Source organism: Myxine glutinosa, chromosome 3 (assembly GCF_964187855.1).
Source record: "Myxine glutinosa chromosome 3, kmMyxGlut1.1, whole genome shotgun sequence".
In the NCBI taxonomy this organism is placed as follows: domain Eukaryota; kingdom Metazoa; phylum Chordata; class Myxini; order Myxiniformes; family Myxinidae; genus Myxine; species Myxine glutinosa.
Window position 1 is genome coordinate 63,905,986 of NC_136263.1, and position 144,179 is coordinate 64,050,164.

General features: G+C 45.3%; 2 protein-coding genes across 3 annotated transcripts; one reads left to right on the forward strand and one right to left on the reverse strand.

The window, feature by feature from the left end:
• Positions 1-6,780: 6,780 nt before the first annotated feature.
• EED (embryonic ectoderm development) lies at positions 6,781-39,122 on the reverse strand. 2 transcript variants are annotated; one of them, XM_068110689.1, is made up of 12 exons: positions 38,975-39,122; positions 36,757-36,876; positions 35,509-35,601; positions 32,826-32,891; positions 28,836-28,961; positions 25,603-25,684; positions 23,627-23,718; positions 12,276-12,409; positions 10,466-10,571; positions 10,191-10,349; positions 7,484-7,557; positions 6,781-7,297 (listed from the first exon to the last, which is right to left on the reverse strand). In XM_068110689.1, the coding sequence occupies exons 1-12, from the start codon at positions 39,068-39,070 to the stop codon at positions 7,171-7,173; spliced, it is 1,275 nt and encodes a 424-aa protein (XP_067966790.1). In that variant the 5' UTR covers positions 39,071-39,122; the 3' UTR covers positions 6,781-7,170. The 2 variants fall into 2 exon arrangements, with proteins under 2 accessions (XP_067966790.1, XP_067966791.1); XM_068110690.1 differs by lacking the exons at positions 23,627-23,718; positions 25,603-25,684.
• A 983-nt stretch (positions 39,123-40,105) lies between these two features.
• Positions 40,106-108,713, forward strand: CYB5R4 (cytochrome b5 reductase 4). Its single transcript, XM_068110688.2, has 16 exons — positions 40,106-40,199; positions 69,341-69,530; positions 74,610-74,763; positions 82,487-82,587; positions 91,207-91,780; positions 93,241-93,292; positions 94,239-94,296; positions 94,463-94,556; positions 98,870-98,902; positions 100,735-100,854; positions 101,310-101,450; positions 102,330-102,476; positions 104,296-104,443; positions 104,805-104,891; positions 106,045-106,242; positions 107,578-108,713. Exons 2-16 carry the CDS (start codon positions 69,348-69,350, stop codon positions 107,630-107,632), a joined length of 2,145 nt encoding a protein of 714 aa, XP_067966789.2. The 5' UTR covers positions 40,106-40,199; positions 69,341-69,347; the 3' UTR covers positions 107,633-108,713.
• Positions 108,714-144,179: the final 35,466 nt, after the last annotated feature.

Consider the following 144,179-nt stretch of genomic DNA (forward strand, 5'->3'; position numbering starts at 1 on the left):
TCCATCTCCAGGCATTCATACTCCATCTCCATGCATTCATACTCCATCTCCAGGCATTCATACTCCATCTCCATGCATACATAGTCCATCTCCATGCATACATACACCATCTCCATGCATACATATTCCATCTCCATGCATACATACTCCATCTCCATGCATACATACTCCATCTCCAGGCATTCATACTCCATCTCCATGCATACATACACCATCTCCAGGCATTCATACTCCATCTCCATGCATACATACTCCATCTCCAGGCATTCATACTCCATCTCCAGGCATTCATACTCCATCTCCATTCTCCATGCATTCATACACCATCTCCAGGCATTCATACTCCATCTCCATGCATACATACACCATCTCCAGGCATACATACTCCATCTCCATGCATTCATACCTGCAACACTCAGTTCATACCTGCAACTACAACCATCTCTATGCATACATACTCTATCTCCATGCATACATACTCCATCTCTATGCATACATACTCCATCTCTATGCATACATACTCCATCTCCATGCATACATACACCATCTCCATGCATTCATACTCCATCTCCATGCATACATACTCCATCTCCATGCATACATACTCCATCTCCATGCATACATACTCCATCTTCATGCATACATACACCATCTCCAGGCATACATACACCATCTCCAGGCATTCATACTCCATCTCCATGCATACATACACCATCTCCAGGCATTCATACTCCATCTCCATGCATACATACTCCATCTCCAGGCATACATACTCCATCTCCAGGCATACATACACCATCTCCATGCATACATACACCATCTCCATGCATACATACTCCATCTCCATGCATACATACACCATCTCCAGGCATTCATACTCCATCTCCATGCATACATACTCCATCTTCATGCATACATACACCATCTCCAGGCATTCATACTCCATCTCCATGCATTCATACACCATCTCCAGGCATTCATACTCCATCTCCATGCATACATACTCCATCTTCATGCATACATACACCATCTCCAGGCATTCATACTCCATTTCCATGCATACATATATACTCCATATGGGCAGAAGGGATGCCAAATTTAACATCCATCGAAGGATGACAGTTGATATGGCAGGGTCGGGATTCGAACCCATGCCCAACAGCTTCGAGGCGAATTTGCCCCATCTTGCCCTCCCTCGTTTTATATTATAGTACGTAGATACAAAACACACAATTATAATTATCGCATTTTCCTGCTGGGAAAAAATAAATAAATAGATACAATGAATGAACCGATTTTGGGAGAGCACGTGGGTCCATGACGTTGCACACGATGAAAATGGACCGGGGACATCCCCGTTTGGAGGGTGGAGCCAAAGTTCATTGATGACGCGTGGCGGAAAGCGGAAACACTTATTGGGAGTCGCGCACGGTCCATTGCAAGGGCACGGCGCCGCACGGCCACGTCGCCTTCCGAGCTCCATTAAGCTCACTCAGCACGCTCTTTACACAACAAGCGTGCACCGCGGGACGTTTTAGCCAAAGCGGACATTCTACTCATTCCTCGAGGCTGAACCTGAACCGGGGCGTGGGGTGAACCCCATTATCATTAATTATCCTCCTGGATGGGGAACATTTACACGAACAAACTTCGTGAATCCCCCAACACGCAAACGGTCATGGATCCGGGATGGTTAAAAAAAAAAAGGTAAAACGGTCTCACCCCATTTTACCCTCATTTGTGTAAATGACAAACGAATCATTATTACTGTATTGATGAACAAAGATGACGTCAGTGTTATCCTCGTTGTTTGCCATCTGGAATCTACAGGATCGATCATCATCCATCTAGAAATCAATTTGATTTCCTGAACACAAGGCGTCTTGGTCCAGTTTAGGGGGGCGTGGCTGCAATGATCAGCACGGATTGTGAACCAATCAAATCGCCGTTTACACTAAAGCGCTCCGTTTCGTGCTTTCTGCTCTTATTTTTTCGCCTCGGTTCCTCAAAAACAAAACACACAATTCCAGGTAGGTAGAAGGAACGCCCCCATTTACACCTGGCTTTCCATGTGATATCGATGGAATGCTGGTTAGCTGGATGAGGTCCTCCAGGTCTGCCTCTGTGCCTCCACCACTGATCCAGCCACCTTCCCTATATAGCGACTGGCTCTGCAGCTTGGAACCAACAACTATCAGTGGCGTCACATCGTTCGCCTCAATAAATGATGCAACCAGCATCCAAGTGCTGCACACGTGAGTACTCTGGCTTCATAATCTTGCACTGCTCTTTGCTTCCACCAGTCGATCTTAGAAAGTTTGGTTCATGCTCGGTAACAGCCCCAAGGTGTCCCTCACTCGGGAAACGTTTATCGGAATAATCCTATTGCACCAAAAACGATGGAATTCATTAACAGCCAAAACAAAAAGCGGGAAATGAATGCAACGAAGAATCCCAACTCAATACAGGGATAAGTGACTGTGTGAGACAGTCCATAGACCATATATTCTCAGTGTGTAGACCCATCCATAGACCATGTATTCTCAGTTTGTAGACTCATCCATAGACCATGTATTCTCAGTGTGTAGACCCATCCATAGACCATGTATTCTCAGTGTGTAGACCCATCCATAGACCATGTATTCTCAGTGTGTAGACCCATCCATAGACCATGTATTCTCAGTGTGTAGACCCATCCATAGACCATGTATTCTCAGTGTGTAGACCCATCCATAGACCATGTATTATCAGTGTATAGACCCATACATAGACCATATATTCTCAGTTTGTAGACTCATCCATAGACCATGTATTCTCAGTGTGTAGACCCATCCATAGACCATGTATTCTCAGTGTGTAGACCCATCCATAGACCATATATTCTCAGTGTATAGACCCATCCATAGACCATATATTCTCAGTGTGTAGACCCATCCATAGACCATGTATTCTCAGTTTGTAGACTCATCCATAGACCATATATTCTCAGTGTGTAGACCCATCCATAGACCATATATTCTCAGTGTGTAGACCCATCCATAGACCATGTATCCTCAGTGTGTAGACCCATCCATAGACCATGTATCCCCAGTGTGTAGACCCATCCATAGACCATATATTCTCAGTGTATAGACCCATCCATAGACCATGTATTATCAGTTTGTGGACCCATCCATAGACCATATATTTTCAGCAGGCTGGCACACACACTTGATACACACAATAGGAGGTCCTCTTAAACCGTCTGGGGAAAAATTATTAAAGTGCCACCCAGCACCAGGATTGCAAAATGATTGGGCAAACACCCAAAAACAAATAAATCCCATTTCTGTAGGTCCAGTTCTGATGGTATCATTGCCAACAGAAAGCGTTCTCTGGATGAAACTTTGGTCACTTGGCTAGTAAACAAGTTATAAAACAAGTACAGATACATTCAAAGTACACCACCCCCATGCCAAATAAATAAATATCCTCCAGTGCGGCATTGCCGGGGCACCCAGCAATACCGCCGTGCAACTCATAGAGACTGTATTGGGAGGGAGAGGTGTGCAATAATTGATGGATTAATTGCATAATTAAAATCAATAAATATCCTAAAATATTTTCTTAATTGGCTAATAGCATACCTCAACCACCAGTGCTTCATCCGGAGCTGTAACTTTTTGAAAATAAAATAAATTAGTCATTCATCGAAAAATTTAATAATTACGTGATTAATCAATAAATAATTGATTGATTAATTAACATCCATCCAAGTGCCATTGATTAATCAATAAATCAAAAATATCCTTTATAGCCACATCACTTGGTCACTGTTGTGTCCAAATATCAGCTTACTAGCTCAAAAGGTGCCTGCGATATTGCCCAGAAGAGAAAGGAAATAAATAAGTACTTAATCGATAATAATTAAGCAACTAATCAATGAATTAATTAATCAAAACACAAAAAAATTCTGTTTTTGCCAAAGCACTTGCTCACGATTGTGCCGAAATTTCAGCTTCCTAGCTCAAAGGATGGGTGAGATATCGCCCGGACAAACAAACAAACAAGAAACCGGAGTGAAAACTGAGTACTCCCTTTCAGCGCACGTCATTTCCGGGCCGCCTTCAGTGCCCAGCAATGACGTCATGCAGCACCTGGAGATGGAATAGGAAAGGAGTGGTGTACAACGTTACAACATAATTTAGCAATTTTTCTCCCGTTACTTGGTTGTACGTCCAAGCTTTCATCATTTATCCAATAATTTTTATACCATTCCAAATAACTTATTTATGCCTGAATCTACTAATATCTTCTTCTTCTTCTTCTTTTAACTCCCAATTATTTCTATTTTCCTGTGGAGATGCTTATAAACGTTGTCAGCCCAAGTCTTTCACGAAACAGCTGGCTGCCGGCAATATGTAAAAACATAATAATCTGAATATTTCCATTACCAAACGAGAGCGGTCTATGGCACACCACCGTAAATCCCCAACCTTCTCACCTTAAGCAAGGTTGAAAGATGGCAACAGGTTCCACCAGGAATGACCCAATATCAAATTTTGCGTTAAATTTTTTTCCTTGTTAACCACTGTGACCCTAAGTCCCCACAGCCTGAAGGCATGAACCGGAGGTCAAATCCCCCAATGTTACATATTTCATGTGTCCCCAAATGTTGATTGCATACAGAGTTTCATTAAATGTGTTAAAATGTGCCCATAATTGTATTTTTGGGGATTAGACCTCACCTCATGGGGATGAGACCTCACCTCAGGACGTCAGGGGGCAGGGCCATAACTGATACTGCTCTCGCACCTTCTTGCCATGTGGTGATTCAAAATACCAAGTTTGGTTAATTTCTGTACAACTGTGTAGTTTAGGAGATCACGTGACGGATGGCCAGACAAAGCCAGATTTGTATCTGTGAATTCAACCGAGGAAAAGTGCTTCGGAAGCTTTGAGTTGTCTATTCTGATCACCAAATCGTGAAATCCAGAGCATCCAAATGCTTCCTGGATTTATTATTTATTTATTTTACCCGATTGAGACTCTTGGGAGAGCAAGGCAGAGTTGGCCTTGCACTGACAACGGGGAACAGTTGGACACAATAAGAAAGGGAATGAACAAACAGGAATAGAGGAGAAAGAGGATGAGAGGAAACACTGCAACCTGCAAGGAAGGTTGGGTTAGGAAGGGCTAATGGGGGTAGCAAAGATTGTGGAGAGGCATGGGGATGGCATAAGATGCTGGTGCATTGCTTTCATGAAGCTCTGTAGAGAAGAGTGGAATAGAATAGCCTCAATAAGGCAGTTCCACAGAAGGAAGAAATGAGCTACGCATTTCCTCTTCCATGAGCCTTGCTCTTGCAGAAAAAAAATTAAAGAAAGTTGAGGCGTGCCATCTTGCGAGCAGGATATTTCAAAAAGTTATGGACGGATTTAGACGAAACTTGGAGGACAGGTTGGGTGTGTGTCTGTGTCAAGCACAAATTGATTCGATTTTGGTGAAGAGCTGGATCAATATCCAGACATGAGAATTTTAAAAGTGATTCTTCACCATTGAGTGATCGAGCCAAAAACGATATACTGTCAGTCCCTGGCATTCGTGGGGGATACCTTCCTCGAAAATGCCGTGAATATCGAAACAGTGAATGTTGGGGCATTGTTTCAATGGGAACTGGACCGACACTCTTCGATGTCGCCCAACATGCCGCCACCCACATTATTACATAATTATACATACTTGTACCAAGTTTGATTTAAATACATTCTGCTGTTTTCAAGTATCACATTTTTACCTGACATGACCTCTGACTTTTGACGCCAAAATCTAATCAGTTCATCTTTGCATCGTAATGTATACTTGTACCAAGTTTGGTTGAACTCCCATCACTGGTTCACAAGTTAGCACGGTAACAGAAATGTAATTTTATGGAACCTCTGATGTTTGATCTTTGAACTCTTAACCCCAAAATCTAATCAGTTCATCTTTACATCATTCTACATACTTGAACCAAGTTCAGCTTGGATCCCTTCAGCCATTCTTCAGTTATTACATCAACGAGAACCTATCACAGACAGACGGGCGACTTGAAAACATAATGCGTCCAGCGCCTTCGGCAGTGGACCGTAAAAAGGGGGATAGGTTATCTGTGGTTTACGATTCATAAGGGAAAATAATAAATTCCCGTGAAAAACTGCAAATACGCGAAGCACAAGGCTGCGAATGTCAAAGCAGGTCAGAAAAACCATGAATACACCTGAGAAAAAGTCGAATACATGAAAATGCCGTGAATACACGAAGCACATGACCACTAATGTAGAAGCAGGTCTCGTTTTATCAACCATAAACCCGCGGGGTCCGCGAATGGCGAATCCATGAATGTCTGGGTCTGACAGTATAGCACAATATCTCAAAGCATTGTGGATGGATTATGCCAAAACCTGGTGGATGATTTGGATGTGACAAGAACAAGCCGATTCGATTTTGGTCAAGTTCTGAATGCAGATCCGGCCTATCAGTGGGATACAAAACATAAACTATTCATCCTGGCAGAGGTATGCGCTCCACTGAGTGACATTGTAGTTCATGCCTGTACTCCCGTCATTTCAAAAGTGAAAGTTTGTGAATGAGGTTTGCCTGATTGCACAGCTTTTCAAACGCAGCGCAGGAAGTGGCCACCATAAACAGGACACAGACAAACGGACAGACAGACACCACGGTGCACAATATATTGAAGATCATCTACCTCAGCAACCACCTTTTCAAGTCACAAAAAATGGATCACAAAAGAGCAAAAGGTTGCTCAGAGCAGGCATTTTATTATTGATACAAAATCCTCACATTTACACTGTGCCTGCAAAACATACTTGGTAACAACTCTAAACAAATAACGTACCTACTTATTTATGCTAATAGTTTGTAGAATATGAGTTTAAAGGCACAAACAAATGTGAACATACAATAAAGTAGAAAAGAAACGATAATAAAAAAGGGGCGTCAGTGTGACAGAGCGAGGCACTTGAACATGAAATATTCTCAGAGACAGAGTGCCTCATGAGCGAGGGCACCAGAGAAAGGCACAGCACCAGTAAGGACGAAGTGCCGACGATGTGTTACAATGGAAGAACTCAACTTGTCCACTTGCAGCCTAATTTCCCCATGAAGACGTAAAGGCAGCTGCGTAACGTGTCATCGGAGGCGATCCCATCTCCAAATGGACGCGTCGTCGCACACCGCCACGAGGATGCTGCTGTCACGACTGAAACTCGTTTGCCGAATGGCAGAGACACACTTTGGGTGCGTCAGCGTAATGCACCTAAAAATGGTGGAGACATAGCACCGATGAGCCCCCGGTGCTAAAAAAAAAAGAAGATTTTCTAGTGTGACCTTTCATCCTTTGCCACCCTTTCTCTTTTAACAGCCTTGTTCTCCCCATCTGTATGTGCTTGTACGTGTGTGCACTGTGCTGTTAGTCGTGATGCGAGAAGATACCCAAACGTACTTGGTTTTATGAGGGTCATCCATCTCCAAGTCCCAAAGAAAAAGCTTCCCAACCTGATTACCCAGAGCCAGCATCTGTCAAATAAAAGGAAAAACAGACGACGTGAACTTTCGTTAAAACACCAAATGGCAGGCCTAATCATACCAAAGACTTTAAAAATGGTACGTGCTGCTTCCTTACTTGATGCTCAGTATTTAAAAAGACAAAGCATGGACAAACAACCATAGGTTGTGAAACATGTGGAGGAGGAAATTCCTTCTCAATTGCCCCGCTGAGTGTGGAAAAATGTGACGTCATAAAGATGGCAACACCAATACCCAGAGTGCCCCCAGACATCACTTCCTGCATGTTCAGCCGCAGTAATGTGGTGTGTGACGTCCAGTGTTTTCTTGTCCGGTGTTCAAGTCCGGTGTGTGTGTGTGTGTGTGTGTGTGTGTGTGTGTGTGTGTGTGTGTGTGTGTGTGTGTGTGTGTGTGTGTGTGTGTGTGTGTGTGTGTGTGTGTGTGTGTGTGTAGGGGAGAGAGAGAGATTTGTGTTGCAGCTCCTGCACAGGCCATTGACTGAATTAAAAAAGTAACGACAAATACAATCTAAGTTTCAGAAAATCAAGATAAATATACATTTTCATAAAATCGAGATACTGTAACTACCAAAATTTGCATAAAATCACAAATACTCAAGAATAAATGCAGGTTGGTTAAGATCTATAGGTGTTGAATATTAAAATTTTCCACAGGTGCAGAATATGAAAGACTTCATGCTTTCTCCCATACTCTATTCCCAATGTCGTCCACACCTGATGAGTCCCTTTCCTCTCGTTCAGTAAAACACAACCCCATCCTCCTTTTATATTTCTCCATCTTCCTTTACTGCCAACCAACTCTGCACTTGTGTGCGCTTTTGTCTTTTCTTCCTCACATCTATCATGTCCCCCGTTTACCTCTGTCTGTAAACTTGTTACCCTTGGTCATTTAGCTATGCCAGAAACTTCTTCTTCTTTAGTATACAGCACATGGCTGTGGGTAGCATCACTTGCTGGGGGTGTAGCTGTGACACTGAAGTCCACGAGCTGAGACTTCTGTATAAACAATATTCTCTCGAATGTCTATCCGTGGCCTGTAAAAGCTAAACCAATTTTGTGATTTGTTAAACTCCTCGCAAATCCCATCAACAATAAGTTTTTATTTTTGTATACATAGTCGAGGCTCATGGAAGACCTAGTACAGTGAACGGATCAGGACATAACAGAGAAAAATAGGATGTAAAACACACATACATGGGGTGGACAAAATGCATATAGAAGGAAACTCCAAGAAGGGAAAACTGGGAGGGATTTGGGAGGGGTTAACGAGGATAAAAAAGATCATGGTATAGGATTACGGACAATCAGATGGTGGTGAACACCTGTCTTGAAGAACATGAGGGAATAATGAGAAAATAATTTGTCTAATTACACATTTGTTCATCTGTTTGTTCCTGCTGATCAACGCACGGTATTACTCGCACACTCGCTCTGTGCAAATACAACCCTCACATGAACCACAAGCCAGAGTCAAAACCGAGGACTGTGAAGTTTGGGCAGGGTTGGCGGTTTTCTTGAAGCAGGCCTGCGGATTTCACGGAAACGATCGTTACCGGTAGCGTGTCGGTAACGTGATAGCAAAAACACGGAACCGAAAGTACGTTTCCCATTGAAGAAAGGCAGTGTAAGGCAAAAAGATGTAGTATTTACCTTCACGTGTGATGTTCAGCTAACTATTTTAGAAGTTGAGTTTTATTAATTAGGCCGGCAAAGCAGATAGCATGTAGTTTCCCACATTCAGGTTCGCGATATGACTTCCGCTTTGACGGACATGCGCATTGGTCTAAATCACAGACTTCCTTTTCAAAATGGCATCCGTTGCTAAGCGAAAAAACCCGAAAATGTCGCCTTAAAAACATGACGAAAATGGTCATTCAGCGACGATTTTGAAGCGGATTGCGATGGGGAAGGCTTGGTCACATTGCTTCGCTGCAAAGTATGTGCCACTCATTACACAGACATACGGAAGGAGGCATCGCGCCGGGGCGCAAGCGGTCCACCACCGACGGCGATTGTAAACTACGTGAATGGCGTGACCTATGTTCACAAGGTAAAGGGAGACACTGACAACCGAACCTACTGCAGTACATTTGTTCCGATCCAGAATTTATTTAACAAATACTTAGGCCTACATCAGTACTGGGTAGGTCTATATTACTTCGCTAAATGCAAATAATTTCAATATTAAAACATAAAGATTGATAACAGTTTACAACAACAATAGTCCACAAATAAGAAATAAATACAATATCATTGACATTTTAAAAATGAACGAAAATTTAATAATATTAATTTATTAATTTTAAAACAGGATAAGCCCATCAAATTGACAGAATTTGCTCTTCTCTGATAATAAACATCAACCTCAAAAATGAACATGCGTTAATTACATTGCATACATGTAAATGACAGGATTTATTATTTGAGACTATATTTTTAATTTTGTATTACAAATGTTTTGCTTTACAAATTCTAAAGGAAAAAAAATCGTTTCTCATTAGGTTTAGGTACGGAACCGGAATTTTGTTTCCCATCGGTTCCCATAAACTTAAATCACGGAACCGAAAAACGGTTACCGATGAGATCTGAAATCCCCAGGCCTGTGAAGGCTGAAGGGGTTCCCACCTTCTGCCAGAAGTCCATGGAAAATCTCATGTACCAGATGTCACACTGGGAGTAATCAAAACGGCCCAGCACAGTAACGTTCCCTTCGTTCGCCTTGATCGTATCCACCGTGTCATTCATGTTCCCCGGTTTCCAGCACACGATGGCGTTTTCACAGGACTGAAAACCACGCATGATGGCTGGTCATTTTGAGCAACCGCAAATTCTTCCCGCTTCAACATGTCCGCAGAGGAAAACAACATAGGGTAGCCACATCGCAGTGCTAGCAGCCTTACCTTAGAAAGGATGAAATCTCCCAACCAGCGCACGCAGTCAACATAATTACGGTGAATGTCTCGAGTTGAAAAGTCCGGAAAGTGAATCTTCTGAGTGGCGAAAGGTCTGTGGAAGAGAGAAGGAGAAATGTCCCCGTGGCAAAACCAAAATTACGGTATGGATACTCAAATGATTCGGCATGCATCAGAAGCATGGGCGTGCATGATAATGGCCTTCAATCCAAACAGAGTGCTAAAATCATGCAATTACCAAGCAGCCATTTTCAGGAAGCAACTCACTATCAGATTGCTGCATAATGGAACTAAGAATCAATTGGAAGGCACGTTAAGCTAGCAAGCACCATATTGTGAACCTCAATGATATTCTCGCACAATCAGGCGTATAAAGTGCAGAAAACCGACGTCAGTCTTCCTTCTCATGCACCTCTCCCTCAACATGTTTGGCTGAATGCGAGAGCATCACCGATGGCTCTTTTGCGTTCCTTTGGGCCTTCCCCATTTTTGTTTCCCGACCTTTTCCCTGTTACTTTTGGACTTCTTTGATAGAACTTCACGTCTTGATCCATAGAGAAGAACTGCGAGGGCATTGCCCCTGAAGAGTTTAATTTCATACGTTCATGGACATCTTTTGATCTCCACGTTGGATGTACCTTTCCAAAGAGCATAACTAGTCCAAGCAGCACCGGTGTGAGAATACAGCCCAGCCGTACCAAACACAGGTGATTACTTTGAGGAAGTCAGACATTTATTGAGATAAACCTAATTACACTGTGGGCGTTGTGTTGAAAATTTTATGCTAATTGTTTAATCTGGAAAGGCTATGATATTTGCCGTAGTGATCGTCTTTCAATGCTATTGAATGCCTTTTGAAAGTCAAATTTCAGTCATTTGTTGTTCTGTTCAATTACATTCCGTAATGTACAGACCAAAACTTTTTGTTCCGTTTGAATTCCAGTCTGTTCCTGTTATAGCATTTACCTTAAAATAGTCTTCCTTTTTTTTTTTAGTGGAGTTTGAAATGATAATCGTGTCATCCAAATCATAGATACTATCAATCGCTTCCATACTTGTATTTATCTATCTATAATTCCATTAATCTCTGTGTGTATGTGTGTATGTGTGTTTGTCTGTGACCGCTGTTTCTCGACAACCACGGGTCCGATATACTTGAAACTTGCCAGGTATATTGCTGGGGACCCGAGGATGTGCCTTTTCAAGGTTTGAAATTAATCGGACAAGTAGTTACCGAGCTATGGCGATTTAGCCGTTCGCCGTTCGCTTTGGCGTTGCGAATGGACCAAACCATTTCATGTAAATAGAGGGGGGGGGGGTTCTGTGGTCGTTGCGAATGGACCAAACCATTTCATGTAAATAGAGGGGGGGGATTGTCACTGTACTCGCAAGCCGTTCGCCGTTCGCTTTGGCGTTGCGAATGGACCAAAACATTTCATGGACCAAACCATTTCATGTAAATAGAGGGGGGGGGGGGATTGTCACCGTACTCGCACCCACGTACCCACGTACGGGCATTGCACCCACGTACGGGCATGCCCTAGTAAAAAACAAAGAAAACAAAAACAAAACCAGAACCCTGGTGTTGGGCTAGCGGCTAGGATGCCAGCTTAGGATCCTAGGATCCTGGGTTCGAATCCCGGTCGATCGCTGAATTAACGCCAGGGGGGTTGACTCAGCCTGTCATCCTTCCGAGGTCGGCAAATTGTGTACCAGCTTGCTGGGATGAATGATCACGGTGTGTACCCCGGTTTTAAGAAAGATGATGGAAATGGATGTGTGTGCGACTTTCACTTGCCTGTTTGTTTTGTTAAGGTTGTATTCGTACGATCCTCGGATGGCTCTCTGAATGCGCTCGGAGTTGAGACGCCAGAGTTTCAGTGAGTGATCCATTCCACAAGACATGATCTTTTCACCCTGCAGGTCAAAGTCCTTCAAAAGAAGGGATTCCGGGCATCAAACCGGACAGAAAAGGTTACAAAAAGAAAATGGAACTGAAACATTTTTACATTATAATTTTTTTTACATTGACAAAACATTACATATTTACCTCACGCACACGAAGCAATAAGCGAGGTTAAGCAATTGGTTCATGTCCGTCCATCTGCCTCTGCCTTATCAGTTTATGATCGAGGAACAACATATTTAAATCGAATGTTATATTTTTAACACAAATTGGAACATTAATAGGAAGACATCTTTCGTTTTACCATACTCTTTCACATAAGGACATGCACAACAGGCACGGATAACTAATGTAACATGTTAGATCTGGGTAATGTAAAGACACTGCGGAAAATGGTGTTAAAACATGGAATAATTTATTTACACGACTTTTACCATCTTTATTTTATTTAAATTTAATTACACATATGAACACTATAGAATACAAATCGCCTGTCATAATACTTCCAAGAACCTCCAGTTTCACAGTACTGTAGAACCCCGACATTCGCGGGGGATACGTTCCTGGAAAATGCCACGAATGTCAAATCCATGTATTTTGTGACAATGCGTGTTTCAATGGGAAAAGGGGATTAGTTCCCAGTCGTTCATGATTTATAAGGGAAAATTAAAAAAGTTTAACTTGAGACATTTAAGAACACGAATGCACATAATTACATTTTCATTAAGAATGCTTACAAAAATATTTTGGATCCAAAATAAAATGGAAATTCTAAAACAAGGACTGTAATGCCAGGACGTTCAAGATTATGCAATTTAAACTAAATGTCTAACTTCGTAAGATAATGCAGAGTGCCCCGTCTTCCTTCACGCTTGGACTCCGAGCGGTTGAAACTCGATTCTTTCTGCGATCAGGATGTGCTTTGGGGATCACACTTTAATCGTGTGTGGACTAAAGGAATCACAAGACTAAAACGAAACAACAGCTATATAATTAAATATTGTTGCGGATATGAGGACTGTATTTTTTTTTGATTGTGTGCTTTATTATTATTATTATTGTTATTCTGCGCCTCCCGCCTCCGGAGCTGTGTAAAGGTCAAAAGGGCGTCCCATAATTAGTCCACAAGCATACACGTCAGCTCATCATAGAATACCCCTGTTCGATAGTTATATCTTATTCTGTGTTTTAGGGTAAGGCTGTGTCTCCCATTAATAGAAATACTCCATTGCACCAGTGAAAGAGATAGATTCCCTTCATTCCCACTCCCAAAACTTCCATTTCCCCTTTCGTCTTTGCCAGGCCTCGAGTGCCATTGCCAATTACCTCCCTTCCAATTGCCAACTGCATTTTGGGCGGTTTTCCCTTCATCCGCCATTGACCACGAGGCAGGGTTGGGGAAGAAAGGCGGGTCCCCACCTCGTCATAGAGGGGAGGAGTGAACCAGCCCTTGCCGACCAACCCAGAACGAGGGGTTGGCTTTAGAGGGCGGAGAGAGAACGTTTTGGGGAGGTTCGCAAAGGGTCAAGGGTGGGGCTTATATAACCCGAGGCAGAGGCCCCCAGAGAGAGTCGAGGAGGGAGGAGATCAGAAGACAGGAAGGCCTTGAGTTGGACTAAGCAAGAGAGGAAGTTGTTGGACTGGGTGGGACTAAGAAAGAGAGAGAAAGAGTCCTGAAGCTTGTGAGGGAAGGAGAGAGAACCCGTCACACCAACCCCCCACCAGCCGCGTTGGCTCCACCAAGCGTTCACCTCCACCAAGGCTCCACCAAGCTCCGCGTTGGCTCCACCAAGCGTTCACCTCCACCAAGGCTCCACCAAGCTCTGCGTTGGCTCCACCAAGCGTTCACCTCCACCAAAGCTCCACCAAGCTCCGCGTTGGCTCCACCAAGCGTTCACCTCCAGCCATTCCTGTCATTCCCCGCGTGAGTCTGTCTTTTGTTTGTTCTGTCCTGGGTTAATTAAGACTGTAGGTAAGCTAGTATTTGCACTGTGTCACCTGCGTCTTATGTGTTGTAAATAAACGTGACTGCTTTCTTTTTGCTTATGTGTGTAAATAGTAAATAAATTTAGTAGTATTTCCAAACCTTTCTTTGCCTTCGTCTTCCTCTTTGCATTCGTCGTTTTAGTCTTTTCCCTCATTGAGCAGCCGCGGTGCGATCCGGCCAACGTTTGGGTGGAATCGGGTTCTAATCGGGGAATAACTGTTCGGTCGCGGTAATACACCACCGCTCGGTCAAAATAACATCTTAAGCGCGTCCGTAACAATTGGTGTCGGGGAGTGGGATACGAGGCCCGAAGCGCGCTTAACGCGCTCAAAATTACAAGCTGCTGGAAATTTGTGTTGTTTTACAAAAACCCGAATTTTGAAATCGCGCCATGGCTGGTCAAGGCGATCGGATGCCGGTGGGTGAGCTAGAGGAGGGGTTAGGAGTAACCCAGGACCTCGGGGTAATGTATATGGAGGAGGTGGTTGAGGGGGTATCAGACGCACAAAATGGCGCTATCGCGCACGTGGTTGTAGCAGCACCAAATTTTGCCGCGCCTGTGACCGTAGCAGCACCAAGTTGTGCTGCGCACGTGGTCGCGGCAGCCGAGCCAGAAATGCCGGAGTACATGCGAGTCTTTATGATTCAAATGATGGCAAAAATGGATGCCCAAAATGATAAGTCCACCCGAGAGCGAAGAGAAATGGGTGAGCGGTTGGGAAACCAAATTGTGGGATTGAGGGCTAATAGTGAGCGACAGAGTGAGCAAATGGGGGCAATGAGGGACGAAGCAAGGGCTGATAGTAAGCGATTGGGGGGCGAAATGGGGGGCAAAATGGGGGAAATGGGGGGCAAAATGGGAGAAATGGGGGAACGGCTAGAAGCTAAATTTGAGGGGTTAGACAACGGGATAAAAGAGGTAAAGAATGGGTTAACGGGGGTGGAAAATAGAATGGCTGCCCAGGAGAATCAGTTAGAGGGGGTGAAAAATGGGTTAATGGGGTTAGAAAATAGGATGGAAGACAAATTGCGGGAAATAGGGGAGCAATCCGCCCGGGAAATCGAACAGATGGGGACCCAGATAGAGGAGGTGAAAATCGGGTTAGAAAGTAAACGATGCTCAGAGGGATGAATTGGGACAGATGAGGGTGGCATCTACAAAAGAGATGGAGGAGATGAAAGAGGAGATACGACGAGGTGTAAGTGAGGAGGTCTCGGGGGTACGCGAGGAGGTAAAGCGAGGCGAAAAGCGTATAGAGAAAGAGGTGAGGAATAATACGGCGAGGTTACAAGGGGGAATAGAGGGTCTGACGAAGGGAGTATAACAGCTGACAGTGGGACAAAAGGAACTAGTGGACCAAGTGGAAAAGAACACGGCAATAATCGGGGGGTTAAAAGCGACACAAAAAACGAATTAATAGCGACACAGAAGGAATGTCAGATGGTACATGAGGGGTTGACGAAGAAGTTGGAGGAGGTGACAGAAGTAATGGAGACGAAGGACCGAGAGGTGAGGACGCACATAGAAACGGTTAAAGTGGCGTTAGAGGAAGAGATAGAGGGGGCGCACAGAGAGATGAAGGAAGTAAAGGAAAAATTAGAGGAGGTGAAAGAAGGGGTGAGTGAAATTAAGAAGAGACGAAGGGAAACTAAAAAGGAAATAAAGGAGGAGGTGATGGAATTGGTACAAGGTCTGTGCTCGAATCGTGATGAGGTGCTCACTAACCAAATAAAGAGTTTGCAGGTGGCAGAGGAGGTGCGGAGACGAGGTGCCAAGGTGAGTGGCGATATACGTGGAAATGTAGATGATGTGAGGGCAGCTCCAGTCGGCTTGGGGATTGGTTTGGACCCGGGTGTTCGTGAGAGGCCGTTGGTGAAGTGTGCGACAGGTCTGGTGTGCGAAAAAAGAGGTGTGCGAGAATGTCCGACCATGGGGTGTGTGAGGAAAAAGTGCGCGCCAAGGAGTGAGTGTGCTGTCGAGAGTGAGTCGGTCGTAGCGCGTGTGCGAGGGAGCACATGGAAGCGCGGTGTGGTGAGTGTTACGGAGGAAGTAACGAGAGAGTGTGCGCAAGAGGGTGCGCGAGAAAAGTGTGTAACGGACAGGTGCAAGGGGAAAGAGTGCGCTGTCAAGAGTAAGGGAGAATGCACACCTGTGGTGAGTGTTACGGAGGAAGTAACGAAAGAGTGTGCGCAAGAGGATGCGCGAGAAAGGTGTGTAACGGACGGGTGCATGGGGAAAGAGTGCGCTGTCAAGAGTGAGGGAGAATGCATTCCTGTGGTGAGTGTTACGGAGGAAGTAACGAAAAAGTGTGCGCAAGAGAGTGCGCGAGAAAAGTGTGTAACGGACAGGTGCATGAGAAAAGAGTGCGCTGTCGAGAGTAAGGGTGAGTGCTTTGTCAAGAATGGAGGTGAAAGTAGTGAGAGTGACACGGAGCGTGAGTTGGTTGTGACAGGTGAGCGAGGATGTACACCTGGAATGGAAGGATGCACACCTGGAATGGTAGAGCGTGTGTGGGAATGCACACCTGAGTTGGTCGTGAGGCACGTGGTTGGGTGTGCGAGTGAGAGCACACCTGTGATTGTCACAGAGTAGGTGACCGAGGAGGGGGCGCGAAGAGGTGTGTTGGTGAGGTGTGCGAGCGACGAATGTGTGCCAAGGTGTTCGGTGGTCAGGTGTGTGACCAAGTCTGTGAGCGGAATGAGTGTACCGAGGTGTGTAAGGAAAGGTACGAGGAGCATGGGAACAGCTGGAGGTATGAGCAAGAAAGGGGTAGCGTATGCGTGTAAGCATGCAGGTGAGGCATCGACGGTAACCGGGTTAGCGGTTAGAGCGACTTTTAGCCGAATCGGGCCCTCGGTGCGTGCCGGGCTTCGCGTGCCGCGAGAACCAGCGGGGATCCGAGCCACGGCGGGTTTGAAAGGACCGCCGTACGCGATCCACGCTGGGCCTCGCTTTGAACGGCCGCGTCCGTGCTCCACTAGGCGGAGCGGGCAGCTCGATAGGAAGGGTCGTCATGGCGACCACTTTTTGTTGAGACGTGCCGGCAGGTCGAGATCAGGACATTGGATGGCTCCACGCCGAGGTGGTGCGTGGGATCTCGGCCCGGGTAAGCCCCCGTCCCTGCCCCGAATGCGGGACGTATCCAGCCGCTGGCACAAAACAACCCGCATTCATTGCTCGGCTGTACGAAGCCGGGCTGTAGACGTGAATTGGCGCACCGAGAGGATCTAATAAGCAGACGGGTAATGAGGTTAGTGTTTTGGACCCAAAATTAGAAAAAGGCAAAATTTGATGATTGGTACGGTGATTAGCAGTAAATGGCAAATTTTTGATTTGTTGGATTTGGACGAGCGAAATTGATAGTAGGACCTCCCCGATGTGGTGGGATGGCAAATCCACCATCCCTCACAGGCGGGGGGGCAAAGGAGCACTAGATTATGGGGTTGATGGCAGTGAAAACTAGCCCGGGTGGGTTAGGATATTGTGTGTAGGGATCTAGCGAAGATGACATTAGGTAACGTTAAGATTAGTTAGTGACAATGACACCTGTAGTGGGGACGCAGGTAGAGTAGAGTGGATGATAATGACGTGGGAGCGCAATAGTTTAAAGGGGCGACTGGGAAGCGCAAGTTTCTGAGGGGAGTAGTTAGCTGAGATGATGCCGTGTGTGTGAGGATTGAACAGGTGTGATTGAACAGGTGTGATTGCACAGGTGTGCAACTGAACAGGTGCGTGGAGCAGTGTATGAGGGAGAGAAGGTGATGTGTATTGTGATGACCAAATGGTCCAGGAAGGAAGGAGGGTGCAGGTGGCACCAGGTGATTGCACAGGTGTGCAACAACAGGTGTATGTGGCTGTATGGAATAAATGGTAGTGTGGAATATCTGGAGTATTGGAATGGATGGTCATGGAGTGAGTAGGATGGAAACTATGGAGTGGAGTGGATGGTGCGAAGGTGTGAATGGGGGAAGAGTGTACCCCCATCACGGATACCCGGGGCGGGTAGTGTAAGTGTTAGGTAGAGGGTACAGGTAAATTGTGGTTGGATATTGGCATCTGTGGTGCGGGTGAGAGAATGGTATTTGGATGGGTGCATTAGTGTTGTGGAAATGGCTGGGCGTGTAGCCTGTTAGTGTGTGTAGTTGGTTTGGGCACTCCACCACTGTGAGGATGTCGGCCAGGTGAGGTCGCAGGTGGGCTCTGGGAGCCGGTAGTTGTGGATGGGGCCCGAGGATCCGGAGGACGGACCCGGGTAGCCCAGTGCCAGAGGGCACCAAGGGGTGACAGAGCCAGGAGGGGCCTTCCCCAGTTAGTTAGGTTAGGGTGAGGAGCTAGGTAAGCTCGGGTGGCAACTACAGTGGTGGAGGTGTGCAGGTGGGTAGACCTGCTGGGAGAGCTACACGCCCCAGCCCAGAAATTGTGCAAGGGCACCGGGAGTTGAATCGGGGGAGTGAGACTCCAAATTGAGAAGCACCACAGTTTAGTCAATGGGAATTGGTTTTTAGAACCCATAGTGTAAGTTGGCCAATGGATTGGCAGGGAGAGACCCCGGGTAGTGTAAAGTGTGTTAAAGTCACTTAGAGGATAGTTAGGAAGAAGGATCTCCTCGCACCATCTGCATCCACTCACCTGAGGTGACAGGTACTCCACACCATGCCAGGTTGTTTGATTATTTTTTATGATGCAAATGTTTGGATTGTGAGACGCATCATGACGTGGGTGTGACATTGTGCTTTGTGTTCCATCTCTTCCTCCTTATGAGGATTGATGATGAATTGATGATGGCAAATTTTGGCTGGAGGGATTGTGGAGACGAATTTGGTGTAGAAGAAATATGGGGAGACGAGACATTAGCGACGAATTTGTAAATGTGTAGATTTTGTAAATATGGGGTAAGGGCAAGGGTAGTGTAGGTGACAGGGGGGGTGACGTACGGTAGGGACGAGCTTTCTCATTTCACTCTCCGTACGCATTTCGCCTTGCATTGCCTTATTGATGTGTACCCTTGTGACCTTACCCCTCGCTCATTTGTCTCTTTTGTCTCCCACATGACCTGTGCGCCATTGGGCGCCGAGGGGAGCGTGCGTGGGTCGGCCATTGTGCGCCCGGCACTCTCAGAACCAGCTGTCTGCATCGATGCACCACATTATGGACCACATGCCTGTGGCCGAGCACCACTGATGGACCCCATGGGTTGGGGCATGGCCCCTCTGTTGGAACTGGCCATGAGGGCCCGAAATCTTGCTGGCGGACCTGGGCCACAGGGCACCGATGCCCCACAGGTGAACCACACGGTCGGCCCTGTGGGCCATAAATAAAATAAAATAAAAAGGACACATTGGGTGCAAGTTTTAATACAAATAGGCCGCCAGTAAGAAAATGAAAGAATGACAACAACTGGAAGACAATAATAATAACCAGCAGGGGGAGCCGAAGAGCAAGAGATCACCTGCAGGGTTAGGGGTTGTTGGTTTTATTTTCTTGAACAATGGTGACTGCACCGATTGGTGCTTGGGTGTGTATTGGTGCGTTTTTGGGTGCTTTAATGGTGCATTGATGCAGAGCAGACTGTCTCCCCCCCAGAAAGAACAATTACAGGTCCTGGGTTAGTGTTGTAAATAAAAGCAGAGTCATTGTAAATAATGCTCCCCACCGTCAGTGTGTAGTTTGAAGACCATTCCGCAATTCGGTTAACTGTGGGCGTAAGTCTGTTAGGCAGGGTGCAATGGAGCAGCGGGACACATTTATTTATGTTTTAAAAACTGTCGCACTCAGGGTCAGGTTAAAAGTAGAGGGAACTACACCTACGTGTCACACTAAATAAAAGTTGTAGGCCCGGGCCGTGCCTAAGAGGAGGAGGGTGCAGTGTTGCGGATATGAGGACTGTATGTTTTTTTGATTGTGTGCTTTATTATTATTATTATTGTTATTCTGCGCCTCCTGCCTCCGGAGCTGTGTAAAGGTCAAAAGGGCATCCCATAATTAGTCCACAAGCATACACGTCAGCTAATCATAGAATACCCCTTTTCGATAGTTATATCTTATTCTGTGTTTTAGGGTAAGGCTGTGTCTCCCATTAATAGAAATACTCCATTGCACCAGTGAAAGAGATAGATTCCCTTCATTCCCACTCCCAAAACTTCCATTTCCCCTTTCGTCTTTGCCAGGCCTCGAGTGCCATTGCCAATTACCTCCCTTCCAATTGCCAACTGCATTTTGGGCGGTTTTCCCTTCATCCGCCATTGACCACGAGGCAGGGTTGGGGAAGAAAGGCGGGTCCCCACCTCGTCATAGAGGGGAGGAGTGAACCAGCCCTTGCCGACCAACCCAGAACGAGGGGTTGGCTTTAGAGGGCGGAGAGAGAACGTTTTGGGGAGGTTCGCAAAGGGTCAAGGGTGGGGCTTATATAACCCGAGGCAGAGGCCCCCAGAGAGAGTCGAGGAGGGAGGAGATCAGAAGACAGGAAGGCCTTGAGTTGGACTAAGCAAGAGAGGAAGTTGTTGGACTGGGTGGGACTAAGAAAGAGAGAGAAAGAGTCCTGAAGCTTGTGAGGGAAGGAGAGAGAACCCGTCACACCAACCCCCCACCAGCCGCGTTGGCTCCACCAAGCGTTCACCTCCACCAAGCTCCGCATTGGCTCCACCAAGCGTTCACCTCCACCAAGGCTCCACCAAGCTCCGCGTTGGCTCCACCAAGCGTTCACCTCCACCAAGCGTTCACCTCCACCAAGCTCCGCATTGGCTCCACCAAGCGTTCACCTCCAGCCATCCACCTCCTGCCATTCCTGTCATTCCCCGCGTGAGTCTGTCTTTTGTTTGTTCTGTCCTGGGTTAATTAAGACTGTAGGTAAGCTAGTATTTGCACTGTGTCACCTGCGTCTTATGTGTTGTAAATAAACGTGACTGCTTTCTTTTTGCTTATGTGTGTAAATAGTAAATAAATTTAGTAGTATTTCCAAACCTTTCTTTGCCTTCGTCTTCCTCTTTGCATTCGTCGTTTTAGTCTTTTCCCTCATTGAGCAGCCGCGGTGCGATCCGGCCAACGTTTGGGTGGAATCGGGTTCTAATCGGGGAATAACTGTTCGGTCGCGGTAATACACCACCGCTCGGTCAAAATAACATCTTAACCGCGTCCGTAACAATATTAATCATTCATGGTTCTTGATGAAAAATATATGATAAAATAATTATGCAAGAAACCATTTTGTGCCCGCAAAAAAACGAATATGCAAAGCACAGGGCCACGAATGTAGAAACAGCCATATTTTATGAACCACGAATACCCTGGATCCACGAATGTGAAATCCACCAATGTCAGGGTTTTACAGTACTTCAATTTAAATAAAGGTTCAATTAGGTAGTGTATAAGGACGGTGTTTGGGACTGCTTCTGGACTACTACAATAGCACTAATCTTCTGGATTTTTTTTAAACTGATCGTTAAAATCATTGTTTTATTAAGTTTGAAGTACAGTACTGTATATACTGAACTTGAACACTGTGCAGGCTATCATATTCTATGAACTCTCCAGTTAAACAGTCGTTCAGTTATGAGTTACTAGCAATGGTACCTGCCCTATGGGCGGGGCTTCAATGAATGAATGTAATGAATAATGCCATGCGTCGCGTTGGCAGCAGCGACAACATAAAAATGTTTGCCAAGAACTTCAAAGAGAGAAAAGGAACTTTTATCAGCAATGTAGTCTTTCCTGAAGTTCTAAGCTGAAGAAGAGGTACAAATTCATTCCTTTTTTTTCCTAAAGAAAAGCGTACAGTCGATATCACGATTTTAAAACACGATGGAATAATATTTACCGATATGAACAGTGATGTGGCTTTTATTGGAATTCTAAAAATAGTTTAGAATTTGATGATTTGAATGTGATATGAGTTAACGGATGTTTATATAAATCGTTTAATCATTTGCGCCTCCCAATTGAAGCCCCGCCCTTAGGGCGGGTACCGTTGCTAGTAATATATAATGGCGATACAACAAATTATACCGCTTTGCTTTGAAGAATGGGAATGAAGGGGGAGGAGCGTGTTAATATGTCTTGTTGAAGGCTTTGGGTGGTGAGGGGGCTTGAAGCCAGATTTTAATCTTACAGCCGCCATGTCGGTGCTCGCCGTCACTGTGATGTGAAGCGAAAGACGCCTCAGAGCTGTCACATTCACAATCGCTATGTAGTATGTACTCCCAACACGTGTTTCCTTAATTGTAAAAACTACCAAGTCAACAGTCAAAAGGATTTTGAGCCGATAGGTGTTACGGCCTTGGCAAGATCGATGGAGACAGCGATCTGTTAGCGTATACACCGCCCAAATAGCTATGTGGAATTCTCTCATGTAGAGAACCCACGTCGTTTGAAATTTGGCCGAGGTCATTATTTACTTTTAATGATGTTTATATACGAATCAAAAAGAAGATAATTGGTTTTGGGTCGTCCTTTCCGCATATCTCGTGGGATTGTGAGTTGGAGAGACGACCGTGATGGCGGGGAGGGGGTTGGCATTCTCTCAAGCAGGGATTGAACCCATGTCCTTATAAAAGGTCTGATTGTGGGATTGTGGATGGACTTCACCACCACCATTACCACCATTATTCACCACCAAATTCACCACCATTATTTTTAACTGTGTGTTTTCATTCGTCAGGTTGCGATCGGTGCAGCCATTTGTGCGGTACCCAGGAAAATAACGTTATGCTGGAGACCAAAGCTGAAATTGGAGAAACAATACAGCCTATTTTACCCCAGGGGGTCCCAGGATTACCCACCCAAAATATCGTTGCGATCGGTTCAGCCGTTTTTGCGGTACCTTCGAACGGACGGACGGATGGACAGACGGACATTTGGTGAATTATCGTAAAATTACAAGATATTTTTCAGTTTTCAAGATATTATGAGAACTGACATGAACAATGATGAGCTGCCACCTTTAAGGAGTACAGTGAAGAGTGAGATTGAACAGATACAGGAAGGAGTTTCCAGAGATCAGTTACACAGGAGATGAGGTGAGCATAAAGACAGCTTGTTGGCAAAGAGTAGGTTAATCCACAAATGCATGAAACCCTGCAAGACAGACAATGGGCGATTGGAGACAAAGGAAAACCAAGAGAAAGCTACAAAGCAGGTGCCTCAGCCACCCATCAGAGGGCACTGACAATGCCCAGGATTTTCAGCCTCATGTGGGAATGTGATTGATGCTCTCATGAGTAATCTTCAAGCTATGAGACTCCAAATTAAGAAATGACTCACGGCGCTGAGGACTTCATCGCGGTGTCCTTCGACTCCTCCAAACACTGCAACCAATGTGTCTGTCTGGATGTTCCACAAGCGCAAGACATGATCTGTCGATAAGAAGCCACATGTGATGAGGGTTAGGACTGCCTGGACACCATTTTTTATTTCACTAGAATCAAAGGGACTCCTGTTGTACTGGGCAGTCCAAGTGTTCTGTTACACTGCTAGCAAATAACAATCTCTTTCAGATGTTATGTTATTGAGGCTGGTTTATGTTGTGGTTAACAACTATATGACATGTTATTACAAAATAAGGCTGAGGTTTGCAAATTAAATACTTTCACTTTTCGGGTTATAAAACAGCAGCAGGTGAGGACCGCAAGTCTCAAGCATGAATCTACATCTACTATAAATGGATAAGTTGTGTGTGAGCCATACTCTTGTGGCTATTAATTACATACGTCAATTAATTAATTACGTATTACTTACTACTGAAATGTACCTTTTAACTTTTCAGACTGCTGAGACCCCTTCGACCTTTAAAGACCCTTAAGACCCCAAAGATCCTTAAGACCCAAAAGACATTGAAGACCCAAAAAGACAATGAAGACCCAAAAGACATTGAAGACCCAAAAGTTCCTGAAGACCCAAAAGACATTGAAGACCCAAGACATTGAAGACCCAAAAGACATCGAAGACCCAAAAGACATCGAAGACCCAAAAGTCATCGAAGACCCAAAAGACATCGAAGACCCAAAAGACATCGAAGACCCAAAAGACATCGAAGACCCAAAAGACATCGAAGACCCAAAAGACATCGAAGACCCAAAAGACATCGAAGACCCAAAAGACATCGAAGACCCAAAAGACATCGAAGACCCAAAAGACATCGAAGACCCAAAAGACATCGAAGACCCAAAAGACATCGAAGACCCAAAAGACATCGAAGACCCAAAAGACATCGAAGACCCAAAAGACATCGAAGACCCAAAAGACATCGAAGACCTAAAAGACATCGAAGACCCAAAAGACATCAAAGACCCAAAAGACATTGAAGACCCAAAAGACATTGAAGACCCAAAATACATCGAAGGCCCAAAAGACATCGAAGACCCAAAAGTTCCTGAAGGCCCAAAAGATATGGAAGACCCAAAAGACATTGAAGACCCAAAAGGCATTGAAGACCCAAAAGACATTGAAGACCCAAAAGACATTGAAGACCCAAAAGACATTGAAGACCCAAAAGACATTGAAGACCCAAAAGACATTGAAGACCCAAAAGTTTCCGAAGATCCAAAAGACATGGAAGACCCAAAAGACATTGAAGACCCAAAATACATTGAAGACCCAAAATACATTGAAGACCCAAAAGACATTGAAGACCCAAAATATCCTGAGGACCCAAAATATCCCGAGGACCCAAAATATCCGGAGGACCCAAAAGACTCCGAGGACCCCTGAGTCCAGCAGACAGGTATGCTACAAGGCAGTGAAGACCAATGAAAATTTGGTCCAATGGACGAATGGGCCCCCTAGGTTGTTGAGTGAATCAGGATCTTTGGGGCCATGTATGGTCGGTATGGTGTTCCAAGTGCTCATCACTGTGACACCGTTTACGATTCCCGAGTCCCAAAACAAGTTTTCCAATACCCACACACAATAAGTTTTCCATCGTGACACATGACACGTATCCTTTGTGCAATGTGCACACATAATTTCTCCTTCGTGCAAACACCAAAGCAAATAAATAACCTGAACGGATCGGTGCATTTCCTTTGCTGTATTTGAACAATGACAGGCTGGTGAGACCTGCAGCTCGGACAGAATAAAAGTTCCAAAAACAGGTAGTGAGCTTGCCTTGAATATGACGATATTAAATTTTTCAATTGAGGTTGGACTGACACCTTTGAGTGCAGGGAAATATACCAATGGGTGTTTTATACGACAAAACCCAGAGTCCATCCCCTTCCCCTTTCTGGGGCATGGCCCACCTTTGCTCACCGACAGCAGCAGGTTGGGCTCCTGGGGATGAAACTTCAACTCATTGATAGCATTCCCATGGCCAATGTAGTGCTGGGAAAGACAAAAGGAAGAGCTGACATAATGGACATCACACTTTTGGCATTATGACCTTCAGAACCTCAAAATATTCAAGCTCACCAGTTAAAACGATTGGCCTGTGTGGCATTTCCATCTGAGCTGACAGACGAGCCCCATGATGCTGGAAGAACCCAGGTTCAAATCGCACATAATTGATTTGTTCAATGGCTATTGATGTCCTTGCAATCACTTGCCTCTGAGCTGCAGAGCCTGGGTTCGATTCCCGACCGAACTATAAACTGTTAGATTGGTGCTTCACAGGCAGGACGTTGCACCACAAAGTGTGCCGTCCCTTGGATGGACATCAAGTGGGTGTCCCATCTGATAGCATTATCTGGTGGATGGTAAAGATCCCACAATGTATTTTGCGAATAGCAGGTGAGTTGTCTCTGGGACCCTGAACAAAGTACAAATTCCTGCCCAATTCAGCACCAGTAACCAGAAAATAACCATGTGATGTGTAACATCTCGAACAAAGATTGGGTGCAGCCTCGGACTGCATCCAGGGGCCCAAGAAGGGTGTGGGAGAGTTCACGTAACAACCAAAGTGAGGATGGAAGGGAATTTCAAATGGGGAAATGCACGTGACCAGTCTAAATGTGATAGGTGAGCAGCAAAACCTTGAATGTAAAAACAAGTATATTTCCATGTTACAGGAATGAATGCCTCATCTACCTATTACTTACACGAATGGGGTGTAGTCATTTGACCAAAAAAAAAAAGAAAAAAGATTGTTACGGAATCCAACGTCGGCCTTCCCCACTTACCAAGGGGGGATTAGTCCCCTCGTCTATGACTGGCCGATGTGGTCCTGGGGGTATGACGTCACGCCCGGTCGGCGCTGGGTAGGGTATTAGGCCCAACCGTCCTATGACCTAAATACCAACACCCACCGGTATGCAAGGAAATACTCCCCCCGCCCACGGTTGCAGCGTAATGGACTGGTTGCGCCGAGCGAAGCGAACTGCACCGTGAGCCGGTTACCAAGACTGACCCGATTAATCTTCGTCGGCCGAATCGCGCCACGGGCCCTCAATGGGGGAAATCACTAAAGCGACCGAATGTGAAGAAGAAGACGAAGGTAGGAAGAACAAATATAATTTATTACTATTATTTACAAGACCAAAAATAACCAAGGAAGAAGGAAGGATAATAAAATAAAGACAAAGAATGGAAGGAGACACAGTGCAAATATTAGCTTAACTATACAAGCTTAATTAATACCCCAGGACAACGTGAAAGACAGACGAACGATCACACTTACACGGGGAATGCAGGTAGGAATGAATGGCTGAAGGTGGATGGCTTGGAGAGGCAAGGAAGGTCCAGCGGGGACTGGGCACGGTCGGGCCGGAAGGCACCGCCGTCAAAAAGCCGAGCCGCGGTCGTGCGAACTCCCGCGGTTCCAAACTGCGCGGGCGAAGTTCCTCTTTCCGCACTGCTGCGTCGCGCGCTCCTTGCGTTGCCTCGGTCCGTATCTCCTCTGCAGCGCGGCACGTATCTCAGCTGCTTGGACTCATCTGCTCATCTGAGGTGGGGGCGTCTCCCGCGGGTTATATAAGCCCCACCCTTGGACCTTCGCGAACCTCCCAGATCGTTCTCTCTCCACCCGCTCAAGCCAAACCCCTTCGTGCTGGGTTGGTTGAGCGGGGCCGACTTACTCCTCCTTTCTAAGACGAGGTGCGGAAACACGCCTTTCTTCTCCCAACCGACCGCGTGCTCAATGGAGTCCATTTGCGGTGAAAACCATCCAAACCTGCCACTTTGAAGATGGGACCTATTCTTATTTAATTCGGTGCAATGGAGAGTCGACTATTGGGAAACACAGCCTTAAACTACATAGAATAAGGGAATAACTATTTAAAAGGATATATGGTGCCCTGCATGTATGTTTATGGAATTAACTACGAGGACGACCTTCGACCTTTCTTTACATTACGGAGGGTGACATTTACACACAACAAAACCATAATTCTCACATTCGTTACACTTTCTCAAATTCGTTACAATATATATATATATATATATATATATATATATATATATATATATATATATAAAACATGCAGAGAGAATGGTAGATAAAAGCAAGTGAAGGAAATTCTACCACTTTTTGCACGTGATATTGGAGAATGCCCCAAAGGTGACATCCTGTGAGTGAAGCCAGCTAGAAACACGAACAGTTCAAGAGAAGTCAGATACAAATGAGTCCAAGCAGTTCCAGAAGGTAAAGCACTGTGACTGCAGGTCGTGAAAATTTCCACTTGAAAAAGTTTCCATCAGTACACCTTGGGTTTGCAGAACACGACGGTGTACTGATGCACTCATTTGCAGGCTGCAGCCTCTTCCCTCTCTTCAGACCTTGACAAATCACAAGGTGATCAAACACTTGGAAAACGTCTTTCAATCCTGACAAATCTCTCTTAATATCCCCCTCTGAAACCCGTTCATCTACTTTCTTAATAATCATTTTGAGGAAGTTCAGCCACTCAAGCTCCTGGGTCTCACTATCAGCCATGCTCCTAATTGGGCAAACCACATTTCTAAGTTGGCTTCAAAAACTAGGCAGCGACTGGGCATCCTCCATCATACAAAGTCCTTCCTTGGCACACCTGAACGCCTATCCACCTACAAGGCCTTCATCCACAGTTTGATGGAGTACTGCTCTCCCCTCTGGGCTGGCTGATGTACAAGTTCTTCAAGGCATTTACTTTCTCATCCAATTTGCTTTCTTACTTTCTCTGGGCAGACCTTCTTCAGGCATTACTCTTGGTGACATTTCTAACCCCTCTTCATTTCAAAAGGTCCTTTTTTATGCTATTCACACAGAGTTTACACTTTGTTGAGATGTGGATCTCCGCTCGGATCCCGAGGTGGCATTACATTCATGATACGTTGATGTTTCTAACCACTCATTGCTAAATTTGCCATCCTTTGGACCGAGGGATTGTGTACCAATGATTCATTAATACTGCCCCCCCCCCCCCCCCAAAACATGCACAAACATTGGCACCAAATCATAAAACAATGTAATATAATTAGTCTTCATAGCACAGAACTGATTTTATTCAAGGAAAGTGGCACATATGATGACCTAACAGCCACATTTTACACAGTTACTCACTTTGATGCACTGCATGGTTATGGGGTTGATGATACGAATGATTCCACGAGAGCCAGCAACAGCCAACAGTGGGTGTCCGGTGATGCGGTCATATGTCCAGGCACAGGTGTAAAAATTCTCCTCTGTCTACATGTAAACAGAGAAATTGCATCTGACCTCGGGTACAACATGGGGATACCCTTTAATTTGACAAAAATAAAAATGTTCTCTGGTGCTTTATCTGTCCCACCGCAAAGACAATAAAAGTAAAATAACATGGAAACACATCTGCACAATACTTCAGGGTTCCAATGTTGTCGATCGCATGACGAATGGCCCAAATGTTTTACTGGACCGCTCAGACTAATTTAAACCCAATTGTCTTTTTCTTTTTTTGTATATATAGTCGCGGCTCGTGGGAAGAGCTAGTACTAGTACACTGAGTAGATCAGGGTGTAATAGGACAAAAGGAACAGTAGAGAGAGGGTGAAACACCAACAGCCGAGTTGGAGGCCAAGAGGGAGACTTGGACAAATAATGGGGATGGGGAGAGGATGCGTGGGGTGGAGAAGATGGATACAGAAAGAAACTCCAAGGAGGGAAAACTGGGTACTTGGGTGGAGGAGGGTTTGAGGTGGGGTGGAGGGTTAATGAGGTGAGAAAATGTCATATTTTTCATGCAATGTCCGGTATTTTTTTAAAGCATATTACCGTCTTACTATAATTATATTACAATTACATATTACTACAACAAACAACAACATGCATTTTAAGGCCATTTTCCCTGCAAGAGTGGGGGTTAGCCTTGCGGTCCCCATGACAATCTTCTCCATTTTGCCCTATTTTCTGCATCTCCCCTTGTTAACCCCCTTGCCCGCATTTCTTCTTCGACCATATTTAGCCAAGTCTTTCTCGGTCTTCCCCGTCCTCTACTTCCTTCTACATTCATTTCCATCACTCTTCTCAACCAGTCACTTTCATCCTTCCTCAACACATGACCAAACTATCTCAAACTGTTTCTCTTCACAGCATCAATCACAGGCTCTATTCCCATCATCTTTCGCAATTCATCATTTGGCGTCCCCTCTCTCAACGATACTCCACACATCCACCGAACCATTCGCATTTCCACCCTTTCCAGCCTTCGTTGCTGCCCTACGTTCATTACACATGTCTCGCTCCCATAAAGCATAACACTTCTCACACATGCAGCATACACCTTTCCCTTCAGCTTCAACGACACTCCCCTCCTCGTCAGCACGCCACTCAGTTCCCGAAACTTCTTCCATGCACATCTCACTCTAGCAACCGTTGCCGAGTCTGATCCACCTTCTCCATTCAGCATGTCTCCGAGGTAGCAAAATGTTTTCACACCTTCCAGCTTCACGCCGTCTCCAAGATCCAACTCAACATTTCCTCCATCTGCAGCTCCCTCTGTGCACACCTTACACTTGAATGTAGCTGCCACACTGGTTCATGACCCTCTCAAACCACTACATTTTTGATGAACCCACTCAGTGCACATTGTACATTGAATTGAGTTCACTCCGACACCCTTCCTGCACACAGCATATCTCTTAGAGAGATGTGTTATAACTTATAATGCACCCACACTTCCAGTACTGTCTCTGCTGAAGACACCTATACTGCTGGAACCTACTTATAAAGGCCTACAATCTACCGAAACAATTGATCTTTAACCAGAGTTCACTTTTTCATTTTAAACATGCTTCATTGCTTTAGTCGTATTATGGAAAAGAAGAAGCACCCACACTTTCTGTATTTTTTTTTAATCGGACAAGTATACTGAAGGAACATGCTTCCAAACAGGAGTTCTGCATGAATGTGTCATGTGCTGCGTTGGCAATCAGCTAGTAAATAATAAAATGTAGCGCAGTGACCACTTGGGCCACAAAGAATCAAACCCTGCTTTTGGATTAGGAAGGGCACATTTTCACTGGTGGCTTTAACCATTACAGCACCATTATTTTTAAAAAATATTTTCATAGTTTTCCAAGTCATGATGAATGGTTAACGGTTAAATAAAAGTTTATTTAATATATTATGGACAAGGACATTTGCAAATACCGTAAAGATTACTTAAACATCAATTCACTTTCAACAGGGTTGTGTTTTGCTTCTTCGCATTCACATCTGAACCCATGGCTCAGGACGGTGGATCTACAGTGCTTTCAGAAAGTATTCAGACCCCTTCACCTTTTTCACATTTTGTTATGTTGCAGCTTTATGCTGAAATCGTTTAAATTCATTTTTTTCCTCACCAATCTACATTCAATACCCCATAATGACAAAGAGAAAACAGGATTTTTGAAAGTTTTGCAAATTTATTAAAAAGAAAAAACGGAAATATCACATTTACATAAGTATTCAGACCCTTTGCTATGACACTTGAAATTTAGCCCAGGTGCCTCCCATTTTTCTTGATCATCTTTGAGATGTTTCTACAGCTTGATTGGAGTCCACCCTGTGGTAAATTCAATTGATTGGACATGATTTGGAAAGGCACACACCTGTCTATATAAGGTCTCACAGCTGACAATGCATATCAGAGCAAAAACCAAGCCATGAGGTCGAAGGAACTGCCTGCAGAGCTCAAAGACAGGATTGTGTCGAGGCACAGATTTGGAGAAGCCTACAAAAAAAATTCTGCTGCATTGAAGGTTCCCAAGAGCACAGTGGCCTCCATAATTCTTAAATGGAAGAAGTTTGGAACAACCAGGATTCTTCCTAGAGCTGGCCGCCCGGCCAAAGTGAGGAGTCGGGGGAGAAGGGCCTTGGTAATAGAGGTGACCAAGAACCCGATGGTCACTCTGGCTGAGCTCCAGAGATCCTGTGTGGAGATGGGAGAAACTTCCAGAAGGACAACCATCACTGCAGCACTCCACCGATCTGGGCTTTATGGCAGAGTGGCCAGACGGAAGCCTCTCCTCAGTGAAAGACACCTGAAAGCCCGCTTGGAGTTTGCAAAAAAGCACCTAAAGGACTCTCAGACTGTGAGAAACAAGATTCTGTGGGCTTTCATGTGTCTTTCACTGAGGAGAGGCTTCTGTCTGGCCACTCTGCCATAAAGCCCAGATCGGTGGAGTGCTGCAGTGATGGTTGTCCTTCTGGAAGTTTCTCCCATCTCCACACAGGATCTCTGGAGCTCAGCCAGAGTGACCATCGGGTTCTTGGTCACCTCTATTACCAAGGCCCTTCTCCCCCCGACTGCTCACTTTGGCCGGGCGGCCAGCTCTAGGAAGAGTCCTGGTTGTTCCAAACTTCTTCCATTGAAGAATTATGGAGGCCACTGTGCTCTTGGGAACCTTCAATGCAGCAGAATTTTTTTTATCGGCTTCTCCAAATCTGTGCCTCGGCACAATCCTGTCTTTGAGCTCTGCAGGCAGTTCCTTCGACCGCATGGCTTGGTTTCTGCTCTGATATGCATTGTCAGCTGTGAGACCTTGTATAGACAGGTGTGTGCCTTTCCAAATCATGTCCAATCAATTGAATTTACCACAGGTGGACTCCAATCAAGGTGTAGAAACATCTCAAAGATGATCAAGAGAAATGGGAGGCACCTGAGCTAAATTTCAAGTGTCATAGCAAAGGGTCTGAATACTTATGTAAATGTGATATTTCAGTTTTTTCTTTTTAATAAATTTGCAAAACTTTCTAAAATCCTGTTTTCTCTTTGTCATTATGGGGTATTGAGTGTAAGATTGATGAGGGAAAAAATGAATTTAAACGATTTCAGCATAAGGCTGCAACATAACAAAATGTGAAAAAAGTGAAGGGGTCTGAATACTTTCTGAATGCACTGTTGGTTCAAATTTCAAACACAGTTGTGTTGATTTGTCTATTGGTTACAAACCTTGTGATGCATACACAGTGGGGTGAATGCATTTAGAAGTATTTTATTGGGGAATCTCTTGCGATGCCCGATATACTAAATCATATTGTACGTCCCAGTGAAAAATCACAAACAATGTCTGCTATGTTCCTGCAAACCTCAACATCCACATAGGACTGGAGCAGTTTAATCTCTCCCTGAGGATGGCACTCGTACAGCGTGACCTGCAAGACAGTTCCAGAGGGATGGTTGTGATTGGTGGGGTGGGGGTAGGTCTGTGGACAGTGTAACAAGCACAATGCAAGGCCTCCTTTAAACTAGAGGTTCCAGGGAACCTGAACTCAACTGGTCTATATCAATAAGTTTAGAATATGCATAATAGAACCACAAACTATATCGTTTATATGTGCTAAAGAGGTACAGTAACGTTGAAGGTTTGATCAAATTTTGAACAAATTTGATCAGTATTTGTGACTTTTAGAGCTTGGACATCATCCAAACTGATGTTTATGGGTCAAGTCATGTCAAAGGTCACGACGGTCATTTTTCGGACATCGTCAAAACCCGTAATATATGCGTTGAGGTTTGTTACATACTGTCTACACACCAAGTTTCAGCCTTCTAGCTACATTAGGACGTACCAGATTGACAAAAATTGATTTTTCAATCTGGCCGCCCTGCTGCGCCCATTTTTGGGCGTTCAACGCCCAAATGCAATCCCAAACTAGTTTATGTCTTAAAGATGCTGCATAACAAGTTTCATCAAATTTATTCATTATTTGTAACTTTTAGAGCGTAGACGTCGAATTGTTTACAGACGACAGACAGACGACGGACGACGACAAAAACTCAGCTGGACATAGTCCAGTTGTTAACAATGCACAAAAAGGCAAAAGTACATAAAAAAAGCAAGCACTCAAAGCAAAGTACCCCTCTACAGTATCACTTCACCTCACTCCTTCCATATGAAACTACTGGTCGGAGAGTTACCTCTACCATCAAAAGGCAACAACCAGTATAACCACCAAATACTGCCATGTTACAAATAAATATGTGCTGAGAAATTAGTAAAGACAACCCTGCCATCATCAACCAATGGGTGAATAACAGGAAGTGCAAACAAGGCAAATCAAGTTAGTCAGAGAGCAGAAGCTACCTGGATTACAAGGTCCAATTAAACTCTAGACCTGGCATTAATTAGAACCAGGTAACTGGTATCCACAACAATCTTTCATCATGTTGTGGAACATCGGCCGAGGCTCTTGTGCGAATTAGATGAAAAGGGACTTTACTGAAAGTTCCGGTATACACAAAGTTCAGGATAATATTTCAGTCCTCATTATCTTCTGTTGTCTACCCACAAGCATGGATATCCCATGGCAGTAGAACTTCAACATTTTCAAACAATTTTGAATTTTACATGCAAGATTTCTTAAACAAGTTCGTGTTTCTTCCCAGTAAATAGTTTCCTGGGAATTCCTGGAAAGTTGCGGCAAATCGATTCAGGATTCCTGCCTTTTCGCTGTTTTTTTTTCTTTCTTTCTGTTTGGACTCGGAAAATTTGTATTCAAAGCATCTCTAGTGGCAAGTGTAGATGTGCTTGCGCTTATGCTTTGAACTCTGTGCATCTCCTTTCCCAACACAAAGGAAAAACTCATCAACTTGTATTTTATAAGCCATCCCACAACCATCCATCCACAACCTTCGAGGTCATCCCACAACAAGATGACGAAATAAGAAGTGTGTGTGCAATGGTAAACGTTAGCTTCATACAAAGGTACATGATGATTGGATCGAAAATGCGGCTGGAGTTCCAAAAAAATCCGTTTTCAGCAGGCATGTGTTGCGATATTCCTACATAGTACAGCATATCCTAGTTTGTTTATCATGTGGGTACAAGGTGATCCTAAATTAGAGGGTGTTTAATGTAGAAGGAACAAACAGTCAAGGCTGAGTGAAATGACGCCTCCACCAAATTGCAATTTAAATTTTGGTCACAATTCTACACATATGAGAACTGTCATTACCTCCGCCACCAAACGTGGGCGGAGGTTACGTTTTCACCCCTGTGTTTGGCTGTGAGAAGGATATCACAAAAAGTTGTGGACGGATTCAGAAAAAAAAAATGGTGGACAGGTTGGAAGTGTGACAAGGACAAATCGATTAGATTTTGGCGAAGATCTGGATCCGGATCTGAGAATTTTAAAAAGCGATTCTTCCCATTGAGTGACCGTGCTAAAACCAATGAATAACACGATATCTAAAAATGTTGTGGATGCATTCGTACAAAACTAAGTGGACAGATTGGGTGTGTGACAAGGACGAATCGATTCGATTTTGGTGAAGATCTTAATATGGATTCAGATATGAGATTTTTATATTTTTATTAAGTGATTCTTCACCATTGAGTGATAGGGCCAAAACCAACATATAGCAGGATATCTCAAAAAGTTATGGATGGATTTGGACGAAACTTGGTGGAGAGGTTGTGTGTGTGACAGGAATCAATTCAATTTCGGTGAAGATCCGGATCCGGATCCGGCTCGTTGAATTTTAGGCGATTCTTCACCATTGGGAGATAGGGCCAAAAACGATACAAAGCAGGATATCTCAAAAAGTTGTGGACGGATGAATTTGATTAAATGCGATTCTGTGTTGTGATTTTCTGGTCTACTCTAGGATACAAAACGTAAACTGTTCACCAGGTGGAGGTATGCTCTCCGAGTGCCGTTCTAGTAGTTGCAACTGTGATGGATCAAGGTAAATTATCTCGAAGTGTAATCAATTAAAATATTTCAACAAATTTCACCCCTCACGTCTGACACCATGGCCCTTACTTACCCTGTTGCTGCCTACAGTGGCAAATACCAGAGGGTCTCCTTCACGGCTGTGCCAGTTAAACTGGACCCCAAACAGGGGCTGCCCATGGTCCTCCTGGATACAGAACATATGCAGTTGTAGAAACTGAGAAAAAACGTTCTTGCTGTAAACAATTAAAATACATCCTCCAGATCGTAAACATTCTTTAGACATTTGAGTCACAAATTGTATGGTAGGAGTAACGGATCGTTCGATCAAAGGTTAAGTGATCATATACGTCCTCGGTTGTATGTGGCAACATATAGTCATTAATTAATAGTTGTGAAATGGAAAAATGGAAAAATGATTTTTTTTTTTTTTTTTTTTTTGTATACAGAGTCGAGGCTCGTGAAAGAGCTAACATTTATCAAACAAACAAATCAAACAAACAAGCAAACAAAGCATATAAAAAGGGGAGCGGTCGACAAGATGGGGAGAGAAGGGGAGGAAGCACACAAACACAACATTTGAGAGCAGGGACATTGGGAGATGTGTGGGAGGGAGAGGGCCTGGGGGGAGGCAGTATAGGTATAAAACGCAAGGACACCAAGGACTTCCAGGAAAGAAGTCGGCACCTCAAAAAAGTGGATTTGGGGTGAAATTAGCGGGGGTAGAAAAGATCAAGGTTTTGGATGGGGGAAGATAAGATAAGATAATGTTAAACATCAAATGATAATTATTAACTTAATTACCTCTGCCACCTAAGATGGACGGCAGTTACGTTTTCACCCCTCTATTTGTCTGGCAGTGAGCACAATATCTCAAAAGTTATGGATGGATTTGGACGACATTTGGTGGACAGGTTTGGGTGTATGACAAGGATGAGATGAGATCGGTCCAAAAATGATAGATAACACGATATCTCAAAAAGATGGACGAGTTATGACAAATCCAGATGGACGAGTCAGTTAGGTGACAAGAACAAGCAGATTCGATTTTGGTTCAGGTCCGAATCCAGATCCGGCCTATCGGTGGGAAAAAAAAATGAACTATTCAGCCTAGCGAAGGTATGCTCTCCACCGAATGCCGTTCTAGTTTTGATATTGACAGCTGCCCATCAATCTATTTGGTGGAAAGGGATGATCTCCTTCCTCAGATGCTCGGTAATTGGACGCCTGTTACACACACATCTGCCATCTTCACCTTTTATTCTGGCTTTAATGTCAAAGTCAAAGCCATGGCGAACAACACCGGCGAATACCTCTAAAGCAAGGGGTGCAGGTGCCTCACCTTGAGGACTGTGATGCAACGGAAAGCAAAGCGGCACTTTTTCGATTTCGACTTTCCCTTTCCCCAGTTCTTCTTCCCAGCCAATCCAGTAGCTCCACTGCCTGTACTCACCGCATCATCCTGTTAACGCACATCACCCTCAATGAACACACAAAGAATAGTGTCCAGGAGCACTAGCAGAATGCCCATAGTACAAAACGGTGTGCCCTAGAAATGCTGAAAATAGGGGTCAACATAAACATAGGATTCATTTCCACGAGTGCATGGGGATACAAGGAAGCTCATGCACAAGAAAAGCACATTTTTGATGAATTGTGCATTTAAGTAATAACTTTTATGACAACCTCCACTGTAGTTTTGCATCGTTGAATCAGAACAACTTTGGAGTTTCAATATTTTCAATCGTGAATCAGTTTACAGCTGTTATTGTAAGACTTTCTTGTCATTTTCACCTGGGACACAACAATGTCTGGGCATGAGCTTTTTTTCTCCAGAATAAATTGATGAATATATATGCAGAACTTGAAACATTGAAACGAGTTAACAGATGGTTTAGGGACGTTGTTTGGATGGCTGCACACATTAAAAGAGGACAGTGGGAGAGGGGTTCAGGAGAGAGGGGGGAGAGAGAGAGGCGTTATTATTTCCATAAAGCTTTATTAACTAGTGAACAATTGTTTTGTGTAATAGAGACTGGCCTTTGGGCTGACAGGATGGCCTAGAGGTACGCACACACCTCTAACCCGTCTAACCTGAAGGTACGCACACTCGCCTCCAGCCCACGTAGCCTGTTGAATCCCGACACACAGCTGTCAACTGTCATCCTGGTGTTTCACAGGCAGAGTGATTCATGAATGAATGTGTGCGATGTCCCTCGGATGGACATTAAACTGGGTGTCTCATCTGTCGACATTAGTTGGTCGACGTTACCCATTTTGTCCTTCGCGGAGAGTATGCGAGCCATCACCAGCACCCTGAACAAATTACAAATTCCTGCCATAAGTACTGCTGGAAGAGAGATGGTAAACCAACCAGTATGACTCCAGGCCAAGAACTAACACTCAGTAGCACAAAGTATGGTACATCAGATCGGAGACCGCATTTATTTTTGTATACAGAGTCGAGGCTCATTGAAGAGCGAGAACACAGAACGGATCAATAAGTAACAGAACAAAAGGAACAGTAGGAGAAGGGGGTAAATGCCAGCAGCAAGGCCGAGGGGCAAAATAGACAGAGACGGACAACAAGGGATGTGGGCAAGGATGAGTGAGGGGTAGGGGATAATGCAGGAGGTGGATACTCGGGAGAGGGGTGTGGATATTTGGAGGAGGGGAGAGGGGGTTAAGGGAGAGGAATGCTTTAACGAGGGTAGAAAAGATCATGGTTTTGGATGAGGGACAATCTGAGATGGTGGTGAACAGCTGTCATGAAGACCTGGAAGGAAGAATTAGGTTGAAGAGAATGTGGAAGTTGGTTTTACAGGTGGGGAGAAAGAGGAACTAATGAGTGGAGGTGAGCAGTGATCCTGGATTTAGGTAGTTCAACCAGAAGGGCGATGATGGTGGACCGTATGGACCCTGCAGAAACCTGGGGGGGGGGGGGGTAGGAGGAGGGAGGGTGGGGGGAAGGGTAAGGGGGGGTGGAGGGGTAGGATTGGGGGGTGGAGGGGTAGGATTGGGGGGTGGAGGGGTCGTATTGGGGGGGGGGGGGTGGAGGGGTCGTATTGGGGGGGTGGAGGGGTAGGATTGGGGGGTGGAGGGGTAGGATTGGGGGGTGGAGGGGTAGGATTGGGGGGTGGAGGGGTAGGGGGAGGCAGGAGGACAAAGGTATTTGCTATTTGACCAACTACAACCGTTCCACTTATAGTGGTGTAAAGTGAGATAATATTTCATTATTTGTGCGGTTTGCTTGCGAGTACATCACATGTATAACTCTTAGTCTTACTCTTTCATCGATCGGATACAAAATGTGAAACACGCTCTGTTATAATTTATAACTGAAAGCGAATGGAGGCAGGATAGATGGCTTAACATCGTTTCTGGACGCAGACACCTCAGGACTTGTTCACACAAGCAGAAAACAACGGGTAAGTGTCTCAGTGATACTCCTCTACCTCCCTCTGCAATCATTTCTCACCACACAATAATCATTTTACACCGAGCACTTCGGGTTTTATACATTTGTCATTGCTTGTGTCGCAAGAACAAGGTTAATGTACCGTATCATCTCCTGAAGCATCCGGGTTACTGATATCGTCCAGAACCATGTATTTCTTCTGCACCGTCTCACTAGTCGAACCTTCCGCCTCAGCCATACTAACTTGCCGTAAAAAAAATATATAAAAAATTCAAAGCGAGTGCCGTAAATCGCCAAAAAACGTCGCAAATCCACGACACCTACCGTAGAGCTGCATTGCTGTCGTAAAGACTTTCCCTTGTCTTCCTGCTGCAAAATCTACATTCTCACTAACGGACCGTTATTGATTTTCATTTATCAAGGGCATCAACACCAAGCCAAATAGAGTCGGTTTATAAGGAGGTTTTAAAATCAAAACGTTTTGATATATGACGCAAGTCATGTGACCGGTTTTCCTCATTTAAAGCGATGTATGAGCGTCTTACAAATTCCCGTGAAATCAGGGAAATGATTGAATAGCATTGCCCGATTTAATTAAAATTACGATACACACCATAGGCCGCATAATCCAGGATATCATTGGTCAACGAGTGTAAATGGGTATTAAAAAAAGGCTTCCGGTTATATATTTTTTATGACAGGTAACAAACGCAACAATGCAACCTATACATGGCACATTACTAAAAAGGTTTTGCACTACATGAAACTTGTTCCTTTCGGTGGTTAGACGAACCTTTTTTCATAGAGGTAATTTTGATTTGTAGCAAACACACTGTAAACCCTCCCTCCGCCAACATTTACCCCTCGATAGTTGATCCCTTCGATTGGCGATGCTTTTCTTATATATAAACTATAGAGCTTTAGAATCCCGTGCAACTTGCTGGTTAACACAAAAAACAATTTTATGTATCTGATGACGGTTAAACAACAACCAACCAACCAACCAAAAGGCCTTCCGGTTATCAAGTTCAACTTTGAGGCTCCACGCCAACGATTGGTTCGCATGTTTTAAAACAACAACCAAACAAACGCCTCAGCTTGTTTAGAATTTTTTCTTTTTAGGCTCGACGACCCCTTGGATGGAAAAAGCTCAAACCAACAACTTAACAAACCTCCCAATTTATTTTTTAATATCCGATTATTAGGTACATCATATTTGAGGGAAGGGACGAAAATAGTTACATAATTAGAAAAACAACAACAACAACAACAAGCCTTTGAGTCTGATGCGTGTGAATGGTGTGATCCAGGGATTACGTGTGGCGACGTCTGGGGATTGATTTATCAGACGGGAGATGGTTTATAGCGTGAGTGGGAACGTGGGAATTGTCGCTATGACGTCTTAATAATCCTGTGATGAGATGATAGTTTTATATTCCATTCTATTCTAGTTAAATTGATGCACAATACTGTATAACTTTACCTTCCTTTCTCGGATTATCAACTATAGTGTAATGTTGTGGTGCTATGCACACACAGCTCGTTTGCCAAGAAGGTAGGCCACCACGCGTTGAACAAAACCAAACACTTTATTCAAGACTCTGGCTCACACGTAAGCACTGGGCGCAGTGGGCGGGCTCGACTTTCGAGCCCGCGTATATATCCCGAGGCCACGCCTTGCCCTCGGGCGTGGCCGGTCGGCCGAAAGGCGGGGGGTGGTCCAGGTCGAGGTGGGCCGGCTTGAGGCATGTATTTCAGTTCAACCCCTAAAGGGGCTGTCACACCTTGACGATTTAGCCAGCGTATGCCGACGTATCAAAATTTATCTAAAACGCTGGCACACGTTGAATACGTTATGGGTAAGTTTCCTATACATTAAGAGCACGCTGGCATACGTCGTCGTAGTACGCCGAGCTCGTCGACAAATTTTGTGCATGCACAAAATTTCTCGACGTATCCAGCGTATGACTTGCACATTCCGCATACGCTGGCCATAAGTTGTAGGCACGTTAGGCGATCGTTGACACACGTCGACACACGTTACTTGTAAGTCGAAATACGTCGAGATAATGTCTAGCGTACCCGAAACTTATTTCTAACCTATGAGTAACGTGCTTTGAACCTATGTGTAACGTATCTCCAACGCATATTGACGTATGTAGACGTATTTGACGTTTTCCGGACGACCACAGAACTTACTGAACGTGTTTCTAACTTACAGCTACCGTATAATGGCTATTGGCAGCGTTTAGGGGAATTGGTATATATAAATGGGGTTCACAGGAGGAACCCGTCAGTGTTCCAGACTCCATGGGGAGGGTGTAGGTGATGATGGATCCTCCTTGCGTCCGCGTCCACGGCCACGGCCACGGCCAGGAGACTTCTTGGCAGCATTCTTCGAAGTTTTCTTCGGCATGTTGACACTTCGATGTCTAGTGCGATTATGATTTGAATCATCGGCGGCAGCCTTTTATAGGCTACGCCACATGATCGTCGGCGATACGCTGCCGCGCGCTATGCATCCGTTAGACTATCGTTGGGCATAAGTTGTTGTGAACGCCGACAACACGCTAAGCATTCGTTGGTATAAGTTATCTATAAGTTATCGAAACGTTCTGTGTACGTTACTAATACGTTATGCATACGTCCAACTCATTATGAATACGCTATTATATGCCCAAAACTGAAAAAAAACATCGATAGTTCGACGTGTGCCAGCGTTTTAGATAAATTTTGATACGTCGGCATACGCTGGCTAAATCGTCAAGGTGTGACAGCCCCTTAAGCCTCATGACGCCTTTGCTCGGGGCGTGGCCCGAGCCTTGCTTCCACGCCCGGTCGCTCGCGTCACCCACTGGTGCGCGGAATTATGACCCGCCGGCATTGTGTCCGCCACACGCGTCCCCCCAGAATTCCCGCGCACCTGAAGGGTGAGCTTGCGGGGAAGCCGGATAACCCAGCCGAAACGCCCTCTGGCGATGCGTGCAGGGCTGGGGGGTTGCGGGGGTGGGGGGTGCCGGGGGTCCGCCCGCCGGGGGACGGCCTCGACGTGGAGGCAGAGCTGCTTGCGGGGGGTGGTCCAGGTCGAGGTGGGCCGGCTTGAGGCGGTCCATAGAGATGCGATCTGGAGTACCGCCGATGTCCACGGTGAAATGCTTGTCCCCGGTCTCCAGCACGCGGAAGGGCCCGTCGTACGGCGGCCGCAGCGGTGCCCGGTGGGCGTCGTGCCGAACAAAAACGTACTCCGCCGTGCGAAGCTCCGGGGCGATGTGTGAGGGTGGGCAACCGTGGTGCGCCGTTGGCACCGGGGCGAACCTCCTGGCGGTCTCCTGAAGGGCGGAGCGCTGTTGCGTTGCGGACCAAGGTGCCGTGGGGTCGGGGATGAATTCGCCCGGTAACGCAGCGGTTGTCCGAAAACCAGCTCCGCCGAGGACGCGCGCAGGTCGTCCTTGGGCGCCGTCCGGAGGCCCAGCAGGACCCAGGGGAGCTTGTCGGCCCAGCTGCTGTCACGGAGGCTGGCCCAGAGCGCGGCCTTCATCGAGCGATGGAAGCGCTCGCACCGGCCGTTGGCCTGGGGGTGGTAAGCCGTGGTGCGGTGGAGCTTGACGCCGAGCCCTTGCGCCACCGCTCCCCAGAGCTCCGAGGTGAACTGGGGGCCGCGGTCGGACGAGATGTCCGAGGGGGCGCCGAACCGGGCAACCCAAGTGGCGATGAAAGCTTGTGCGACGTCAGCCGCAGCCGTCGCCGCCAATGGCACGGCCTCCGGCCACCGGGTGGTGCGGTCCACCATGGTGAGGAGGTGGGTGAAACCCCGGGAGGGGGGCAGAGGTCCCACCAAGTCGACGTGGACATGGTCTAACCGACGCTCGGGCACCGTAAAGGGGGCCAACGGGGCCTGGTTGTGGCGGTGGAACTTTGCGCGCTGGCACGCGAGGCACGTTCTGGTCCAGTCGCGGACGTTCTTCCGGAGGCCACGCCAGACGAACTTTGCCGCGACTAGCTTCTGGGAGGCCTTCGTGCCCGGGTGGGACAGGCCGTGGATGGCGTCAAAAACTGGGCGCTGCCAGCCAGCGGGCACGATGGGGCGAGGCCGACCAAGGGAGACGTCGCACAAGAGGGCAGTGCCCGCGACGTCGAACGGTACCTCGATGACGCGGAGGCCCGTGACGGCGGTCCGAAAGGCCTGGACATCGGGGTCGGCGGTCTGGTCCGCCGCCATCCAGGCATAGTCGATCCCGAGGTGGACCGCGTGTGCGACGGACCAGGAAAGGCAATCCGCCACCGGGTTGTCCTTACCCCTGACGTGTCGGATGTCCGTCGTGTATTCGGACACGGCAGAGAGGTGACGCTGCTGCCGGGCCGACCACGGCTCGGCGACCTTGGCCATCGCGAAAACAAGGGGCTTGTGATCGAAGAAGGCCGTGAACGGGCGGCCCTCGAGAAGATGGCGGAAGTGTCGGACCGCTAGGTGGAGCCCGAGAAGCTCGCGGTTGAAGGTGCTGTACCGGCGTTCGTGCGGGCGGAGCTGCCGGCTAAAAAACGCCAGTGGCTGCCAAGCACCATTCACCCACTGCTCGTGCACCGCGCCCACCGCGTAGTCCGACGCGTCGGTGGTGAGGGCGATTGGTGCATCGGGCGTCGGGTGCGCCAGCATGGTGGCGTTGGCCAAGGCCAGGTTCGCGCCCGCAAACGCCGCGTCCATCTGCTCAATCCAGGCGATATCACCTTTGCCCGGCTTCCCCCGGAGGGCCTCGTGCAGGGGGCGCAGGAGCTGGGCGACGCGGGGCACGAAGCGGTGATAAAAATTCACAATGCCCAGGAATTCCTGGAGCCCCTTGATCATGCGGGGGCGCGGGAAACTCCTGACCGCCTCCACCTTGGCCGGTAAAGGAATGGCCCCGTGCCTGGTGATGCGGTGCCCCAGGAAGTCGATAGCGGTGACGCCGAACCGGCACGTCGCGGGGTTGATTATCAGGCCATGCTGGCCCAGGCGTTCGAAGAGCATGCGGAGATGGAGCAGGTGCTCCTCCCGGGACGCGTTCGCGACTTGGATGTCGTCCAGGTAGACGTAGACGAAGGACAAGTCACGCAAGACGCTGTCCATGAGCCGCTGGAACGCCTGGGCCGCATTTTTCAACCCAAAAGGCATCCGCAAGAACTCGAAGAGGCCGAAAGGCGTTATAACGGCCGTCTTCGGGACATCTTCTGGTTTGACGGGCACCTGGTGGTAGCCCCGGATGAGGTCCACCTTGGAGAAAATGGTCGTTTTCGCCAACCGGGCGGAAAAGTCTTTAATGTGTGGGACCAGGTAGCGGTCGGGGGTGGTGGCGTCGTTGAGCCGGCGGTAGTCACCGCACGGCCGCCATCCGCCGCCGGGCTTGGGCACAATGTGCAGCCGTGAGGCCCACGCGCTGTTGGAACGCCGGACGATGCCCAGCCGCTCCAGCGTGACGAATTCCGCCTTCGCAACGGCGAACTTCGTTGGGTCGAGGCGGCGCGCTCGGGCGTAGACCGGTGGTCCGACGGTGGGAATATGGTGTTCCACCCCGTGTTTGACGGCCACCGCTGAAAAGGTGGGCCACGTGAGCGCCGGGAATCTGGCGAGGAGGCGGGTAAACTCGTCCGCTGCCGGAAGCGTACAGACCAACCTCGCCGGACGGAACCGCTCAGCAAGCCGCTTGGTAAGCCGCTCGGTGAGCCGCTCAGCGAGCTGCTCAACGAGCCGCTCAGCGAGCAAGCGAGCGCGCTGAAGGTTTCGGCCTGGACGAGGCATCTGCGCTTAATGTCCACCAACAGCCCATGCGCACAAAGGAAATCCGCACCGAGCAGGGCCATTGGCACACTGGCGGTGACGAAAGACCACTGGAAGCGCTGTTGCCCGAACCGCAGCGAGAGACAACGCTTCCCGAATGTGCGGATGGGAGTTCCGTTGGCAGCGAGCAAGGCGGGGGCCCCGGCCTGCGGCTTGCTTGTCGGACGCGGAGGCAGGGAGGACGCTTACCTGCGCTCCAGTGTTGCACAGAAAGCGACGACCAGACGAGGTGCCCTTGATGAAAAGGAGGCTGCCGGAATGGCCGACGCTCATGGCCGCAAGTGAGCGCCGGCCCGGTCGTTTCCCGACCCGTCTAAAGAGCACGGCGGGCGGCACGCCCAGGCCTTGCGGCTGAACCTGGCATGATAATAGCACCAGGTTTGCGGTGGTGGCTGCCGCGTCGGCCGTGATGGCGGTGGTGGGTGGGGCGTAGCAGCGGCCACGAGGGACTCAGGGGGCGCTGAAGCCTCCGCACCGGGATCCACTACGGCAGCACTATGCGTCCGCCGCGTGTCGCAGGCCGCGAAAAATTTGTCCGCCTCTGGCCAGGGCGCGGGGTTCCGTGATAGCCGAACCGGCCAGCGCGAGCCGTACCTGCGCAGGTAGCTGGCGGAGGAAAAGCGCTCGGAAAAGGAAATCCGGGCGTTTGTCTCCAAGAAGGGACAACATATAATCCATCCGAATGGACGGTCGTGTGTCGCCGAGGGCGGGAAGGTCAAGGAGCCGGTCGGCGCTGTCGGCCTCCGTGAGCCCGAACGTGGTGATGAGAAGTCGCTTGAGCGCCGCGTACTTGTGGGTACCCGGCGGGTGCCGCAGGAAGGACACGACGCGGGCGGCAGTGCCGGGTCCGAGGGCGGCGACCACGTGAAAGTACATGGTGTCGTCCGCTGTGATGCCCCGGAGCTGGAATTGGGCCTCGGCTTGCACAAACCAAACGTCGGCCTGTGCTTCCCAGAACTCCGGGAGTTTGACGGCGACAGCGTTGGTAGCCATGGCGCGTTCAGGGGTCAGCTACGGCTGAACCAGTCGGGGTCACCAGTGTGGTGCTATGCACACACAGCTCGTTTGCCAAGAAGGTAGGCCACCATGCGTTGAACAAAACCAAACACTTTATTCAAGGCTCGCACGTAAGCACTGGGCGGGCTCGACTTTCGAGCCCGCGTATATATCCCGAGGCCACGCCTTGCCCTCGAGCGTGGCCGGTCGGCCAAAAGGCGGGGCATGTATTTCAGTTCAACCCCTAAGCCTCATGACTCCTTTGCTCCGGGCGTGGCCCGAGCCTAGCTTCTACGCCCGGTCGCTCGCATCACCCACTGGTGCGCGGAATTATGACCCGCCGGCATTGTGTCCGCCACAATGTACCCAATACCTACGAACGTTTGTTTCTTCATTCACTACTCAAGTTAATTAATGGTTTTAGTATGTCAATAGGAAACAAATGAATATGGTTATTACTTATTTATAGTATAAGGATGTATGTAACTCGTTACTTAAACGGAAGACACCACTGTGACTGTACTGTCTGTACATCGATTAAATATTCTAAATCTGATCGAACACTGCTCAGAAATTAGTTATTCTTGGATCCGACGTGACGTCACTTCCTGGCATTGGCCCTGGATCCGACCTAGTGACACTCGGTGTGGGTGAAAACAAAACTCTCTGCTGTATTGATTGCGTCAGCGTTGCAGTTGGTTCACCTGGGTTTTTAGCTTCTGTTTCGTGTGTTTTAATCGCTTGTTGCTTATACATTTGATTGTATATTTTAATCAAGAGTGTAACATTCTGGGACCAACAAAGTTTGTTACAGCATATTATGGCGTCTAATTATGCAGACAAATTGGATACTCATACTGTCGCTCGTGAGCGGTACGAGAAGAAACTCCATGCCGTGGGTCTGGGTTGGGGTAGTTTGTCCGTCAGTGTTGAGAGGTAGAGGGGAGGTAGAGGTCAGTCCCACCACAACAACAACAACAACAACATGCATTTTAAAGGCCATTTTCCCTGCTAGAGCGGGGGTTAGCCTTGCGGTCCCCATGACAATCTTCTCCATTTTGCCCTATTTTCTGCATCTCTCCTTGTTAACCCCCTTGCCCGCATTTCTTCTTCCACCATCTTTAGCCAAGTCTTTCTCGGTCTTCCCCGTCTTCTACTTCCTTCTACATTCATTTCCATCACTCTTCTCAACCAGTCACTTTCATCCTTCCTCAACACATGACCAAACCATCTCAACCTGTTCCTCTTCACAGCATCAATCACAGGCTCTATTCCCATCATCTTTCGCAATTCATCATTTGTCTTTCTCTCTCTCAACGATACTCCGCACATCCGTCGAACCATTCGCATTTCCACCCTTTCCAACCTTCGTTGCTGCTCTACGTTCATTACCCATGTCTCGCTCCCATAAATCATAACACTTCTCACACATGCAGCATACACCTTTCCCTTCAGCTTCAACGACACTCCCCTCATCATCAGCACGCCACTCAATTCCCGAAACTTCTTCCATGCACATCTCGCTCGAGCAACCGTTGCCGAGTCTGATCCACCTTCTCCATTCAGCATGTCTCCGAGGTAGCAAAATGTTTTCACACCTTCCAGCTTCACGCCGTCTCCAAGATCCAACTCAACATTTCCTCCATCTGCAGCTCCCTCTGTGCACACCTTACATTTGAATGTAGCTGCCACACTGGTTAATGACCCTCTCAGACCACTACATTTTTGATGAACCCACTCAGCGCACATTGTACACTGAATGGAGTTCACTCCGACACCCTTCCTACACACAGCACAGGGCCACTTCCCAGTTCTTTCCACCTCACCACATGCTTTACCACTTGCCATCACCTTCGTCTTTCCGATATTCACCTTCAGACCTTTTGTCTCCATACATTCCTTCCACGTGTTCATCTTTTCCTTCAGTCCATCCATACTTTCCGCAATCAACACAAGATCATCTGCATACAACAACTCCCACGGTAAACCCTCCTTTACGTTCTGAGCCAGCACCTCCATCACAGCTACAAATAGTAGTGGACTTAGTACCGACCCCTGATGCACTCCCACCTTCACCTCAAACTCACCACTGTTCCCGTCCTTCGTCCTTACAGCTGTGCGCGCTCTTTTGTACATTGCCATCACTACTCTGATCAACCATTCCTCCACTCCTAACTTCCTCAATGCCCATGTCAATACTTTGCGTGGAACCCGATCAAATGCTTTCTCCAGATCAACAAACCTAAGAAACAACTTCTTCCTCTTCTCCATGTACTTCTCCTGCAACTGCCTCACAATGAAAAGCGCGTCTGTCGTTCCTCTTCCTGGCATAAATCCAAACTGCATTTCGTCGATCTTCACTTTCTTCCTTATCCTCCTCTCCAACACCCTTTCCAATACCTTCATTCCATGCTCCAATAACTTTATCGCTCGGTACGAGCCACACTCCAGAGGGTCACCTTTCCCCTTGTATAGAGGGACGAGGGTACTCTGTTCCCAAACCACTGGAATGCGGCCTTCTTTCACCACCAGATTACAGATCTCTGTCATTCTCTTCACCCCCCAACTTCCTGCTGCCTTCAACATATCTCCCACAACTCCCGTCGGCCCTCCCGCTTTTCTACCCTTCATTGCTTTTATCGCTTCCTCAACTTCCTTCTCAGTTATCTTCTCTGCCGGTCCTAAAACTGGGTTACTCTCTATGTTGCCATCCCATTCATTCTCTGTATTCAACAGCATTTCCATATATCTTTTCCATCTTCCTTTAATTCCATCTGTGTCGACAACGATTTGTCCCACTTCATCCTTTAAGCAGCTCACCCCCATCACATCACACCTCTCTTTCGCTATCTGCTTTGCAATCCTGAATACTGCTTTCTGACCCTCTTCCGAATCCAAGCGTTCTCCGAACATTTTCCTACATGCCTCCTGCGCCTTTGCTACCTCTTTCTTTGCAGCCTTCCTGGCTGCCTTATAACTTTCATGCTCTGCTGTTTCTGCTCCCGTACCCTTCGCCTTCTGCCACTCCTTGAACTTCTGCCTCTTCTCGTCAATCCTCTTTCCAACTTCATCATCCCACCACCATGTTTCCGAGTGCCTCGGTGGTCCTTTTGTCCATCCACATACCTCACCAACGGCTCCCAACAGACTAGCTTTCATTGACATCCAACCACTTTCAAGCTCAACCACATCATCCTCGACCCTACTCAGCCTCTCTTTTAATGCCTCCCTTACTGTCACCTCTTTCAACCTCCACACCTTCATTCTCGGTTGGTACTTCACCCGCCAAGCTCTCCTCGCACCTTTCACCCTTACGTCGCAGACAACCAAGTGGTGCTGTGAAACAGCCTCCTCCCCCGGGATCACCTTTGTGTCTCGGAGGTGCCCCCTATCTCGCCTACCCACCATCAGGTAGTCAACGGTTGTCGTCGACCCACCTGACGTGTATGTAACAAGCTTATTATCCTCTTTCTGGAACTGAGTATTACAAATCAACAAATCAGCTCCATCAGCAAACTCCAAAATCCTTTCACCTTCTCCATTTCTCACACCATATCCGTAACCCCCATGAACTCCGTCAAAACCATCCATACTCCTTCCCACATGTCCATTTAGGTCTCCTCCTACCACAACAACTTCCTCATCTTTCACGTTTTCCATCAGCTTCGCTATCGCACACCAGAACTTGTCCTTCTCTTCATCGCTCCGACCAACCTGCGGAGCATATCCCGAGATGACGTTCACCAAGAGCTTTCCAATCATCATTTTCACCATCATCAATCTATCACTCACTCTAGTCACACTCACCACACTGTCTACAAACTCCTCAGAAAACAGGACACCAACACCATTCACGCCCTCCAGGCACCCTTGCCACACAAACTTGTATTTCTGTCCCTGCCTACCCTTCACCATTCTCACACCACTTCCCTTCCATCTCGTCTCTTGCACACAACATATGTCCACTCTTCTTCTGACCAATACTTCCACCACTTCTCCTGATCTCCCTGTCATTGTCCCTACATTCCATGTCCCAAACCTCAGAAACCGATCTCCACTTCGGGCTGTACCCTGCCCACATGTATTTGTAATTGTCATGGTTCTCTTTTTGAGGCAATGTTTTTTTTTATGGCCGGATGCCCTTCCTGACGCCAACCCTCTTAGTCGCCTCCTACGACACGCAGGTATACGGCGTACCTATTCTTATCCAGGGTACACACTGGGAAACGTTTAAAACATGGAAATCCTGGGGGGGGAGGGGGGGGGGGATCACCGCTGCGGTTTAAACATATTTAAATAAATATTTAAACAAAACCATGAAAACAATCTGGGAAAAGTCTCTAAGTGAGAACGTGGATTTGAGAAAGCAGGAGCAGAGGTGAAAGAACAAACGAGAATATAGGGGGCGGGGCACAAGTCGAGACGAGGAGGCCGCACGAGACACCAGGCCGCACGAGGCGCGGACAAAGAAACGACTAATTACACACAAATTTGCAACAACTACAAAACCAAAACCAAATAGAAACACACAATAACACATACACAACAAAATACGCAGCGGAAATTTGACAAAGAAACGAAAGGGAAAACACTCAAACTTTGATGCCGTGGAGAGATCAAAGCAAGCCCCGTCGCTCGAGGGACCGGAAGCGGACCGGAAGCGGAAGAAGTCCCACCACGTAGGTCATTAATATGCACTTGAGTTTCTGATGTCATTTCGGATATTTCTGGCGGAATTTCATATTTTATTTAATCTGTGAACATGGCAAATAATTATCAGACTCTCATGGATTCATACCTGAAATGAAATGTTCAGAACAAACGTAGGTGTATTTTGATGAAGGGTCCCACCGCTTGTTGGTGTCTGGATTTTTCCATCCGACGGCGTTAACCCATTTCCCCCATCTTTCGCGGCATTTCACACTATCGGGAAATATGCAAAATGACAGTGATTTCCCCCACCATCATATTATGATTGTGGCAACCAACAGCACAGCAACTTTTCGGCATTTTTAGTGGTTTGTATTAGAGGTCTCGTCTTATTGGGAGGTCTCGTCTCTTCAAAGCTGTCCATGCACGTCTCTTCAAAGCTGTCCATGCACGCTCGCTTTCAAAGTTAAGTAACTTTTCACAATTGTGTTTTTGTCGAAACTGGTCTTGTATGTACCTATTGGGGTGTCTTTAATAGTATTCTTGGCGTTGGTTTTTTGTACCTGTGTACAGAATCGTCGGTCTTTCTCATCGTGTATTCTGAGGCCTAAGTGTAGTACTAGGCTACTGTGTCCAACCTTGGCTTTAGGCTTTGTTTTTGTCTCAGCGGTTCTCCGATCACGCTGAAATTTTTTTCCGGTCTCTGTTTTCACGGTCTTTTCATCCCATACTTCCTTGTTTTAAAATCTCAAAAAAAAAAAAAAAAAAAACCCAAAAACATTTCCTTCCGTTTTTATTCGTTTATTCGTTCTTAGTTGTTCGTTCGTTCATTCTTCGACCACGCTGTTTGTGATCACGTTGTTAAAAAATGTCTCATCTGAACCCTTAAGACCTGTATTCTGTCATTTTCTATAACACCTTTTTCTTCTTCTTCTATAAAAGGATGCTTTCGACTTGCTCACCAAATCCATTCATTCCAAAAAAAAATTCCATCTCTTATAGTGAGTGCATCTTTCATTCATTCCCTAAACTCTCCAGCACTCCATCCTCCCTCCAGCGTCCTCAAACGTATTTTTGACTCTAATGTCTCAAGAAACTCATTTTGCAATAAATGTTCGTTTCCCATTAATCGTACATTTTTCAAAATCCCATCACCCCAAAATCCCATTTCCCATCACCCCTCCCCTCTAAATCGACCCCCTTGCCCATCCCCTCCAAACCATCCCCATCACCCATCTCTTTCAAATCTTCCCCCTTGCCCCTCCCCTCCAAATCTTCCCAATCACCCATTCCTTTCAAATCTCCCCCCACACCCCTCCCCTCCGAGACTCTCCCTCGCTCCTCCCCTCCTAGACTCCCCTCTCACCCCTCCCCCTCAAAGCGTCCTCCCCGCTTCTTCCCCTCCCAACTTTCACCTTCATCTCCCTCAACCTTCTGCCTCGCTCTTCCCCCTCGTCAAATAACACCTCACTGCGCCTCTCCCAATCACCATCAAACCTTTTGTCTGCCCCATCCTTCCCTTTCTCCGAGCTATTCTGTAATCTCTGACACACCTTCAACAGCTCTCCCTACTTCTTCCTCCTCTTCCACATCTTACCCTACCGCTCCCCCCCCCTGTTCTGTATCCGATGCTCCCCCTTCCTCTTCCTTAACAGTATGGACCTCAAACATCCGGGGCCTTCGCTCAAACATGTCTGATCTCTCCATACAGGTTGCTTCTGACAAACCAGATGTGATCTGCTTAACAGAAACTTTCCTCCTTCATGATGTCTCTGATTCCTTGGTATCTCTCCCAGGTTACTCCCTACTCCGGTATGATAGACCTGAGCCTCGTCCTGGAGGTGGGGTTGCTATCTTTATAAAAAACTCTCTTCCTCACTCGCCCTGCACTGCCCTCTCTCCACCTCACCCCCAGGAATACCTTTGGCTACGGCTTCCCCTTCGCTCCCACCTTTTGTTCATATGTGTGTTGTACCGTCCACCAAACAGTGATGACTCCATCTACATCTCGCTGTCTGAGAATATGGACCAACTCCTATCTACCCATCCCAACTCTCTCTTCCTCATATGTGGTGATTTCAACTGTCACCATGCCAGTTGGCTGGGTGTGGGTACCTCTCTCACCAGCCATGGCTCTTCAGCAAAGGACTTCTGTGACTCACTGGGACTGACACAAACTGTCAATTTCCCGACCCGGATTTCAGTCAACGGAGCATCTTCTCTTCTGGACTTGGTTATGACTAACTTCCCTGAAAATGTCTGCTGCTCTTCTTCTGCTCCAATCGGCTCTTCTGATCATGTGCTTGTTAAAGTGGACATCTCTCTGACCATTCTCAGAGAGCCTCCTCAGCGTCGACGAGTCTGGCATTTCACTAAGGCCAATTGGCACGGTCTTCAAGCAGCCATCAATCATCTGGACTGGTCTCCCATCTCTACTGCCTCTGACATAAATTCTTCCTGGGAATTCTTCCAAAGCAAACTGCTCTCTCTCATGCACAGATTTATCCCATCTCGTCTTCTGTTGTCATACCCTTCCTCCCGTCCATGGTACACGGAATCTTGTGGTGAGGCTATTGCCCAGAAACAACTTGCTTTCGTCTCCTGGAAAGCAAATCCAACGGAAGGAAATCTCATTTCCTTTCACAAAGCCCGAAACAAGTGTGTGTCCACCCTCAGGAGAGCCAGGAAACAATATCTCTCCGTTCTCAGGACCGAACTCTCTTATCTGTCTCCCTCTTCCAAATCCTGGTGGCGTCTGGTCAAATCTGTTTCTGGTGTTTGTTCCCCCTCCATCCCCTCCCTCACCTCAAATGGCCACACGGCTGACTCCGCACGTGAAAAAGCTGAATGCCTCAACTCTGTGTTTGCCTCTAAATCTTGTGTCCAAAACCAATCCCTCTCTGTACCCACCGTACCCAGTCGTACCCAGCTGCTCCTGGACTCTGTGTCCTTTCCTCCTGACAAGGTGGAAAAGTTTCTGTCAACCCTCGACTCGGATTCTGCAACTGGACCTGACGGCATCAGCCCACGGGTCCTAAAATCCTGTTCTTCCGCTCTTTCACTCCCTCTCTCTGTTCTCTTCACCCTCTCTTTTGCTCAAGGTCATCTTCCATCTGCTTGGAAATCTGCCAACATCACCGCTTTGCACAAACAAGGTGCAAAAACAGATCCCAGCAACTACAGACCAATCAGCCTTCTCCCAATTATCAGCAAAGTCATGGAATCCATCATTGCTTCAGATATGAAATCTTTCCTCTTCTCCAATGGCTTGATCTCTGATCATCAATTTGGTTTCAGACCTGGACACTCTACTCTGGACATGCTGCTTCTGCTTTCTCAACAATGGATGGAGGTCCTCAATGCCAAACAGGAAATTAGAGCAGTCTCCCTTGACATATCACGTGCCTTCGATACGGTCTGGCACCCCGCTCTGCTCACCAAACTCTCCTCTTTTGGTATCCATGGAAATCTCCACGCATGGCTGGCGGACTTCCTCTCTAGTCGTAGTCAACGTGTGGCCCTGAATGGGTTTCTCTCATCTCCTCTTCCTGTTCAGGCTGGAGTTCCACAAGGCAGTGTTCTAGGCCCTGTCCTTTTTCTGGTCTTCATCAATGATCTCTCTGACTCTCTTGAAAATCCTCTGTATCTCTTTGCTGATGACTCTACTCTCTGTCGCTCCATTCTTCATCCCTCAGATCGGCAGTCTGCTGCCTCCTCACTCTCTGCAGACCTGGACAAAATCACAGACTGGGCAAACAAGTGGAACATGTCTTTCAATCCTGACAAATCTCACACTCTTACGATGTCTCTCCGAAAAGACCGACTGGACAACCCTCCCATCCACTTTCTGAATAATCCTCTCCAAGAAGTTCTGTCACTCAAGCTTTTGGGTCTCACTATCTGCCATGATCTTTCCTGGGAAAACCACATTTCAAATCTGGCCTCCAAAGCCAGTCGCCGACTGGGCATCCTCCGTCGTGCGAAGTCCTTCCATGGCACACCTGAGCTCCTCACCACATACAAGGCTTTCATCCGCAGCTCAATGGAATACTGCTCTCCCCTCTGGGCTGGTGCTCCTGCCTCACACCTAGCTCGTCTTCACGCTGTTGAAACCAAAGCATTCAGAATCATTGGAATCTCCCGCGATGAAGCTAACTCCAAGGGCCTCTCACTCACTCACCGCAGGCATGTTGGTGGTCTTTCCATCTTCTACCGACTCCTCTCTGGCCTTGCCCCCCCAGCTCTCTCTGGGCTCTGTCCCGCAAATATTCCTACAGGTCGCACAAGATCTGCCTGCAACCCTCTTATGGTCAAACTGCCAAAATCAAGACTCTCTGCTCACCTTCACTCCTTCATTCCTCTTTTCTCCCGCCTCTGGAACAAACTCCCTCACTCTCTTCAATCCCACTCCACCCTCCAGGTCTTTAAAACAGCTGTTCACCACCATCTCTTATCTTCCCCCATCCAAACCCTTGATCTTTTCTACCCCCGCTAATTTCACCCCAATTCCACTTTTTTGACATACCAACTTCTGTCCTGGAAGTCATTGGTGTCCTTGTGTTTTATACTTCTCCCTCCACCCCCCCACCCCCCTTCCCATGCCTCCTCCCCCCAAGCCCTCTCCCTTCCACACATCTCCCTGCTCTCAAATGTTGTGTTTGTGTGCTTCACCTTCTCTCCCCATCTTGTTTTCCGCTCCCGCTTTTTATATATTTTGTTTGTCTGGTTGATTTGTTTGTGAGGTAAATGTTAGCTCTTTCACGAGCCTCGATTCAGTATACAAAAAAAAAAAAAAGAAAAAAAAAAAAAAGAAAAAAAAAAAAAAAAAAAAAAAAAAAGAAAGAAAGAAGACAACACAAGAAAGAAAGCTACGGCACGGCACGCGACACTTCCAAACACTGAACGCCTTCGTTGCTATGTGTTACTACGCAGTTGTTTTCACCCAGTGGATTATAGACCGGTCGCTTCCGGTGAAAGTACCCGGATGTTCGGATCCAATAATTTTATCGTGATGTCATCCAATTAGTGGGTGTGGCATGTTTGCTCCGCCCCTTTAAAGTTGTATCGAGAAGAAGAGGAGGGAGAATTACCATTGCTCTGTTCTTCCTTCTTGAGGGAGAAATTAACATATTACATTGCACAAGTAGTTTCTACAGGTCGTCGGATCAACACTGCCACCCTTTCTTACAGCTATAAATGAAGACAACAATAACAACATGCATTTTAAGGCCATTTTCCCTGCCAGAGCGGGGGTTAGCCTTGCGGTCCCCATGGCCATGACAATCTTCTCCATTTTGCCCTATTTTCTGCATCTCTCCTTGTTAACCCCCTTGCCCGCATTTCTTCTTCCACCATCTTTAGCCAAGTCTTTCTCGGTCTTCCCCGTCCTCTACTTCCTTCTACATTCATTTCCATCACTTCTCAACCAGTCACTTTCATCCTTCCTCAACACATGACCAAACCATCTCAACCTGTTCCTCTTCACAGCATCAAACACAGGCTCTATTCCCATCATCTTTCGCAATTCATCATTTGTCTTCCTCTCTCTCAACGATACTCCGCACATCCACCGAACCATTCGCATTTCCACCCTTTCCAGCCTTCGTTGCTGCTCTACATTCATGACCATGTCTCGCTCCCATAAATCATAACACTTCTCACACATGCAGCATACACCTTTCCCTTCAGCTTCAACGACCCTCCCCTCCTCATCAGCACACCACTCAGTTCCCGAAACTTCTTCCATGCACATCTCACTCCAGCAACCGTTGCCGTGTCTGATCCACCTTCTCCATTCAGCATGTCTCCGAGGTAGCAAAATGTTTTCACACCTTCCAGCTTCACGCCGTCTCCAAGATCCAACTCAACATTTCCTCCATCTGCAGCTCCCTCTGTGCACACCTTACATTTGAATGTAGCTGCCACACTGGTTAATGACTCTCTCAGACCACTACATTTTTGATGAACCCACTCAGCGCACATTGTACATTGAATGGAGTTCACTCCGACACCCTTCCTGCACACAGCACATGGCCACTTCCCAGTTCTTTCCACCTCACCACATGCTTTACCACTTGCCATCACCTTCGTCTTTCCTATATTCACCTTCAGACCTTTTGTCTCCATACATTCCTTCCACTTGTTCATCTTTTCCTTCAGTCCATCCATACTTTCCGCAATCAACACCAGATCATCTGCATACAACAACTCCCACGGTAAACCCTCCTTTACGTTCTGAGCCAGCACCTCCATCACAGCTTCAAATAGTAGTGGACTTAGTACCGACCCCTGATGCACTCCCACCTTCACCTCAAACTCACCACTGTTTCCGTCCTTCGTCCTTACAGCTGTGCGCGTTCTTTTGTACATTGCCATCACAACTCTGATCAACCATTCCTCCACTTCTAACTTCCTCAATGCCCATGTCAATACTTCGCGTAGAACCCTATCGAATGCTTTCACCAGATCAACAAACCCAAGAAACAACTTCTTCCTCTTCTCCATGTACTTCTCCTGCAACTGCCTCACAATAAAGAGCGCGTCTCGTTCCTCTTCCTGGCATGAATCCAAACTGCATTTCGTCGATCTTCACCTTCTTCCTTATCCTTCTCTCCAACACCCTTTCCAATACCTTCATTCCATGCTCCAATAACTTTATCGCTCTGTACGAGCCACACTCCAGAGGGTCACCTTTCCCCTTGTATAGAGGGACGAGGGTACTCAGTTCCCAATCCACTGGAATGCGGCCTTCTTTCACCACCAGATTACAGATCTCTGTCATTCTCTTCACACCCCAACTTCCTGCTGCCTTCAACATATCTCCCACAACTCCCGTCGGCCCTCCCGCTTTTCTACTCTTCATTGCTTTTATTGCTTCCTCAACTTCCTTCTCAGTTATCTTCTCTGCCGGTCCTAAAACTGGGTCACTCTCCATGTTGCCATCCCATTCATTCTCTGTATTCAACAGCATTTCCATATATCTTTTCCATCTTCCTTTAATTCCATCTGGGTCCACAACAATTTGTCCCACTTCATCCTTCAAGCAACTCACCCCCATCACATCACACCTCTCTTTCGCTGTCTGCTTTGCAATCCTGAATACCGCTCTCTGACCCTCTTCCGAATCCAAGCGTTCTCCGAACATTTTCCTACATGCCTCCTGCGCCTTTGCTACCTCTTTCTTTGCAGCCTTCTTGGCTGCCTTATAACTTTCATGCTCTGCTTTTTCTGCTCCCGTACCCTTCGCCTGCTGCCACTCCTTGAACTTCTTCCTCTTCTCGTCAAGCCTCTTTCCAACTTCATCATCCCACCACCATGTTTCCGAGTGCCTCGGTGGTCCTTTTGTGTATCCACATACCTCACCAACGGCTCCCAACAGACTATCTTTCATTGACATCCAACCACGTTCAAGCTCAACCACATCATCCTCTACCCTACTCAGCCTCTCTTTTAATGCCTCCCTTACTGTCACCTCTTTCAACCTCAACACCTTCATTCTCGGTTGGTGATTCACCCGCCGAGCTCTCCTCGCACCTTTCACCCTTATGTCGCAGACAACCAAGGGGTGCTGTGAAACAGCCTCCGCCCTCGGGATCACCTTTGTGTCCCGGAGGTGCCCCTATCTTGCCTACGCACCATCAGGTAGTCAACGGTTGTCGTTGACCCACCTGACGTGTATGTAACAAGCTTATTATCCCCTTTCTGGAACTGAATGTTACAAATCAACAAATCAGCTCCATCAGCAAACTCCAAAATCCTTTCACCTTCTCCATTTCTCACACCATAACCCCCATGAACTCCCTCAAAACCGTCCATACTCCTTCCCACATGTCCATTTAGGTCTCCTTCTACCACAACAACTTCCTCATCTTTCACGTTTTCCATCAGCTTCTCTATCGCACACCAGAACCTGTCCTCTTCATCGCTCCGACCAACCTGCGGAGCATATCCTGAGATGACGTTCACCAAGAGCTTTCCAATCATCATTTTCACCATCATCAACCTATCACTCACTCTAGTCACACTCACCACACTGTATACACAAACTCCTCAGAAAACAGGACACCAACACCATTCACGCCCTCCGGGCAACCTTGCCACACAAACTTGTATTTCTGTCCCTGCCTACCCTTCACCATTCTCACACCACTTCCCTTCCATCTCGTCTCCTGCACACAACATATGTCCACTCTTCTTCTGACCAATACTTCCACCACTTCTCCTGATCTCCCTGTCATTGTCCCTACATTCCATGTCCCAAACCTCAGAAACCGATCTCCACTTCGGGCTGTACCCTGCCCATATGTAGTTGTGATTGTCATGGTTCTCTTTGATATGGGTGTATGACGTGTGTGTGTGTGTGTGTGTGTGTGTGTGTGTGTGTGTGTGTGTATATGTGTGTATGTGTGCGTGGCTGTGCACGCACATGCATTCACATGTTATCAGAAGTAAATACATTGTGTAGATGACATCATTTGTGCATCTGATAAATTGCCAGTAACCATTTTGTGAAACTGAATGTGCAGGTGCAGCATCTAACTCAATATGTCGAAATGTCACACACATCCATGCCCGTGGGATTCCCACGGGTGACCCCACTAGTATATATATTGTTACGGGACCGCGGCGAGGATGTTGTTTGCCGAGCGGATGGCCGCCGCACCCGAACAGTTACCCCGACTAACCCGATTCCTGAACGTTGGCCAAATCGCGCCACAGATATGCAATAGGGAAAAGACAAAGGCGACACGGATGTGAAGAAGAAGAAGGAGACAAAAAGATTTGAAATACGATTATTATTTATTACTATTTACAGGATTGAAAGAAACCAAGGAAGAAGGAAGGATAATAAAATAATTTACAGAAGAAATCAGAGACCCAGTCCCAGACCCAGTGAAAATCGCTAGCTTATCTAAACAGGCTTAATTAACCCAGGGACAAGACACACAGAACAAACTCACGTACACGAATGGGGAAATTGCAGGCAGGAATGGCAGGAGGTGGGTGGCTGGAGGGGGAGGAAGGCACGGAGCTGGCTGAAGCTTGATCCCGCACGGGACGTCGGGCTGGACCTCGACGGCCGCCGATGCCACCGATCCTGTCGTGTGCGCGGGGTAACGGGTCGGAGCTGCTTGGTGGAGCCAACGCCGCTGGTGGGGGGTCTGGCGTGACGGGTTCTCTCTCCTTCCCTCACAAGCTTCAGGACTCTTTCTCTCTCTTTCTTAGTCCCACCCAGTCCAACAACTTCCTCTCTTGCTTGGTCCAACTCTTAGTCCAACTCAGTCCTCTCTTGCTTAGTCCAACAACAACTTCAACTTTTGCGCGCGCTCTATATAGCGCCTCAGGCGATCAAGCCGCTGGTGTCCAGGACACGCCCATCGGTGGGCTCGCCTCGGCCCTGATTGGTCGGCACGGCCCTCTGGCTCCGCCCTTGATGACGATGGGTGGGCACGCCCAGGAGTCGGCAGCTCCTCCCCCTTCTTCTCCAAGCCGACCTCGTGGCGAATGGAGTCGCGGAGGGAACAGTTGGCAATTGTTGGAAGGGGAATGTGAATGAAAGGGGATCTACTCTTATTTAATGCAGTGCAATGGAGTATTTAAATTAATGGAAGACACAGCTTTACACTAATACACATAATAAGGATATAACTACTGAACAGGGATATATGGTGTCCTTCGTGTATGCTTTATGGAATTAACTACGGGAATGCACTTTGATCTTTATACAACCACAAACGGAGGAAGGAGGGATGATATTTTACAACAATTCATAACACAACAATAAAAAAAAACAACATTCTCATATCCACAACACTATATATATATATCCTGATTTATGTTGGTGGGTGTTATGGATTTATGCTTGACCTCGCTCCTTATAAAGGGAAAAGGAAGAGAAGAACGACAACTAGAACGGCAGTCAGTAGAGAGTATACCTCCGCCTGGGTGGCATTTACAGCTATAAATGAAGAATATATGTAAATATATATGTGTGTGTGTATATATATATATATATGTAAATATATATGTGTGTGTGTGTATATATATATATATATATATATATATATATATATATATATATATATATATATATATATATATATATATATATATATATATATATATATATATATATATATATATATATATATATATACATATATATATATATATATATATATAATAATTCATTTATTTTGTATAGCGCTTTTCATGAATCCCAAAGGCGCTTTGACAGAGTGCAAAACATAATGCATAACAAAACATGAAAACAACAATTGCAAAAAGACAAGAATCAATAGGGAAATATTTAAAGCAAAAGGAGGGAGAAGGAGAAGAGCTAGTCAGGGGTTAAATGCTGTGGGTTGAATGTTGAATGCAGTGCTGAACAGGTGGGTCTTGAGTGATGTTTTGAATGTGGTGAGTGAGGAGGAGTCTCTGATGGTGTGAGGTAGTGAGTTCCAGAGGGTGGGAGCAGCGATGGAGAAGGCCCTGTCCCCCCAGGATCTGAATTTGGTCCGGATGGGGGGGGGTCAGGAGGTTGGTACCAGCAGAGCGGAGGTTGTGGGTGGGAGTGTGTCTGGAGAGGAGGTCAGCCAGGTAGGATGGGGCCAGGTTATGGAGGGCTTTGTAGGTCAAGAGGAGGATTTTGTACTGGATTCTCTGGGAGATGGGGAGCCAGTGAAGCTTGTAAAGGACGGGGGTGATGTGGTCACGGGTCCGGGAATGGGTGAGTAGACGGGCAGCGGAGTTCTGAATGTATTGGAGTTTATTGGTGATAGTTGAGGGTGAACCATAGAGGAGGCTATTGCAGTCGTCCAGACGGGAGGTGATGAAGGCGTGGATGAGGGTTTCTGCAGCCGTGGAGGAGAGGGATGAGCGGAGACGGGCGATGTTTTTCAGGTGAAAGAAGGCTGTCTTTGTGATCTGTTTAGTGTATTTGTCGAAGGAGAGGGTTTGGTCAAAGATGACGCCAAGATTCCGGATGAGAGGGTAGGTGGATACTGGGATACCGTCGATGTTGAGGGCAAAGTTATGGGTGGATTTTGTGAGCGTTTTTGGGCCAATGATGATTATTTCAGATTTATCACAGTTAAGTTTGAGGAAGTTGATTTGAAGCCAGGATTTTATTTCAGAGATGCAGTTTGTCAGGATAGAGTGGGTGTCGGTGGAGACGGACTTGGTGGAGATGAAAAGCTGGATGTCATCGGCGAAGCAGTGGAATTGGAGACCATGACGGCGGATTAAGTGACCGAGGGGGGACAGGTAAAGGATGAGGAGGAGGGGGCCAATAACTGAACCTTGGGGGACACCTTGGGGGACGGGAGCAGTGGGGGATTTGCAGTTATTGATGGAGATGAACTGGCGTCTGTCAGAGAGGTATGATTTAATCCAAGAGAGGGCAGTGCCGGTAACGTTAAAGGTGGATTCAAGTCAGGTGAGGAGGATGGTGTGATCGATGGTGTCAAAGGCAGCGCTGAGGTCGAGGAGGACGAGAATGTTGAGGTTGCCAGCGTCAGAGGAGAGGAGACGGTCGTTGGTGATTTTGAGGAGAGCAGTTTCAGTACTGTGGTTGGAGCAGAATCCGGATTGGAATGTTTCATACAGGTTATTGGCAGAGAGGTGATGTTTGAGTTGCGCGGCTACAGCGCGTTCCAAAACTTTTGACAGAAAGGGTAGGTTGGAGATGGGTCTGAAGTTATTTAGGGTGTCAGGGTTTAGACCAGGTTTTTTTAGAATGGGGGTAACGACAGCAATTTTGAGGGATGGTGGGACGATGCCTGTAGACAGGGAGGAGTTTATTATTGCAATGATAAGTGGAGAGAGAGCAGGGAGGGAGGCCTTGACAAAGCTGGAGGGGATGGGGTCAAGAGTGCAGGTGGCAGTTTTCAATCCTATGAGGAGTTCAGAGAGGTCAGTAGGGGAGACCGGGGAGAATTGAGACAGGGGAAGGCAGGATAAGGGGGGGCAGGTGGTTGGAGGGGGAGCGGGTGCGGTGGTGGTCAAGCTGTTGTAGATGTTGTCAATTTTGCGTTGGAAGAAAGAAAGGAAGGAGATGCAGTTGTCTACTGTGAATGACTGGGTGGTGGTGTCCAGGGGGTGGAGGAGTTTGTTTATTGTCGAGAAGAGTGCTTTTGGGTTTCCGGAGCCAGAGTGGATAATTTGAGAGTAGTAGGCGGAGCGGGCGTGGGAGAGGGCATCTTTGTAGTGTTGTAGGTGGTCCTTGTAGGCTTGGGAGTGAACTGTGAGACCTGTTTTATTGCGGAGTCTTTCAAGTTGGCGAGCACGAGTTTTCATCAGGCGGAGTTCAGGGGTAAACCAGGGAGCAGAATGGGTGAAAGAAACTGTTTTGGTTTTTACAGGCGCAAGCTGGTCAAGGCAGGAGGAGAGAGTGTAGTTGTAGTAGTCAGTGAGGTCGGAAGGGGTGTGGAGGTCAATGAAGGGAGAAGTGGACATTTTTCAGAGAGGGTGGATGAGAATGAGGTAGGTGAAAGAGCGTTTAGCTTATGGAAGTTGATAGTGCGATAATGTCTTGGTGTTGGGGTGGGGATGTTGATGGTCATAGTGATGGCTAAGTGGTCAGAGAGGGTGAGGTCGGAGCCAGAGAGATGGTGCAAAATTAATCCAGTGGAGCAGACAAGGTCCAAAATGTGACCACGGATATGCGTAGGAAAGTTGACATGTTGAGTGAGGTTAAAGCAGGTGAGTAAATCAGTGAAGTCACTGGTTATTGTGGAGTCAGTGGAGTCCATGTGGATATTGAAATCACCAAGGAGGAGGATTGAGGGGGAGAGGGAACATAGCTGAGTCAGAAAGTAGGAGAAGTCAGACAGGAATAATGGGTGTGGTTTGGGAGGGCGGTAGACGACAGCCATGACTGACTGCGTGCGACGAGAGAGTTTAAAAGCCAGGTGTTCAAAGGATGAGGCGATGGGGATGAGGCTGGTCCTGATGTCTTGACGGTGGATAACGGCAATTCCACCACCTCGGCCCTCCGAGCGTGGTTTATTGACATAGGAATATCCATTGGGTGTGGTGAGGTTGAGCGTGTAGTAGTCCAGTGGTTGTTGCCAGGTTTCGGTGAGACAGAGAAAGTCCAGTTTGTTATCCAGGATGTAGTCGTTGAGGATGAGGCATTTGTTGTTGAGGGACCGGGTGTTGAACAGGGTGAGCTTGATGTTGTTTTGAACAGCAGGGATGAATTCAGGTGATTTAGCCAGGGTTCGCAGGCAGGAGGTGCGATTTTGTGCGTTGCCGTGACTAGGTGCGCTGGGACGATGAGTGGGAGTGCGCTGAGCCGACCAGAGGACGGGGATGGAGTGACCTGATTGTACATATACAAACTTACGACCGGAGCCACGGTGAATGTACCTGGGTCGTCGGAGGAGTCCATTTGATTTGATGGCAGAGATGCATGATGGGGTGGAGCGGGTATTGAGCAGAAGGAGCCTTGCGGCGGAGTACTGCAGAGCCATGCCAGGCAGGAGAGGCGAGCACGAGGCCAAGGTTGAGGAGGTGAAACAATGGTCCCAACCCACGGGAGCAGGCCCAAGGAAACGAAGGAGACGGGTAGGTGAAGCCAGGAGCAGAGTCGGGACCAAGCAGAGGGCAGACAGGAGCAAAGAGACGATCACGAGGCCAAGGTTGATCACGGCAAAGCGGCAAATGCAGCGGCAATCGACCGCCGCCGCTACAAATCAAGATCACGGCGGGAAAACCGCCGCCACACCGCTGCGAAGGACACAACCCACGAGAGCGTGCCCGAGGAAACAGTGAGCAGGCGAAGGAGCCGGGTAGGCGAAGCAAGGAGCAGAGCCGGGACTATGCGGAGGGCAGACTCAATGGCCAAAAAATCCGCACGACCACCAAAAAAGCAAGCCACAGACAGTGGCCCAGTCGAAGAAGCGGCGAGCATGTGACGCCTGCGTCCTCTTCAGACCGGACCGGAAGCGGAAGCCCCTGTCATATATATATATAGGCTATATATCTATATCTATATTATAATAGGCGAAGGTGATTCTGTCTGTCTGGGGGTGTGGCTTACTCCGTTTGCAGAGTAGCTCCACCCATTCTTGGAGAGGCTTCATGTAAACAAATATCCACCATTTTATTAACTCCAATAGCTTTGAGGCCTGTTTAGTTAGGCCCATGCTGTCTTTCTCTCTCACACAGGTTTATTTCAACTCTAATTCGATATATCATTTCATTTTTAACAGTCGCTAACATAGTTTTAGACTCGGTTGAGAAAAACCGGAAAGAGAATCCCATGAAAGTTTCCGTTTATAGAACGAAATGATTTCTCAAAAGCCTGTAAAATAAAGCCCATTCATTGAGTCACCCTCACGATTTTATCTCGAATTCACCATCTGATTTAATTTTTATCGATGGTTTTAGACTCGGTGTCAGAAATAATTCAGAACATTCACGCACACAGCCACACACGGGAAATTGCCGAGATATATATTTTAAAAATCGCGGCACGGTCGGCCATACACCGCCTAAAATAACAGACGGGAAAATGGCGAGATATATTAAAAATTCGTGGTGAACTTTTCCATTTGATGAGAATCGTCACGATTAAATATTTAATTTATACGTCGTCACAATAATGTGGAGAGAGGGGCATAGGTTCGTTCACGTATCGCCACAGACGGGAAATTGCCGACAGATATTTCTTCATTATTATTTCATTCATCATTATTATACGGAAGTAAAGGTAATCCTGTTTAAACTGGCATTCATTCCAGCGTGGGGTTGGAGAGGAGCGAGGGGTTGGAGAGGAGCGAGGGGTTGGAGAGGAGCGAGGGGTTGGAGAGGAGCGGGGGTTGGAGAGGAGCGAGGGGTTGGAGAGGAGCGAGGGGTTGGAGAGGCACGAGGGGTTGGAGAGGCACGAGGGGTTGGAGAGGCACGAGGGGTTGGAGAGGAGCGGAGGGTTGGTGAGGAGCCAGGGGTTGGAGAGGAGCGATGGGTTGGTGAGGAGCAAGGGGTTGGAGAGGAGCGAGGGGTTGGAGAGGAGCGAGGGGTTGGAGAGGAGCGAGAGGTTGGAGAGGAGTGAGGGGTTAGAGAGGAGCGAGGAGTTGGTGAGGAGCGAGGGGTTGGAGAGGAGTGAGGGGTTGGAGAGGAGTGAAGGGTTGGAGAGGAGCGAGGGGTTGGAGAGGAGCGAGGGGTTGGAGAGGAGCGAGGGGTTGGTGAGGAGCGAGGGGTTGGAGAGGAGCGAGGGGTTGGAGAGGAGCGAGGGGTTGGAGAGGCGCGAGGGGTTGGAGAGGTGTGTGTGTGTGTGTGTGTGTGTGTGTGTATGTATGTGTTTGTATATATGTGTGTGGGTGTACGTGTGTACGTGCGTGTGTGTGTGTGTGTGTGTGTGTGTGTGTGTGTGTGTGTGTGTGTGTGTGTGTGTGTATATGTGTATGTGTGCGTGGCTATGCACGCACATTTATTCACATGTTATCAGAAGTAAATACATTGTGTAGATGACATCATTTGTGCATCTGATAAATTGCCAGTAACCATTTTGTGAAACTGAATGTGCAGGTGCAGCATCTAACTCAATATGTCGAAATGTCACACACATCCATGCCCGTGGGATTCCCACGGGTGACCCCACTGGTATATATATATATATATCCTGATTTATGTTGGTGGGTGTTATGGATTTATGTTTGACCTCGCTCCTTATAAAGGGAAAAGGAAGAGAAGAACGACAACTACAACGGCAGTCAGTAGAGAGTATACCTCCGCCTGGGTGGCCATATCACTCAATAGTGAAGAATCATTAAAAAACAATTTACGAGCTGAATCCGGATCCGGATATTCACCAAAATTGAATCGAATCGTCCTTGTCAGACACCCAACCGGTCCACCAAGTTTAGTCCAAATCCGTCCACAACTTTTTGAGATATCCTGCTATGCATAGTTTTTGGCCCTATGTCCCAATGGTGAAGAATCATTTTTAAAAATTCTAGTAGCCGGATCTGAATCTGGATCTTCACCAAAATCTAATCATTTCGTCTTTGTCACATACGCTACATCTCTGCCAAATTTCGTCCACAACTTTTTTTGATATTTTGTTCACAAACAAACAAACAGACAGGGGTGAAAACATAACCTCCATCCACCTTTGGTGGTGGAGGTAACAACAACAACAAGTGTTGTGTATGAGTTTTAACAGAATAACCAGAGGACCAGGAGCAGTACAATAGCCACAATTCCGTCTCCTCTTCACACCCAAAACCAACAATGGAACTGATTCAAAGAAAATCCGTAAATTCAAATAACCGCTAGTTAGCAGCATTTACTTATCAATAATAATAACTAAGTATTGTGCAGGGGGCTGCAAAAGTAGGTATACAGTAAGGATTATACCAGTATTACCAGTATTATAATAGTGGTGCTGGGATTCATTTAATACTAGAATTCATTTAATTCATTAAAATCATTATTACCATTTTAAATATTTTTATTTTCGTAATTTTTTCTATAATACATCTATTATTTGCAGGTGAAGTGGAAATTTAACGATGGCTGGTAATTCAACGGACGAGGAGCGCAAATGGATTTTGAAACAGTACTGGAAGACAGAGAATAGTGAACGTGTGCGAGAGCAGTGGCGAGAAACATTTGCATCGCCTCCACCAACGAGGCTCACGATTTACCGGATACGTGACAAATTTGAGAGGACGGGGTCTATCCACAACTCGCCGAAGAGTGGTCGACCAGTCACCGTGACAACGCCAGAGAATGCAATGCAAGTCGCCCTGGCATTTACCCAGAGCCCTCAGAAATCGAAAAACAGGGAGTCATCTGAATTGGGTATTGAACGCAGATCGTTGGGTCGTTTGATGCACCGTGCAGGACTGAAAATGTACGTGCCACGATAGATACATGGTTTATTAGAGGATGACTCGGATCGGCGTTTACAATTTTGTGAAGCCATCCTGAACGAGGAACGAGAGGGTGACAGCATTCTGCGCAAAATCGTGTGGTCCGATGAAGCAAACTTTAAGCTATCGGGTGCCGTTAATCGGCACAATTGTGTGTACTACGCAACTGAAAACCCTAAAGTCACGATTGAGCAACAGCTCAATCAACCTGGGGTGACAGTGTGGGCTGGCCTGTCCTGCAAAGGTGTCGTTGGACCTATCATTCTGCACAGGACTGTCGATCAACACGTGTATCTGAACATGCTGACGGATACAATCATACCACAGGTACACGAACAACAGCAGCAGGACGACTTCTACTTTCAGCAGGATGGGGCGCCACCGCACTTCGCACTCACTGTGCGTGCGCTACTTGACAAAGAATTTCCCAACAGGTGGATTGGACGTCGGGGAGCCGTTGACTGGCCACCACGTTCGCCGGATCTCACCCCTATGGACTTCTTTTTCTGGGGATGTGTAAAAGACAGGGTTTTCGCACGCAAGCCACGTTCTGTTGATGCCATGATTCAGTTCATACGGGAGGCTTGCCAGGAAATTGATGGTGATAAAGACCTTTGTGCCAGAGTGTGCATCGGTGTCCACACTCGACTAGTGGAGTGTGTGAATGCCGGGGGCAAACAGTTTGAACATTTGAGGGATTAATATGTTTATTATTGATATGTTTATTGTTGATATGTTATTATTGATATGCTTGTATAATCAATAAAATACGTTTTGTGCACACGTTTTGTTTTTCATTACTGTGTTGGGCTAGCGGCTAGCGGCTAGGTGTTGGTGCTAGTGTTGGTGTTGGGCTAGCGGCTAGGGTGTCAGCTTAGGATCCTAGGATCCTGGGTTCGAAACCCGGTCGATCGCTGAATTAACGCCAGGGGGGTTGACTCAGCCTGTCATCCTTCCGAGGTTGGCTAATTGAGTACCAGTTCACTGGTAATTCCCTGCTTGTCGTTAAAGGCGGCAAAAAGGGTTGGCGTCAGGAAGGGCATCCGGCCGTAAAACATTGCTTCAAAAAGGGGACCGAAAAACAACAACTACCACGGTTCCCGAAAAAGGCCAACCCCCGCTTGCGGGGAAAAATGGCCTCTAAAGGTGGTTTTATACCTACTTTTGCAGCCCCCTGTATATATATATACACACACACATGTGTACATGTCATTACCCCGATACCCCGTGCACAGGAGGTGGAAAGTGGGGTTAAGCAATTGGTTCATGTCCGTCTGTCTGTCTGTCTTATCAGTTTATGATCGAGGAACGACTTATTTAAATTGAATTTTATATTCTGAACATGAATCGGAATGTGACGAAGACAAGTTTGTCGTTTCACCGTACTTTGGTTCTGAATTCATCCCGGCCGCACATGCGCAGAGTGGAGTGAGATAATATTTTTACTCTCTCTGCCTGCCTGGCATTTAAACAAAATTGAAAATCATTCCAAAGAGAAAACTCACTTTTAAGGATGTCATGAAGGACAAAAACAGCAGGCACAGATAACTAATGTAATGTGTCAAATAAGGTGACGTAATACGAGTACTAATAGACTGCAGAAAAGGGCGGTAAAATCCGGAATTAATTTATTTATACAACTTTTACAATCTTTATTTCATTTAAATTTAATTATACACTTGAACATTTTTCGTGCACAAATCGCCTTCTTATCACTTCCAAGAACTTCCAGTTTTGCAGTACAGTACTTCAATTTAAATAAAGGTTCAATGGGGTGGTGTATAAGGGTGATATTTGGGACTACTTAATTAGCACCAAACCTCCGCATTCTTTTTTGGAAAAGCGTTAAGATCATTAAAATCACTATTTTATTAAAATTGAAGTACAGTACTGTATATACTGTGCTGGAACACTGCACGTGGTATCGTGTTCTATGAACTCTGTAGTGTTGTAAAGTATTTCTGCTTCCATTCTGCAGATGGCAAATGTGAATTGTTATTTTATATGCTGTGCAAAGTGAAACATCCTGTGCTTTTAGGCTTCAAGTCATCTCCAATTATCTTCACGAGATGAGTTCCTCGGTAGTAATTCATGCCATTAGTCAATGATGTGTTTATGCTGAGAAGCCTGGGCAAAGTGGATAAGATCATGTCGACTTTTTTTCTTGCAGCAATAAAATGTCAGAAAAGGAGAGCTCTGTGCAAAGATCCGTTCATTATTCCACTGAAGTCACGAAGGCGACGACACCATCCGACCCTTCGGTGGGACCTGGCAGTGTTTTGGCAAAGCCAACATCTCTATGCTTCCCCACAGTTAATTCAGCACAGCGTGTGGCGAGTGGCGTGCAATCCCGCACTAAGGTAGATCAAATGTGTTTTTATGTTTGCTGATGCTCTAGCAGTCTACCTGCAGTCGAGCTGAATGGTATCACACAGTCAAAACATTGGGTCATTTAAATACTTGTCACAAAATGAAATACCTTGGGAGATTAGAGTATTTGGAACTTGGAAGTTTGATCAGACCACGAGCAAGGTTTTAATAAATAACAAATTATGTCCCATTTTGTTAGTGCTTGTGACATTTATTCATCACCACCATAAGTATATACTACACACACACACACACACACACACACACACACACACACACACACACACACACACACACACACACATATTTACAGTGCCTTCAGAAAGTATTTTTTGTCACTGATAATACCTACACATAATACCCCATAATGTCAAAGTGGAATGCTTTTTTTGTTTAGAATTTTTTACAAACTAATTAAAAATGAAAATCTGAAATGCTTTGAGTCGATAAATATTCAACTCATTTGCTATACCACTCCAAATTCACCCCAGGTGCATCCATTTCCCTTTGATCATCCTTCAAATGTCTTTACAACTTGATTGGAGTCCATCTGTCATTCATTTCACCCCTTGCTTTATATTCATTAAATCGTATTTGTTGAATTTTCCTTGTTGTGTTTACTTGCTTGTGGTTTCGGAATAAACCCATGTGTTTCGTTCAGGCAAACGCTTCGTATCCCTTCATTCCGCACACGGCAAAAATACAGCCATTTTTCGGGGTGCCGCCTCAGGAGTAAAACTGTCTCGGTTATCCGTCTTAAGTCTTAATCGCTGGTGACAGGACAATACATTCAACAACCTCTTCATCCACTTGACTATGACTTCTCCCGCTGCAATTATCATCTCTGTACACACTTCATCGATGCCTGGTGCTCTTCCCTTTTTCATCCTTTTCAATGCCGTCCGCACTTCCTCTTCTATGATCTCCACCAGGTCTACTTTCCCCTCCACATAACTCAGTAGCTCCAGGTCACCGTTGCTTCCTTCCCGATGCAACAACTGTTTGAAATATCCTTCACACACCTTCAATACTACACCCTTCTCTCTCACTGGCCTCCCGCCTCCATCTTTAATCATCCCCACCCCTTCACGTTCTTGCTATCCTCATCCGTCACGAGCCAATTTATGGATCATATTCCTCCCACCATCCTCTTCCAATTTGTTATACACCTCCTCTTCCATATCGTTCTTCGCCTTATCCACAGCTCTCCTTGCTGCTTATCCTTATCTGGCTACCTCATTTATTATTTATTAGCTTGTATTGTTTTAATGTATAAAGCAAGAATATGGACCTGCTTATCACGAATGTTTTGGCTTTGTTAATGCTTATGACATTCTAATATCTCAACCGATCCTCTATCTGGTTGTCTGGAAATGGAGACGTTTCATTTCGACTTTCTGTGATACTAGCTGTGCCTAACCGTCACTTCACTGGCGGGTTTAATCAATAAATAGCAAGGCCTGACAGGATAGCCTGGAGGTACACACACCCGCCTCTAAGCTGTCTAGCCTGGGTTTGAATCCCGACCAAGCTATAAACTGTCATCCCGGTGTTTCACGTGCAGGGTAATTCATCAATGTCTGTGACGTCCCTCGGATGGACATTAAACTGGCGTCCCATCTGCTAGCATTCGTTGGTTGATGTTAAAGATCTCATGATGCCCTTCGCAAAGAGTAGGCGAGCTGTTGACGGCACCCTGAACAAATTACAAATTCCTCCTCTAACCAGCAGAGGGCATTGCATCAGCAACACAGTTGCTCCCTCAGCCAATTATGCTACCCTGCAGCCTTGTGCTGTGTACGAATGAATAAACAGGAAGATGTCATGCGGAGCACGATACTTGCAAAATACGCCCCCCAACCCCTCCCCAAGAAAAAAAAATTCCATTGATACAGCAAATTGTCCATTTCATCAAGATTAAAATTGACAATCTTGATCAAAGCTCGGATCAATAGGAAGAAAAGTGACGATTTTTCAGATGAAAAATTATGATTTTGGAAGGTTGACCTTGAGTTGACCTTTGACCTTTTGACCTCAAAAATAGTTAGTTTCCCTATTCAGTGACCAGATATGCAAGTCCTCTTCAAATTTCAAGTCAATTGGATGAAAATTGAGGATTTTAGAAATTTGGCCTATGTTGACCTTTTGGCCTATGTTGACCTCAAAGATACTTGGTGGTTGAATTCAGTGACCAGATATGCAAGTCCTCTTCAAATTTCAAGTCAATCGGATGAAAATTGAGGATTTTAGAAATTTGACCTATGTTGACCTCAAGAATACTTGGTGGTTGAATTCAGTGACCAGATATGCAAGTCCTCTTCAAATTTCAAGTCAATCGGATGAAAATTGAGGATTTTAGAAATTTAGCAAAGTTGGTGACCTTTGGCCTATGTTGACCTTTTGACCTATTGACCCCAAAACAATAGGCTTCTTGCTTTTGACCAACTCTACCATTTGATGAAGTTTCGTGAAGATCGGTTGAAAATTGTGACCTGTAGGCCAGTGACAAACAAACAGACAAACAGACAGACAAACAAACAGACAGACAGAACCACAAACACAACCGACCAATATACTTGAAAAATCTTCGATTTTGCAAGTAAAAATAGGCAGCAAGTTGTACTTCACAAACATATTGCATATCTATCAATGAGTATGTAAATTGAAGTGAAAAACATGAAAATTTGTTCTTTTGTAACACATAGTAGTAGTAGTTGTTGCTGCTGCTGTTGTGGTGCGTGCGAAGCTGCCATTATTAATACTAGGGCATGCCCGTACAAAATTATATCCCCCCCCCTCTATTTACATGAAATGGTTTGGTCCATTCGCAAAGCCAAAGCGGACGGCTTGCGAGTACGGTGACAATCCCCCCCCTCTATTTACATGAAATGGTTTGGTCCAAAGCGAACGGCTTGCGAGTACGGTGACAATCCCCCCCCTCTATTTACATGAAATGGTTTGGTCCAAAGCGAACGGCTTGCGAGTACGGTGACAATCCCCCCCCTCTATTTACATGAAATGGTTTGGTCCAAAGCGAACGGCTTGCGGAGTTTGGTAAAGAAATCGCCATAGCTCGGTAACTACTTGTCCGATTAATTTAAAACCTTGAAAAGGCACATCCTCGGGTCCCCAGCAATATACCTGGCAAGTTTCAAGTATATCGGACCCGTGGTTGTCGAGAAACAGCGGTCGCATACACACACACAGACACACACACACACAGAGATTACTGGAATTATAGATACAGTGGGGAGAACAAGTATTTGATACACTGCCGATGTTGCAGGTTTTCCCACTTACAAAGCACGTAAAGGTCTGTAATGTTTATCATAGGTACACTTCAACTGTGAAAGACGGAATCTAAAACAAAAATCCTGAAAATCACATTGTATGATTTTTAAGTAATTAATTTGCATTTTATTGCATGAAATAAGTATTTGATACATCAGAAAAACAGAACTTAATATTTGGTACAGAAACCATTGTTTGCAATTACAGAGATCAGACGTTTCCTGTAGTTCTTAACCAGGTTTGCACACACTGCAGCAGGGATTTTGGCCCACTCCTCCATACAGATCTTCACCAGATCCGTCAGGTTTCGGGGCTGTCGCTGCGCAACACAGACTTTCAGCTCCCTCCAAAGATTTTCTATTGGGTTCAGGTCTGGAGACTGGCTAGGCCACTCCAGGACCTTGAGATGCTTCTTACGGAGCCACTCCTTAGTTGCCCTGGCTGTGTGTTTCTGGTCGTTGTCATGCTGGAAGACCCAGCCACGCCCCATCTTCAATGCTCTTATTGAGGGCAGGAGATTGTTGGCCAAGATCTCGCGATACATGGCCCCATCCATCCTCCCCTCAATACGGTGCAGTCGTCCTGTCCCCTTTGCAGACATGCATCCCCAAAGAATGATGTTTCCACCTCCATGCTTCACGGTTGGGATGGTGTTCTTGGGGTTGTACTCATCCTCCTCCTTCCTCCAAACACGGCGAGTGGAGGTTAAACCAAAAAGCTCTATTTTGGTCTCATCAGACCACATGACCTTCTCCCATTCCTCCTCTGGATCATCCAGATGGTCATTGGCAAACTTCAGACGGGCCTGGACATGCGCTGGCTTGAGCAGAGGGACCTTGCGTGCGCTGCAGGATTTTAATCCATGACGGCGTAGTGTGTTACTTATGGTTTTCTTTGATACTGTGGTCCCAGCTCTCTTCAGGTCATTGACCAGGTCCTGCCGTGTAGTGCTGGGCTGATCCCTCACCTTTCTCATGATCATTGAGGCTCCACGAGGTGAGATCTTGCATGGAGCCCCAGACCGAGGGAGATTGACTGTCATCCTGAACTTCTTCCATTTTCTAATAATTGCGCCAACAGTTGTTGCCTTCTCACCAAGCTGCTTGCCTATTGTCCTGTAGCCCATCCCAGCCTTGTGCAAGTCTACAAATTTGTCCCTGATGTCCTTAGACAGCTCTCTGGTCTTGCCCATTGTGGAGAGGTTGGAGTCTGATTGAGTGTGGACAGGTCTGGAGACGGCTTTGCGGTCGGTCTTTGCGGTCTTTGTGGTCGGAGACGGTCTGGAGACGTCTTTTATGCAGATAACGAGTTCAAACAGGTGCAGTTAATACAGGTAATGAGTGGAGAATGGGAGGGCTTCTTAAAGCAAAAACTAACAGGTCTGTGAGAGCCGGAATTCTTACTGGTTGGTAGGTGATCAAATACTTATTTCATGCAATAAAATGCAAATTAATTACTTAAAAATCATACAATGTGATTTTCAGGATTTTTGTTTTAGATTCCGTCTTTCACAGTTGAAGTGTACCTATGATAAAAATTACAGACCTTTACGTGCTTTGTAAGTGGGAAAACCTGCAACATCGGCAGTGTATCAAATACTTGTTCTCCCCACTGTAGATGCAGTCCAAGGGAGTAAAAGCCAGTTCAGTCCATCCGTCCAGTTGTTGATGTTAATCGGGACTGGACATGACCATTTGTTATCTCCGCACCTTCACTTCGGAAAATGTTACTGTATGAAGAATTTGCTGTGCTACTTTTTTTTGTCCATTTATTTTCAGGTCCCTCTGAAGGCTGGCCGTTCCCTCATGGACTGGATGCAACTGTGCCGCAGTCGGAAGGATTTGTCTGGCCGTGGCGGTCGATTGTGCCCTATCTCGACAGCTGAATTGGCCAGACATAACCAGTCCCATGACTGCTGGATCAGTGTGCATGGTGAGGAACTCTTGAGTCTTCCACCCACATCAACACTCAAGTACACCAAATCGAATATGTTTATGGTACCTTATCAGGCAGTGGTGATCTGAGATTTTGTTTATTTTTCACAACTCCTATCTTGGCAAATAGTTCAAGCACAATTTATTTGATTCTTCTCCCTCTTTTATTGAGTTATTATAAAAAACAATTGTATCCAGAGTTTAGCCTCATGGAAGAGAGGCAAGGTACAATAGGTGAATTAACAAGCGAGGGAATGAATGATAAAAGAGAGGTGAGTACAGGAACATAGTAACCTGTGAGCTTGAGAGCTTTCACAGGGAAGGGTTAATGTGGATAGAAAATATCACAGGTAGAGATGGATGATGACACGATTGGGTGATTCAATGCCACCTCAAAGCCTGGAGGGAAGAGTGGAATGAGGTTTCTGGACAAATGCATTTGGGGTTTCTGGACATTGAGGATCTAGAGACGTTCAGAGAGTTTAATTGTGGTGATCGGTATCAAAGGCCACAAATCTGTTTGCGATGGTCGAGCAGCAAGCTTTGTGCTTCCTCTTCTTTGTGAGAGATGCCAATGATGTTGAGAGCCATGGATTCCACAGCATCCATGAGAGAGCAGTGAGAAGTGAGGGCACCATCCTATAGTATGGAGGAATATTCTATTGAGCTATGGACATAGGCCTTGTAGGTCGTGAGAGATTCATATCTACCAAGGATAGTCTTGGTGTGATGGAGCATACTCGGTCTTTGGCTGGCCTTGGATGCCAGCTTGTATCCATGGTCTGCCCAGGAGAGGTTGTGAATAATAGTGAGGCACAAAGGCTCAAGAGATGAAACCTATTCCAGTGGTTGATGGTTGAAATATATAGGTGACATTATGAGACCATCCTTTTGGAGAGACAGGCTAAGAGTAAGACTTTTGCCTGGATCTAATGACATATTTATTTTGTCAGTCCAGCACTTTTCTTCAGTGAACCTCAATTGCTTAGAAAAACCCCAATAAACAGTTGAGTCATCTGCAAGAGAGGGTTATCCAGAGAATCAGCGAGGTAATTTAGGTATATGAGGAACATGACTGTACCCAAGATGCTACCTTACTGATGAGGTGGGTGAGGTGGAGATAGAGAGGAATTGGCTGGGTGTGCAAGATTTTTCGGCAAAGACAGAGTTCAGTGAAGTTGGCTGTGATGGTATTTTAGGGTGAGGGATGGGATGTAAGAGGAGCAGACACCAGAGAGATTTACGAAGGCACCACCAAGACTTTGAGGAGAAATACAGGTTGGAAAGTTCAGCCTTGAGCTTAGTCAGATAATGTTTTCAGACTCACCTGAGGTTGGAAACGCACTTGTTTTGCGAGCTTTGCAAAATTACCTATGGTGGTCCTCTGTTGCATTCGCCTTCCGTGACGAGAAAGCAAGCTGCTTTGGTTGCAGCTGCCTTGCTGAATGATTTGGTGTACCAGGGTTAGGAGGATGAATATGATAACTATAGACGAGATGCGATGAGAGAGAATAGTTTCTTGTGAAGGTATTTCCTGCTCAAGTCAATTTCAAATTCAGAGGAAGTGGAAGGCCAGTCCTTTTGCGAAAGGCAGATTGCAAGCCTTGCCAGTCAGCTTGGGTGAAAGGCCAGACTTGGTTCCTGAACAAGAGCCAGGTAGATTCGTATTTTAACAAGAACATGGTTTTGTGGAGGAACAGGAGAGGCTGAATGGAAAACTATTCACTACCAGGCCCAGGAGGATGTATCCATTGCAGAGATCCAGGATGGAAGGTTTGCACATTGGGTCAGACCTACAAAATGATTACAGAAGTCCTTTTCTGTACTGCCATTGCTGTTTGTTGTACTGTTAACATTCAGTCATCTGACATGTTGGCATTTTTTGTTTTTGTTTACGGCATAGCCCATCGGGTGAAGCCGTCTAGAACAGTGTTTGTCCGTCCGTATGTATGTCCCCTCAAACGTATACCAATTAGAGCTGAGGATATGGTCATATGACAGGGTGAAGTGATTACGTCTGGTGTCATTGCACAACGGCTGACTCCACACATCGCCATTTTGATTTATATGCCGTTCATGCCGAACATATCGCCGAGCAACTACGGGAGTGGCAGGAAGGGTCGGTCATTCCTTTTTGGGGTATATAGATTACAGTCGACCTATGGTCGGGTCTCAAGAACATTGGGTGTGTGTTCATTTACCAAGGCTCTTGTGGAGAGATCGCCATTTGGTTTAAACATTCGAGCAAGCACGCCATTCAAAACTGTTAAGGAACGGCTGGCTTGGCAAGCGCTAGCTAGCAGCTTGGTAAATGAGCACACCTCCAACCCTTGTGGGGTATTATATAGATTACAGTAGATCTTCCCTCAGTTCTGTCAGTAAAACTTACCTCGTGGATGTCGTGATTCCTCCAAATTTCTTTGTTTAATGTTATAAGCAGCATTAACGACTGTTTGAAAAGCTAATCATATGAGTTTGTGGTTTATAATATTTTACAAGCGTAGCTACGCCGCTGTTAGACTTTCGGTCTAGTTTATTTTGTATACAGAATCGAGGCTCGTGTAAGAGCTAACACATTGGACATTAACACATGCACAGACACATAAAACACAATGAAGGGAGTGGGAGACAAGAGGGGGAGAGAGAGGGAAGCACACAAGCACAACAACAATAGAGAACAAGAACGTCGGTAGATCTGTGGAAGGGGGAGGGCTGGGGAAGGAGGGAGGGGTACATGGAATAAAGCAAATGAACACTTCAAGGAATTTCAGGAAAGAAGTTGGAGATTGGAAGAGGCGGATTTGAGGTGTTTTAACGGGGGTAGAAAAGATCAAGGTTTTGGATGGGGGAAGATAAGAGATGGTGGTGAACAGCTGTTTTAAAGACCTGGGGGGAGGAGAGGGATTGAAGAGGGTGTCGGAGTTTATTCCAGAGGCGGGAGAAAAGAGGAATGAAAGAGTGAAGGTGAGCAGAGAGTCTTGATTTTGGTAGTTTCACCAGAAGAGGATTGCTGGCAGATCTTGTGCGACCTGTAGGAATATTTGGGGGACAGAGCACAGACAGAGCAGGGGGAGCAAGGCCGGAGAGGAGTCGGTAGAAGACAGAAAGACCACCAACCTGTCTGCGGTGAGAGAGAGAAAGGCCCTCAGAATCAGCTTCATCACGGGAGCTTCCAATGATTCTGAATGCTTTGGTTTCAACCGCGTGAAGCAGAGCGAGGTGTGAGGCAGGAGCACCAGCCCAGAGCGGAGAACATTATTCCATTGAGCTGTGGATGACAGCTTTGTATGTTTTGAGAATCTCAGAAGTGCCCAGAAAGGATTTCGCACGACGGAGGATGCCCAGTCGGCGACTGGCTTTGGAGGCCAGCTTGGAAATGTGGTTTTCCCAGGAAAGATCATGGCAGGTTGTGAGACTCAAAAGCTGTAGTGACGGAACTTCTTCAAGAGGATTGTTGAGAAAGTAGATGGGAGGGTTGTCCAGACTGTCTTTTCGGGGAGACAAAGTGAGAGTGTGAGATTTGGTTGGATTAAAAGACATGTTCCACTTGTTTGACCAGTTTGTGATATTGTCCAGGTCTACAGAGAGTGAAGAGGCTGCTGCCTGCCGATCTGAGGGTTGAAATATGGAGTGGCAGAGAGTGGAGTCATCAGCAAAGAGATAGAGAGGATTTTCCAGAGAGTCGGACAGATCATTAATGAAGACCAGAAAAAGCACAGGGCCCAGAACACTGCCTCGAGGAACTCCAGCCTGAACAGGAAGGGGAGATGAGAGAATTCCATTCAGGGCCACACGTTGACTGCGACCAGAAAGGAAGTCCGCAAGCCATGCGTGGAGGTTTCCATGGATACCATAGGAGGAGAGTTTGGTGAGCAGTGCGGGGTGCCAAACCGTATCGAAGGCACGAGATATGTCAAGGGAGACAGCTCTGATTTCCTCTTTGGCATTGAGGACCTCCATCCATTGTTGAGACAGCAGAAGCAGCCTGTCCAGAGTAGAATGACCTGGTCTGAATTCAAATTGATGATCCGAGATGAAGCCATTGGAGAAGAGGAATGAAGGATTTTATGTCAGAAGCGATGATGGATTCCATGACCTTGCTGATTATTGGGAGCAGGCTGATTGGTCTGTAGTTGCAAGGATCTGTTTTTGCACCTTTTTGTGTAAAGCGGTAATGTTGGCTGATTTCCAAGCAGATGGCAGATGACCTTGAGCAAAAGAGAGGGTGTGAAAGAGCGGCAGAGCAGGATTTTAGGAGCCGTGGGCTGATGCCGTCTGGTCCAGTTGCAGAATCAGAGTCAAGGATTGACAGAAACTTCTCCACCTTGTCAGGAGAGAAGGACACAGAGTCCAGGAGCAGCTGGGTTTGACTGGGTAAGGTGGGTACAGAGAGATGGGTTTGGGACACAAGATTTTGAGGCAAAAACATTTTGAGGAAATTTTGAGGCAAACATTGAGTTGAGGTATTCGGCTTTGTCACGTGCGGTGTCAGCTGTGTAGCCATTTGAGGTAAGGGAGGGGATGGAGGGGGAACAAACACCAAAAACGGATTTGTCCAGATGCCACCAGGATTTGGAGGAGGGAGACAGGTTTGAGGGTTCAGTCTTGAAAGTAGAGAGATATTGTTTCCTGGCTCTCCAAAGGTAGACACACACTGGTTCTGAGCTTTTTGAAAGGAACTGAGATTGCTTTCGGTTGGATTAGCCTTCCAAGAGGCAAAGGCAAGTTGTTTCAGGGCAACTACCTCACCACAAGATTCAGTTTACCATGGACAGGAGGAAGGGTATGACAACTAAAGACGAGATGGGATAAATCTACATGCATGAGAGAGAGCAGTTTACTTTGGAAGAATTCCCAGGAAGAGTTGATGTCAGAGGCAGTAGAGGTGGCAGACCAGTCCAGATGATTGATTGCTGCTTGAAGACCGTGCCAGTCGGCCTGAGTGAAATGCCAGATTCGTCGATGCTGTGGAGGCTCTCGGAGAATGGCCAGAGAGAGGTTCACTTTAGCAAGCAAATGATCAGAAGAACCGATTGGAGCAGAAGAAGAGCAGCAGACATTTGCAGGGAAATTAGTCATAACCAAGTCTAGAAGAGAAGATTCTCTGTTGACTGAGATCCACGTCGAGAAATTGACAGATTGAGTCAGTCCCAGTGTGTGTGCAAAGTGTGCAAAGAAAGAGGTAGCAAAGGCGCAGGAGGCATGTCGGAAAATCTTCCGAGAACGCTTGGATTCGGAAGAGGGTCAGAGAGCGTTATTCAGGATTGCAAAGCAGATAGCGAAAGAGAGGTGTGATGTGATGGGGTTGCGTTGCTTGAAGGATGAAGTGGGACAAATTGTTGTGGCCCCAGATGGAATTAAAGGAAGATGGAAGAGATATATGGAAATGCTGTTGAATGCAGAGAATGAATAGGATGGCAACATCGAGAGTAACCCAGTTTTAGGACCAGCAAAGAAGATAACTGAGGAGGAAGTTGAGGAAACGATAAAAGCAATGAAGAGTAGAAAAGCGGGAGGGCCGACGGGAGTTGTGGGAGATATGTTGAAGGCAGCGGGAAGTTGGGGTGTGAAGAGAATGACAGAGATCTGTAATCTGGTGGTGAAATAAGGCCGTATTCCAGTGGATTGGGAACTGAGTACTCTCGTCCCTCCATACAAGGGGAAAGGTGACCCTCTGGACTGTGGCTCGTATCGAGCGATAAAGTTATTGGAGCATGGAATGAAGGTATTGGAAACGGTGTTAGAGAGGAGGATAAGGAAGAAAGTGAAGATCGACAAAATGCGGTTTGGATTTATGCCAGGATGAGGAATGACAGACGCGCTTTTTATAGTAAGGCAGTTGCAGGAGAAGTACATGGAGAAGAGGAAGAAGTTGTTTCTTGGGTTGTTGATCGAGAGAAAGCATTAAATTGGGTTCCACGCAAAGTAGTGACATGGGCATTGAGGAAGTTAGGAGTGGAGGAATGGTTGATCAGAGTAGTGATGGCAATGTACGAGAGAGTGCGCATGGCTGTAAGGACGAAGGACGGGAACAGTGGTGAGTTTGAGGTGAAGGTGGGAGTGCATCAGGGGTCAGTACTAAGTCCACTACTATTTGTAGCTGTGATGGAGGTGCTGGCTCGGAATGTAAAGGAGGGTTTACCGTGGGAGTTGTTGTATGCAGATGATCTGGTGTTGATTGCGGAGAGTATGGATGAACTGAAAGAGAAGATGAACAAGTGGAAGGAATGTTTGGAGACAAATGGTCTGAACGTGAATATCGGAAAAACGAAGGTGATCGCAAGTGGTAAAGCATGTGGTGAGGTGGAAAGAACTGGGAAGTGGCCGTGTGCTGTGTGCAGGAAGGGTGTCGGAGTGAACTACATTCAATGTACAATGTGCGCTGAGTGGGTTCATCAAAAATGTAGTGGTCTGAGAGGGTCATTAACCAGTGTGGCAGCTACATTCAAGTGTAAGGTGTGCACAGAGGGAGCTACAGATGGAGGAAATGTTGAGTTGGATCTTGGAGATGGCCTGACGCTGGACGGTGTGAAAACATTTTGCTACCTCGGAGACATGCTGAATGGAGAAGGTGGATCAGACTCGGCATCGGTTGCTCGAGTGAGATGTGCATGGAAGAAGTTTCGGGAACTGAGTGGCGTGCTGACGAGGAGTGGAGTGTCGTTGAAGCTGAAGGGAAAGGTGTATGCTGCATGTGTGAGAAGTGTTATGATTTATAGGAGCGAGACATGGGTAATGAACATAGAGCAGCAACGAAGGCTGGAAAGGGTGGAAATGCGAATGGTTCGGTGGATGTGCGGAGTATCATTGAGAGAGAGGAAGACAAATGATGAAATGCGAAAGATGATGGGAATAGAGCTTGTGATGGTTGCTGTGAAGAGAAACAGGTTGAGATGGTTTGGTCATGTGTTGAGGAAGGATGAAAGTGACTGGTTGAGGAGAGTGATGGAAATGAATGTAGTCGGAAGTAGAGGACGGGAAAGACCGAGAAAGACTTGGCTAAAGATGGTGGAAGATGAAATGCGGGCAAGGGGGTTAACAAGGGGAGATGTAGAAAATAGGGCAAAATGGAGAAGATTGTCATGGGGACCGCAAGGCTAACCACCGCTCTAGCGGGGGAAATGGCCTTAAAATGCCTGTTGTTGTTTGTTGTTGAGTCAGTCCCAGTGAGTCGCAGAAGTCCTTTGCTGAGGTGCCATGGCTGGTGAGAGAGGTACCTACACCCAGCCAGCTGACATGATGACAGTTGAAGTCTCCACATATGAGGAAGAGAGTTGGGATGAGTTGAGAGAGTTGGGATGAGTGGATAGAAGTAAAATCGCTGCAGTTGAGCGATAGAGAGGTATAAGGGATCGTTACGAGTTTATTCATGTACGTGTAAATGGAGGCATATATGGTCATCTTGGTTTGATGGACTTTACAACATATGGAATAACAAAAACGATTCAACGCGGCCAAGTACCGTAAGTACGTACATTATGACATGGGAATGGATTCACAATCCTATTAACAATACAGGGTAAAAACACCATTTGGACAAGACAATTCCAGTGCATACTGTTAAGTGTTAACGTTTGCAGAAGGTCTCATGGAGTGGAGGATATTGCATGCACCTGCAAAGAATGTGCACCTGGAATTGATCCTGTGCAATGATCTATGAGTATAAGGATGCTTTTATATTGTATGATTTTGTTATTATGCTTATAATTTGTACTTTTCAGGTCTGGTGTACAACATTACCCCATATTTGGAGTACCACCCAGGTGGACATTGTGTTCTCAAAGATGCTTCTGGGCAAGATGGCACCGCGCTATTCAATGAGGTGAAACAGTAAACTGGCGCACTATGTCAGGCTGAGTTTTTTTTTTTTTCCTTCTGAAGTTTCTAAGGCTCATGGAAGAGTTGTTACACATACAAATCACATACTGACATGCAGACAGACAACAGACAACACATGACAACATCAGACAAACATGGCCATTGACCTTGGGGGAAGGTGCTTGACAGGCCAAACCGGGTGTGGGCAGTAACCTGTGAAAGCCTGTGATTGCGGGCTTTCCAATGATTCTGAATGTTTGGCTTGACAGGCCAAACCAGGTGTGGGCAGCACCATCTAGTGGGGGAATTTTTCTCTCTACAGTCAGCAGTGCACTTTGAGGGGGAAGGGATGCCAATCCATGAGGTTTGTCTGTACGCTATCTTCTAAATTCTTAGTACCAAGTAAGGAAGCAATACTTGCTTTATTTAAGTCTTTGTTATGTCTCAGCCACTGTCAGATTTGAGCCATTGACCTCAAACACAGAGCAGAACTGTAACCACAATACCACTGAGTTTGGTTAAGTTTGTAGTGAAAGGTCACTTGAAATGCTGGTGACACGTTTCTGCATACTTTTAGTCAGGGAGAGATTGCACAGTGGATTCAGCACTTCATACAGTGAACAGGATAAGGGGTTTTTTTTTTTTGTTTTTTTTTTTTTGCTGTGATTTTGTGGAAGTTGTAGGTTTTACATTATTGATTAAAGTTGCAGTGGTGTTAGCAGCGGATTTGTAGGTAGTTTTATTGGTTTTTTGCAGATGTATGTGGTTTGTGTTTCAAAGGCAGGGTGATTCTCATCAATGTGTGTGCCACATATGGACATTAAACTGGGCGTCCCATCTGTCGACATTAGCTGGTGGATGTTAAAGATCCAACGATGTCCTTTGCGAAGAGTAGGCGAACTATCACTGGCACCATGAACAAATTCCAAATTCCTGCTCTAACTCCTGCCGGGAGAGGGATGGCAAACCGCCCAGCATGACCCATGACCAAGAAACTGCTTTGGCGGAAGCAATGCTCTGCAATGGAGAGTATGGCAGTATGTGGTCTAAGGCCTAGTTTCTGAAGCAATGGGAATAATTTCTTGGGCAAAAGTGTTTCCATAATGATGGTGAGGGGCTAAACAGAGTGGGCAGCAAGTTTTGCAGTGGGGATTGAGCAGGGAATTCGGGCTTTTAGTTTAGAGGAGGATGGAAAGTCTATAGTTGGAGGAAATGCAGTTGTTAACATGGATGGTTAGGGTCGGGCAGGAAATAATAATTACGCGAAGGGAAAAGTAAAATAAACAAGCACAGATGCATTGAAAGTACACCGCCCCCATGCCAAATAATAAATATCCTCCAGCACGGCATTGCCGGGGCGCCTTAGGCGTCCGGCGATACCACCGTGCAGCTCATAGAGACTATTGGGAGGGGGAGGCGTATGATAATTGATTGATTAATTGCATAATTAAAATCATTAAACAATGATTGTAAAATATTTTCTTCATCATTTGGCTAATAGCATACTTAAACCACCAGTGCTTCATCCGAAGCTGTAACCCTTTGAAAATTGATTAAATGTCATTAATCGGAAAATTTAAATAATTAATTGATTAATCAATAAATCAAAAATATCCTTTATAGCCACATCCCTTGATCACTGTCGTATCCAAATAACAGCTTCCTAGCTCAAAAGGTGCCTGGGATATTGCCCAGATAGTCAGGTTCACTGTGTATTTTCGTTGGTTTTTCTTGGAGATTTGCAAAACTATACTTTTTTGGAAACTTTATAGTATAACCAATCGGAAAAGTGATGTTTTCATTTGCATGGAAGGTTCCATGGCGGCCATCTTGGATTTTCAAAATGGCCGCGCTAAAAATTGATATTTCTCAATATCTTGGCTTCTAGATGACCTAGGGTCTTGATTTTAACAGCTAAACCTACATTTTCTGGGGCAAGGAATCCAATCGTACCAAGTAAAATAAGCTAAAATAATCATAGAGCCAAATATTATGTTGACGAATGTTTTATTCTGTAGTACAAAGAAGATAACCTGCATGGAGAGTTGTGAATTTCAGGAATAGGTAACCTCAAGCATTAATTTTAGGGCAACCTCTTGGATGCTATGTACCTGGACTTCAGCTAAAAATCAGCTTGAATATCATGGCGTAGGAGAACACATCAGATCAAGTATTTATATAGGGACTAATCGATTACAGCGTCTCTGACAATAAACACGTTTACACATCGTCATCACTCTCATCAGACAACATCACATCGTGGGAGTCCTCATCGTTCTGGCACTGGGTGCTGCACTGACAGAGGTCTGTGCATGTTAAGTTCTTTGATCTGCAAGAACATCTGGAAGATGAACAGTCTGTCTTGCATTGACATCTAACCATCTCGATGATGGCCTTGGGGGCTGGGAGGACCTCAGTTGTGGTGGGCTTGACCTGACCATCTGTGTCCTTGTAGAAGCCACTTTTCAGTGGATCCAGGAACTCCTGCTCAGGGATACTTGCCTGACCCCATACTCTGGCCTGGATGTGGACTCTGAGGATGTGTTGCTTGAGAGCCCCAAGGGTAGGAGGAAATTTGTCACTTTCTGCCATGTGCTTACAGAAGAGATGCCATCGTAGCTCTGGGATCGTCTCGATGTGAATGCCCTTTGGTGAGTATGCAGCACATACAAATGTAGATAATGTAGAGAGCATATCTTCAGTCACCTCAGTGGCATCTTCTAGCATCTGCAGAGCCTTGATGACATCTTGATGACATTTGATGTAGACTTGCAGCCATGTTGCCTTGCCTATTCCAGAGAATCTCCCAGTATTGTCTGCCCCCGTGAATGCATGGAAGGCGGGCAAAGCCTTCGCTCTTTCGGGACCTAGAGCTGTCCATATTGGCTCTACTTGGACAACTCCAGATGTCATCAAAATTGATGTGTTTCTCAGCAAGAGGTCATAATTTGCTATGACCAGCACTAGTACATCTGTGTCTGGAGAGAAGAACATCAACTCTGCATCACGTGGGTTCCGATGTGATGCCAGCACTGCCTGTTGGATCATTAGTGTGTCTGCTTCTTCGTGATTGTTGTCCTGAAAGAGGAGCTCGCTGTTGCTCCTAGTGCGTCCTGAAGCAGATGTGATGACCAGCTTTGACGAGTCTATGTTGCACTCAAGGGTTTTTGCTGCCAGATACTCGGTCAGATCAGCCTTTGTTTTGTCATGGGAAAGGAACCGGCTCATTGGAATGTGTTTGATGTTGGTGTCATCTCTGACCTGATATTTGATTGGATCCTTTCCTTGCCTCCTTTTCTCCCTTGTTGTACTCTCCAGGGAGTCAGCCTTGTAGGTATCGAATACGAGAATAATCTCGTCATATTCTCTGGTTAGAGACATCAGTCTCCCATTGAAGCAGTCACTGAGATCTTTGACTGTCACTAAGGTGGCTGGTTTCTTGGTGAGCTTCTGCACAACCACCATCCCGTCCACCACTGCAATTTTCCGACATGCATGAGGAGGTTCACTGGATGTGAAGTCCATGGTTTCTACATCTGCTGCATCTGGGTGCAGAGCACTTGCAGCTTGCAGTGGCTGCTGATCATCATGGGGGGGTTCTGCTTGTGGCAACTTCCCCAGGAGGTGGATTAACTTTGATTTGTCAGTACATGGCAGCATTGCCCCATTTGGAGCGAAGAGTGCTCTCGGTGTCAAAGTGAACTCATAGTTCCCAATTGCATGTTTCTGGTCGATGTCTCGGTTTGACCTGGCCAGGACCATCAGCCGTCCATAGAGATCCTTGGTCTCTTTCAGATCTACAGTCTTGTCTCAGAGTTTCACAGTGGCTTTCCTGTTCCCCGACATGAACATTTTGTTGTTGTGTTTTTTCACTGGTTCCCAGAGGCTGGTGTCCCCATTGATTCTCTCTGACACATAGTCTTCATAGAGCTGCTGACCAGTGACATCAATGTTCAAGATTGATGGAACATACTCCTGTGGGATGTAGGCATGTGTGATCAGATTGTGCAACTGGTCACCTTCTGTGGCAAATGGATTGCCATGACTGAGTATGGCAGCCTTGATTTTGTCGATTGCATCATGGTCCTTCTTGACTGCACTTGGTCCCAGGTCATGATGCTCTGTGACCTTCCCAGCTTCCACATGAAACTGACCCTTGAATTCTCTCGACAGGCATGATAGTTTTGGTGTGGCCATGAAGAATCTCTGTCTAGCATTGGCATTGTTAGAGATGCCAATCAGTCCAGAGCGAACCTTCATCAGTTTGTTGATATGTTCGCATGCGTGGTCTGCACCAATCGATACAAAGGGAATCTCGTTCTTGGTGACTGATATGTTGCCTGCTGCAAGTTCCCTCCAGGTGTCTGGGTGGTTGGTTCTCAGGTCATACATGTCTGCGATGTAGCGGGGCCAGAGCCGCTTGTACTTGATGCGGTCGAAGGCAAAGAATAGCTTGCTCAGTGCTTCTCCAGCTTCGAGATGCAGCACCAGATCACCATTCCGAGATGCTGCCACGAAGAACAGGATCGTCTCGACTCGGTGTAGGTAGTTCATCATGGATTTGAACATGGCGTTCTTGGATCTCTGTTCCTCCCAGTCCTGGAATGTCTTCACCACATCAGCAGTGGCAAAGGCCTGAAGGAGGTTGCAGTTGGCTTGTTTCACTGATTCGGCCTTCATGGATTTGTTCCCCTCACGGCACGGATTTGTTCCTCACGCCACTGTGTGGGAGCATGAACCTACGCCAAAGACCAATGTCAGGCATAGGACCACGTGGCTAAACTTGCGACAATCCAAAATGCCACAATTATTGACAATGGGCAAAACATACAGTACTCTGGTCCTCGCTGGACCAGTTGCAACGGTAGTTGTCACTACACTCACTAGGTGGCACTGCAATCACATTACTGCACATCTTATGATTAGTGTCTATCCCTGGCCAGGATCCCTGGTGTTGGGCTAGCGGCTAGGGTGCCGGCTTAGGATCCTAGGATCCTGGGTTCGAATCCCGGTCAATCGCTGAATTAACGCCAGGGGGGTTGACTCAGCCTGTCATCCTTCCGAGGTCGGCAAATTGAGTACCAGTTCACTGGTAATTCCCTGCTTGTCGTTAAAGGCGGCAAAAAGGGTTGGCGTCAGGAAGGGCATCCGGCCGTAAAACATTGCTTCAAAAAGGGGACCGAAAAAACAACAACAACCACAGTTCCCGAAAAAGGCCAACCCCCGCTTGCGGGGAAAAATGGCCTCTAAAGGTGGGGTTTTTTTTTTTTTTTAATGATTAGTGTGGAGTTTATAATAGGACCAGGCATCATAATAGTGATGTAACAAGTGTAATGGTCTAATGGACAGTGGAAACACGATACATGTATATCAAACTATGGAAAAAATAGTAGGACAAAAGGCATAACTGACCGTAACTGGTCTAGGGATGGGTATATGCCATTTTACTTGGTACGATTGGATTCCTTGCCCCTGAAAATGTAGGTTTAGCTGTTAAAATCAAGACCCTAGGTATTCTAGAAGCCGAGCTATTGAGAAATATCAATTTTTAGCGTGGCCATTTTGAAAATCCAAAATGGCCGCCATGGAACCTTCCGTGCAAATGAAAACATCACTTTTCCGATTAGTTATACAATAAACTTTCCAGAAATGTATAGTTTTGCAAATCTCCAAAGAAAACCAACGAACTTAACAATCTGAACATACTGAACCTGACTAAGATGAGAAAAAAATGATTAATAACGAAAATAAATAAATAATAATCGTAAAATAATTAAATAATTAATCAATTGGCTAATATAATACCTAAACCACCACCATTTAATCCGCATCTGTAAGTAAAAAAAATATTTTTAAACTCATTAATCGAATAATTAAATAATTGATTTATGAATTGATTAATAAATAAATCAAAAATATCCTTTACAGCCAAATCACTTGGTCATTGTCGTGTCCAAATATCAGCTTCCTAAACTCAAAAGGTGCCTGAGATAATGGCCAGAAGAGAAAGGAAATAAATAAGTACTTAATTAATCGACAATAATTAAGTAATAAAGCAATTAATTAATTAATCAAAAAACAAAAATAACGTTTTTGACAAAGGACCTGCTCACTATTGTGCCGAAATTTCAGCTTCCTAGCTCAAAGGATGGCTGAGATATCGCCCGGACAAACAAGAAAACAAACAACCGGAGTGAAACCTGAGTACTCCCTTTCAGCGCTCATCATTGCCGGGCCCCCTTTGGTGCCCGGCAATGACGTCATGCAGCGCCTGGAGAAGGAATAGGAAAGGAGCAGTGTATAAAAAATATTCTACAAAATAATAATATGGAGGAGCTTGAAGGTATAGTTGATAGCGAGGAATGTGATATGGTTGCAGTAAGTGAGAAATAGTTTAATGAGGAGGGAAATTGGCTAACGGAACTACAAGGTGAAAAGATGTCCAGGTATGAAAATAAAGAGAAAACAAGTACACATACATTCAAAGTACACCGCCCCATGCCAAATAATTAAATATGCTGCAGCGCGGCATTGCCGGGGCGCCTCCGGCGCCCGGCAATACCGCAGCGCAGCTCATTGAGGCTGCATTGGCAGGGAGAGGTGTACACTAATTGATTGATTAATTGTATAATTAAAATCAATAAAAGGTTATCACAAAATATTTTCATAATCAATTGGCTAATCGCATAACTAAACCACTAGTGCTTCATCCGAAGATGTATCTTTTAGAAATTTAATTAAATAAGTCATTTATAAAAAATTAAATAATTAATTGATTACTCAATAAATAATTAATCGATTAATCAATAAATAATTAATTGATGAAATGATTAATCAATAAATCAAAAATATCCTTGATAGCCACATCACTTGGTCACTCATGTCCAAATATTAGCTTCCCAGCTCAAAAGGTGCCTGAGATATTGGCCAAATGAGAAAGAAAATAAATAAATGATTAATAATGAAAATAAATAAATAATAATCATAAAAAAATGAAATTATTAATCAATTTGGTCAGAGAACACATAAACTACCACTATTTCATCAGAATCTGTAACTTTAAAAAAAAAAAAAATTGGCATTCATCGAATAATTAAATAGTTAATCGATTAATTGATTAATTAATAAATCAAAAATAGCCTTTGCAGCCAAATCACCTGGTCATTGGCATGTCCAAATAACAGCTTCCTAACTCAAAAGGTGCCTGAGTTAATGGTCAGAAGAGAAAGGAAATTTGATTAATTAAATAAGTACTTAATTAATCGCTAATAATTAAATAACTCCTCAATTTATTGATTATTCAAAAAACAAAAAATACCGTTTTTGACAAAGGACTTGCTCACTATTGTGCCGAAATTTCAGCTTCCTAGCTCAAAGGATGGCTGAGATATCATCCGGACAAACAAACAAGAAAGCAAGAAAACAACCAAGAAAACAAACAACCAGAGTGAAAACTGAGTACTCTCTTTCAGCGTGCATCACTGCCGAGCCCCCTTCGGTGCCCGGCAATGACGATTTGCAATGCCTGGAGATGGCATAGGAAAGGAGCGGTGTACAATAGTACGTGGTATAGCAATGTGGGCAAAAGACAATGTTGTATGGAGCATAAAGGGTGGAGGGGGGAGGGGTGACCTTAAAAGGGAAATTGATGTCGAAGATTCTGTGTGGATAGAGATCAGAGCTGGTAAGAATAGTAAGGTACTCGTTCGGTGCTTTTATAAGGCCCTTGGTGTGAGGGAAGAGCAGGATAGAAGGGTTAATTAAGAGTATTCATTGATGACTGATGACATGTAACCCAATTCTTCTTCTTCTTATACCTCATGTTCATTTTCTTCCCTCCTTTACAGAGCTATGTTCAGTTGTAACATGTATTGGGTAATTAATCTCATGTGATATACAATATCACATACTATCAGGGGCTACGTATAGCTGCCATTGGGGTGTGGGAGGGAGATACCTGGCGCTTCCCAGCTGGGTGAGCTTTTCCTCTGCCCGGCAGGGTTTCGGGACATGTTGGACATTGAAAAGCTATGGAGTTATTGGCCTCATGGTGGTTAACTTTTACCCGCAGGCCAGCGGCAGCACTGCCTGATACCATCTCAATATACACTTTATAGCGGCCTTTGTTGACCTCATAATAGACATCAAGGCCAACCTGTGGTAGCTTAAAACCTTGCCCAGATTATGAAGTGCCTACACCCAGAATTTGGGGCCTCTAGGTGCTGCTGCAATTTTGCCGTGAAAGAACAACGTACAAACAAACACACAAACACTTGAAAATATTTACAAGATTGATCAATGTTTGCCACTGAGTCTCTCCCCATGTTTTAGCTTTATGACATTCTTTGACACTCATTGTTTAAACTCACTTACCCTAACGGTGAGGGTAACAATGTAAGCACCACAAAATGTATTTTCTGTACTTGCATTTTAAATATTCATGTTCATTTTTAAAACATTAATTTTTTCTCACCTACACTATAAATATTTTTTAAATACTATAAATTTCATAAAAAACAGGAGTTAGAGATTATTATCTTGATCCTACAGGCTTCTTTCTGTGGTCACAAAATAGTGTTTCCACTAAAATTTTACAGCTTTTCTTTCTTCTTTCTTTGGACAGGTTCACTGTTGGGTCAACTGTGAGTCTATGCTACGGGCATGCTTGGTTGGCTATCTTTGCAAACCCACTGTTACGAGACCTGCCTCGTTTGTTGGTCCAAAGTCAGCCTGCAAGGCTAAGTCAACCACTCCTCTGCAGTTAGTCCTGAGGGATAAGCCGCCCATGGGTCCGCAATCATTCTCGAGTGCTGAGCCGTCCAATGATCTGCAGTTTTCTTCAAGTGCTGATCCGTCCGCAGATCGACAGTCATCCTCGAGTGCTGAGCTGTCCACGGGTCCACAGTCGTCCTCGAGTGCTGAGCTGTCCACGGGTCCACAGACATCCTCGAGTGCTGAGCCATCCACAGGTCCACAGTCATCCTCGAGTACTGAGTTGTCCATGGGTCTGCAGACATCTTTGAGTGCTGAGCCGTCCACGGGTCCACAGACATCCTCGAGTGCTGAGTTGTCCATGGGTCTGCAGTCATCTTTGATTGCTGAGCCGTCCACGGGTCCACAGTCATCCTTGAGTGCTGAGCCCTTCACGAGTCCGCAGCTATATCCCTCTTCACCAGCTTTGGAAGAAAATTTAACAGGCAAGTTAATTCATTTGATTAACAAAATGGAAAACAGGACAGCTGTATTATTTAGAATCTTATTTCAACTTTTATATGGTCGATTTTTACCTCCAATAACCTCTCGGGTTGGTATTTGGTTTTGTTTTCAGATGGATCACGATTTTAAAGCTGCATAAGGATTTGTGTTCTAAATATCTGAAAACTTAATCCAGAAGAATTGCTGAATAACTATTGTATTACTGGCAATATACCCACCTGGCTTATTATGGGAGGTGCTAACCTGCTCCTGCACCTGATGTGATCTATATGTGATGCCATTTTGTACTTCATGGTTTGATTTTTAATGCCCACAGGGCAACTTGTGGTGGCACTACAATCTACTTGTGAAAAGGCCAATGCCACCCCCAAAAAACTCCCCTAACCCCTTTGAAGGCTTCATTTTATTTTCTGTAAACATGGAGATGATGTGCTTCACCAAAAAGCTCTAATTTGGTCTCATCTGCCCACAGGACATTCTCCCAGAAGGATTTTGGCTTGTTCAAGTGTGTTTTGGCAAATACCAGTCAGGCTTTCTTATGTGTGTGTGTGTCTCTCTCTCTCTCTCTCTCTCTCTGTGTCTCTCTCTCTCTCTCTCTCTCTCTCTCTCTCTCTCTCTCTCTCTCTGTCTCTGTCTCTGTCTCTCTCTCTCTCCCCCCCAGTAGAGTCCTCCTGGGTCTCCTACCATAGAGCCCCCTTTCATTGAGTTGGCGATGGATGGTGCAATTTGAAACTGTCATACCTTGTGTCTGAAGGTCAGCTTGAATCTATTTGGCAGTTGATTGAGGTATTTTCTCCACCATTCGAACAATCTTTCGCTGCAATCTTCGATCAAGATTTCTCTTGCAGCCATGTCCAGGGAGGTTGGCTACAGTGCCATGGTTCTTGAACTTCCTGATAACATTGCATACAGTGGATACGGGAACATCAAGGTCTCTGGACATGCACTTGTAGCCTTGAGATTGTCCATGCTTGGCTACAATCTTGTCTGACCTCCTCAGACAATTCTCTGGTTTTCTTTCTTTTCTCCATGCTCATTGCGGTACACACAGTGACACAAAACAGCAGAATGACTCCTTTTGTCTATTCAAACTGGTTGAATAAGTCATTTTTATATAGCATGTACCTGCAACTCACCACAGGTGAGTTCAATTCCAAAGTAAAGGAGAATCACCTGCTTGAAATCTAATTATTTCTAACAACTTCTAAAAGGTGCCAATAATATTATCCGAGCCATTTTAGAATATCTGTGTGGAATAAGCTAAGATTTCGTAATTTTTTCAGCTTTTTATGTTTTGTTCCACTGCAAACATTATTCAATAAGTACTGTATAGTGAGTTTATGATCATGATTATAAAATCAGTAGAAATCTTACATATTGGAGTATTGAACATTACTGAAAGCTCTTGTACAGACTAACGCTCAAGGTAATTGCTTTACAGGTGTGCAGCATGCTGGAACGCCACCTGGCTTGTGTAAAATTCAGCACCCCAGGTAATGTGAACCTTCACCTTTTTATGAAGGTCATTCATCTCTGTCATTAAGGCTTTGCTTTTAAAAATTCCATTACAGATAATGGACATCAGATATATATGTTCACTCATCATAAGACAAACTTTCTGGAAATATAGCAGTTTAATTAATGTTGGTTATTGATTATTCCCATACTTTTTGAAAAAAAATGTGGGGATATTGTAATCTGCTCCATCTGTTTGTCCATCACTTAATCTTCTTTAAGCCTGGCTCCACCACCACTACCAAACTATCTGCTAAACGGTTAATCTCCAACGGTCAGTGGAAATTCACCAAACTTGGTATTTATGATCATCACATGGCAAGAAGGTGCAAGAGCAGTGTCATTACTGGCCCTGCCCCTCTCTCCTCCCTCCTCCCCCCCCCCCCCCCCCCGCACACCCCCCACCTCACCCGCACCCCTTACACAAGCCAGGTGGCGTTCCAACGACTCCCCAGGCATGGTAAAAAGGTCTTATACCAAGAAATGCAATTACGGGCACATTTTAAAATGAAACTTTGTATATGCAAGCAACATTGCGTCATGCATGAAATATATAACGACCTTTTGGATTTGACCCCCGGTTCAAGTCCCAAGGGGTGTGGACTTAAGGACGACAGGGGTCCAAACGGGAAAAAAAATTTAACTCAAAATTTGATATTGGGTCATTCCTGGTGGAACCTTTTGCCATATTTCAATTTTGCTTTAGGTGTGAAGCGTGGGGAGTTGCGATGGCGCAACATCGAGTTTGCTCTCGTTTTTTTGTGAGGATTGCCGATCCACAAATGGAAATGGTCCATATCCTGTTAAAGCCATAGCTATATGCAATGACCAAAGTGCATCGATGGTCCACCTGTAATATTTTGTCCTTTGTAGACACTAAATGCATTTTGGCCTGGTTTAATGTGGGCTGCCTGTTTTGTCCAGGTATGAGTGGTTTCAGGCAACTGACATTGTTGTCGTCTCTATTTACACTAAGCTTAAGGTATGTTGAACAACTTGCTGCCACAACTGTACATTGTCGTTTACAGATTTTCATTTTCATGGGCTCTGGCTGCCATTTTGTAATCTCTACTTGTAGTAGCCTTGTTGGATATCGTAGTGGGAGCATCAGTTGGGTCGTGTAAATGTGCTGCAATTCGTTTTTCCAGGTTTTGAAAAAGGATCTTGTGATAGTCCATTTGGAGAACAATGTAGTTTACATTGATGTACGATTGCCTGACTTCTCATATCTGCTGCACATGGGTGAGCACTGCTTAACGTGTGCTGGAGTCACATGGTTGTTGTTATGGAAGGCCACATTACAACTCTTTAGATCCCATCAACATTGTTCCAGCAAAATAAGGTTCTCACTCGTTGGCCAGGCTCTGAGTGTATGTATTTAATTATTGGGATTACTTCCTGTTATTAGGGGAGTGTTGTATTTGTTGTCCAATAAACACAAAGTGGAAAACCCAAAAAAACAAGCAGCAAAAAAAACAAATTATCTAACGGGAACAGTTTATATTAAAAAATCTTTTTGATCTCTTTAAAAACTAGAATGGTACTCGGTGGAGCACATACCTCCACAGGCTGAACAGTTTTTGGATCCCACTGATTGGTCGGATCTGGATCTGGACCTGAACTAAAATCTAATCGGCTTGTTCTTGTCACCTACCCAACCTCTCCACCAAGTTTCGTCCAAATCAGTCAACAACATTTTGAGATATCCTACTCACAGACAGACAGACAGACAAACAGGGGTGAAAACATAATCTCCATCCACCTTCGGTGGTGGAGGTAAATAAATATTTATAAGAATTACGTCATAGTTTAAAGCAGTTTTGTTACCTGTGCCACTGAAGGTGGTTCAGATTCAGATGAAATTTGGCGGAGAGATTGGGTGCACGACATGGACGAAATTATTCGATTTTGGTGAAGATTGGAATCCAGATATGATAAATTTTTAAGGGATTCTTCACTGTTGAGAGATTGGATAAAAAACGATATATAGAATTATATCTCAGAAAGTTATGGGCGGATTCGAACGAAACTTGGTGGACAAGTTGGGTGTGCGCCAAGGCCAAATTAATTAGATTTTGGTGAAGATATGGATGCGGATTCAATATTTTAAAATTCTATAATGATTCTTCACCATTGAGAGATTGGGCCAAAATATATATAGCACAATATATCAAAAAGCTGTGGATGTATTCGGACGAAACAAGGTGGATGGGTTGTTTATGTGACTAGAATAAGCCAATTCGATTTTGGTTTAGGTCCAGATCCGGCCTATCAGTGAGATACAAAGCGTAAACTGTTCAGCCTGGCAGAGATATGAACTCTACTGAGTGCAGTTCTAGTTATCTCTGCCATCGAAGGTGGATTGAGGATATGTTTTCACCCCTGTCTGTTTGTTTGTCTGTCTGTCTGTGAACAAGATATCTCAAAAAGTTGTGGACGGATTCGGACGAAATTTGGTGAAGAGGTTGGGTATGTAACAAGGACGAAATGATTTGATTTTGGTGAAGATCAGGATCTGTGAATTTTAAAAAGTGATTCTTCACCATTGACAGGGCAAAAATGATGTATATCACGATATCTCAAAAGGTTATTAGTTTTTATGCACACAAACGGGTTTTTCGTATTTTGGTACAAAAAAATCCATGCAATATGAAGCCATACATGGCAGATCTATATGTAATGAGTAGACTACGGATTTTTATGTTAAGAAAATAGGCCTTTTATGTTTTGAAAAGTGGAATTTTTTTTTTTTATGTGAAAAAATCCCGAAATATTTTTTTCCCCCGTTTTATTCATTTTTTATTATTGCCAAGTTTTTCAGAAATCAGTCAAAAAAAGAACAAAAAATGGTAAGCTTTTTCCTGCACAACATTAAGCACTCTGGGCTAGTAGACAGGTAAAAAATGACGTTCAGGTACCTTTATTGCAACCGCATTGTTTGATAAGTAGAGGACTAGAAGAAATTGACAAGACCCTTTTAGGAACGGTTAAAGTAGGTGTTTGAAATCATTATCTTGGTAATGTTCTCCTTGGTGAGGCGGTGTCGGCGGTCGGTGAGGACGTTTCTGTAGACGGAGAAGGACCTTTCCACGTCGACGCTGACGATGGGGCAGTACCTCAAGAGGGGGATGTCGGCAAGCTTGACTCCAGCCGGCACACCAACCTCAGATCCGTGCTGATCTCCATCCAGGATCAAAGCCACTGTCCTCAGCACACCAATGTCGGGATTGTGCTGCAGCACCGCCTTGAACTTGGTGAGCAGGATCTCCTTACGGCAGCCTCAGATCTTTTTGAGCTCCTCCTTGGCCTGATCAAGGAGCTGGAAGGCCTTGGCCAGCTCCATGCCGGCCTCCTCCAGCTGCTTAAGGATCTTCGGGATTAACGGCACGTGGGCATTTAAGAAGACCAAACTGAGCTTGATGTCCGGCTTTCCGAACAGGTCCTTGGCACTCCGGATTGCCATCGCGTCGTCATCGTTCAGCTGGTCCACAATGTCCTTGACGGCCTCGAAGTGCTCGGCGTAAAACACCGCGGCGTCGATCCACGTCCCCCACCGAGTCAGAATGGGCTCCGGGGGGAGAGAAAGATTGGGCTGCAGCTCCTTCCAAAGGACAACACGCGATGGGGCTTTGACGAACACCTTCTTCGTCGTGGCAATCAGGTCGTTGACGTCCTTGAACATTTCTCGGACTGTCTCGCAGAAACGGTGGAGCGCGTGGGCAACGCAAGTCACATGCAGCAAGTCCGGGAAGAGTTCCTTCAGGGCATGGCCGGCCTTGATCATATAGGCCGCGGCGTCGCTGACGAGGACCTTGAGGCACTCCGGCTTGAAATCAGGCCAAAGATAGCGCAGCGTGTCATTGACTGCGCGCACGATCTCCCCGGAGTTGGTCTTCTCCAGAAACATGCACTGGACGAGGTGGGGACGAAAGTACCCCTCCTTGGACAAGCGTCCCGCGATGATGTTGGCCACATATCGACCTGCCGAATCGGTCGTCTCATCGACGGACAGCCAGATGGGCTGCTGTCCGAGGTCGGCACGGATCCCCGCCAAGGCCTCGTCGTAGCACTTGTCGAGGTAGTGCTTTTGAATCCAGCTTTCATCGGGGATCTGGAGAGTGATGTGCTTCTCCAGGAACGACCGGAGGGCAGGGTTTTCCAATTTCGAACATGGGATGCCAGCGGCCAGCATGGCCTGGCACAGCTCCTGGGCCACGACGTCGCACTTGTGCCTCTTTCCGCCACCAAAGTCCTCCATGGTGGCTTGCGTGACCGTCCTCTTCTTCTTCAAGGCCAAGTTGCTCTTGTGGCGGTCTCCTCGGACATGTTGGGCCAGCTCAGACTTCTGCTTCGCTCGGAAAGTCTTTTCACAAGCTCGACAGAAAGCCGTGTCACTCAACACGTACTTGAAGGTGGCCCCATCGCCGCCAGCGCTGAATTCCTTCAGCCACTTGTCACGAAGAGCAGCACTCATCTTGATAGGAGACTTGTTCACACTTTGTGTACACTCTCTCACTGTAGTACACCACCTCACTGCTGTACACGCTGGGGATGCAACGCACGCAAGTGGACGCAACGTTTTGTTTTTGAGATCGATCGCAGTTAAAAATTTCGATCGCAGTTAAAAATTTCGATCGCAGTTTAAAATTTCGAAAAATTCCCTATTTTTTTTTAGCGTTGCCAGACATTTTCAACCAAACAGGTCATTTTATTTTATTTTTCCCGAAAAAGGGCGAAATATTTTTTTTCTCCGAAAATAGCAAAATAATTTTTTTGCACGCAAAAAAGCCGTTTTATGTGAAAAAATATTTTTTATTTTTTCACATAAAAATCCGATGTGCAGTAATGAGTCATGTCACTATGGAAATGCCCATTGAATGAACCCCATACATACACTGTTATCCAATTTTTGTCGAAAGTGTTCCAGACATTAGTTGTAGATTTTGACCTAGACAGCATTACAAGCCATCTATAGTAATACTATGCATTTCAGACACACTGATTGTGGACACTCCATTGATGAACTATTTGTTATATTGCACAAAGCAAATAGTACATTTTTTTCCCAAATATAATCTTATTTTAAGGATTTCTATGCAGAAAAGACAGTCAAATGTACCTATGAATGAGACCTCCAAAATGCTCCAGATTGCACACATTTGACGTCTCGTTTCCAAAATTTCCTGAGCAGATCCCTGACCCCTCAGGCCCCCTGAATGCCAAGGTTGGTATAAATGGCACTTCCTTTGCCAGTTTGGGAATTCTTTGGCAGAGTATCAACTTTGTTCGTGCAACACGTCTGTATGTTTATACTACTGGAGTCCCCAGGTGCCGTCTCACAATCTATAACCAAATCTTTTTGAATTCACAGAGATATATCTATGGTAGTTGTCTCTTTTTTGAAGGGAAATACAGCTGATGCCAAATTATTATTTGGTGGGTAAAATCAAGCCCTATTTTGTTTAGAATGCGAACTTTTGAATCTTATACAAACGTCTCACTCTCAGTTTGCTATGTTTCATGTAAGAACGTCTAAGGACCCTTTTGTTTTACAGAACTGGAGGAGAAGGTAAAGGAAGCCTTTACAGGTAATGCAATCATAACCTTTTTCATTTTTTGTATACAATGTCAAGGCTCATGGAGGACCTGGAACACAGAATGGACCAGGATGTAACATAAATAAAAGAACAGTCGAAAGAGATGGGGGTTGAGGGATATCAACAGCAGGGTTGAGGGACAAAATGGGAAACTTGAGGCGCGTGCGATTTGCACTTCTGGAAGAGGAAGAGACTTCCGGAAGACTCTTCCGGTCGTTCAATTTGGACTCTTCTCTTCTCGGAAGCTCTTCTGCCTCTTCCAAAAATCCAGCAGAAGAGGCGCGGGCTCTTCGAAAACAAAATGGCCTCGCCTAATTTCAGTCACGGAGAAACGCTGCTGGTTATACTTATGCAGCAAAACATGCAAGTGAAAACGCAATCTGGATATTTGCATCAACTTGTGATGTAGTGTCATCTTTGTCTAATTCTTCCATCATGAGCGCGAGTAATACATGTTTGGCCGCCATCTTGCTTCTCTTCTGCCTGTTCGGCGTAAAGCAATCTTCCGGAAGAGGCTTCTGTCTTCGGAAGAGACCAAATCACACGCGCCTTTGGAGAAATAATGGACATGGGGAAAATTGAGAGCAAGGGGAGGACACTGGGGGTGAACAAGGTGGATACAGCTGCAAACTCTCCATCACAGAGTTGAAAGGAAAGACTGGACACTCGGATATAGGTGGGCTTGAGTGTTTTTTAAGGGGGTAGAAACGATCATTGTTGTGGATGGGCATGAGACGAGATGGTGGTACATAGCTGTTTTGAATCACTGGAGGGAATAATGAGATTGAAGAGACTGAGGAAGTTGGTTCCACAGGTAGGAAAAAGAGGAATGAATGATGGGAAGTGAGCAGCGAGTCTGGATTTTGGGACATTCACCAGAAGGGGGTTGCTGGCAGACACCCTGCAGAAACCTGGAGGGTAGGGTGGATTGGGGGAGGAGATGTTGAGCACTGAAAGGGTAGAAGGTGCTCGAACAGAAAGGAGGTGGAAGAAGTCAGAGAGACCACCAACCTATCTGCGATGGTGAAGTGATCGGCCCAGGGTCTCATCTTCATCGTGGGAGATTCAAATGATTTTGAAGGCCTTGGCTTTTACGACGTCAAGCTGAGCATGGTGTGAGGCAGGGGAGCCAGCCCAGACGGGAGAGCATACTCCATTGAGTTGCAGATGAAGGTATTGTAGGTAGATAGGAGTTCAGGTGTGCCAAGTAAGGAATTTGTATGACGGAGGATGCCCAGTTGGCAACTTGCTTTGGCGGCCAACTTTGAAATGTGGTTTGCCCAAGAAAGATCATGGCTGATAGCGAGACCCAGGAATTTGAGTGACTCAACTTCTTGAAGAGGATTGTTAAGGAAGTAGTTGGGGGCATGGGAGTGTTGTTAGGTTTTTATTTTTTTGAGTTTCTTTCACTCTTGTGCATTTAATGCTGCTATTGCTTTTATTTATCATTACTCGTACGTTTCTCATGTATTAGGATTCTGAAACTTTATGTAGTTCTTTCATTTTTAATGGCACATAGTTTGCCTATTTTTTGTAATTTTCACATCCATGGCATGGGTAGGTGTATCACTTGGAGAGAAAAAAAATGCTTCGTATAATGATGCCATATACAGTATATGGGGTTTCAACCTGGGATTTGATCATCATTGGTTATATACTCAGTTGGGATTGATAAATAGGCCAATGTCCATGTTGACCTTTTGAAGCCATGCAGACCAAGAAGCCATGCAGGTGCCATGCTGTAGATATATCCCTGTGATTGGGGGTCTGCCACGTATACCGACCTGTGCAGTATGTTGCATGCATGCCCGTTTCTTTACCAGTGCGAGTTGCTGAGGCCGTGGGCCGCGTGGAGGTGAAGTTACTTAAGGTGGTTCCTGGAGTGATGTGGAAGTCGCTTGGAAGACCTCGGGCTGAGCACAACACAGAGGCAATGGAGCGAAGTGAGGTCTACCAATGTGTTTCATTTTGGTTGTTTTAAAACCATTGTTTGTTGTAGTTGTGTGAGAGCTTCATAAAATTTACTTTGAGTTTCATTCCTTTGCCTGTCTCAGAAACGATTGTTTGCTTGATGCATATTACCCACTTGTAAAGATACTCATAGCCCACTTTGTTGATTATATTGTTTGTGGAAAATTGGAAGTCTTTAAAATCCTTCTATCAGGTATTCCCCGGCTGGCTCTATCGGTTGGATAGATAAGAACTCCATTTTAACTTGGGTGTCGTTTCAAACTACTGCAATCTTTGCTTTTCCTCTTCTGTTCCAGTGGGTGAAACATGTGTTCCTAATGTCGGAGTGACATAACCACTGGGTTTAAAAGAGATGTTTTTTTTTATGGATCATCACAATGACAATGGTAGTAATAGTACATCCTGTTGTTATGGTCGTTATGTGCAGCTCCCGTTTTTCAAACGTGGCGTGTAAAGTCTCACCGTTCTCTCACGCACGATGTCTTCCTCCTGAGCATTCTACCTCCGCCAGGCTGCCACCTCTTGGTCCCCCCTGGATGTCACGTCTTCTTGCGTGTCCGTATGGATGGTATGTCTGATTGCTTGTTTGTTTGTTGTTGGTTTTCCCTAAGCACACCTTTTTATGTTTAAAAATAATGGACTTCTGCTTCATTGTTTATTTATTTTTTCACATGCTCATGATTCGTGAAAGACTTCGACAGCAAAGGATATTTGATGTGTGTCAGCGTTGACTTTCATGAACCTCTGTTGTGATGCAGAGCTGCAGGGTGAGCTGCATCTTGTAACAAAAAAAACAAACACCTTTAGAGGCCATTTTTCCCCGCAAAGCGGGGGTTGGCCTTTTTCGGGGACCGTGGTTGTTGTTGTTTTTCGGTCCCCTTTTTTGAAGCAATGTTTTACGGCCGGATGCCCTTCCTGCCGCCAACCCTTTTTGTCGGCTTTTACGACAAACAGGGAATTACCAGTGAACTGGTACTCAATTAGCCGACCTCGGAAGGATGACAGGCTGAGTCAACCCCCCTGGCATTAATTCAGCGATCGACCGGGATTCGAACCCAGGATCCTAAGCTGGCACCCTAGCCGCTGGCCCAACACCAGGGCATCTTGTAACATCTGCATCTTGTAACAAAGCAGGTTGTTATTCCGGATGTTAGATTCTAGTCTAGTGTGTTTTTCAAAGAGTAGGTCATTATTTGCTAGTACACAGGCCATATTTGCTCCTTATTGTTGGCTATATAATTAGCATTACCTGCAGTAGGTGAGAGGGGTGGTTTTTGGATATAGCACAGCCATGATGAGCCAAAAATCCATTACCTGTTCATAGATTACTTTCTGGTATCTTCTAACTTGAGACGATGGTGAGCCGCCATATTTAGGAACTGCAGATGGAGTAGTTAGAGGACATAATGTGGACATAACTGTTCCAGGCCCTGTCTGTTGTGTACAGGTGTGTTGATTACCAAAGCTTACACACCAGTACCAGAGAGGTTATTGAGCATTCAAGATGAAGGTGCTGCCACAAGCATGCTCCACTTTGCCATCAAGGTGTATCCTGATGGTTCCTTTTCACCGATACTTCACAAACTTTTACCAGGTACAGTTCGGTCAGATCCTTGTGCCCACTTTGTTTTGAGCTGCTTTACTCATAGTTCATCATGCATTTTGTTAAGTGCATTCACAATCAATGTGGTGGGGAAACGAGTAACATTAAGGTACATGTTAAGTCAAAAGAGTCTCAAAACACACCATATAGAACAGGTAGCTACAAAAGCAAGCACAGCTTGATAGGCTTGCTCTATTCATAGTCAGGTTCACTATGTTTTTTCGTTCAAAATTTTGGTAGATTAGCAAAACTATTCATTATTGGAATATTCAGAGCATGAGGAATGCAAAAATTAATGTTTACATTTGCGTAGACACCTTTGCGAAAATGACACTCAGGACAGTGATGAAGATCTGTAAAAGCATATTCCTGAACGGTATCGACCTCGTAGATCCTGTGTATAGGACTTATAGTTCAATCTGATACTACCTATAACTTCCTATAACAACCTATAACTTCAAAGGACTTGCAATATCATGTATTATGTAATACAGTTATATCACAAATATAAAGATAATGGTTTCAATTACCTTTGTTTGTTGCTTTTCTATAATCCTGAGCACTATTTTGAGGCCTTTATTGGATTCATTGACCCAGAAAACATAGGATTAGCATATTTAATTAAGTCTCTAGGTTGACTAGAAGCCGAGATCGCGCAAAATATGTATTTTATGGCGGCCATTTTCAAAATCCAAAATGGCGGTCATGCAGGTGTCTGTGCAAATGCCAACATTGATTTTCAGATTCTCCATGCTCCGAAGATTCCAAAAATGTACAGGTTTGCTAATCCCAAAATTTTGAAAGAAATTATATTTGTTAACATAGTGAACCTGACTATCTTCATCACTGTCCTGAGTGTCATTTTCGCAAAGGTGTCTACGCAAATGTAAACATTAATTTTTGGATTCCTCATGCTCTGAATATTCCAAAAATGTATAGTTTTGCTAATCCCCAAAATTTTGAACGAAATTATATTTGTTAACATAGTGAACCTGACTATCATTTAGTTTTGTGATATTTGTGCCCCATCCCTCCAACAAGACATCGGAGGAGCATGGGACATTAAAATGAGCTCCGTCCGACCGACCAACCAATCGTCTGTCCGTGTACTTTTGTGCACGCGATATTTCAAAAACCGTTGAACATTTAGCTTTCATATTGCAAATATATAATTCCTCATTACATTATCTCAACGTGTTTAGATCACAACTGTGATTGGCTGAATTATGTTGCCATGGCCACCATCTCTGGTACACCATCTCGGTAACTTCGCTTGTGTATGCAATATTTTAAAAAACGTTCAAGATTTAGCTTTCATATTACACAGATCTATTCCTCATGACACCATGTCAACCTGGTGTGTGTGTGTGTGTGTGTGTGTGTGTGTGTGTGTGTGTGTGTGTGTGTGTGTGTGTGTGTGTCAGACCACCACCCAAAAGGCGGGAGACCTAGAGTGTCGGCTTATTGATGTCATTTGCTCATGATTTCCTAGAGTTGCCATGCATTCTCACCAATTAACACCTGTGTAAGTGAGGTTTAACAAGGAAACCCAATAACACCATGTTAGAATATACCTCAAAATTTGTGAGAACTCAGAATTGCAACATCTGCAAAGGCAATATGGGATGATAAAAGCCTAATGTCCTGTCTACACTAGTCTGTGTGTCCCACAAGTTCATCATTACTTGCTGCAAGCTTCATAAAGGTCATCCTTACTAATCATATAATTCTCTATGTCCGAGGAGATCCCAATTGTGTTTAGTATACCATGGAGCATGGTGTATACTTCAAGCTGTTACTGGGCTTGCAGGGAATGATCTCTGTGTTGGAGGTTTTGCGGGACCCTTTCGCACATCTTTTTTGACCAATGTCACAAAGCTGCTGCTGGTAGCTGCAGGTACGGGGATCACACCCATGGGGGCACTGCTGTCTTCCATCAGAGCATCTTCATCGCTCCAGTAAGTCATCGACTAAAAGCTATCAGGGTTGCAAAAGGAGGGGGAGAGTGATAGGAAGTTTTATATAATAGTATTGACATCAGATAAAAATGCACGAAAGGGGTAGGGTTGGTGGGAATCTGATGTTATCTGATGGACATTGGGATGGTAATAAAAATAGATTGCTTTGATCCACTTTAGGTTCCTTATAACATGGAAGCCAACTTTCTGTAGTTTATTGGGTTTTTTAACGGTTTTTTTATTGAAAACATTTCGCAAAAAAAATTAGATTTTCTTTATTTTAAAGGCTTGACAAGTATGTCACGACATTAAAAGCCGAAGCAGGATGTTTGTTTGCTGAAATGTTGATCGCCTTTTACAGGAAGCTTTGTCTACTTTTCTTCAACAAGAAAAAGTGTGACATAATTTGGAAAGAAGAACTTGATGAACTCGTTACGGCAGATAACAGGTGCATTATTGGTTCAAATTGCTGTGGTCAGGTAGGAGGATGATTACTTATCGTATTTTATTTCGCTGTCATTGTACTGGCCCTTCAAGTTCAAATGGCTTTTTGACGACAGTTATGTCAGTGATGTTTTGATGACGGTTTGAAACGGTGATGGAAGGCTCATGTAGAAGCTTAATTGTAAACTAGACGCGCGGTTTATTTTGGGCCCAAGCCTCCCCGCTTTGATCGGACACGTGACTCATGACATCTTTATAAAACAGAATTCAGAATGGGTAGTCAATCACATATTTAAAGTTTCGCATTGATTGGAAAAGGTTGGATAAGCTTTGAAATTATTTTTCTATCCAACATGGCTGCCAGACCATGTGATCTATGAGGTTTTAATTTTCAAAGTATATTCCCCATGGTTAGTCGATCATACATGTTAAGTTTCGCATCCTTTGCTTGAGCAATTTGAGAGAAGTGGATTTTTTAATGCTTTGCCTTCAATCCAACATGCCTGCCAGACCACGTGACTGACGACATTGAAATGTAAAACCTATATTCCCCAAGCTTAGTTCATTATATGTGTGAAGTTTCACATTGATTGATGAAGCGGTTCATAGGAAGGAATTTTTTTAAGGCTTTCATTCAATCAAATATTGCTGCCAGACATATGACCAATGATGTTTTAGTTATCATCTATTTAAATAAATCGCATGTAGGACAATAACATTAGGAGACATCAATGCACCTTTCATTAATTTCCAGGACATTGATAGACAATGGCCAAATCAACACAATACATGAGATTGGAAGTTGGAATCCCAACGTTATGAATTAAGTGCATAGACATGAAGTGAATAGCAAAGAAGGCAGCAAAAAGATGAAAAACAAATAACACAGTTATCTTTGTTTTGTTACATTATTTATTTCTTTGTACTTATTATTATTTATTGTTATTTATATTTTATTATAATTTATTTGTATTTATCAAATATTTATTTATTTGTATTTATTATTATTTATATTGATGTTCTATTACTTATTTAATTGTATTATTTGTTATATTATTAGTATTTAAATAACGAAAAAGAGAAATACAAGGATATCTTTTTTTATTTTTTGCTCAAAGCTTAGTGAAAATAATTTTTGGATGCACGCACCCTTACAGGGTGGATGTTCATCACATTCTCTCACAAGAGGAGGGGGAGTGGAGCGGTCGTCGTGGAAAAGTGAATAAGCAGTTACTCGGCGAATTTCTGCCAAGGCTGGAGGTCGACCACATCCCAGATGGAGCAGAGCGAATGCCGCCAGCCTGTCGCTTGGCATGCGTGTGTGGCCCCGACATGTTTACGGAGTGCAGCATGAAGTACGTGGATCAGAACCTTGGATTGCCAAATGCAATGACACAATCCTTTGCACTCAAGTTTGCGTATGGATTAAGGGAAACTCAGCTCAATTATTTAATTACAACGAAACATTTTTAAGGGAGCAAGGTAGAGATGAGCACCCTGTCGATGGGCCTGCGGTGAATTAGGTTTTATAAGTCCCTCTCCGATGACGAGAATATCGGGATTGCGCTTGTTTTCTTTGGCTGATGTGTTTTGTATTTCAGAGTTTAATCACATTTGGGATTTTGTTTTTCATTACAACATTCGTGGTGTGTCCTTAAAAAAACACTAAGGTGCTAAAAAGTAGGATTAACCTCGTTGCTTCTGTGGGGTTGAGTTGTAAAGGCATTTAAAGCAATGAGTAGTCCATTGTGTGCTGGTACCTTGCCAAACCCCTAATTTCTCCAAATTGCATCTCCGATTGGATGAGTAGCCTTTGTGGGACGCTTCTGGTCACTCGTCACATATACAATGAATTTAACCTCAGCAATTGTGCATATCTAGCTTTTTGTACAATGTGTAGATGAACAAAGATAGAATGTCAAAGAAAAGTAAAAATCGATCGATAATTAATCCATCTGGCCGCCTAAAAATATTTTTTAAACCACCTTTAGAGGCCATTTTTCCCCGCAAAGCGGGGGTTGGCCTTTTTCGGGCACCATGGTTGTTGTTTTTTTTGGTCCCCTTTTTGAAGCAATGTTTTACGGCCGGATGCCCTTCCTGCCGCCAACCCTGTTTGTCGCCTTTTACGACAAACAGGGAATTACCAGTGAACTGGTACTCAATTAGCCGACCTCGGAAGGATGACAGGCATGACAGGCTGAGTCAACCCCCCTGGCGTTAATTCAGCGATCGACCGGGATTCAAACCCAGGATCCTAGGTATCCTAAGCTGGCACCCTAGCCGCTAGCCCAACACCAGTCAACTCTTAATAACAACATTTAATTAATCCGCATCTCGTCTTTTTATCATTGCTTATGTACTCGATCCATATCGTGTTTCGGATAGTCGTCGGACCTTAAACCCGAAATTATTTAATTAGTGTTTCAGATAATTTTTTGTTTTTCCTCTCACTGCGTTGGGTTCACCATCAATAGCCTAACCTAACGTATTAATTATAGCGCAGCTTTAGGATAGTATAAAGACTTGTACACTTGAATGTTCCTCACAAGTGGAGATGCAGAATTTGGTTCGCTCTCTGCCTGGTTCCAGCTCAGAAATGAGAATTTGCTGGTGGAGACGAAGCATAAGACTCCTGCCACCAATAACTTGCTGGTGGGCACATATCATGACACAAATCTTTGTTCCTGCAGCTTTCTGACCGAGCTTGGTTGCAGTTCGGAGGAAATCTGTGCTTTCAGGGGCTGAAGCAACAAAAGGGTAAAGGCTACGCCTGTGAAGTCCTTGGAGAGAGTCATTAGGGTCCAACTGTACTGCACATCAACTTATAATGGGGAGAGCCACTCTTTTTCACCTGCACCGATGTGAAAACGCCGCCCAACCAACAACAAGTTGACGACGGAATCTGTCCCACTGGATTGTGTCACCCTTCCGCTTCGGGTGTTTTTAATTCCCCTCTTCTCGGAAACGACATTTTGGTATTGAAACAAATTTAACCGCACGGTTTGCACGCAGTTGTAAGTTTGGGTGTTTTATTGATAATCGAATTAGATAGGGTTGCCATGTGGCCACAAGACAGGCCATTTGTGTATTGCTGCATTGCCAGCAACACGTGAGGGGTCTTTCTTTAGCGTGTTGGGATGCTCCATATTTCAGGTCAGATTGAACCAGCTATATTGATGTTAAAGACCCGTGGTACTTTTCATGACTTCACTAAGCCTTTATTCTGGTGCTATTGTGAAATACGTTGTGCTTGTAGATTTACAGATAAGGAAGATGGTGTGACATATCAAGCCAAATTACCTCTTGTGCCATCCTGGTGTTGGCTTAACCGTTAAGGTGGCTGGCTTAGGATCTTATGATCCTGAGTTTGAGCCCCTGCCGTGCCATTAAAATAGCGCACCAGGTGGGTTAACTCAGCCTATCATCCTTCCGAGGTCGGCAAAATGAGTACCAGCTTACTGGTAACAGGGGGCACTGCATCAGCGGCACAAACGCGCACCCACGAAATGATGCAGCCACAGGCTGCATACAAACCAACAACAACCTATTGTGCCTGTGTTTCTTTGTATCAGGTTTAGCAGCCCCTGCCACACCATGTCCTCATACCAACTCGGATCTGCACTCTCGTTATACTGACAGCCATAAGTCATCACATTCCATAGAAGAAGCACGTATTGCTAACTATTTGTACATTTTGTAAAATGTAGTTCTTGTTACTTCCACAAATTATTTATATACAATAATGATATTAAGCCATGTGACTTTTGATGAATGTCCCATGGTGTTCCATGGAAATCTCCAGGAAATAGAGTGCTTTGAAATTGTGGTTGTTTGGTTGTGCTTTCTCGTTATGGCTGATAGACCCTTTAGAGATCTACTGCTGCTGTCATTTTTGAGGCAATAATCATGATATAGACAATAATATTACTTCTTATTACCCTGCGCTCGCGAAGCGAAAAGCATGGTTAGGCATTCGGTTGCGTACGTGTCTGCATTTTTGAAATTCATTTTCTCGGCAACCGTTGGTCCGATTGACACGAAATTTTACCATAGGAGCCTGTAGAATTATTATTATTATTCATAATTATGACATCATATGTCAAGTGGTACGGACGCCATATTGGAAAAACGTTCCACCTCCATATGTCTGAAACAGCTCAATGGAATAAATTGAAACGAGGCTCATTGTGGAGTACACCCCATGGGGAATTAGATATGTTAATGATGTCATCGGTGCCTTCATTATGACATCATAATTCGACAAGTACAACGCTTGATCTGATCAGTATGAAAAAAAAAAATTCTCTGCAACTGTTAGTCCGATGGACACAAAATTTTCACCATAGGAGCATCTCCTCCTGTAGAACATTTTAATGATAATTATGACATCATATGTCACGTGGTACAGGTGCCATTTTGTAAAAATCCAAAAAATGTTGCACCTCTATATCTCCGAAACTGCTCCATGGAAAAAATTGAAACGTGGCTCATTGTAAAGAACTCCATATGGGGAATGTGCTGTTAACGATGACGTCATTGGTGCCGTAAGTACGACGTCATAATTCGACTGGGACAACGCTTAGTCTGATCATTTTGAAATTTCTTGAGCATAATCTATGCAACAATTATATTAGAGAATATAAATTTATGATGTAATCGGTCATGTGGTCTGGCAGCCATATTGGATCAAAGAAAAAAAAACCTTCAAAAACAGAGTTGGCTCGCACCAAGTTGACTGTGCAGGGTAAGTATTCTATGAATACCATCTAGTTCCGTATGCAGAACATGGCTCCGAGTACCCTCATTGGCTGAGAGTGCAACTGTGTTGCTGATGGAGCAGCGCACTGTAGGTTAGGCAGGTATTTGGATTCCGGGTTGCGGCGATAACTCGCATACTCTTCGCGAAGGACACCGTTGCATCATTAACGTCCACCAACTAATACTGGCAGATGGGATGCCCCGTTTAATGTCCATCGGAAGGAAGGCACACACATTGATGCCTTTCCTTGCCTGTGAGACACCAACATGAGAGTTTGTAGCTGGACCACGCCCGTCGGACAACCGTGATCCCATGATTGGACCACACCCATCCATCCGAAGGACCACGCCCATTTTCCATTTTATTAGACCACACCCATTTCATGAGACCACACCCATTGAATTGCACCACGCTTTTTCTGTTTTTTTTTCACCGCGTACCTTTCCGTACCATCTTAACGCACCTTCCCCATGATATACAACAAATGGACGCAAAGTCGCAACCCATCGTGCCCAACGAAAGAACACCTTGTTGGCCGCGAAGTCGCACCATCGTCCCCACGATGTAGAAAATGTTTTTTTTTTTTTTTTTAACAAAAACACAACACCAAACAAACAATATTTTTGTTTGTTGATTTCCCTGGACCGAGCTTCCAACCCATGCAAGATGGCCCAGAGGTGAAATACTGTAATAGTACTACATGGATAGCGATCCATAAGTAACTGTTGTGAAGGAATAGTAGATACTGTGGCAAACTATATATTACACTGGTGCATTGCGCTTGCATTTTGCAAGCAGGTAAATTAATGAATTAAATGATTAATGTGTGAGCAGTATGGGCTCTTTATTTAAGTGCAGTCCAACCTCCTCCCTTTTCCGACTGCGGAACTGATGTCCAAGCTCTGACCCTCTTTTGGCCTTTTTCAGATATTTGTGTTTACAGATAGTTCTGTGATGTTTTAGTCTAGCCCACCGAGAAAGTAGTAACTGAACATTTATACTATGTATGAGTGAGTGGTTAGAAAGAGCTTTATATATTTGATTCATCCCAAAACTATTTGTAAATTGTTTTAATGGCACAATGTTGAAGCGTTGAAACTTTCTATCATATTCTTATAAAATACTCGCAGAAGTACCCGGCGCTGCCAGGCGGGGGAGGGGGGCGAGGGGCGTTGGGGTGGGAAGGGGAGGGGGGATAGAGGGGAAGGGGAGGGGGGGAGGCAGGAAAGGAAGGGGGTTCATATATAGGTATATGGTGGTGGGTGAATGTGGCGGTCATCACGTTTCTGAGTTAAGTGTGATGCCGATCGGTAAGAAGAAGAAGCCGTACTCCCAACTTCGTACACTTCCGGAATAGTTTGATTTATTTGTATTCAAATGTCTGGTGATTGTTTTGTATTTATTTATGCGAATGTGTACTTGTATATAACTGTCATTAATTTAAAAAGGCTTCGGCACTATCGAGCGATTTATTTATTTATTTTGAAAAACTCCAAAAAAACGAACTTTGTTTTTGCAATTTTTTTTTTTTTGGCCTAAAACACTCCCAGGCACTCACTGATGAACCTCTGAAAGTTTGACGAAGATCCGTTCAGCCAACTCTGAGAACAATTGCGACACACAGACAGACGGCTCTCTTATATAGTAGATGTCCCATAAGTGTTCCAAGTTCTTTAGAAAGGCACAGAGAGGGGCGATGATACCGACCGAGGTTAAAAAACCAACCTTTGCTTTGACAACATTGCTGTGCAATAAGGTGCATCAATGTGGGAACAGATGGAAAATTGTCATATATTATTGACCTTGCTCAACCCAAGAGCTAAAATTATTGGAACTTCTAAGGAAAACTGGAACATTTATAAGGTCGCCTTTTTGCAAACCATTGGGCAACAAACCATGGCTCTTCAGCCTCGTAATGACATCCGTGTGCAAAGACAACTCCAAGAGGAGTTTGGTCACCGGTTTGGAACAGCACTTTCCAAACTCGGATAACTAAGTGTTCTCGTCAGCAGTCTAGAATTCCATGTCAATATTTTTTACATTTTGTGAACTGGTCACAGGGAGTTCATTGGCGGTTATGCTGGCTTAGTGATGTAGATTGGCAGAATAATCTGATGATGCTTTGATAGAACTAAGGTGATCAACTTTTATAACTGTGATGTGTGCGGGGCAACACAACAAGGGGTGAAGCCATCCTTGTTTATTGTTCCGTTGAAAATCATCCGGCTATTCATTTCCAATTATAAGTATAGATTGCGCACCATTCCATTGTCAAGGCATCACTGAGTGAATGAAGAGTTGCAATTGAGAAATCTACATCGAACTCCCCATTTGCAAATCCGTTAGAAATATTCCCCAGAGTCTGTGTTTTACTCCAGGGACTGTGTCTGTGCACCATGTGTTAAGAATTTCCTTTCATGCCTCCGCCGACAAAGTCGCCGGAGTCATTGTGTTTTCGGGTTGCCCGTCCGTCCGTCCATCCTAAACCTCGTTTTTCTCAGCAACCATATGTCCGATTGAGATGAAACTTTCAGGGTAGGAGTGACACCCATGCAGAATGTTTTTTATGATAATTGTGACATCATAGGTCACGTGGTATGGCAGCCATCTTGGATTAAAAGCAAATAATTAAAAACGTATTTCTCAGAAACCGCTGAATGGAAAAATTTGAAACTTGGTACATTGTCAAGTACTCCCAATGGGGAACAAAAGCATGATAATGACGACATCATAGATGAAGTGGTATACCAGCCAAAAATGTTTCAATCGAATTCCTTATCCTAAAACTCTGAAATTGCATGCACATGATCTATGACAAATTTGTGTTGAAATATTAAATTTATGACATCATAGGTCACATGGTTTGGCAGCCATATTGGATTGAAGGAAAATATTAAATAATTATATCTCTGAAACCGCTCATCCTATCGATGCGAAATTTTAAAAATATCATCTAACAGCACTGTTGCATATAGTTTGAAAATGATGTCATCGGTCACGTGCTTTGGCAGCCATCTTGGATAGAAAAATGAACCTTATCCAATCAACACGAAACTTCACAAACATGATCCCCTACCCATACATATGCAGAGTGATGGTATCTACCCGTTGTGGGACTGCGGAGGCATATTGGCGACACAGTCACATTGTTCTAGTTTAAACTCTCATATCCATACATGAATCTTCACCAGCATTGAATCAATTCTTCCTCGTCACACACCCAACGTGTCCACCAAGTTTCGTTTGAAGTCATCCACAACTTTGAAATATCCTGCAATATATCGTTTCTGGCCCTATCTCTCAATGATGAACCACTCAAATTCTCAGATCTATATCTAGGTTCAAATTTTCACCAAAATCGAATCAATTCGTCCTCATCGCATACCCAACTTCTCCATCAAATTTCGTCCGAATCCGTCCACAACGTTTCGAGATATCTGTTCACAGACAGACAGGGGTGAAAACATCACCTCCGTCCACCTTCGCTGGTGGAGGTAAAAACATGTAACCACTTTGTGCCAGATTGTTCAATTGAGTTTCCTTCGCAAGCCCATCATGGACTGCAGTGTTCACCGACGCAAACACATTTGATGTGGAATGCTGAGAATGGTTGGATGGAAATACTGTCTCGTGGTTTGCTAGGAGTTCGGACAAGTGCATGTGGGTCGGCAAAGACCAATGGACGTCTGAGTCCTCTGGCATTTTCTCATGAGGCTTTTGGTTCTCTCTACTTCATCAATGGCCCCAATTATGCACACCTTGTGAGGGTCGACCAGGGACAATTTTTGTACCAAGTCTTTCATGAACTGTCTGGTGAGGCCTGGCAGTTGATTGAAGGAGATCAGGGCAGGGAATTGTCATTTGTTCAGGGGTCCTGGCGATAACGAATGTGGGTGTTTGTGTGTATTTTATATAATTTTTCCTTTTCTTTTTTCTTTCCATGTGAGCTGTCAGGTCTCAGTTCAATCAGACTGTCCAGATGTATTGCCCTTCCCTGATTTTGGACGTGATGACGATTTTCGTCACCGCAGGAGCATGATTCCTGAAATGTAAACCAAATATAATTAATATGTTGAATTTGTCAAAGATATTTTATCTGGGAAAAAATTGTTCCTTTGAGGAATGTTACCCCCTTCTCCGATTCGATACAACGTTCGTAACCGATGTCCTCCAGCCAGGCAAGCTGTGTATAACCTGAGTGATGCCTTCGCAGTTAAAGGACTTTGGAAGTTGCCAAATGGACGTGGCTCTCACGGATTTCAGAGCACGGTGGATGCTATGGCCAGACCGAAATGCTCATCAAGGGTTTCCTAACGAACCTCTAATGGAGTCGTCATTTCGTGTTTGTATCCAAAATACACGGCGCTCGAGGAGCTGCCAAGTCATTAGCGTTTGATGTGCAATGTCAGAAACGAAATGCTCCATGGTCCCTTGGGCTAAATCACAGCAACCTTATCCTGAGCCAAGTTAAAGTGGGGAGGGGTAAGAAGGGGTGGTTGGATAAGGGAGGGGGGGGGGGGACTATAAGTGTGAGTGAGACATGGGAAGAAATACAGGGAAAAGGAAATGAAAACAAAGATCGTCCAGTGGATTACGATGACACTGCAATACTCTGTACATGTATATCAGGGGTCACCTCGGACACGGATGTGGTCAGACGTGCAACATGGCTCGCTTGCATTTACACCGACTCCCTGTCCTTTGGCATAAGCATCTGTAACACCCATGCTCCATACAGAGCGTCGGTTCTGCCAAAGCAGTTTATTGCCTTTGGTTACAATCCTGCATTGGTCGCCACTGACGCATATGCCCTTCGACTGATTGGACATCCTTCTATGGTGTTTATTATAACTAGCAATGGTACCCGCCCTACGGGCGGGACTTCAATTGGGAGGCCCAAATGAAAAGGGAAAATATCAGAAATTGAAGGCTTTTTTTATTTTAAACGATTTATATAAACATCCGTTAAATCATATCACACGCAAATCATCAAAATCTAAACAGTATTTGTAGAATTTCAATAAAAGCCACAACACTGTTCATATCGGTAAATATTATTCCATCGTGTTTGGGAAAATTGGAAAAATTAGAAAATATTGGAAAGACAATACAGCCTATTTTACTCCAGGGGGTCCCAGTATTACCCACCCAAAATTTCGTTGCGATCGGTTCAGCCGTTTTTGCGGTACCTGGGAACAGACAGACAGACATTTGGTGAAGTAAGATGTAGATATCTTGTTCAAAGACAGAGAGAAAGGGGTGAAAACATCACCTCCATCTACCTTCGGTGGCAGAGGTAAAAACATGTAACCACTTTGTGCCAGATTGTTAAAGTGAGTTTCCTTCGCAAGCCCATCATGGACTGCATTGTTCACCGATGCAAACACATTTGATGTGGAATGCTGAGAATGGGTGGTTGGAAATACTGTCTCGTGGTTTGCTTGGAGTTCAGACAAGTGCATGTGGGTCGGCAAAGATCAATGGGCATCTGAGTCCTGCGGCATTTTCTCATGAGGATTTTCGCTCACTCTACTTCTTTAACGGCTTTGTCCGTCATAGGGTCAGTGTTCTTCTTTGGTTGATATAGACTAGAATATGACTGGTCCCTTCGCTGACGGAAATACCAATCTTTGCTGCGATGGCGATGGCGATGGCCATGTACTCATAACAAATAGAAATAAAATATTTTAAAAATTTAAAAATACATTTTTTGAGTTGGGGGGGGGGGGGGAGGGGGAGGGGGTGCTCAGAAACACTCCCGGGAGTTACCCGAATCCAACATAGTTGGATTTATTGAAATCCGTTAATCCGTTCTCAAGTTATAACTCGACAAACAAACAAACAGACATGGCTCCTTTTATAATATAGACTAGAATATAAGACCCGTTGCTTTGCTGACGGAAATACAATCTTTGCTGCGATGGCTAATCTATGGGGGGGGGGGGGGGAAAGGATTCCTGGGAGATCCTGCTCTCCGTGCAGGGATAACCAACGTCGTCACGTGTTGGCATTTGCTCTGTGCGTCTTTTGCAGTCGTCCAGGCCCCAAGCGTGCAAGTCCGCTGCGGCACTGGTATGGGCGGGAAGAAAGGCCGCCGTCCACCCGTTCGCGCTCCACTAGGCCCCACCGAGCCACTCGCTCGCCCCGGCCTCGTCTGCTGGCGTGCCACCGGCCTTCCGCGCGACTCGAACAGGTCGCGTGCAGTTCGCTCCTCCGGCCGTGCCTGGCTCTGTCTACGCAGAATCGCTCGCTTGGCGTCCAGAACGGGAAGGGCAGAAGCGAAGAGATCAAAGGACAAGATCTTCCACAACGAGCAGGAACGAGCAGGAGAAGAGAAGGTCCACGACCATCCGCTATCGCATCCAAAACGAGAGGGGGGGAGGGGGGAAATGCCGGCTCGCGAGTCGTTTTGTCGCTCGTCGTCTGACGTCACCGGACCTCCCTCGACCAATGTTTCGCAAGGTGGGTGTGGCCTCAGCCTGCCTGAGCAATGAGTGTTGCAATGCAAGTTCATGATGTAGCTGGCTGCAGTTCTATCAGCGGTGCTCCAAACTGGCTTCCGGTGAGTTTTATTGTTATTGTGGCGGAGGGGAATTTAAGTAGTGTGTGTGGTGTAAGTAATGGGCCTGACTAATGTCTATGGTGCATTGCCATACGGGATAAAGGAATGATCACAGAGGGAACGACGTACAAGGGAATTTTACCCTTATGCCCTAATCTAGTTAACAAGCCCCGCCCCCTTGTGACGGGGACAAATATCCAACTTATCCGACATCCAGACTACACAGGTTCCTGACTTACTGTACATAGAAGTGGTTCTTGCTACCCACGATCATCGGAGCACCTACCTATGCAGATCTACCTAAATCTATATATATCACTACCCCAAAATTCATAACACAGCCCCCCCCCCCTCCCCTGGAACCGTAGCCCCTGCTAGTTTCACTGCAGGCACTACCATTTGTCTTACTGTCTCACTCTTAATTAGCCTATGAAATAAATCAGGAGGGCTGTGGGAAGTGAGCCGAAGCTACCTGCCTATTCTCTTTAACGTGCTACCCCCTTAAACAACCATCACATTTCAAATATTTACAATCATTAGAGGTTCGTGCTCCTGGGGAGGAAGGAAAACAAACAACAAAGCACTCAAAAACCTATCTTAACCACGAACCTTAACCTTACTTGCAAAACATTTCAAAAATTCCTAAAAACATTTGTACAACCCCTTCCTACAGACCACATCCCCCGGTGGATGCCACAAGACGCAACATTACCTGCGGGGCCATCCCAATGCACCCCAAATTTCCGCGGGCCCTGTCCTGGTGTTACAGGTGAGTGACATGGCTCAGTGGATTTCGCCCACATTCATTCAACACAAACCCATAACCACTCATACACATTACAAAACCCAAACATTCCAAGAATAAACAAAGCACTTATTTCACCCCCCCTGCATGACCATGTCATATTGGCACAGATGTCATATTCGTATGTGCGTTTCTCTACTAGGCAGCGGGGAGGTACCATACAAGTAAGATGGTGGGGGCGCTTCAGGCTGTGGTGCCCACAGTCTCAAAAACAAGTCACTTGACTTCCAACCTCATCGCCCCCTCCCCTCCCCCCCTTTACCTCTTGACCCTGTGACAGCCAAACAGCTCCTTACGCTGTTACCCCACCGGTGGGGATCTCCTTTCAGCTTTCGCACAGCCTCATGGGTCGCCGGGAGTCTCTCACCCCAGGGCGCCCAACAGACCCCACCACCGACGGGCTCCAATTTCCAGACACCACTGGCTCCCAGGGGTAATTACTGCAGAGGGGAGCCTTAGTCACGGCTCCAACAGATCTTTATTCGTACACTACCGGTCAAAAGTTTTAGAACACCTTAATTTTTCCAGTTTATATTGAAATATACGCAGTTTAATGTCCAGTGAATAACCTGAAATGGTACAAAAGTAAGCAGTAAACTGCTCGAGGTTAAAAAAAAAAGTTTAGGTTAGCAAAAACGGGAAAATAATGTAACTTGCACAGTTATATTGTAAAAAAAAAAAGGCCTTCTTCAGGGAACAAGTAATGGGTTAACAACTTACAGCTGTTCTGCAGCAATGTACGTAAATTAAGCCTTGAAAGTTGATGCAAACAATTCCTACAGGTGTCCCAACCTCTGCTGATTACTTGATTACAAACCCCCTGTCTGTATAAAAGCAGTATTGGAACAGACTGTTATTACACCCTCTGAAGCATTATTTGGACAATATTGCACTGCAGAAAGTAGTATATTGGAAACTGGAGGAAACTGACAGGAAGAGGTCTGGCAGACCCAAAGCCACAACAGAATCAGAAGACATGCTTCTGAGAGTCAACAGCTTGCATGAAAGGCGGCTCACAGAACAACAGCTTCAAGCACAGCTTAACACTGGTCGAAGTAAGCAAGTCTCAGTTTCAACTGTGAAGAGAAGACTTCGAGCTGCAGCTTTGACAGGTCGAGTGGCAGTAAGAAAGCCATTGCTAAGATGGCAAAATAAGAAAAAGAGGCTTGCCTGGGCCATGAAGCACCGCCAGTGGACTACTGAAGACTGGAAGAAGGTCTTATGGACCGATGAATTAAAATTTGAAATCTTTGGTTCATCGCGCAGGGTTTTTGTACGCCTTCGAGTAGACGAAAGGATGGTTCCTCAGTGTGTGACACCAACTGTCAAACATGGAGGAAGCGTGATGGTCTGGGGCTCTTTTGCAGAGTGACTGGCACCCTGAACCAAAAGGGCTACCACAGCATTTTGCAGCGCCATGCAATACCCTCGGCTATACGCCTAGTTGGTCAGGGGTTAATCCTACAGCAGGATAATGACCCTAAACACACCTCCAGGCTATGTCAAAACTACCTTTGAGGAAAAGAACAAGACAGTAGGCTTCAATTCATGGAATGGCCAGCACAGTCTCCAGACTTAAACCCCATCGAGCTGGTTTGGGATGAACTGGACAGAAGGGTGAAAGCAAAGCAACCTACAAGTGCAACACATTTGTGGGAAATTCTGCAACAGTGTTGGGAAGAACTTCCCGAACAATATTTGATTTCCATTGTAGAAAGAATGCCACGAGTGTGTTCGGCAGTTATATCTGCAAAAGGTGGCTACTTTGCCGAGTCAAAAATTTCAATTAAATTTTGTTAAACGAAATGATTCTATGATTTCTTTTTATCTCCATTGTTTATTTGTTCTATGCTTAAGTTCAAAGTACATTGAGACATTAAACTGCATAAATTTCAACAAAAACTGGAAAAATTGAGGTGTTCTAAAACTTTTGACCGGTAGTGTACCTGCGGACACACACACCTTCCCCACCCATAAAATCCACAAAAACATTTCCTCCCCCGCTGCCATTCAATTCTCAACCACATATTTCCATGAAAAGATGTCATAAAAAGATCCTGCCATGGGCTGCTTACATGTGAAATCCCCATTCACATTTCAAAACGCATTTCAATCATCATCACTTCCACCTCCATCCTCATGACCACACAAAAACCACTACACATAAACAAACGCCACCCCAAAGACACTTTGTGGCACACATTCCAATCCCCTCACCGGCCATGCCATCACTCTCACCCACCCCCTATTCCAAATTACTCAAGTCCCAATTCAAATGAGCAAGAACTGAAGCCTGTGACAGTACACATCAAGTCACTTACCTCAATTGCAGGTACTTGCAGATTGGTCAGGTCCAAAAGTGTCATCCACCCTACTGAATCCCAAATTTATCCCGTGGGGCCTATAAAAACCAAATTTCCTTTTATCCGACAGTACTGGCAAGTATGTGGATCCACCTCCTCTGGTGGCCTTTACTACACTACTAGCCTTGGCTACGACAGTTCCACCCCTCTACCGTGCAAGGGCCATCGGGACAAGTTGAGCAGCCGAAATGCCAACATGGCCAATGTGTCCATAAGGGCGTGACCCACCATCCATCCTTCAGCCCCCTGCGAAGAACACGGCTCCACTAGCCCCAGCTGGCCAATGTGGTGAGCACCTGCTGCCAACTCCACCATTCCCAAGGCCTCAGACCTGGGGGCACGGTCGCAGTGCGTGGCATCTTCATCACGTCCCCTGCACCTCTCACATCCCCCAGTCTACCACATGCAGCCCCCAGTGCCCACCCACACTTGACCACGCCCGAGGTCTCATTGACAGCCATGCTCCCCCAGGAGACTCAATCCCAGAAGACATGGTCCACACACCTCGGCCACCCACAGCACCACGTTGACCTCCACCAACTACATCACCACAACCCCACGTCCCAAATATTGGCGCCGTCACCCCCATAGCCAGTTGAAGGCTGTGTCCTGCTATTCTCTGCATTTTTATCCCAGCCTCCAACACTTTGGTCTAACACACCTGAATCAACAATGGTTCCACTGGTTTCAGTTACCACCATGGTCTCTTCACAAAATTCACCCTTGATTTTACATCTAACCCTCAGATTACGCATGCCAATTTTTTTTCTTTTTTTTACAATTTACTAATCTCACCAAAGAAGGGTGCTTCTCCATACACCTGCCAGCTGAGCATGGCCCCATATGCTCGGCTCGTTCCAAATTTCCCGATTCAACAATCCCATGGCTCTCTTTCCAAGCCGAGAGTCCACAAATCACAGCGGAACATCAGTGGAAGATCAATCTCACACCATCACGTTCCACAGATGCTCCAATGGTTGTCCGGTGGGCTATAATCCATCCCTGTCCATGCGGTTCGACCCGTATCCATACATCAGCATGGCAGATCAACACATGCTAGCTGTCCCAGAGTCTCAAGGAGAGGCTATCAGGCCGCATGCCCGGGTGATCACCACATCAGGCCCTTATTGGCCATCCGTTGTGCCACCACCAAAGCGCGACCCACAACACCTCCCCCTAGTGGTCCTCATAATGCACCATACCAGGTACCTGTGAGAAACCACCTCGGAGCCCCGGAGGTCTTAACCCCCACCAAGGTCCGGTGACCCTGCTGGCCCGAGACACTCACTCGGGCGGCGCCTCGATGGACAAGGGACGCCACACTCCACCAGACCCCCCGTGGAGCCCAAGTCATACCACATCACCCATGGTCGGACCCCACGTCCAAAGCTCGCCAGCACAGCCCCCCAACTGGCTGGTATAACCCAATTTTGAAAGGGGCAACTCACATCATCATAATCATTAATCAATTGTGGCCCCAACAAGTCTTCATCTATAAATACCCGGTCCGGTTCCGTTACACGGACCTCTAATATTCTTACCCCCTGTTGCTCCGCACAACCGCCCTGGTGCTGCAAAAGTCTCAATTCCTCTCCCTGTTGTTGAATTGTGACATCCACACCAGCCCGATAACCTTCCAGGTCTTCTTCAGCCAAACATTCCCCATTTAAATTTGAGTTTCCCCCATTTACCTCGAGACACTCCCCCATTTACTTCTAGACATGCCCCATTTACTTCCAAACATGCCGTATTTAAATTTTCCCTCTCCTGCGCCCCAAGTGGATCAGCTTGGGTTGCACACTCTTCCATTCCCAATGCCCATACCTGCTCCTGTGCCCCAAGTTTCGTCTCTAATTTGACCTCGAATTCACCCAGCCTGTCCGTGATTTGACTATCCCTTTTTCCTTCTATTTTTTTTCGTTCGTTCCCCCAGTTGTTGTGTTATTTCCCCAATTTTGCCTTCCAATCGGTTATTCATTTCCTTCATTTCATTCCTTTGTTCACCCATTTGTTCATTCACTCCCTCCAATTCCCCCTTCAATCCATCAATCTTGTTTTTCATTCCCTTAATTTGTCCCTCCAACCGATCACTCATTCACCTCATATTATTTTCCAACCGTTCTCCACGCTCATTCTGAGCATTCATATCTCCCTTCAACCCATCAATTTTGTCACTCTGGGCATTCATTTTTTTTCATTCAATCCATTAAATTGGCCCTCCAATTCTCTCTTTATATTATTTTCCAATCGTTCACCCATTCCCTCTATGAATTTGGCCATGGCCTGGAAATCCATCGGACCCGTTCCCACTGTCCCAGGCTCCCTCATAGGAGAGGGGGGTGGACTAATGCTCGGGACGGAGGAAGTCCCAACTCTATTCTCTAATCCCTCCATCTCCGGCTCACTTCCATAGTCTTCAGGATCCCCCACTCACTCAGCCATGCTGCTCACGTCCGTTATTACGTGCTGACCAAGCAGTTTTCCCTCGCGCGTATTTTACCTCAGAAAAAAAAATCAATTTAAATTTTTCGAACACGTGATGTTGCGCTTCGTACACCAATTTATTACAACAAAATTTGACACCCCGGTACTACGATAATTTTTTATTCCGAAAGCTGAGCGCAATTTGCAACGAAGCCGAAAAGCTTACCTTCACTCGTCCACCCGACATCCTCAACCCTGCAATAAATAAACTCAAACCGACACGGAATTCAAATCACTCCTGGCACTGTGCGCAAAGCGAATGACCTTGGCGTGCAGCTCGCTCTTCCAGCCACGCTTGTCCTCACGATATCTGCACGGGAAACTGCAGCTCTCCATCCGCAGTTCCCCTCCTTACGACCACTAGCAAGATGTCGGAACACGGCCGTTTGCGATGAAGCTTCCTTGCGCGAAGGCAATAGCAACCGTTCACCAACAAAGCCCGGACCCAAAAGATAAGAGAAAATGTCGGCACATGACCTTTCACCACCAGTTCTAAGATGAGAAGGGCGAGAGGACATCGATTCTGAGAGAGACAAAATGCGATCGTTCCATTGGGATCCAGAATCAGAATAAACGAGAAGGGCCAATGACCAATGTCCGCTGCTTCAACTATTTTGTAGCGTGGCTCTGACGTCATCCGTACCTGCTTCACCAATCCCATAATCCCATCTTACCAGTCCTTGTGTCAATCAAATCCCTGACCAATCACTGCTCTTCAGGCCGTGGCTCATGGCCCTGCCTGTGCCTGTCTGCTCACCAAGTCGGTGTTATCCACGGTAGTGCCCGGTGCCTGGTGTCCGGTTGGTTTTTAATTAGTGTGTTTCATGGCGGATTTCTTACTAGGTGTCTGTAGTGCAGTGTCATAAGGAACACAGGAAAAGATTAGAGGTAATTACATACAGGGGATTAATTACCCATAATCCCTCGCTAATTAACAAGCCCCACCCCCTTTGATGGGGACGAAGACACAAGCATGTCGCAGCCGAGCGACCCGAAGCACAAAAAACGACCGAACATCATGAAGCCAGGAACAGAAGAAAGAGAATGATGCACTTCTTCTTCTTCCTTCTCCGAAGCGCACACACCACGACCCAGCCAAACAACCATGGCTAGCGCCCCGCACGAGCCCACAAGCAAAATCGCACCTGCACAAACAAAGGAACATGGCGCCCTTCTTGTTTGTGCAAAGAGACCGAGTCAGAGACACAGACTCCTTTTCCTCCTTCCTTCCACGATCGCACACGAGGCAGGAACAGCCAGGCCAGGGACAAAAAGCGACAGCCTTCCCTGAAAGTCAGCACAAGAGTGTGCCTCTTTTCACCAGTGTCCAAAAATGGCCAGCCCTCCAGTCACAGGCACAAACCAAAGATGGCCAACCTTCCTCCTCAAGCAAAAACCACAGAGTGCCCGATTCTTTTATCCAACTCTCCTTTTTACGACCCCGAACTTTCTCGCTCTCTGACGTCACGCCGAGCGCTTCTCAATCATCCATCGCTCCGACCAATCACGAAGCTCGGGGCGTGGTCTCTCCGTTACAAGTCGTCGGGGGGCAGTGTCTCATCGTTATTCGGGAATTATGCTGGTTGTTGGTTAGCCCTGGCGGCATTGTGAGCGAATGAGTCCATTACATCGCTGTTGTTGTTTGGTGGGCTTTTAATTGTAATAAAGACGGAGGGAACATCACAGGGGGCAGATTACACACTGGGGAATTAATATTTAAGCCCTAGAATTAATTAGCACAAAGCCACGCCCCTTATGGCGACATGCAAATGCTCTTACCCGGGCATATGGCCTACTTGCTACATCGAGATTCTTCGCAGCATACAGAGCAATCTAAACCTACAAGATTCTGACTTTCCTAAGGTATTCCATGCCTACCCCCACAAATGTAACAATATCTTCTATATATTGTATTTCTTAAGAATCATATTAAAATTGAATGCCTGCTGTTATTCTAACTGTGGAAGCTGTTTTTATAACAACACCAAAAAACAAATTAAGCAATACATGCGGGTGTGTCTATATAACTATAAGTTAGCACACACGAGAATTGACTTTTGTTGTTCATGAGCAGAGTGAGGTCAATGATAATTCGTACGGAGTGATGTCAAGTCTTCCTGCAATCTCATTCTTTTTTTCCTGGCGTAATCCTGGCGTAATCGTGAGATTTACGATGGGTGCCAAATCGGATCAAGAGACGTCCATGTTTATGGCTCACTTTGAAAACGGTACTACAGTGTTATTTTCCATCGGTGATTGACTCTGCTAATTGTTCCTGATTTAAGTGCATTCACAAGCGTCTGCTACACCAGCTAGCAGCCAACGTGTTATCGAGAATAGTTCAACAACAGTTTTTAAACATGAGTTTGTTGTTTTTTTTTTTTGTTTTTTTTGTTTTTTTTTTTTTTTTTTTTTTTTTTTGTTTTTTTTTTTGTATACAAGGTCGAGGCTCATGAAAGAGCGAACATTAATCACACAGAAAGACAAACCGACACATAAAACATATAACATAGGGAGCGGTAGACAAGATGGGGAGAGAGGGGGAAGGACACAAACACAAAACACTGAAGTGAACCATTCCATTTGAAGAAACATTGCAGTTTCCAATCAGCGGCCATGTTGTAGATATTGATGTAGATCGCTAATACTTGAATCGTCAATTTCTACGATACTTGATACTTTGGATGGTGGTTCAATGTAGAGGGTTGAAAGTTTGATTTTGATTTTTTTTGTTTAGCAAATCTATACATACTGTTACGGATCTCGGGGATCGGCGCTCCCCTTATCAAGGGGGGATTAATCCCCTTGTCCTTTAAGCTGGCCGTCCCGAGTCCTGGGAAGCTATAACGTCCTTCCCGGCACGGCGTTAGGTAGGGTTTGCTAGGCCTAGGGGTTCGCTGCTACCTAAGTACTAACGCCCGCCGGAAACGAGGGAATAACTCCCGCTCGAACCACGGATATGATGGATAATGCCGAGCGGTTAGCAATCCGTGGCCCGAGCCATTAACCAAGAGACTAAACCCGATTCTAGCGGTTCCGAAATCGTGCCACAGGTACTCAATTGAAAGAAAGGACGGATGTGATCGGATTAGGGAAAAACCAAGAAAGAACAAGGTGTTTTATTTACAACCAAAAGGAAGAGAAAAGGAAAGAATGTACAGGAAGAAGAAGAAGAAGAAGAAGAAGCGGGACACAGGGCAGGCTTAATTACACATTCTTAACTTATGACCCCGGACAAACATACACACTCACATGGGATTGCAGCTGGTAGGGTGGAAGGTCCAGGTAGATGGTCCAGGCGATGGGGTCCAGGCTCCAGTTCCGTGGGCGAAAACCCGGCAGGCAGCTTCGCGCGTATCGTTCAACCGCGAGCGGACCTTACATATGGCGGAGGGGGGGGGAGTCCTTTAGCGTATGTAACAGATGGACGGTCTTGCTAAACGCTCCCTCTCTCCCAAGCTCTCATTCACCACCAGCGAGGGAGTCCTCCTTTTCCAATGTGCGCTCCGTATCAAAAGCAGTCCCTCACAATAGGCACGCCTCCAACAAGTCCTTTTCACGCGAGTCCTCCGAAAGAAGTCCTTCAATAAAGCGCCTTTTGTAATCGAGCTCTCTCACGCAGTCCTTGGAAAGAAGTCCGTGAAAGGGCTTTGCGCGCATGCTTTTATAACGCGAGCCAAGATTACTACGCGCTCCTCCGAAACCACGCCCGCCACCGAGCTCACCTCAGCCCTGGTTGGTTGGTGGGGGCTTACCGGCCACGCCCTGATGGTGAGTTGACGTGGCCACACCTTCTTCTTGGGGTTCCGCCCCCTTCTTCCTCGAGCCGACCGCATGGTCAATGGCGGCACCTGAGCGAACGCTAACCAAGGCGCATAACAGAATTTGGAGAGAGGTCGCAAAATGAACAAAAGGGCCTACTCCTTATTTGATTGATGCAACGCAGATTCAACTATTGGAAACACAGCCTTAACTAAAACACTTAATAAGGAAATAACTGAGTTCCTATGGTGGCCTACGTGTTGCTGTGGCCTAACTAAGGGTGCTACCTTTAACCTTTAATGTCATATTTACAAGTGAGGGTTCTAAAACCGCAACAATACTATAAGAGAGATGTTTGTCTGTCTGTGTCTGTGTGTGTGTCGCCATTTCTCTCAGGGATGGGTGAACGGATCTTGTCTTCGTCAAACATTCAGAGGTTCACACCCTTGGCATTCTGGAAGCAGGAATACCACAGCAATATGTTCCAAGACATTTCAAATGCCACAGGAACACCATTGAATTATTAAAGTATTTACCATTATCAGCTTGTTTTGACAGATCCAAGTTAGGATGTTCTTTAAGATCACTTCAAGCAATAGCTTCTCTATAAATACACTCCATTCTATGTTTCTACTGACAGTAAAGCAGATGTGATGTTGTCGCTAATGCAGTATTGATGTACACCCCATTTACATTCACATGAGGCCCAGGAAAAATCCATGTATAACCCATGCAAATCCCATGTCCAGTCTATGTGGGCCAGCCCACAAAAAGCCCATGCCCAGCCCACGTGGGCTAGCCCAGTTGGGCCACGGTGAAGCCTCTGGACAGATCCAGTGGGGGCCAACCATGGGGGACACACTTGGGACCCACAAGGTAGCCCACATAGGACCTATATGGGCCCAAGCTGGACATGCTGCCTGGGTTGTAATGAAACTCCAAATTGAGCTCAGGTGCATCCAATTTACTTTGATCATCCTTCAGATGTCTTTACAACTTGATTGGAGTCCACATGTGGCCAATTCAATTGACTGGACAGGATTTAGAAAGTGCATGTCAGAGCATAACCTATACCATGAAGTCCAAGGAACTATCATTATAACTCCGAGATAGAATTGTGAGAAGGCATAGATTTGGGGAAGAGTATTAAAGCAATTTCTAGAGTGTTCAAAGTTCCCAACAGGAAAACAGGTTCAAAGTTCCCAAGAACAAAGTGAGCTCCATCATTAGGAAATGGAAAGAATATGGAACTACACAGACTCTTCCTTGAACTGGCTATCCGACCAAACTGAACAACCGGGCAAGAAGGATCTTGGCCGGGGAGGTGACCAAGAATCCAATGACCACTCTTACAGAACTACAGAGTTCCTTGGCTGAGATGGTTGTAAGGACACCAGTCTCTACTGCCCTTCACAAATCTAGCCTTTATGGGAGAGTGGCCAGACCGAAGCCACTCCTAACAAAAAGGAACATGGCAGCACGCCTGTAGTTTGCAAAAAGGCACGTGGAAGACTCAGTGCATGAGGCAAAAGATTCTGTGGTCTGAAGAGACAAAAAATGAACTCTTTGGCCTGAATGCAAAGCGCTATGTCTGGTGGAAACTGCGCGATCCAACACCATCCCTACTGTGAAGCATAGTGGTGGCAGCATCATGCTATGGTGATGCTTTTCAGCTGCAGGGACTGGAAGACTTGTAGGGATAGTTGGAACAAGGAATGGAGCCAAATACAGGCACATCCTTGAGGAGAACTTGCTTCAGAGTGCAAAAGACCTTAGACTGTGGCGAATATTTACATTCCAACAGGACAATGACCCCAGGCACACAGCCAAAGCAACACTGGAATGGCTTCAGAATAAGGAAGTGAACGTCCTTGGGTGGCCCAGCCAAAGCCCAGACTTGAATCCCATTGAGAATCTGTGGAAAGACTTGAAGATTGCTGTTCACCGACGCTCCCCATCAAACCTGACAGAGATTGAGCAAATCTGCAAGGAAGGATGGGAGACACTCCTCAAATCCAGATGTGCAAAGCTGATTTAGACATACCCAAGAAGACTCGAAGCTATAATCGCCAATAAAGGCGCTTCTACGAAGTATTGACTCGGGGTTAAATACTTGTATAAATTAGATATTTCTGTATTTCATTTTTAATTATTTTGTAAAAAATTCTAAAAACCAAAATTCCACTTTGACATTATGGGATATTATGTGCAGAGCAATGACAAAAAAAATCTTAATTGAACCCATTTAAAATTCAGGCTGTAACTCAAAACGTCATGGGGTGTGAATACTTTCTGAAGGCACTGTACGTGGTACATTTAACAATCACGGTTTATTCACAAGGTAGTACAGCAGGGCAAAAGACAGTATTTGTGTGATGTGGCATAAAATAAATAATGAGGCCATCGTGTGCTGCAATAGTTACAAAGCAAAAGAGACAGTGCAAGTTCGTACCCGTCTAGTTATCCCACTTAAAACAGTCTTGCTAACATAACATTGACGCCAATTCAGAATCACACCCGTGAGAAGGTAGATAGGTTAGAGAGAGAGAGAGAGAGACAGACAGAGAGAGACACAGACAGACAGAGAGAGAGAGAGAGAGAGAGAGAGCAGTGTGAGGCTGGTTCAACCTCAACTCACTGCGCTGTGCGCGAGGACTGTCGTGCAGTTTGCAACCCTGCGCTATGGGATGGGAAAAGATCGCTATGGGATGGGAAAATAGGAAAAGCAACTGGTTGAGTGAGCTATTTTATTTGCCGATGCTCTGGTCTGCTCCCGGCTCTCGTTCCTCATTCAGCACCCAGTTCAGCACCTTCGCTCTGCTCGTCATCCTTTCTCTCTCCAGAGCTCTGGAACGTTGTCTGATGTAGTATGGAATGACTGCTATCCTATGTCTTCTCCAAGTCCATTTCCATCAACCTACATCTCCATGTATGTAGTTATTTGCCTTTAAATAATTTTGAACCTCTTTTATATCCTCACGTAACCTCATCTAATTTGCTATATCATCTGATATCCTTTAGTTTTTGTAAGTTCTGTCCCACAGTCACACTGTTCTACCCTTATATTTCAGTAACAAGACTACCTGATCCTCGTATGTACCATTGGAGTGCAGTGACAGACACTCTTAGAGAACCTATGTGTTCAGTGAGATTTTCCCATCACGGACGGTAGCTGCATGATGGCATGATGTGGATGAATCGTATCGACTTGTCCCAAACTCCATTTGTCCATGAGGTATAAAACTTTGTCTAATGGAGGAGTTTCTACATGAACAAGAAGAACCGAAGAAACAAGGAATGAAATGATGAAAACCTCAGCATTTGCTGTACAAAGCTAAGGGAATTAAACTACCGTTAGTTATCATAAACGTATATATATATATATATCTATCCTTGTACCATAAACTCCTATACTCGGGTACCAAGGGGATTTAATAGGCGATTCCAGAATATATAAATGGCTTAACTCCTCCCAAATGGACTGCGTGCTATGATATATATACAGGGCCTCTAGCTGGCAGTATCCCATAGATCATAATAGTATTCTCGTGAGTGGAAAATGTGGGGTGGGTGGTGGGAGTAATCAAATCCAGGGATAAACAGTTTTGTGGTGAACTCAGGGAAAGCTGAGCTATTGTACCCTGTACACCCATCCACTTCCTTTAGTATTCAAATTTTTACTACACCATGTAAAATTGCATGGGGTTGGTGCTTCACCGAACCTTTAATGTCAATGAAGGGGGAGATACGACCATGAGGAGCACAAATTAAGGTTAGGGCATGGTCTGGACCTGTCTGGCAGTTTCTGAGAAGATTTTTGAATGAAATACCAATATTTGGGGCAAAACCCCCCTTTTACCCACTTTATAGGGGGCGCATCCAGATGGCGAGCACAACCCCATGAGATATTGCTGTCCTGATGCATCGTACCAAATTTGGTCCGTATCGGTTGGGTAGTTGTGGAGAAGATGTTTGAGTCAAATGTTAACGGACGTACGTCCGAACACCGGGACTCACTCTGAGGTTATTTAGGAGAAATAACCGAATAACCATAACTTTCACACTGTGTGATGCACAGGGCTGCAAAGGCAGTTTCATTGGCTAAGGAGTACAATCCTGCACAGGTCTCCACTCCTACACAGGATCAGACTATCGTGTTTCTACACCTTTTATCCTACTCTGGTGTAACGGAAGCACTTCAATTGCTTTTGGTACTCGACAGTAAGAGCACCTCCAATAGTACTTGGCAGGCTCAGGTCCGATTTTTCGACTTTTGAGTGCTCTTCATCCGGGACTACATGAACAACCTTTGTCAGATGTTAAATACGCTCAGGTGGAGGTGAGTGGAGGCTTCATTTATGGAGGGTAGGCATCACATCATCACATGTCCAAGTTAGACGGTGAGATCTGTTCGTCGGTGGTGTAGAGAAGCACCTGACTTCTCCTTTAGTGTAAATTTGCAACATCATCATGTATCCAGTATCGACAGGAAGTGTATAAAGTCAAGAAAAGCACATATTGGAAATATTGATGGTAGGGTAGCCAAGGTAGGGTAGGTTGTGAGGCTTAGAGGGAGGGTTCCTTGTTTCCCAGCTTCCCATATCAATCCCAGATGGGCTAATGGGCAGGCAGTGACCCCATAACCTCTGCGGGGGAGGAAAGATGTGATGAGCAATGAGGGCCTAATGTAGGATGAAGTACACATGGCAAAAACAAATAACTAATTCACGATTGACGAGTGTGGGTCTCAGTTGTCACCTGGCGTAATTCAAACTTGTAAAATGGCCACAAACGATCCTTCATTCCAAATATATGTACAGTAGTGCACCTTGCACACCACCTACACACTACTATATAGGTATGTACTTTCTTTAGACTGCAACGAGGAGCTTACACCATTGTTTTCACTGCGCTACCTGAATGGATTGGGTGCACCAGGTATCCGGTGGCCTTTTACGTTTCTTCTGTTGGGTTTTTTTTTACTGGTAGCAAACATTTCTGCCAAGCTGTTCCATTAACGCTGGTCGTGAGGCGGGGACTCTTGCTAAGCGCACCTGCGCTCTCTGCGTGGATTGGCGAGCCATTGCAGGTTCATCAAAAGGCTTCGAGTTTGACGGTGGCTCTTGGTCGCTCTACCGACTCTGCTTGAGCAGTCAGTCTGTGTGCCTCTGCATAGCCTACCATGAGTGCTTCCGAATCGAGGAACCGCAACCACAGTTCGGTAAAATCTCTCGATTTTAACGACTTGCAATGTGAGTTTGATTCAGCCATATTCTCAGTAGGGGGTCCATGGTAATGACCTTTGGAGACCCTTCCCACTGTCACACCTTACTAAAATGGCTCGACTGTATTGCTCGTAATGTTTGAGGCAAATTGCTACATACTCTTTCCCGATGACATATTTACACATATATCCTATTTGCTATTTGTTTTATGTACTGCATATCCTATTTGTTACTTTGCCTTACAGATATCCTATTTGCCATGCTATGCTTACATATATCCTATTTGCCATGCTATGCCTTACAAATATCCTATTTGCCATACTATGCTTTACATATATCCTATTTGCCATACCATGCTTTACATATATCCTATTTGCCATACTATGTCTTACCTATATCCTATTTGCTATTGCAATGCCTACATGTATCATATTTGCCATACTATGCTTACATATATCCTATTTACTATTTGCTTTATGTACTGCATATCCTATTTGTTACTTTGACTTACAGATATCTTATTTGCCATACTATGTTTTACATATATCCTATTTGCCATGCTATGCCTTACAAATATCCTATTTGCCATACTATGTATGCTTTACATATATCCTATTTGCCATACTATGTCTTACCTATATCCTATTTGCTATTGCAATGCCTACATGTATCATATTTGCCATACTATGCCTTACATATATCCTATTTGCCATGCAATATCTTACATATATCCTATTTGCCATACTATGCCTTACAGTATCCTATTTGCCATACTATGCCTTACAGATATCCTATTTGTTACTTTCCTGGCTGCAGTCGCTGTTTTTATCATCTTTATTTTCGTCCTCCTTGTAAGCTCCACTCGTCATGATACAAAGTGAGTTTCTCGTGTTTTGCTTATACCCTACACGTTTTGGGATTATGCAATTTGTCTTTAGGACGGAGTCACTTGTTTTCAGTTTTTTTTGTCCGAGTAATGTGTTTGCGACTTGGACTCATTTGTAAACGCCAGCAGAACCTGTGATCGCAGGATCGATTGTTCTTTGTATGTAAATACACGGTGTTCTTAGCTTTTGATGCAAACTATTTTATCCCAAGATATATATGATTATCTCCAGGTAATGAGCAAAAACGAAATGTAAATATCATTTCAAGAACATACCAAAAACAGGAAAGAAAGACCAAGAATTGGTCATCAGCGGCCAAGATTACCTTTTGATCAAAATCATATATAACTATAATTCCTTCCATTGTACTTTCGATTATATACTGACAAAGAGTACAATTAGGTTATTAAACATTCCTAGCAATTTGCCAGTGCCCACATGGGATTCTAAACGGGGTAGGGATGGGGGACGCAAAAACGCAATTGGCATCTTCAGTCATCGAGCCGGCAAGCTGGGAGCCGCAATTCGCTTTTATTACCAAATCTTATGCAATGCAAATGCTCCAATGACGACGAGTTGCTCCATTTGAAATTGTTTGGTCGATATATGTAGCTTTTAGATGCCTCAGTTCCGTAATAAAAAATTGTATTGTTGTCAAAGCCTGTGACCAATTATTGGAAATTAATAGTATGAGGATGCTCAGCAATGTGCAAATTATTTATTGCCGAGATAAAGTAAATAATCTTTCAAGTTCAGCTTTTGTCTTTGTGTCAGATTTATAGCCAGTTTTATTTTGTATTTTTCAGATTAACAGGCGGTTGTACTTTGTGTTTTGTTTTTCAAATTTACAGCCAGCTGTACTTTGTGTTTTGTTTTTCAAACTTACAGCCGGTTGTACTTTGTGTTTTTTCACATTAACAACTGGTTGTACTTTGTGTTTTTTCACATTAACAACTGGTTGTACTTTGTGTTTTTTCACATTAACAGCCGGTTATACTTTGTGTTGTTTCAAATTTACAGATGGTTGTAACTTTCTGTTTTTTCAGATTTACAGCCAATTGTACTTTGTGTTGTTTCAGATTTACAGCCGGTTGTATTTTGTTTCTTTCAGATTTACAGCAGGTTATACTTTGTGTTTTTTCAAATGTATAGCCAGTTATACTTTGTGTTGTTTCAGATTTACAGCTCGTTGTACTTTGTGTTTTTTCACATTAACAACTGGTTGTACTTTGTGTTTTTTCACATTAACAACTGGTTGTACTTTGTGTTTTTTCACATTAACAGCCGGTTATACTTTGTGTTGTTTCAAATTTACAGATGGTTGTAACTTTGTGTTTTTTCAGATTTACAGCCAATTGTACTTTGTGTTGTTTCAGATTTACAGCCGGTTGTATTTTGTGTTGTTTCAGATTTACAGCTGGTTGTATTTTGTTTCTTTCAGATTTACAGCAGGTTATACTTTGTGTTTTTTCAAATGTATAGCCAGTTATACTTTGTGTTGTTTCAGATTTACAGCTCATTGTACTTTGTGTTTTTTCACATTAACAACTGGTTGTACTTTGTGTTTTTTCACATTAACAACTGGTTGTACTTTGTGTTTTTTCACATTAACAGCCGGTTATACTTTGTGTTGTTTCAAATTTACAGATGGTTGTAACTTTGTGTTTTTTCAGATTTACAGCCAATTGTACTTTGTGTTGTTTCAGATTTACAGCCGGTTGTATTTTGTGTTGTTTCAGATTTACAGCGGGTTATACTTTGTGTTTTTTCAAATGTATAGCCAGTTATACTTTGTGTTGTTTCAAATTTACAGCAGGAGGTATTTATTTTATTTTTTCAGATTTACAGCAGGTTGCACTTTGTGTTGTTTCATATTTACAACAGGTTATACTTTGTGCTTTTTCAAATTTACAGCCGGTTGTATTTTGTGTTGTTTCATATTTACAGGAGGTTATATTTTGCAGTAATAATTGCATTAACTTTATGTGATGAACTTCCCAGCAACCGTTTGTTCAACGTCACAGAAAATGATGACGCAAGCAGATATTTGGGACATGTCTCAATAGATCGGCTGAACGTTGTGTTGTAATCTCCAATATTAGATGCATGTAAGAAATACATGTAATATCATGGATCTGTGTGGTTCTCTGCTTTGAAGGAAGGTTCAGTGCTGCCAAAGCAGTCCAAAGACATGAAGGATTACACTGGGTCGTTTGCCTTAGTCTTCCCAGCGTTAGTCTGGGCAGGAATTTGTAATTTGTCTGGGATGCAGGCAATAACTCGCCTACTCTTTGCAAAATACACCGTAGGAGCCTTAATTAACACCACCAGCTAATTTTAGCAGACGGGACACCCAGCTTTATATCCATTGGAAGGATAGTGTACTTTGTAATGCAACACTCCTGTGAACGCAATTGGCATCAACACTCCTGCCTGTGAAGCACAAAACTGGCAGTTCATAGTCTGGGAATGGAACCCAGACGAGACAGCTCAAAGGTAATTGCACCAAAAGACAGTTTTTTTACCCTTGGGTCGCTCTCTTTCTCTCTCTCTTTCTTTCTCTTTCTCTTTCTCTTTCTCTTTCTCTTTCTCTTTCTCTTTCTCTTTCTCTCTCTCTCTCTCTCTCTCTCTCTCTCTCTCTCTCTCTCTCTCTCTCTCTCTCTCTCTCTCTCTCACACACACACACACACACACACACACACACACACACACACACACACACACACTTGCTATTGTCATTATTATGTACCACAAAGCGTCGGTGCTGCCAAGGCAGTTTCTTGGTTAGCGTTACACTCCTGGACAAGTCGCCACTCCAGTCTCCAACACATTTATTACGAAAGAGAAATTTGAATAAACCTTCCACCACATACAAAGCTGAAATTTGGACAAAGATGCAACGCAACTTATTGCGGTTTTATAAATGATCAGTTACTTATATGAACAAACAAACCCTAAAAAGACCCCACATTTTTTTTCTCGATGGAAGGGATGAACGTTGACAAAGACCTCGAAGACTAAACTGTAATCTTAGTGGTTTATGTGTCGGGTCAGTTCTTTAAAATAAAGGAAAATGAACTATTTCTCTCCTGAAACGAACACAAAGCAACTAAGAATGTGCTGCAATCGACTTGCACTATGATGTAATATGCACTTAATACATACTAATCGTTATGTACGTACATAATGAGAATTACTGGCGGATTAATAAATGATCATAATGTCGTTTTTGGGATTTTAAATCGATCAATTCCTCAATCTGTAATAGGTTGTTGGGATAAGATTTCTGCTGATCAGGGAAAGGAGTTTCAGAAAATGCCACTGTCCTTGACACACGATATGCGTAGCTAGTTTGTGGCGTCATGGTTGTTACTCAGCGAAAGGCAAGGTTAAGCACTTGGTTCACTTTGTTTGTGTCTACAGACGTCAGTTTATGATCGAAGAACAACTCTATTTCAATTGAATGTTATATTTACCCTGCGCTCATGAAGCGAAATGCATGGTTAAGCAATCAGTTTCGTGCGTACATGTGGAGTATGTACGTGCATGTCTGCATTTTAAAAATTCATTTTCTCAGCAACCGTTGGTCCGATGGACACTAAATTTTCACCATAAGAGCACCTCCTCTTGGAGAATTTTAAAATGACAACTATGACGTCATAGGTCACGTGATACAGGCACCATTTTGGAAAAACCGAAAAACGTTGCACCTGTATATCTCCAAAACTGCTCCATGGATAAGTTGAAACGTTGCTCTTTGTAAAGAACTCCACATGGGGAATAAGTGTTGTTAACGATGACGTAATTGGTGCCTTAATTATGACGTCATAATTCGACAGGGACAATGCTTTGTCTGATCAGTTTGAGATTTCTTGAGCATGATCTACGCAACAATTATATTAGAGAAAATAAAATTATGATGTTATCGCTCACGGGGTCTGGCAGCCATACTGGAACAAAGAAAAAAACCCTTCAAAAACAGAGTTGGCTCGCACCAAGTTGACTGCGCCGCAGGGTAAGTATTCTATGAATACCATTTAGTTTGAACAAAAATCGGAACATGAATCTGCAATTTAGCAATACTTTGGCTCTGAATTTGGCAAATTGTACAGAATCTCGTCCAGATTGTGCATGCGTAGAGAGGAGTGAGATAATGTTTTTAGTCTGTTTGCCTGTCTGGCAGTCAAACAAAATTGAAAATCATTCCAAATGGGAAACCTACTGTTTTTAAGGACGTCATAAAGGACATAAACACCAGGCACAGGAACTAATGTAACATGTTAAATAAGGTGGTGTAAAAGACGGTGCATCAATAAACTGCTGAAAAAAAGTTATTTTTCTACAATCTTCAAAATCTTTCTTTTATTTGAAATGAATTATATACTTGAACACGAGAAAACAAATCGCCTTCTTGACAATTCCAAAAACCTTCCGTTTAGCAGTACTTGGACAAAATATTACAACATTTTATACTCCGTTCAACCAATCAAGTTTCCCACTCACTCTCTCAGCATTGCGGAATATCAAGATTCAAACAAAATCGCAGCTTGTAGGAAATATAAATCGTCCTTGGAAACGCAATACGCAAGAGTTTAAAAGACCCATCACATGTCTTATTTTCTCAAGACTGTGTGGGGTAAGGTGTTCTATGAACTCTCTTAGTAGCTATGTATGAATTTTTAAAATTTTATTACAGGAATATTTTCATAGGTATGTTGCATTTCAGTGTCCACCCTTAAGGGTTTTATGGTAATTAAACCCTTAGTTAAACCCTTAAAACCCTGCCTTAAGGGTTTTATGAATCGAGTAGAGCAGGCAGCAGATCCTTCAAGATCATTAGTGTGTCTTACCCAATTGTGGCATGGTAATTCTCCAAAAGGCTGGAAGGATGCCCTTGACATAGAGATTCACACAGTCGCCGATAAACTGTATAGCCTGGGTTTGAATCTTGGCCCAGAAATAAACTGTCTGGTGTTTCACTTGGTTAAGGTGTCTGGCTTGAGATCTTAGGGTCCTGAGTTCGACCCCCTGTCATGCCGTTGAATTAACACCAAGTGGGTTGACTCAATCTGCCATCCTTGGCACAGCCGTGCCCCCAGAAAATGATGCAGCCAAACAGCCACAGGTTACATACGAACCACCACCACTCATCCGTGTGTGCGCCGTCCCTCGGATGGATGTTAAACTGGGTACCCCGCCCCGTCCATGCCGGTATTAGTTGGTGGATGTTAAAGATCCCATGATGTCCTTCGTGAAGAGTGGGCAATGAGCAAATTCCAAATTTCTGCCCTAACCACTGCTGGGATAGTATAGGGATGGCATGACCCTTGGCCAAGAAACTGCTTCAGACGAACCAGTACTCTGTAACACAGAGTATTCCGCATCAGATTGGGAATTCTCCTATAAGACTAGCTGGAATTCCAGAATCTTAGAATCAAAATCCTCAATTCTTTCCACTCTCGTGACTCGGCATGCTCCGCGCACCTCACCACACGTCGTTTCAGAGGGGTAGGCATCTTTGACCATTTCGGTGTCTTTTGGGTTTCATGGTGTTTTGGGTCTTCAGGGCCATTTGGGTCTTCAGGGTCTTTTGTATCCTCTGGGCCTTTAAGGGTATTTTGGGTATTTGAGGTGTTTTGGGTCTTCAGGGTCTTTGGTGTCTTCAGAGGCTTTTGGGTCTTAAGGGTCTTCGGTGTCTTTTGGGTCTTATGGTTCTTTTGGTTCTTCTTGGTCTTTAAGGGTCTTCGGGGTCTTTTGGGTCTTCGGGGTATTTTTGGTCTTCGGGGTATTTTTGGGTCTTCGGGATCTTTTTGGTCTTCGGGGTCTTTTTGGTCTTCAGGGTATTTTGAGTCTTCACGGTCTTCGGGGTGTTTTAGGTCTTCGGGGTGTTTTGGGTCTTCGGGGTGTTTTGGGTCTTCGGTGTGTTTTGGGTCTTCAGGGTGTTTTGGGTCTTCAGGGTGTTTTGGGTCTTCGGGGTGTCTTGGGTCTTCGGGGTGTTTTGGGTCTTCGGGGTGTTTTGGGTCTTCGGGGTGTTTTGGGTCTTCGGGGTGTTTTGGGTCTGCGGGGTGTTTTGGGTCTTTGGGGTGTTTTGGGTCTTTGGGGTGTTTTGGGTCTTCGGGGTGTTTTGGGTCTTCGGGGTGTTTTGGGTTTTCGGGGTGTTTTGGATCTTCGGGGTGTTTTGGGTCTTCGGGGTGTTTTGGGTCTTCGGTGTGTTTTGGGTCTTCAGGGTGTTTTGGGTCTTCGGGGTGTTTTGAGTCTTCGGGGTGTTTTGGGTCTTCGGGGTGTTTTGGGTCTTCGGGGTGTTTTGGGTCTTCGGGGTGTTTTGGGTCTTCGGGGTGTTTTGGCTCTTCGGGGTGTTTTGGTCTTCGGGGTGTTTTGGCTCTTCGGGGTGTTTTGGCTCTTCGGGGTGTTTTGGCTCTTCGGGGTGTTTTGGCTCTTCGGGGTCTTTTGGCTCTTCGGGGTGTTTTGGCTCTTCGGGGTGTTTTGGGTCTTTGGGTATTTAGGGTCTTTTTGAGCCTCAAGGCCTTGAAGGGTATTTTGGGTCTTTGGGGGTCTTCGTGGTCTGAAGGGTCTTGGGGGAATTAAAGGGTCATCAAAGGACTGAGGGATCTCAGCAGTCTTAACGCAATTAAGAGGGTGGTAATTTTGTTTTTGAAGAAGAAGACGTTTTCGTCGCATATGAACATCTATATAATAATACCGTAAGGACTCGACTTTGTTATCCCTTTTACGCCGCACCCAGTGACCCGATGCCCACGGCACTAATGGATTTACGATCTACGAACCGCGCTCTTTGTTTATCACGTATAGACATACTCGAAAAATCTGAATTAGCCGACCTTGGGGCCCAAAAGCATCCGATTAACGGCCGATACGACGCCATCTTACGACGCCATCGTATTGGCGTCTGCTGGGCGAAGGTGAAGCGAGCCGTCCGCTGATTGGACAGTCGAAGGCGACAGCAAGCCGTCCGCTGATTGGACAGTCGAAGGCGACAGCAAGCCGTCCACTGAGTGGACAATCCAGAGCATGCATTTGTGCCGGTGTCGATCGCGGTGTACGCTGACCTCATCAGGTGGGTTTACCATCATTTCTTCCATATACTGTGATTACAACGTGCTGAAACCGATCAGCAGCCCATCAGTATCATATGAAGCAATAAATACCAAGGCTTCAGCTTCTGAAAGCTTAAAACAAAGTGTACTTCGCCGAGTGACGAAACGTATGCGTAGGCCTAGGCACTACCTATCCAGTTGTTGTGTTTCCGTTGTGGCCATGATCTCAACAAATGGCGTAGGCCATGTGGCGTAGGGTAGGTCATGATCAGCCCCCCCCCCCCCCTTTCGTTTCACCAACTCCTGCATCTGCCACCGTTCATGATTATCAAAGTAGGCTTTACCCTGTTCACGATAAGGTAGAAATCAGTGAGTTGTATGCGAAGAGATAAAAGGATGGCATTGACTTCGAGACGGTACGTGATAGTTGGCTGCGGCTGACTGATGCCACGTTTTTTTCCCCTAAGTGCCATGGATGCTGATGGACATAATAAAGGTATCGGCTGATCTCTCATCGTAATATTACCCGATGGAAATGAACTGTTTCTTTGTTTGTCATTTCCTGTGCAATAATGTCAAATTGATAAGTCAGACATCCTTTTCTATTGACAGCTGCTCTCATTTTCGATGGCATCATCTATTGATATGCATGTTCTCTTTCATATAATTTTACACATTCACAATCAGTATTTCAATTCTTGCAGACATTGGAAAGGAAGTTGACTCACAGGCCAACTCTCTGGCTCAATCACAGGCCGACGCACAGGCGATGTAATTGTGAGTAGCATTTTTGCACAAGTGAAAATTGATCTTTCTTCCTAACTCTTACTCGGACAAGCAAATCCCCTATGCCATCCATAATGGTACACTCTATCCATACACCACATCCTCCCTTCCGTGGATGTTCCACGGGTTTCGGCTAGTCTATATAATAATAGCGTAAGGACTCGACTTTGTTATCCCTTTTACGCCGCACCCAGTGACCCGATGCCCACGGCACTAATGGATTTACGATCTACGAACCGTGCTCTTTGTTTATCACGTACAGCCATACTCGAAAAATCTGAATTAGCCGACGTTGGGGCCCAAAAGCATCCGATTAACTGCCGATACGACGCCATCGTATTGGCGTCTGCTGGGCGAAGGTGAAGCGAGCCGTCCGCTGATTGGACAGGCGAAGGCGAAAGCAAGCCGTCCACTGAGTGGACAATCCAGAGCATGCATTTGTGCCGGTGTCGGCGATCGTTGTTCATTTACGCACTCTTCATTCTCATCTTTCTTCCTAACTCTTACTCGGACAAGCAAATCCCCTATGCCATCCATAATGGTACACTCTATCCATACACCACATCCTCCCTTCCGTGGATGTTCCACGGGTTTCGGCTAGTACATATATATTATATAGCGACATATAACCATGTACGTTTGCTCTATTAATATTATAAGAAGATTCAGCCGGATGTTGAACCCTCCAGCCATTTTCTGCGATTCCAGATCAGTGTCCTCACCACGAGGCAACCACCAAAGCTTTGTATAAGGAAGCATTTTGGGATAGAGGAAAACTCATGGGTGTCGTAGAGTAGGCGAGTTATCGCCGGCATGAACGCATCCCAAACATCAGCTCGATTGTGAAACATCTTGACCAAACCGGAAAGATTTTGACCCAGAGGAACAACTTAATCTCAAGCAAAGTGACTCCGAACCTCACAAGATGGCGGAAATAATTGTCGCCATTAATGAGTGCAGCAGCATCACGGAGGTATATAATATGGAGAGCCAATTGGCCACCTCGCAGCATTAGCCGCCGTGAAGCCACCGGAAATAGTCTGGCGGCCATATTGGGAAGCCGATCGTTTTGTAAACAAAGCCTGTCAAAGCAAAGGCGTGGCGTACTGATGATGCAGCTGGAGCGAATTTTAGGACCGCCGACTATTTAATTAATATAGAATACTAATATTTGAACTGATATTCTGGCTCAGAATCCCGTTCTTTAAGGAAATGGTGTTCATTAAGTTTGAAGTTGATTCTAGACGCATTTTTCCTGGGGAATCCAATGGTTTAGAGCTTGTTTGAAAAAAAAGTGCCCAAAATTACCGCTCGGTGTTCTTTATCGTTCTTCTCATGACCCAATCACCCACTAGTAGGAATAAGAATCCTGACATGTTACACCCCTGTTTAACTCCCGTCTTCACCTTGAACCATTCTGTTGTTTCACCTTGGTCGACGACCGCACATTGAAAGTCTTGGTAAAGGGCTTTTACAAGGTTCACTAATTTTCCAGGTATGCTGTATTTCTTCATTATGACCCAGACTTTCTCTGGGCAAGGAGTCGAAAGCTTTCTAGAAATCTATAAAATTGAGGTACATCGTCGTTTGCCATTCTTTGGCTTGTTCAATAATATTCCTCAATATAAAGATCTGATGTGTTGTCATGTTATATGATGTTACTTAATTCAGTCATTATATTGTAACTAAGATGTGTATGTTTCTATTACCGAGATGTTAGAAACCACGCAGATATAATAATAACCAGAGTTTATTCTACACTGACATGGGTCAGCAACACATCAACAGTGAGTCAGTCACATAAATGACATGAAACGCTGTCATGTAGTTAACCCACAAGCCTCACTGGTGAGCAAACAGGACCAGTTTGCAATATTTTTTCCTGATGCGCTCTTCCTTTATGTCATCATCGAGTGTTCTCACAACATGATGGAAACGTACCTCTCCACTCCACTCCTCTCCACTCCTCTTCTCCTCTCACCTCTCACCCTTCCCACCTCACCCCTCCCACTCTCTCGTCCTCTCCACCTCACCTCACCCTCTCATCCTCTACACCTCACCCCACCCACTCTTCCTCTCCACCTCTCACCCTCTCCATCTCACCTCCTCATCCTCTCCACCTCACCTCACCCTCTCAGCCTCTCCACCTCACCCCATCCTCTCTTCCTCTCCACCTCACGCCACCTCTCACCCTCTCCATCTTACCTCCTCATCCTCTCCACCTCACCTCACCCTCTCCACCTCACCCCATCCTCTCATCATCTATACCTCACCCAACCGTCTCATCATTTCCACCTCACCCCACTCACCCTCTCTTCCTCTCCACCTCACCCCATCCTCATCTATACCTCACCGAGCCATCTCATCATCTCCACCTCACCCCACTCACCCTCTCCACCTCACCCCATCCTCTCATCATCTATACCTCACCGAGCCGTCTCATCATCTCCACCTCACCCCACTCACCCTCTCCACCTCACCCCATCCTCATCATCTATACCTCACCGAGCCAGCTCATCATCTCCACCTCACCCCACTCACCCTCTCCACCTCACCCCATCCTCATCATCTATACCTCACCGAGCCAGCTCATCATCTCCACCTCACCCCACTCACCCTCTCCACCTCACCCCATCCTCTCATCATCTATACCTCACTGAGCCGTCTCATCATCTCCACCTCACCCCACTCACCCTCTCCACCTCACCCCAGACTCTCATCATCTATACCTCATCCAACCATCTCATCCTCTCCACCTCACCCCACTCACCCTCTCTACCTCTCCACCTCACCTCACCTTCTCTTCCTCTCCACTTTACATCACCTTCTCTACCTCTCCACCTCTCCACCTCACCTCTCATAACCGTCTCCTCCTCTCATAACCGCCTCCTCTCATAACCCTCTCATAACCCACTCCTCTCATAACCCACTCCTCTCATAACCCACTCCTCTCATAATCCACTCCTCTCATAACCCACTCCTCTCATAACCCACTCCTCTCATAACCCTCTCATAACTCAATCATCTCATAATCCACTCCTCTCATAATCCACTCCTCATAACTCACTCCTCACATAACTCACTTCACAAATAAGACTCCTTACAGTCGGTAAGCATCCAAAATGAATCAGCTTCCCAATATGGCCGCCAAGCAACTTCCGCTAGCTTCAGCCGACAGCCGTCATTGGCTCTCCAAGTCTCCATATTATATACCTCCGTGAGCAGCATGAGATGAGTGCGCGTTGTCTCACCCAGGAAGAGGCGTTCGAGGGAAGAGGTCGGGAGAAGAACACGGAGACTGAGGCTTCTACTCGAGGAGCAAAGCGACTCCGCGGTGCTGTGAATGGAAACGACGAGACGCGACTGGTGGTGTTGAGGAAGGCGCCGCAGGGGCACCGCGTGAGCTTCCGGTGAAGAGCGTGCGGAGACGTACAAAGTCGAGGCTCATGGAGGAATACATAAAACGACGATCGAGGATGTTCATGAGGATATCTGTCTGGCAGTGGCGATACACAGACACACGTGACCCGTTCAGGTGTCGAGAGGACGGTGCATTGGGTTGTAGAGGGTGGTGGATGGTTAACAATGGCGGTAAAACATCGCAAGTACCACTGGGAGATGATGTGATGGTGCTGCTGAAGGGAGTACTGATCATGCACCTGAGGTCGATGTACAGGTTAATTTATTAATCCTGCAGATGAAGCCAATTCCATGTTACATTGGACACCAGCAGCTGGGTTTGAATCCCGACCTCGCTATAAACTGCCATTCTGGTGTTTCACAGGTTGGCTGATTCATCAATGTTTGCCATGAACAGTAAGAGAGCTATTCCCGGCCCCTGAACAAATTCCAAATTCCTGCCCTGACTTCATGAGATGGAGTGGCGACCAGACCAGGAATCCAGGATTGTATATATGGCCTCGTAACCGCTTCGGTAGCATCAATGCTCTTCTTAGAGTATGGTACATCATGATCATCATCATCATCATCATCATCATCATGATGATGATGATGATGATTGATTGATGATGATTATGATGATGATGGTTGGTTGATGATGATGATGATGATTGATTGATTGATGATGATGATGATGGTTGGTTGATGATGATGATGATGATATCGTTGCCAGAGCTCACCTTGGCTCAAAATATTATTTTCAGTTTCGAAGGACATAATACGAGGACAGTTTGTCTGAAACCCTTTGAATGTGCAGTTCAATGAGTTGTCTATATATTATGTAGTGCAGGAAGACCGCGAATGTTGAAATCTGTGTTCAAACCGACGTTGAGTACCGTATTTATTTTCATGTGACTTCGGTGCAGATTGTTTCACTGATTGCTCTTAGCACTTGCTGTGGCCTTACTAATCGAGAAAAAAAAGTAAAGGACACAGTTCGGTTGGTTTGGAACTTGGCACTTATTCTTTTTGGGGAAACCCGAGTGGATAAAAGGATGTAACTACAGGGTGGCCAGGATGTCTTGTCACCCGTTATAAAAATTGGGACATTTCCTTTTTTCATATTCGCTGACAACACTGAAGGGTTGGTTCTACAAGTTATATCACGTGACATACATTTGCAGTACTCTTTAACGTTATAACAC

What these genes read in the sequence shown, in the direction of transcription:
- EED (XM_068110689.1), bottom strand. Translation starts at nt 39,070, where the DNA reads ATGGCTGAGGCGGAAGGTTCGACTAGTGAGACGGTGCAGAAGAAATAC. An exon ending in AGTCCTATGTGGATGTTGAG is followed by an intron (nt 28,962 to 32,825) that starts GTTTGCAGGAAC and finishes GTTTACATGTAG; the next exon opens with ACAGAGGAGAATTTTTACAC. An exon ending in CCATGGACTTCTGGCAGAAG is followed by an intron (nt 7,558 to 10,190) that starts GTGGGAACCCCT and finishes TTTATTTGACAG; the next exon opens with ATGCTGGCTCTGGGTAATCA.
- CYB5R4 (XM_068110688.2), top strand. Translation starts at nt 69,348, where the DNA reads ATGTCAGAAAAGGAGAGCTCTGTGCAAAGATCCGTTCATTATTCCACT. An exon ending in TGTAAAATTCAGCACCCCAG is followed by an intron (nt 93,293 to 94,238) that starts GTAATGTGAACC and finishes TGTTTTGTCCAG; the next exon opens with GTATGAGTGGTTTCAGGCAA. An exon ending in CACAGAGGCAATGGAGCGAA is followed by an intron (nt 100,855 to 101,309) that starts GTGAGGTCTACC and finishes CGTTATGTGCAG; the next exon opens with CTCCCGTTTTTCAAACGTGG.